This window comes from Rattus rattus, chromosome 8 (genome assembly GCF_011064425.1).
Source record: "Rattus rattus isolate New Zealand chromosome 8, Rrattus_CSIRO_v1, whole genome shotgun sequence".
NCBI classification, from domain to species: domain Eukaryota; kingdom Metazoa; phylum Chordata; class Mammalia; order Rodentia; family Muridae; genus Rattus; species Rattus rattus.
In genome coordinates this window covers 66,596,300-66,740,478 of record NC_046161.1, presented here as the reverse complement: position 1 = coordinate 66,740,478, position 144,179 = coordinate 66,596,300, and the positions used below count along the sequence as shown (strand labels likewise).

Sequence of the window (144,179 nt, the reverse complement as noted above, 5' to 3'; positions counted from 1 at the left end):
GAGTCTGCTCTCTCCTTCCACAATGTGGGTCCCCAGAATCAAACCCTGCTCATCAGTCTTAGCAGCAAGTGCCTCTACACACTGAGCCTCTCACTGCCACTCCACTTTATCATTTTTCTGAGAAGGGCTCACTGAACCTGGGGCCTGCTGATTGGCTAGACTGAGAAGGGCTCACTGAACCTGGGGCTTGCTGATTGGCTAGACTGAGAAGGGCTCACTGAACCTGGGGCTTGCTGATTGGCTAGACTGAGAAGGGCTCACTGAACCTGGGGCTTGCTGATTGGCTAGACTGAGAAGGGCTCACTGAACCTGGGGCTTGCTGATTGGCTAGACTGAGAAGGGCTCACTGACCCTGGGGCTTGCTATTGGCTAGACTGGTCGGCAAGGCAAAGCAGGCTTTCCGTGCCTGTCTCCTTGCTGCTGAAATTTCAGATGTGTGCCACCTACCCCAGCTTTTCTCACAGGTCCTGAGGATCTAACGTAGGTCCTCATGCTTGCACACAGCAAGCCCTGTGTGTGATTCATTTATTTTACCTAAGCTCAGAGCAACAGAAAAGTCCCAGACAAAGACAGGTGTCACATCTAGCATGGTTCCAGGGACTGACCTGACTGGGACATCCAGGGAAGGAAGAAATGACAAGACATACAGACCCACCCAGAGAAGCTGGAATTGAGTGGGCTCACTGTTAGCTCAGTGTGTTTGTTACCTACACTTGGCAAGAAGGTGGCGCTATTGGTCATAGCCCAACAAGGAGACAGGGTTTGTGGTATACAGCTGGACCGAGGAGACATTTTTCAGTAACCGTGGTAAAAGCCACGTCTGTAAAGGAACAGTCTTCAGACTGTCAACATCCGGGTGGAGAAAGCTATGGTGGACATTTTCTGCACACACTATCAACATCTGAACATATATCAGAAGACTTTGCCATCCCTCAGAGCCTCACTGGGTCGGGGAGGGTCTTTGCTATTTCCTATGGGGCTGAAGCACTGGGGTCCTTGACAGGGTCATACATGTCAGCAGAACACATTCATCTAGGACTTCATTCTCCCAGGGCTTCCTTTGTTCCTCACAGACGTGTGTGTGTGTGTGTGTGTGTATTAGATTAGCCTGTTCTAGTTCTGAGAATCTTCAAGAAATGGAGACTTACTGGCATGGTTCTCTCTGGTGAGAATTCAAAGCTAAAGCAGGAAGGTGGGCTCCAAATAATTCAGCAGAAACAGCACCAAATGATGGCTAATGGTACCACAGGAATGGGGTGAGCAGTGAAATGTCCGGCAGCACAGCAGAGTCAACTACAGAACGGGATTTCTGGTCTCTGTGGAGCTGAGGCTACTGTTTAAGTGACTGCTTACAAGGATCACCCTGTGCTGAGGCCCCAGCTTCCGGAACCCCTTGTCTAGATCAGCATTTTGCTCATGGTTTTAAGCAGTACTGTGCTTTGGGTAAAAGAAAAGAAATGAAGATCATTAATTCTTGAAGAGCTTCAAACTCAGGAAATTGATACTTAACCCTCCCTCCTCTAGAATGGGAAAAGCACTTTTGAATGGGCTGGATATGTCATGGGTTCACCTCAAGAACAGCAGCTCTCTGAATTTGAAGGGATGTTCCCAGGTCGTTTCCTTACAGAGCACTGGGGTTTGCTGAAGGGAGGGTCCGTGCTCGCTGCCTCGGTGTGACCAGGCGTCTGCTGGATGCAGAGCAGTGTTTGCAGAGTCTGTGAGATGGGAGAGGAAACAGGGCTGACATGCCCAGGACCTCTCCTACTCAGCCTTGCTCCCTTGAGGTCAGAGTTCTATCTCTGCTGTCATTGGCCTTCATGGTTGCCGGCTTAGGTGTTCCTCACTCTAAAATACCCACAAGCCTACAGTGTGGCAGTGCTTGTGGCACTGGAGCTGTGGCCTGAGTTACGTGCAGTTAAGAAAAAGATGAACCCAGAAAGATAGGCAGGGGGTGTCCCACTATGGAACTATGGTGTCACCTCAGATATCCAAGTGTTTCGTTTCTTTTCTCCCTCTCTCTTTCCTTCCCTCTTCTTTTTCCCTCTGCCCTCCTCTCTCCTCCTCGCTTCCTTCTCTTCCTTTCTCTTCCCTTCCTTGCTTTTCACAGAGGGTCTCACATATCCCAGGCTGACCTCAAACTTGCTCTGTAGCCAAGGTGACCTTGAACTTCTGGTCCTTCTGCTCTCACCTCCCACCACTAGCACTGCCAAGCTCGGTTTGTTTGGTGCCAGGAATGGAACCCAGAGCTCCGTGCATGTTGGGCAAACCTCAGCCACATCTTAGTCTGTGAGAACAGATTTGGGACCAAAGCAACATGGAGCTTTAGTCTTGGCAGTTTATTATGTATTTGCCAAAGCACTCGCAACCTAAAATTTTTATTTCCAACCATAACCCACAAAAGAAATCGCACAGCCCCTAAAATATTCATTCGTGTTATTGCTGCTGGAATGGGAGGGCTTGCTTTCGGCAATACCTTAGCATAAAAGACAACGAACTGAAAGTAATTGGCAGGAAACCATCCACTTGCTCATTTGCTCTCTTTCACTGTAAGACAATAAAAGAATTAAATGATGTCTCATTTGGCTGTACGCATTTGCATACTTAAATGTTTGGATACTTCCCTGTTAAGCAAATGGAGCCTGATAAGACAGAGCTCGCGGGTGAATACCTAGCATCTTCCAACGCGTTCCTTCTTTCAGGCCGTGGATTGTTACCACTTTGTTCATTGTTATACAATGTGACTGGTGTGCTGTCGAATAGCCCATGCAGGTTAATGCACCTGCACACAACCGTGAAGAAATTATATGGGTATATACATTTTTTCTAAATACATACAACATGGAGATAACATTTAAAGAACCATCAACTTCCATTAAACCATGTTAGCCTGTAAGAGCCACAAGACAATGGCCCTGGGCCTTCCTCCTGCTTGATTACATGGTTTCTTCTTTGACCAAGTCAAACTCTCAGAATCTGTGTATGAGTCTCAGGAGTATTTCTAGGCATTAAAAAAACAAAATGAGCTTCAGGCACAGCCTCCCTGCTGATGTGGACGGCACATTACATCTGCCTCTCTGGTGAATTTGAGATTAGTAAACACAAAAGCAAAGAGCAAACTAGATGGACGCTGAACTACCCATTCCAGCCACCCACAGTCTAGAGCTTTCTTACCCTTCAAGGCTTCAGAGGTGACATGAGGGGTTCTCTTCCCTTTCCTCAACTGTCTGCTGGTGTCTCCATGCAGTGCCGTGTGGTGCCCGCCTGTTCTAGCTCATGGAAGGCACACAGACTTCCCTATACATATGCTCACACATGCCTATGTATTACTGTCTCTCGCCGGGCTGTGCGTTAGCCACAAGTTTTACATCCAAGCAACTTGTGAACACTTTCTTGGCAGAGCCAGTGAGATGGATAAGTCAAATAAAAGTGCTTGTCTCGGAAGCCTGATGACCAGAGTTTGAACCCTAGAACCTCCATGAATAAGACACATCTGTAATCCTGCATTCCTAAAGTGAAATGGAAGGCAGACAGAAGACGCCCCAAACTGTCCTCTGATTGCCACACACACACACACACACACACACACACACACACACACACACACACACTAAACATATTATATATATCCACTTAAACACCCCATGGAGACATTCAGTCCATCTCCTTCAAATCTCCTCCTTCCAAAACAAAAACCATAGAACACACACCTCGATTTGGTGAGCTCTCAGTGTCGCAGACTCAAATTGGATTAAGAGGATAAAAACCAACAGAAAATAATTCAACTTCCTCCTCCACTGCTCAGCCCACAGCCAATGTTTTCTCTGACAGTAAACGCTTAGATTATGAGATTTTAAGTCTCAAAGGTCAACTTTCATTCAAAGAAGAAAGCAATATAAGGAAGACTTAAACGGCAGCATTAAGAACTGGAGCCCATGGACACAGCACTTTCGTTTGTTGGTTCGTTTTTGAGACAGACTCTGTATAGCCATGGCTGACCTGGAACTCACTGTGTAGAGTAGGATGATAATCCTCCTGCCTCCGCAGCTTGTGCTGGACTACAGGTGCATGCCACCATCCATGGATTCAGCTTACCTATTAGCATCCGTTATCTTGGAAAGAAAGTGTACTTCTTTCTCAAGCACATCTGAAGCATTTATACACATTGCTACATAACAGAGGGGAAGCCATGATAAATCCCAAAGAGTCAAATCTGTGAAAGAATCATTTCTATGTAAATGATGTATTTGATCTGAAGAGATCAAATGCCTCTGACTATAAGCAATAATGTGAGACCAATAATATGAAAAAATTTAGAGGTACATGTCTAGAAACTTAAAAAAAAAAAACCCTAACAAAAACCCTGTGTAAAATGAAATGGTACGCACTGGAGAAAACCTTTAAGGCTCATCAAATCATGAGACAGAGGGAAATATGCAGCTAAAGTGCTCTTCTGAGGAAAGTGAACAGAAGGGTTAGCCTTGGGAAAGAAATAAAAAATAAAATATTCTGGGGAAAGAGTTGGGGTGAGATTAAGATACTTGGTATACATGTGTGAGATTTTCAAAAATAAAAGTTTCTTAAAAATAAATAATAAAATAAATATTGGACAATGGTAACACACACACACACACACACACACACAGAGAGAGAGAGAGAGAGAGAGAGAGAGAGAGAGAGAGAGATGCTTCTAGCAAAAATAATGAAAACATACATTGCGAAGGCCTGTCAGACTCAGCAGGTAAAGGCACTTGTTGACAAACCTAAAACCTGAGTTCCATCCCATGTGGTGGAACCCATATGCATGCTATGACATGTGCCTGCATGCATGTATGCTACATGAACACATATGTGTGCACACACATTCACACACAACAAGACATTGCAAATGAGATATAGAAAATTATAGGTGTGAGATTATATAGAAATATTAACACACCAGTGTAGTAAAAGATAGACCAATGTGTTAGAAAGTTTATAGGACCAAAATTAATCAAGATAAAATATACAATAAAAATGAATTTAATGAAATTGAAAACATGATTCACTCTTCCATTGTAAACCAAACCAAACCAAACCACTTCTCTAACTCCAGATTTAGGCAAGTTCCAGCAAACTTTCCAGAAATACCAATTCCCACTACACTCAAGGGAATTTAAGGAGTGGAGAAAGACGCAGTCTGTGGAAATATCCTGGGTTATTATTATTATATTATTGTTATCCAATACGGAATGGAAAAGCTTGAGGATCATCAGCCTGTCAGAGTTCTAAAAACCAATACAGATGCTAGATACAACATCAATCCATAAAACCTGAAAGTCTATCTTATAGCAGTAATAATTAAGGAGGAAATATGATCTCGAAAATAATCCATGATCCATAAACCATCCATGATCACAACAGCTGCTAAATAATATTGAACCGTGAGATGGTGAAGCACATAGAAGACCAACGTGAAGAAAGAACTTGCTCTTTTCTAAGGTGTGTGTGCATGTGTGTGTGAGTGTGTGCATGTGTGTGTGTGTACGTGTGTGTGTGTATGTGTGCTCTCATGCACGCGTGCATGCAGGGTCCAGAAGAAGTGAAGTTAAGGGCAGCTTGAGCCACCCTATGTGCATGCTGGGGTCAGCAACAAGCATCACTCTCTCCTACCCGCTCTCGATTCCAGCCCTAAGAACTAAGACCTTTAAAGGTCACTAAGAACACCTGAGGAAATGCAGCCGATGTATGTGCAAGTGGGTGGAAGAGTCTCTATCTGAAGATGCCAGTTTTCCTCAAATTAACCCATTTAAAAAAATTAAATCTAAACTTCAAGCACCATTTTTGAGAAACCTGACAAGCACTTCAAAGCATACCTGCTTTAGAACAAGGCTGCTTCTTCCTGGTTATTTTATAATACACCTCATTTTGCTTTTTCCTTCCATCATGACACAGGTGATATTTAGGGGAAAAGTTAATGTGTTTACTTCATTTGCTTTGTGAATATAGACTTCCTCCTGGGCCCATGTGCATAAGCTCCCGCATGTGCGTTGGGGAGGAGTGTGGTTAGTTACAGACATGTACAGAGAGGGAAGGAGTTGACACGGAGCTTCTGATACTCAGGATACAGTCTTGCAGAGAGATGTCAGTCCCCAAATTGAACTATTTTATCACAACGGGACTTCAGAATTCCTACTTCCCTTTGGGCATGTTAATAATTAAGTCCAGAGGAACCAACTCAAAGCTCTTACGTAACGAAGAAGACTCCTCATCCTGTTCTCTCTCACATATATGCACACATACATACATATGCATACATGTGCACATGTGTGTATGCTTACTCCAGAGCTGTACCAAGAAGCATGAGGCTTTATGCCAAGGAAGAGTACGGTAGAAAACGACACTTCAGGAGGGAAAAACCTTTCTCATGCCAAGACAGTGTAAGAAGGGAATTAGTCAGTGGGTTGTAGAGGTCTCTTCTCCCCTCACCCCCTCTCTTTTGGGAAAGTAATTTACTAAGGATAGGTACAGGAATGTCCAGCACGACACAGCACACTGGGACAGACGCCAGTCGTGCCTCCCCTTCAGGCCCACTTGGCTGCCAAAAGTGATTCTGACTGGGCGAACTTGTACCACATAGGAATGTGGAGAGGAGGGGTTACCTACCCCTGGGTCCAGCTTAAGCCTGTCTACCTATGCCAGCTGATACTTGATGAAGATGCCCTGGGAAGCCACCAGAACCAAGGTACTCCTGGCTTCGATGGTACACACACAAGTCGAGAGCCAAGGCATCGTCAGTTCAACAGAGCCTCTGGCCGCTCTACATGGTCCTCATCTATGGGAGACCTTTGTCTGTGCCCTCACTACCCGCCAGGTAGGGAAGCTACTGCTGTGGTTCCCGGCCCACAGGATTTCTCATGGCTGGCACCGAGCGGGTGTTTACCACACCGTTTATCTGCCGTGGGTGTTAAAGCCTTCCAAAGATCACCAGCTAATGTCAGGTTGCCAGCTTCCCCCCAGGCTCTCCAGCTCAACCCAGATCCTGCCACGTGTACTTTTCAGTGACCCCAGGTGGGTCCCCTTCACTGTTTTTCCTTGGTCTTATTCATCCTTGATTGCTTTAGCACTTGGCAAACCCAATTCACAGGCCAAAGTTCTTCAGATCCTCCAGGCCTCTTCCCTTTTCACATTCAGTGAAAGCTCACGAGCTGCATCCCAGCCCCTGGGCCCCGCTGCACTGATTTCCTTTCTGGTCTCTCATGCTGGCCCTGTGAACTGACACCACACCATCTCTCTCTCCACACCATGCTGGCTGGCCCTGTGAACTGACACCGCACCATCTCTCCCTGTGTTTGCTTCCCTCACTATCTCTTCTACTGCATTTCCCCCTTTCCTCTGTTAGAGTCTTCCCCTGGACTCCAGGTTTGGGAGTCACTTAATGTGTTACAACAGATGTATGGCCTGGTCTTTTTTTCTGTCACCTCAACACTAAGAAATGCTAAGCCAGGGTTGGAGAGATGGCTCAGAGGTTAAGAGCAATGGCTTCTCTTCTAGAGGACCTGGGTTCAATTCCCAGCACCCACGTGGCAGCTTACAGATGTTTGTAACTCAAATCTCAGGGGATCTGACACCCTCTTCTAGCTTCCCTGGGCACTAGACATTCATGTGGTGCACAGGCATGCACGCAGGTAAAACACTTACACACACAAAAATAAATCATTAAAAAGAGAAATGAGAAGAGAAATGACAAGCCAACATCTCCACTTCCCTCTCTCTTTTCTTTGACTAACGTTACCAGTCCAGAGGCTAGTGCGTGGGATGGCCTCGTGCCTCTTTCTGTGCCTTATCCCAGCAAGTTCTCTCCAGGTCGACAGCCCCACCTCAGTTGATGTCGTGCTGCAGAGCAGATGTGGTATCGTGTCTGCCTGTGTTCCCTGGGAACGCTGCTCCGTACACTGCATGTTCAGAGACTGCAATGTACTCTCCGGTCCGTCAGCCATTCTCAGGAAGGTAAACCACATTCATCAAGGATTCATAGGTTACCGAGGAAGATAACCCCACCGAGACTTCCCTCCCCGAGACTTTCCATCTTCACTTCCCTCCAGGAAGACAGCTCATCTGTTGCCTGTCATATCGCCCTGTGGGGCAGCGATCAGCTGGCACTGCAGCAGGACGCATCTATTCCTCACTACACGGAGATGCTGGTGCCAGGAGCCTCTCTGCGGACGCTCACCGAGGGAGAGCTATCGGTAGTGGCGTGTCGTATCTCCCAGGGCAGGAGCAATGTAACTGCTCTTCCCAAACAGCATGTGACTCTGCCTCATCTCTCTCAGGGCATCGAGTGCTGCACGGACGTGTCCTGGATAGATGTAAAGCACTCAGTCACCCTAAATAAGGCACCAGTGGCAAGGCAAACACTCAACCCACATCTACCTTAATGAACCAGTGTGCTTAGTGGAGGCCTACTGGCCCCAAACAACTGAATCACCAAAAATATCTTACCCCAGTGTGGATGAGGACTTCTCCACAGCTGCAATAGATGGCCTTGTCACCTGCAATCGATGGTCTTGTCACTTTCCTCCTAACTTAACCTCCCACACTACATATTGTAACACCTCCCAACACTACATGCAGCCAGGACAGAATTACATACAACTGGATGCTGTGGAGGGGCAGGAGAGTGAATTCTCAGCTTACTGTCTAACCACACTCCCCAGCCTCTCCTACGAGGACATCTCGATAGGTTGGATCTTCAGGGCTGACTGGGTACTCATGGCTGCTTTGAATAAGACACTAATGACTGCTATGCTAGGGAATGAAGCCCCACAACATTCTCAAAACATAGCAAGGTACACAGAACAACACTGGAGCCTGCTTTTGTTACCCTGTGACCTGACTCTGAGGTGGGGTCCGTGAGGATTTACTCTGGAACTCTAGAGGGGGTTTCACAGCATAGGGTGTGAATGGACCCCTTGGACCAAGGAGCTAGTTGGTGCCATTAGAACCCTGCATGGTAATGATAATCAGACAAATACATGGACGGACAGAAAGACAGACAGACATGTTGTATCAGCCAAGAAACCTCTAGGGATAGATAAAATACAGCCCTTTTTGTAAATAAACACCTCTTCCTTTCCACGATGTGGACAAGTGCTCTGGAGCTGCAGAATCAGGGGTTTAAGCAGAGACCAAATACTCCTACAATCGTGTGCTCCACAGTAAAGATGATGCCCACAATATCTCTACTCTCATCCTGTGTGTCCAGGCCTTAGGAAAGTCTGTGGAACAAAGAGGAGATGGCGCCTAGGAGAGGCAGGAGCCAGAGGACACAGCCAGGCTAAGGAGATTAATTCTGTTCTTCAATCATGACATCAGATGACAAAAGTCAGTGCCCTGCTCCAGACGCACAAGGCCATCCTGCAGAGAAGCTGCGATCCCAGGCCAGCCTGAATGACCTAGTGTGACTTTAAGACTCAACTAAGAAAGACAAAGGCTGAACATTTTTGCCTATAATTGGATCAGCCTGAATATATTTTCCCCAACCAAAGGGTGGAGACCCTCATGCAAGTCCAGATCAGTGATGGTCGATGAACTACGAGGCTTTGAACCTCCCAGATGTAAATTTCCAGTGTACAAAACACCTACCTGTTTAGATTCTGAGACCTTCAGTCTTAGTGGGACTTCAAACCCCTTGCTATTGTGCACGTAAGAAAACACTGCCCAGAAAAGCCCTGGTTCTCCGTTGCACAGAAAGTAAACTGAGTCTAGAATTCAGTTTCCAGATCCAGTAGTTTCAAACCACACAGGGATGGGTGCTGTAGTCTGGAGGTCTTGGAAGGAAGAGCCCACTTGAACATCACGGAAACGGCAAGAATGATAAACCGTTTGCCAGGCATAGCCACTGAGGGCCAGTGTGTGTGGGGCCTGCAGTAGAGCAGAGCTCTTAGCTGTTGGGGGCCGTGAAAAAGGAGAGGACTCCCTGAAGTGTTTACATGGGGACTTAGGAGAGCAAGGCCAACAGGGATAGAGAAACATGGCTATCACAAATAACTCATCTGTGCTGGGAAAATGCAGGTGGGTTTTGCTGGTTTTACTCTGTTTACACTCAAAGAATCCTGTTCATCTCAGTTCTCTTTAGCTGATTCCAGACTACATACAAGACCTGGAAAGCAGGCCGCAGACTCCAATCTCCCCAGACGCAAACTGCTGGAGTTGAACCACATTACAGAACTGTGCCTGAACCATGACTGCAGTACGGGACACTTGCCACTGTGCTTTGCATGGGGGGGGGGGGAGACAGAGACAGAGAAAGAGAGAGACAGAGAGAGAGAGAGAATACAACCCTTCCAAGATTGGGTGGGACTGTTTCACAGTACAACATCCAGTACCCAAGCCGCTAGTCCTAGAAGGAAAGTTCTACAAGACTTCTCTTCCACTTCCTCTTCTTTTCTCTGTCCATCTCTCCTCCCTTCATTTTTTTTGAGACAGGATCTTGACATGTATGCCTGGCTAGCCTTGTACTAGCTAGGTAGCTCGAGGTGCTCTTGGACACTAAGCAATCTGTCAACCCCACAGATGAGAGGAGAAAGACCACCAACCCGAATCATTACGGCCAAATTGATGAAAGCATTTTGCTTTTTTATTTGTGAACATGGGCTGCCTCCCCCTGAGACAGGGTTTGCAAGGTCATGAGGACATGAGGAAGACAAGGCTTTTGTAGCTGAAGGGTGGAGGGTGTCCAAGCGGGGGACTTGGTAGCAAAATCAGAGGGATTAGAGAAGCCCATCACAGCAGGGTGGTTGTAACACGGTAGTCATAACCACCTTTTGAAATAGTGGGCAGTTGCAAGGTGGCCATTAGAACTTTTGAAACAAAGACATGATTACCACTCTTGGGGACAGCTGGTGCAGGGGAGCATTTGTAGTTATGGTTACAGGTGGGGTATAGCCAGATCCTCGAGGAACAGATTCAGTTACAGCAACAAGTCTGGTTGGCCTGTACTGTACGATGGCTTTCGAACCCAAGATGGAGGCAGGTTGGACCATCACTCCTCCAGCCCCAGCCTCCTGAGGACAGGGATTGTAATGTGTGCCACTGCACTAGGCTTTAGGCCCCAGCTTTGGATTTGCGGTTGTATTTTTGTTTTCTGGTTCTGCTTTAACAAACGACCACTTGGTGACTTAATGAACAAATCTGTACTAGCTCATGGCTTGTGTGGGTTAAGAATTCAGGCACGAGTTAGCATACTGGGTTTTCTGTTCACCAGACTGAAATCAAGATGTCGACTACAGTCGTGTGGGGCCCAGTGGGGGTGGGGGGGGAGGAGGTGGGAAGGAGGAGGGGAGGAGGAGGGGATGGGAGGGGGAAGGAGGAGGGGGGGGGGAGGGGGGGGAAGGGGAGGTGTCTCAGCTGGATCTCAGGGTCTTCAGGTTGTGAGTGAGGCCTTTGGAACCACTGCCCAGTTCTACACTGTGGAATCCAACTGTAGCTCCTGAAAACATCAGGAGAAAAAGCACGGTCAGAACATGTGGCACTCTCTATCGGCAAAGAACCTACTTTCTGGGTTGTCACTGTGTCTGTACTCAGGTTCTCTGGTGTCTTGGGCACACCACTAACTCAGCACAGAGGGCCCCACAGTGCCTGAGTCTAGAAGTCACAGCAACAGTAAAGAAGTGGCTGTCACAGGATGATGAATGGCTGCCCTCTGAAATTTTGATTTGATTCTGAAATGACAGAGCTGGAGTCACCAAGGCAACTCAGCCATCTTCTGGGCTGCAGAGCAGCCCCCTAGTAAATGTGGGGTCACAGCCACCAGCCCTCTGGCAGCGGCTGAAACAGCACTCAAAAAAAAAAAACTCCTCTGAGTGGTAAAAATTCTGAAAATCAGGATAATTACAACGCGAGCCCGCCCTGATTGGCGCGTCTATTTATAGCCGGGAGGCTCTGCAGCTCCCCAGCTCTTGCTCCCTTCCTCCCGATCTTCCATTAGCATGAAATCCTGTGTGGCTCTGCTCTGAAGTGCGTGCATATGCCGAGTCCATGTGAGATGCCACCACGGGCACTTGTCATAAGAATTAAATCCCTCTCAAGGTTGTTTACAGCTCAGTGCCTGTCACTCTGCTCCCTGGAGCATCATGGCTGGCTGGGCGCTCTCCCCACCCCCAGCACTGCAATAGATTTAATTTCTTTCTCTCTCTCTCTCTCTCTCTCTCTCTCTCTCTCTCTCTCTCTCTCTTTCTTTCTTTTTGTTTATGTGTACTTACCCCGCAGGTGCAGGATAAAAAAAAAAAATCGCTGTACCCAGATGTTTTGAATCTGCAGCAGCATATAACTCAGATTAAATAGAAAAATCGCACAGGATACAGCAGGCGTTTCTAGAACAGTAGCCTATGGGGTATTTAATAAACCCATCATGTTTTCTTTGACAATAAGACTCTCAAATATAACTTCAGGAGCAGAGGAGTCGTTTAAGGCATCGTTAGCTCAATTCATTTACAGGTGACTTTACAATGAAAGTTGTCATTTCAGAGAGGGACTCATTACGCGGTCCCCATTTTCACTTTGCAAATATCTTCCCGGAACAGAACAGCCTGGGAATTGGGTGGAAACAAGGCCTATCACGCGGTCGCAGTTCATTACTGCATTAGTTAGACCGCAGGGATCCCAGGCCAGATTGTAGCTTAGCTTGGGAACACAGCAAACATAATCCAAGCTCAAACAGCCCTCTCGCTGCTTGTCGGGATCTGCACTGATACGCAAGAGCCACGCCCCAGTCGCAGATGGATAATGCTTGCATGGATCCCCGGTTGGCTTTTCGTTCACCCTAGGCGCTAGGTTAACTCACTGAACACAGCAACTGTCAGATAGAGGGAGAGACTCTTTCAGGAGAGGAGACACAAGCTTAGAATCCTCAGGGCGGTCTGCCAGCTTCCAGAACTTATTTCCCATGACTGCACGGAGGTGGCTCAGCCCCTTCGGCAGCTAGCAGCTGTAAATATTCCCTCATAGCCAAAACCTAAGCTAGTCATCAGGTCTCTCCGATACCGCCTCCCCGCAACGGCATGCTACCGTAGTAGTTTCTCTAGGGACCTGTTTAAGGGGTTAATTTTAAAGATAGCCCTTTTCTCATTAAGCAAAGACCCTCAGAAATAATGGAGAGTGAGGATTTTAAACTTCCATTTCTTTGTAGGAGGGCTGGCACCAAGAGAGGAGAGAGGCACGCTCACATTTTAACTTCAGCCTTGGTCCCTGGGCCCAGCTGGAAAAGCCGTTATCATCAGTTCTTGGCCCAGAGTTCTGCTTCTGCAAGATCAGAGCTAATTAGCATCATTTCTTACTTGTGCCTCCCAACTCTGCCAAGCAGAGACCACGCAGGGATCAGATTCCCCGTGCTGAATGTTCCCTAACTGTCACAAAGCAGGGTTTCTACTTGCACTGAGACCTGAATTCTCCTAGGCATGCTAACAATAGTACACGCCCAGAATATCGTCTAGGTATCTTCTAAAACTTCAATTAGAACTCATAGAGTGGGTTAGGAATCTACATTTCCTCAAACGGCCCCACGGGAATTATTACTTGGAGTTAGTCAGCGATGGCAGGGTGTGGAAGCACCTAGATTCCAACAAAAATCCTTCTGCCTGAAAACTGTGGACCAGATCTTGGAACAAAATCATCATATACTTTAAACTCTATTTGTATTTTTAAAATTAATTATACATGTCCACTGCAGTTTTCTCTTCCCCCTCTCCTCCCAGTCCTTCCCCCTGCCCCACCCCCATCCATTCTTCAGAAAAGGGGAGGCCTCCTACTGATATCAAACGGCTCTGACATACCAAGTTGCAGCAAGATAAGGAGCCTCTTCTCCTATTGAGGCTAGACAAGGCAACCCAGTAGGGGGAAAGGTCCCAAAGGCAGGCAACAGAGTCAGAGACAGCCCTTTCTTCTACTATGAGGAGTCCCACATCGAGGCCAAACTGTACAACTCTGTACATATGTGCAGAGGGCCTAAGTCAGTCCTGTGCAGGCTCCCTGGTTGGCCTCAGTCTCCGTGAGCCCCTATGGACCAAGATTAGTTGATTCTGTGGTTTTTCTTGTGGTGTCCTTGACCCACTGACTTCTACAATCCTTTCTCCCCTTCTTCCATGGGAGTCCCCCAACTCTCCCTAATGTTTGGCTCTGGGTCTCCACATCTGTTTCAATCAGTTACTAGGTGAAGCTTCTCTAATGATGGTTATACCCGGTTCCTGACTGTAAGGATAGCAGAGCATCATTAACAGTGTCAGGAGTAAGCTCTCCCTCACCGCATGGCTCTCAGGGGTAGGCTCTCTCACCGCATGGCTCTCAGGGGTAGGCTCTCTCACCGCATGGCTCTCAGGGAGTAGGCTCTCCCTCAGTGCATGGTTCTCAGGTCCTTCAACTTCTGCTCTGTCTTTACCTCAGCACATCCTGCAGGCAGGACAAACCGTAGGTCAGAGGTTTTGTGGCTGGGCTGGAGACCCAGTTTCTCTACCGGAAGTCTTGCCTGGTTACAGGAGGTGACCAGTTCAGGCTCCACATCCCCCAATTGCTAGGATCCTTAGCTAGGGTCATTCTCATAGAGTCCTAGGAGTTTACTCTATTTTATCTCTTTGTCCGAAGTGTCCCATCAAGTATTAATTATTCCAAAGATTCAATATTCTCAAATAATATTCTCAAGATATGATGAACTCTTCAAATTACAGACAAATTTTAAGAATGAAATGTTTTGTTTGATTATGTAGTTTAGGGTGACCTTGAACTTCTGGTTTTTCTGCATCTACCTGGGTGCTGGGTGCAGGCATGAGACATCATGCCCTATGTTGAGCTGAGGACATGAGCCCAGGGCTACATGTCTGATAGGCAAGTCCTCTTCCTTCTGAGTCGTTTCCCCAGGTTTTACTATATTTATATCGTTGTGTTGTGTGTATATGTATGGTGTGTGTGTGTGTGTGTGTGTGCCGTACGTGTGTGTGCTTGTCACTTCTCTCCACCTTAGTTTTACAGTAGAGATCGCCTTCCTGAATCCCGGCTTGCCCTTGTGACTAGACTGGCTGCTCAGTACAGTCTTCTGCCTCTGTACCCCAACCCTGGGATGAAAGGTACACGTCACTGCACCCAGCTTATTCATGGAAGCTGGGGACCCAACCTCAGGCTCTCATGCCTGCGTAGCAAGCACATCCACCATCTTTCTAGAACTTTACTATATCTTTTTAATTTATTTTTTGCTAATTCAATAGATCCTATCATAGGGATTTCAGACAAAGGAACCTTGTACATCAAAACCCTGTTTAAGCAGAGCTGTTCACTTCCAGGCAGTCTACAGGAGACGAGGCTACAACCCTACTAGACATTAAGATGGCAGGCGTTAGAATGTGGACATTTCCTCACTGTGGCATGCAAATGGGGGTGGACTCAGACCAAGATGTGCCTGCTTTCCTGCCCCCAAAATACCTGCACAGCCACATACAGAGACATGCACCCTCCTAATGACTGGATGCAATGGCTTACGAAAACATTGAACACCTGCTGAGACTCAGATATACTGACGAGAGGTTCATAGCGCAGGCACCGTGTTTCATCGTGTGCTGACCAGAGTCATTTCTGCCAGAGCAATGAAAATCATGGAAGGCGTGTGCGTGTGCGTGTGTGCGTGTGCGTGTGTGTGTGTGTGTGTGCGTGCGTGCATGCGTGTGTGCAAACGTGCATGCATGTGTCTGTCTGTCTGCCTGTCTACAGCTCGCTGACTCACAGACCACAGAATAAAAGGGCCAGGGAAGCAGACTGGAGACAGAGGATCTACTTGGCAGGGATGAAAGAGGAATAGAAGGAAATCCAGGGGGAAAGAGGTCTGTGTCTCTGAACCCGGAGTTTGCTGATTTGGCTAGTCTGGCGGGCCAGCAGGCTCCAGAGACTCAGTCATCGCTGCCTCCAAAGTGTTGAAATGAAATACACTGCCAGGCCTCTGTGGGAGTGCCGGGGATGCCCGGTCCTCATGATGTCATAGCTAGCAGCGTACTGACTGCATCGTCTTCCCAGCCCCCACATGGCCCTTTGTAAGAGACAAAGAGCACCAAGTCTTAATGAAGGAGAAAGTGTCGCTGAAGTGCCTAATCAAGGCTCCAGCTTCTTCCTCGCAACAGTTCGGTTTCCACCTCCAAACACGTGATTCTCAACCCTTCTTCCATTTCCATGTCGGAGCTGGCAAGGGCTGTGACCTGGCAAAACCATGGCAAAGGCTCGAGAGCCTGACAGTTTGAAGCGTGTTTACCTCTCACATCTGGCTGCTGCTTCCTCTTAGCTTGGCCTCACCCTTGTTCAGCACCTGCTAACTGCAGCGATGTGGTTCCTGTCTTGGCCTCCTCTGCTCTCTGACTGTTGCTGCAGTGTTCTAACCACAGCCTTGCAGCTGGGATGCCGCCATCATCCCAGGTATAGAGGCGCACGGAGCTCAGTGCAGCAGGTGTCTCCCTCCCTCTTTGCTGTCTTCCCTGGGATGCCCATCACACTTCATCGGGTCGCTTATGTGCGCCTCTCCACCCTGCACTGCAAACGGTTTGAGAGAGTGAAGCACCGCTCCCTATCCAGCTTTTACTTTCCTCTCACACTGACTACTGCCGCCATTGGAGGGAGGAAGGAAGAATGAATGAGTGAATGAATGAATGAAACGTCTTCAGAGTTGTTTGTTAAATCTTTTAGTAACTCTCCAGCCCTCCCAGCAGAATGCTATGGAAGACTGATTGTTTTTGGTTGCTTTGTTTTTCTCTTTGCCCTGGCAACAATCATTCCTGATCATTGACTGCGAGTATCAATAAATTGAAGGACAAAGCCATGCGATCATCTCAAGATGGGCAAAGAAAGCACTAGATAAAAATTAACATTTCTGTATAATAAAAAATGAGGCAGAGCAGGAAAGTAGCTCATTTAAAAAAAGGGGGGGGGAGGATGGGAGCGTATTCTGTAAGTCATATCGAATGTGGTGAAAAGCTGGACGCTTTCCCAACAAAGTTTGGAACGGATAGAGACGTCCACTTTCACTAATATGCAAAACCCAACCAGAAGTGTAAGCCAGAGCAATCAGAGAAAACACAGAAAAAAGGCATCCGAGTGGGAAAAATAAGTCACCAGGTTGTCACGCAGCTGTTGACAAGACCTCGGAAACCCCAGGGAAGACCTAGAGAACTGATACATTTGGCAAAGTTGCCCATAGTGAACTATCTGGAAAAGAAATGAGGAAAGCAACCCCATTTACAATATCTGTAAAATGTATCCAGCCTTAAACTTAACCAGTGAGGAGAAAGACGTCCACACTAAAACTACAAAAACATCGATGATTGTCAAGACCATACATGGAAAGACATCTTGTGCTCATGGGTTGGCAGAAGCAATATTATTCCAACACTCACACCACTCAAAGTAATCTATAGATTCATTGTGATCTCTGCCAAAATGCCAGCTATGTGCTTCTCAGAGCTAGAAACAGCTGCTAAAAATTTGGGGTGCGTCACAAAGCACCCCAAATAATTAAAGCAACTGGGGGCTGAAACAAAGAAAGTATTGTGCTAGTTGATTTCAATACTTCTAGATCATAGATGAGGAAACCGAGACCAGCCGTGTGGAACTGGCATACAAACACCTGGGAGGCAGGGAAACAGGCCAGACAGCCTGGATGTAAACTCACACAGCTGCCACCTACAGATCTTCAGCAAAGGAGGAAAGGACGTACACTTTAAGAAAGTTAATTGCAGGGTTGGGGATTTAGCTCAGTGGTAGAGCGCTTGCCTAGGAAGTGTAAGGCCCTGGGTTCGGTCCCCAGCTCCGGGGAAAAAAAAGAAAAAAAAAAAAGAAAGTTAATTGCTTCATAGTGAGCTGAAAACATCAGATATCCACATGGGGAAGAGTGAAGTAGCCACCTATCTCTCACCATATATAAAATCACCCAAGATCGTTTTAAAGACAAGGTTAAGACCTAAATCTTTGGAACTATCAGAAAAATCAAGGAGGGAACGTTTCAGGATATTGGAATTACTGTGGAACCAGACAGTGGTGGTGCACACTTTTAATCCCAGCATGCCAGAGGCAGAGGCAGTTGGATCTTTGAGAGTTCAAGGCCAGCCTGGTCTACAGAGTGAGTTCCAGGATAGCCAGAGCTGTTACACAGATAAAATCTGTCTCGAAAACAAAAACAAACAAACAAACAAAAAACAAGCAAAAATTGGAATGATTGTGGGACAATGGAGGTAAGATTCCATAGTCATAGACAACAAAAGAAAAACTGTACAAGTGATATTTTTTATCAAGCTAAAACACTTCTACATGGCAGAGTAAGAGGCAATACCTTCAGGCTATACCCTAGATAGAGGGCTAATATGTAGCACGAACTGTCCTCAATAGTAAAAATAAAACCAATAATAATCTGAATAAAAAAGTAAGTGAAACTAGATACTTCTTAAAAGAAGATATGCAAATGACCAGTGGGTACGTGAAAAACCATCTAAGTCCCCAGCCATCACAGGCCTGTAGGGCTCATCAACGGGTGCTGGCACAGAGAGGGAAAATGGGCCCTGGTGCTCTGTTGCACAGAGTAACCATAAGTAAGGACAACATGGTGCATATTTAAAACAGAACAAAATAAAAACATCCCTAAAGAGATACTCAGTGGTTCAGGGAGCTGGCTACTCTTATAGAGGACCCAGGTTCAATTCCCAGCACTCACATGGAGGCTTACAACCATATCTAATGTCTTCTTCTGTCCACTGTGGGCACCAGGCACGCATGTGGTACACATATATACATCCAGGTAAAACACTCATTTACATAAAAATATAAAAAACATTAATAAAAATAAGTTTTCATTGCAAGAGGATAAGGAGGGCTTATGGAGACAGATGCTTACCCCGATTTTAACGTGATACAATGTATACAAATGTTGAAGCACCATGTGGTATCCCACAGACTATACCAAACTTTATGTGTCCATTAAATTAAAGCCAAGTGGTTCATGCTTGTAATCCCTGCACCCTGGAGGCTGAGGCAGGAGGATCAGGAGTTTAAGGTCAGCTTTATTGGCATAGTGAGTTTGAGGCCACTCCTGGCTGTAAGAGACGCCAGTTTAAAACATACACAAAAATAACTACGTAAGTCAATAATTAGAAGAGCTCTGGATTTCCACTTGTCTAGATGTTTTCCCTTATGTGAACAGGTGACAATGTCTAAGGTGTTTCTTATCTCACCAAAACATGGCGTCTTGAACATTTTCCAGGCACTTAGAATCCATTCACATAACTTCTTTGTTTACATTTTTTTTTTTTTTTTTTTTTTTTTTTTTTTTTTGGTTCTTTTTTCGGAGCTGGGGACCGAACCCAGGGCCTTGCGCTTCCTAGGCAAGCGCTCTACCACTGAGCTAAATCCCCAACCCTGTTTACATGTTTTTTAACAAATATGTCCATGTTACATTCTGCTATTGAATTGTAAAATTTTGTCTCTTACATGTATTACTTATAAATATTTTGCCCAGTTTGTGGGCCGATTTTTGTTTGTTTGTTTTTTGAGACAGGGCTATTTCTTATACTTGAACTCATCTCTCTTGGGTAAAATTCTGGTTTTTCTTTTATCTTTTCTTTTTTTCTTCTCTTCTCTTCTCTTCTCTTCTCTTCCTTTTTTAAATTTTTTGAGATTAGGTCTCATTCTGTAGCCCTGGATGACCTGGAACTTGCTGTGTAGACAAGGCTAGACTTGACCTCGTAGAGATCTGCCCCTGGAGTGTCTGGAATTAGAGGTGAGCATTGCCTCTTTTTTTTCTTTTTTCTTTTTTTTTTTTTTTAAGATTTATTCATTTATTATATATAGGTACACTGTAGCTGTCCTCAGACACACCAGAAGAGGGCATCAGATCTCTTTACAGATGGTTGTGAGCCACCATGTGGTTGCTGGGAATTGAACTCAGGACCTCTGGAAGAACAGTTGGTGCTCTTACCTGCTGAGCCATCTCTCCAGCCCCAAGTGTTGCCTCTCTTAACCCAGCTTAATGTCTGAAGAAACTCAATCAAAGCACTGGTCTTTCGGTGATCCTGCCTTATACCTGCTATAGTCATGATCACAGTACATAAAAATAAATTCTAACAGCAAAAGTTGTGACAGCCCAGAGCAGTGGGAAAGCACTTTGATATCTGACCCCAGCCAACGGCCTGGTGGAGGGGACTTTATTAGATTATTTGCTTAAGACCTCACACACACAGAATCTCTAAGACCTCTAACACACAGAATCCCTTTGTCATTTTTTAATGGTCCCCTCCAAGGAATGAGTGGTGATCATCTTTAGTGCAGCAAATGATGCTTCTCTGATTGCTTCGCCATTCTGGTTCATTCCGACTGGGCTAGAATGAGCTCATATGCTCCAAATTACTCTGAAGCATGCATTCAAGTAAGTGAACCTTGGCACCTTTTCAGATTGATAGGTGAAAACTCAAAGGCACCTTTGTCCAGAATTGTTCCTTCACATACCAATTAATTAATAATACCTCTGAGTCTGCAGTCTTCCTTCAACAATTTCAGATCCTTACAACAGGGGGAACTACTGCCAAAGGCATCAAGGGAGCCAGAGGGAGGATTTACTCAGCACAGAATTCCTCTTGAGATAATCGTTGGGGCAATGGTTATAAACGGTGAAAATGTAGTCACTGCCACTGAATAAGCATTTGTTTAATGCATACAGTGGTAAGGTTTGTACTGTGTGTTATCACACACAAACACCACTATTCAGTTAAAAGCAAGTCTGGTTAAAGTCCTAGACTGCACCGCCAAATTCTAGGAAAAACAAGAAACCAAGTAATGTCTTCATCAGCGCTATGGGGATGGAATCGTTTCACAACTTAAGAAACACAGCCAACTCCAACCAATCTGTTTTCTTCAACAATAAAAACCCATGGGAGGAAAAAGGAAGAGAAACAGGAAACTGGATTCTTAAAATTACTTACTTTTATTTTACGTGGATGAGTGTTTACCTGCATGGATGTGTGTGTACCATGTACATGCAGTGCCCATGCAGGCCAGGAGAGTGTCAAACATCCTGGGAAAAGTTACAGGCACGTGTGAGTTGACATGTGGTGCTGGGCACAGAACCCAGATCTGTAAGAGCAGCAAGTGCTCTTAACTACTGAGCTTTCCCTCCAGTTCTGAACTATAAAACTCTTAGAAGAAAAATGTTATGATATCAGATTTGTCTATAACATCAAAAACATAGGCAATAGAAATGAAGACAGACAAATTGAACTATCAAAATTTAAATTTTGTAAACATTCAAAAATACAGAACAAAAATAAAACATTCAAAAATAAAGAACAAACCAGACCATATAATAGAAATATTTTGAATAAATTATGTGATAACGTATTAATATTGGTAATTCAAAAACAATAAAAAAATAGAAATTAAAACGGAATTAAATAGGCACACCCCTAAAGGAGATCTAGAAATGATCAGAAGACACTGCCGAACATGTTCGATATCACCAATGATCGTTGGAAACTTGAGAGCACATCTTACGCCCATCAGGATAACTATGACTGAAAAAGAATCAGCAACGGCTGAGAGATGGGAGCCACTCAGATACTCACCACTGGGCAAACGGACAAAATGTAGTCGGTGTATACAGTGGAGTCCTGTCACATGCTACGTACAGCCTTTGTGAACCTAAAGGCTTCTGTGGTGATCTGAATAAGAAGGGCCCCCAGAGAAATAACCTTGAACACACTAGTACAGGAGACATTTTCCTGAACAGAACTCCAGTGGCTCAGGCTCTAATTTCAACAATTGATAAATGGGATCTCATGAAACTGCAAAGCTTCTATAAGGCAAAGGACACTGTCAACAGGACAAATCAACAGCCTACAGATAGGGAAAGGATTTTCACCAACCCTACATCTGACAGAGGGCTAATATCTAAAATTTACAAAGAACTCAGGATGTTAGACACCAAAAAAACCAAATAACTGGATTAAAAAAATGGGATAGAGAGCTAAATAGAGAACTGTAAATAGAGGAATCTCGAATGGTCAAGAAGGACTTAAAGAAGTGCTCAACATCTGTAGTCATCAGGGAAATACAAATCAAAACAAGTTCTACTTCAAGACCCAGCTATAACACAAGTTCATCTATACTCCTGAACATATACCCAAAAGATGCCCCATTATACCACAGGGACACTTGTTTGACTATGTTTAGAGCAGCTTTATTCATAATATCCAGAAACTGGAATCAATCTAGATGTCCCTCAACAGAAGCATGGATGGAGAAAATGCAGTATATTTACACAATGGAGTACTATTCAGCTATGAAAAATAAAGATACCATACATTTTGCAGGCAAATGGAAGGAACTTGAGAATACCATCCTGAGTGAGATATCCCAGTCCCAAAAGGGCATGCCTGGTATGTACTCACTTGTAAGTGGATATGAGCCATAAAATACAGGGACCACAGACCCAAAGAAGCTAAACAAGAAGAAGGTTCAAGCGAGGAAGCTTGAATCTCACTTAGAAGGAAGAATAAAATAGTCATAAGAGGCAGAGGAAGGGAGGGAACTGACAGGGTGGGTAGAGGGGGATGGGAGTGAGGATCAGGTGTGGGGAAGGGTAGAAGAGATGGCCAAGAAAAGGAATGGAAATCTGCAACTGATAGGAGTAATGAGGTGGGCGAGGGCATCTCCAGGATGAGACAGAGACCAGGATAAAGGAGGCACCCAAGAATCAATGGGGATGACTTTAGCTGTGATTCCCAACATTGGGGATATAGAATCTGAAGAGGCCACCTCTTGTATAGCCAGCTGGGAACCCCAGTAGAGCAATAGAGACACCAACCCACCCACAAAACTTTCAACCCCAAATTTATCCTGCAAGAAATGCAGGCACAGGGGATGGAGCAGAGACTGAGGGAATGGCAACCAATAACCGGCCCAACTTAAGACCCATCCTATGGGCAAGCACCAATCCCTAACACTGTCAATGATGCTCTGTAATGATTGCAGACAGGAGCATTTTAGAAGGGGGAATAAAATAGTCCTAAGAGGCACATAGAGGGAGGGAACTGGGAGGGAGAGGAATGGGTTAGGGTTAGGGTTAGGGTTAGGGATGGCTCCACCCAGCAGCTGACTCAGACAGACACCCACAGCCAAACAGTAGATGGAGCTTGGGGATTCTTATGGAAGAATAGGAGGAAGGAGGGGTCTAAAGGGGACAGAAACTCCACAGGAAGAGCAACAGAGTCAACTAACCTGGACCCTTGGGGCTCTCACAGTCTGAACCACCAACCAAATATCATACACAGGCTGGACCTAGGCCTCCCAGCACATATGTAACATATGCGCAGCTTGGTCTTTATGTCGGTTCCAAACATCTGGAATGGGGGCTGTCCCAAAAGCTATAGCCTGATGTGGGATATGTTCTTCTACTTGTGCTACCTTGTCTGGCCTCTGTGGGAGAGAGCGAGAGCACCTGGCCTCACAGAGACTTGAAGTGCCAGGGTGGGGGATATGGTGGGGTGACTCCCACCTGCTCAGAGAAGATGGAGGGGAGATGGGAGGAGAATTGTGGGAGGGTATGACCTCAAGTGGGGCAGTGGGAGGGATGAACATGAATAGCTAAAAAAAAAATGGCCCCCATTGGCTCACATTGTTCCAATTGGTGGATCTGTTTGGGAAGGATCCAGAGGTGTGTCCTCAAAACTCAAATTTGTCTATTAACTTAGCTGTCATGTAGTTAACCCTAACCCTAACCCACTAAGCCCCCAGAGGCACCTGAGGCCCTCTGTGCTTGTCTAATTGTTAAGGGTTTCAATAACGTGATCCCAATGTGAGTTTCTGAGCTTTCACTACCTACAGATCCTGAATCGATGCTGCGGATACAGAAAAGAAGAAACAGTGACCCTCTGTTCTAAGTCTAGTATAACAAGAGCGACTGCGGGCATCAGAGAGAGGGCTTTCCTACTGAGGGTTGACCAAAAGGCAACTTGAAGCAGAAAGGGTTTATTCATCGTACACTTCCACAGTACTATTCATCATTGAAGAAAGGCAGGACATGTTGTAAAATATAAAAAATAAAAAAAGTATGATTGTCTTTTACCTCGCTAGGTTCGGCATGGCGGTGCCCCAAGATGTCCGCTGGATACCTTGGCGGAAACACATCCCAACTCCACGGCACACTTTGCTACACTTAAATCGCTTCATGAAAGAACACACAACACAATAACCTTTGTCCCAATTGATAAGATATAATTGCCCACCAAACATACAAAGCCCAGTACCATCCATCCCTTAAGAACACTAATAACAACCTGTAGAGGTACAGCATGGAATCTTAACGTCACCTGCCATATTGTCCTGCCATGGCTTCTCCCCTCTCCTTCTGTCTCCTCCTTTCTGTTCCAGTCTCCTCCTCTTCCTTCAAACTTCTCGCCCGCCCATCCTTCCTTCTCCTCCAGTGACAGGCCTCCTTCTATCCTGTACCTGCCCCTCACCTGTATTTTACAAATTCAATGGGGAGAAGGTTCTGGTGAAGTCACCTGATTCCTGAGTATGTGACTAGGCAGCTGTCCTTGGGGCAGTGGAATTAGCATCAAAATACAGGTAACTTCAGGGCAAACCACAAGGACGGGAACTCAAACAAGGCTGATGCAGAAGCCGTGGAGAGGTGCTGCTTACTGGCTTGCTTCCTCTGGTTTACTCAGCCTGCTTTCTTATAGAACCTGGGAAAGGCCCATCAGCCCAGAAGCAGAACCACCCACAATGGCCTGGGTCCTTTCTCATCAATCGCTAACTAAGAAAATGCTCTACAGCTGGATCTGACAGAGGCGTTTCCCATGAGGTTCCTGCTGTTTAGATGACTCCAGCTTGTACACGTTAATATAAGACCAACCTGCACCGAGAACTATCAGGTTAGGTCTTAATTTCTTTGGATTACATTGTACTGGACACTTCAAAACCACTCTGACGGTAAGAACAGTTGAGTAGTTTGGCATGAACTGGGCTCAGAAAGCTTCCCACAGGGAATTATCTTTCTGGGTCAACCCTAGCTAGGCTAACGAAGCAGGCAACTCTTTTCCATTGCTCCCAAGGTGTCTGTCTGTCTGTCTCCATGAGCACCCACAAGACTGAACTGCACCAATGACCCAGTTTTGAGAATAAGAACAGCATGAATGTAGAGCCCTTCTGACAGGCATCTGCACCCTCGTCTTCTCTTCCTGTCAATATAGGAAATTGGCTTGGATTATTTTCATCCCCCAAATTACTAGTACAACCTCGGATTAGTATTCAAGATTGCCCAAACTCTCTCTTCAGAAGGTGACAAAGGAAATTCAGGGAAAGAGGGAACATGACACGAAACGTCAGACACATGGAAGAAACCAAACACACTGGACACATCTCCAAAGAGGGCATATGTTTGTCTCAGTTGGTGAAATGCTTGCTTAATATGCACGGGGCCTGATGGTCCAGCCCCAGTACCACGTAAAACTGGGGTTGGTAGATCACACCTGCAATCCTGGCATTGGGAGGAGGAGGTTGGGAAGGTCAGAAATTCAGCCATCTTCAGCTACACGAGTGCACTTTGGGATACACACGTTCTACTATGTAATACTTGTGATTACCCTACAGATGTATAGATACAGATACACATACATAATATATACATATACGTGTATATATAAATAAGATGTGATATATATTTGTGTAATTATTTTTTTGAAAAGCTCTAATAATTTTCAAAGTTAACTAAGCATGCAGAGTGAAAAAGTACTTCAAAATATATTTGTGTGTGTGTGTGTGTGTGTGTTCTCTGATGCCTTCCACCTGTCTGGAGTGGTCAGGTTTGAGTGGATGACTCTTGGTTAGAAGCAGAGACACATGTGACGTCGGTGTTAGGGTGAGGTAAGAATGTACTGCTGGTGTTTCCCAGGTGCATCTTCTTAGTAACTATGATGGAGCGAGTCTACACTTGACCAGCACGTACCTGGATTCACTCAACTGCTTGACTTTGTCTCTGACCTTAACACAGATGATAAACAGATACATATTTTGAAAAGGAAGGTTGTAGAACAAAACATTACAAATTCAGCAATTATATCCATGTGTTGAGTTTATTCTTGATGCCAAATGCCAAAACAGTGGCCATTGAGTGTGCATCAATCCAGACCTGGCACTTACTTACTCATGAATGTTACACTTAGTTTCCCCCCTAACTCATGAAAGGTTTATAAGCATGCAATCAGGAACACACTGAAACGTTTTTAAATATTTAGTAATTGAATGGCAAGTTTTCAAATTGTGCTAGAAAATTAAAGTCATCTTTCTCATAACAAACCTGCATTAGAATTTCGAAGTGTTTTTTTTTTTGTTTGTTTGTTTATGTTTTTGGAATCTTTCCTTGCATGAGGATATGGGGCTCATGTAAAACAAAACTTCTCTAGAGTTTCACTTCCTCATCCCAAATGATCTGCTTGGTCATTCTTAAATTCCTATTATAAACAACATCTGATCAGGGCTGAGAGATGGCTTACTGGTTAAAAGTGCTTACTGCTCTTGCAGAGGACCTGAATTCTGCACGCAGCTAGCTTACAACCGTCCTGTAACTCCAGCTTCAGAGAATCTGAATCCCTCTTCTGGACTCCATTCGGCACCTGACCTAAATGCACATATCCCCGACATACATATATACATTTTAAAATAATAAAAAGACTTTAAAACATGCACCTGACCATTTAGATAACCTTGAGGACAGTTCAGAGTTTTAAACCACGTCTTTGACAGAGTCCTAATGGGGGTTCTCAGCACGGCCAATGGCAAGAAGTAGTAAAGAGGGTTAATTTTAAAGGACAACTTTACTACCCATGAGGGTACTGCCCTTGTTATAAGGATAAACACATAAACCAAGGGAATAAATTGTGAGTTCAGAAATATATGTGTTTGTGTGTGTATTTAAAAAATCACATATATATGACAATCTTAACCATTTTGAGATATACAGTCCACAGCATTTATCATTGTTAAACTTTCCCATGATTTATCTATAGAATTTCTTTCATCTCACAAAACTGAAACTTTATACCTTCTTTTGTTTGTTTGTTTTTGTTTTTGTTTTTAAGACATAGTTTCTTTGTATGATCCTGGTAGTCCTAGAACTTGCTCTGTAGATCAGGCTGGCTTTGAACTCACAGAGATTCATCTGCTTCTGTCTCCTAAGTGCTGAGATTAAAGGGGTGCACCACACTTTAAATAATGATTCCAGAGGCTGAGAAATGGCTCAGAGTGTCAAGCAAGTGTTTTCTGTGTGTGAGGAACTGAGTTCAGATCCCAGGATCTGGCATAGTGCGTCTGCATGTAACCTCAGTGCTGGGTGCTGTGGAGACAGTTGGATACAGGAGGCTCACAAGTTAGTCAGCCTGGCTGAATGGGCAGTCCGCAGTTTCAAAAAGCAACAATATCTCCAAAAAGGTGGTGGGAAGGGGACCAAAGAAAAACATTGTGATGTAAACCTTTGGCTTCCCTGCTTGCCTGCATGGATAGGTGTGCTCACAGACACAGGTTTTGGTTTTTTTTTTTTTTTTTTTTTTTTTTTTTTCCGAGCTGGGGACCGAACTCAGGGCCTTGCGCCGCTAGGCAAGCGCCTACCACTGAGCTAAATCCCAACCCCGACACAGGTTTTAATTACACAAAATTAATGTTCCTTATTAATCTTTTTTCTAAGCTTCTTGACACTGCCATTTTACATACTCCCTCTATGAATTTTAATACTGTGTACAGACTCATAGAATATCTGTATCTTTGTGACTGACTGTCTTAATTACTATCCTTTTGCTGTGAGGAGACACCAGAACCAAGGCTACTTTTAAAAGAAAGCACTTAATTGCAGGCTTGCTTACAGTTTCAGAGTTAGTCCGTAATCATCATGGTGGGGAGCAGGGTGGCAGGCGGGCATCGACATGACATTGGAGCAGGAGCCCAGAGCTTACATCCTGATTCACAGGCAGAGGGAGAGAGGAAGAGAGGGAGGGTGGGGAGGAGAGGAGAGAGAGGAGAGGACAGGAGAGGAGAGGAGGAGAGAGAGGGGGAGAGGGAGGAGAGAGAGAGAGAGAGAGAGAGAGAGAGAGAGAGAGAGAGAGAGAGAGAGAGAGACAGAGAGAGAGAGACAGAGAGAAAGAGAGAGAGAGAGGGAGAGAGCAGAGAGGCAGAGAGAGAGGCAGAGAGACAGAGAGAGACAGAGACTGGATTTGTTGTAGGCTTTTGAAACCTTGAAGTCTGCTCCCAGTGATACACCCCCAAGGCCACAACCCCTAATTCTTTGTAAACACTTTTATCACCTGGGAACCAAGCATTCAAATATGTGAACTCTGCCTCTTCCTCCCACTCCCATTCCCATTTTTTTTTTTTTTTTTTTTTTTTTTGAGATAGGTTTTCTCTGTATAACAGCCTTGGCTGGCCTAGAACTCAATTTGTACTCCAGGCTAGCTTCGAACTCACAGGGATCAGCCAGGATTAAAGGCATGTGCTACCAGGCCCAGAAGTATGGGAATTATTTTCATTCAAACCACCACCCTGACTTATCTCACTGAGCATATTATCTTCAAGAGTCATCCATGTTGCAGCATGCATCAACATTTTCTTTGTCTTAAATTTAACTTTTAACAAAAAAGAAAAAGAAAAAGAAAAAAAGAAAAAGCAATCCTATTGTAGGTGCTGGAGAGATGGCTTATGGCTGTGTTCACTGTCCATGTAGAATTCTAGAGTTTGGTTCTGAGCATCCCTGTGTTCATTACCCATGACTCCAGCTCCAGGACATCCAGTGCTCTCTTCCACCCTCTGCGTACACAGCACTCGTGCACATACATGCACATGCACACAAATGTGCACACAAATGTGCACGAGCTCAGCAGATAATCAAACAGATCACACGTTGAGGTAAAAATGAACATATACCAAGATAACAATGTTGACAACCTAGTGAGGTTGAAGGTGTTCACCCCTGAAACCACCTCTGCAGCCAATGTTGCTGTCTTTGTTGGGGTAATTAGTGTGTATGTGCTAAGCATATGTCCTAGAAAATACATTTAAATTTACAACTTGGAGTTGCTAGCTAGAAGTGCTATTCTGTGCAGGTGTTTACTCTCTTAGTCATCCAAATTCTAGCCTTTTCTGGAACTTTATGCAACTTTGGCAGTATCAGCACATTTTGGCACTTTCTACCCATCTGGGAACGACATGTCTTCTCTGTGTTCCTACAAACTACTTTATTTTAGATTCCTGGTACAGGCTGTGTGTCCCTTAACTGAAATGCTTGGGATACAGAAAGTTTTCAAAATATTGTTATAAGCTTGAGATGCCTGGAAGATGAGACTAAAGTCCCTATATGAAAACCATTTATTTATTTATTTTTGAAAACCATTTATTTTATACACACACACACACACACACACACACACACACACATCGATTGGCTGGAGAGAATTTTATACACTATCATATCTATCTATCTATCTATCTATCTATCTATCTATCTATATATATATATATATCTCAAACATTGTATAGGAGGCCTTTTATCCTTTGGAAGTGCTTAGAGAACCATGCTGTGAGCTTCTCTTTTGTAACCTGAGGTCAGGTGTGAGACTACCCATCTGAAGCGGCCTATTAGCTCACACTTGATTGTAGGCCATTTTGGACTTCAGACTTTCAGATTAGTGGGGTTCCATTTGCATTCTCTCTCTCTGTCTCTCTCCTTCCCTCCCTTCCCCACCTCTCCTTTCTTTTGAGGTGTAATGGATCAAAACCAGGGTCTATCACACTCTATGTAGTTGGTGCTCTGACTAATGTCAACTCAGAAGTGAGTACATACCATACGTGTCTTTCTGGCTCTGGGTTATCTCACTCAGGATATTCTCAAATTTCATCTATTTGCCTGCAAAATGCATGGTGTCTTTGAATAGTACTCCATTTGTTTAGATATACCACATTTTCTTCAACCATTCTTCAGTTGAAGGACATTTAGCTTGTTTCCAGTTTCTGGCTACTATGAATAAAGCTGTTATGAACATAGTTGGACAAGTGTCTCTGTGGTATAGTAGGACATCTTTTGGGTATATGCCTAGGAGTGGTATAGCTGAGTCTTGGGGTAGAACTATTCCCAGTTTCCTGAGAAACCATCAAATTGGTTTCCAAAGTGGTTGTACAAGTTTGCACATCCACCAGCAATGGAGGAGTGCTCCCCTTGCTCCACATCTTTGCCAACATGTGCTGTCACTGAATATTTTTTATCTTAGCCATTCTGACAGGTTTAAGATAGAAGCTCAGCATTATTTTGATCTTCATTTCCCTGATGACTAAGGATGTTGAACATCCTTTAAGTGCTTCTTGGCCATTCAAGATTCCTGTATTGAGAATTCTCTGTTTAGCTCTGTATCCCATTTTTAAATTAGGTTATTTGGTTTTTGGTGTCTAACTTCTTGAATTCTTTCTAATATTTTGGATATTTGTCCTCTGTTATATGGAGAACCAATTGACAGTGTCCTTTGCCTTACAGAGGCTTTTCAGTTTCATGAAATCCCATTTATCAGTTGTTGAAATTAGAGAATGAGCCATTGGTGTTCTGTCCTGTACACTTTTTATTTTTATTTATTCTTATTTTTATTTTTTTATATTTCTTTACTTATATCTCAAATATTATTCCCTTTCTCAGTTTCCTGTCCATAAGCCTCCATTCCCTCCCCTCCCCCTCCCCATATGGGTAATCCCCCCATACATCCCCCTTAATTCCCCCTCCCCCATATTCCCCTGCACTGGAGGTTCAACTTTGGCAGAACCAAGGGCTTCCCCTTCCACTGGTGCCCCAACAAGGCTATTCTCTGCTACATATGCAGTTGGAGCCCTGGGTCAGTCCATGTATAGTCTTTCGGTAGTGGTTTATCCCTGGAAGCTCTGGTTGGTTGGCATTGTTGTTCTTATGGGGCTGCAAGCTCCTTCAACTCTTTCAATCCTTCCTCTAATTCCCCCCAAGGGGGTCCTGTTCTCAGTTCGGTGGTTTGCTGCTAGCATTGACCTCTGTATTGGATATGCTCTGGATGTGTCTCTCAGGAGACATCTATATCCCGTCCCTTTCAGCATGTGTTTTTTTAGCTTCATCAACCTTATCTAGTTTTGGTGGCTGTATGTAGATGGGCCACATGTGGGGCAGGCTCTGAATGGCCTTTCCTTCATTCTCTGCTCCAAACTTGGCCTCCATATCCCCTCCTATGAATATTTTTGTTCCCCCTTTTAAGGAGTGAAGCATCCGTACTTTGGTTATCCTTCTTCTTGAGCTTCTTGTGGTCTGTGAATTGTATCTTGTGTTGGAATTTTGATGGGAATTGTTTTGAATCTGTAGATTGCTTTTGGTAAGATGGCCATTTTCACTATGTTAATCCTACCAATCCATGAGCATGGGAGATCTTTCCATCTTTTGATATCTTCCTCAATTTCCTTCTTCAGAGACAAGTTCTTGCCATACAGGTCTTTCACTTGATTGGTTAGAGTTACACCAAGATAGTTTACATTATTTATGGCTAAAGGGTGTTGTTTCCCTAATTTCTTTCTCAGCCTATTTATTGTTTATATAAGGGAGGGCCACTGATATTTTCAAGTTAATTTTGTATCCAGACATTTCGATGAAGGTATTTATCAGCTGTAGGAGTTCTCTGGTAGAATTTTTGGGGTCACTTATCTATACTATCATCTGAGAATAGCAGTACATTGAATTCTTCCTTTCTAATTTGTATGCCCTTGATCTCCTTTAGTTGTCTTACTGCTCTAACTAGAACTTCAAGCACTATATTGAATAAATAGGGAGAGTGGCCAGCTTTGTCTTGCCTCTGATTTTAGTGGAATTGCTTTAAATTTCTCTTCATTTATTTTGATGTTGGCTATTGGCTTGCTGTGTATTGCTTTTATTCTGTTTAGGTATGTGCCTTGTATCCCTGATCTTTCCAAGACTTTTAAAATGAAAGGGTGTTAGATTTGTCAAAGGCTTTTAAAGCATCTAATTAGATGATCATGTGTGGTTTTTTCCTTTCAGCTTTGTTTATATGGTGGATTATGTTAATGTATTTTTTTTTTTTTTTTGGTTCTTTTTTTTCGGAGCTGGGGACCAAACCCAGGGCCTTGCGCTTCCTAGGCAAGCGCTCTACCACTGAGCTAAATCCCCAACCCCTGTATTTTTGTATATTGATCTACCCCTGCATCCCTGGGTTGAAGCTGACTTGATCATGGTGGATGATATTTTTGATGTGTTCTTGGATTTTGGATTCAGTATTTTTGTTCATAAGTGAAATTGGTCTGATATTCTCTTTCATTTAAATTACAAAAGAATTTAAGGGAGAATAGCTTGTTGGCTCACAGTTTAAGGTTACAATAAATCACTGTAGGCTAGTCAAGATGACTGCAACTTGAAGCATTTAGTCATATTTCATCCACAGTCAAGAGTAGAAAGAAATGAATTAGTGCATTCATGCTTGTGTTCTGCTGGTTTTCTCCAATGATACAACGCAAAATCCCTTGCTCAGGGAATGGTGTCATCCACAGTGGCAAGCATTCCTACTAATCAAGACCATCACCCACAGACATGCTCAGGTCAACCAAATCTAGACAATCTTACTGGCTGTCTTCCTACATTATTCTAGATTGTTTCAAGTTGACAAACTAACCAGCACAGGTGGTGATACTGCCTTTCAATTAACTTAATCACTCATGTGCCTTTGCTAACAAAAATTCCTCCTCAGTTCCTTTATATAGTTTTTTGTTACAGGAACTGGAGAGATGGTTCTGCAGTGTCTTATTTATGGTTTTACTGCTGTGAACAGACATAACCAGGACAACACGGTTATGGGGGTTTGCACTTAGTGTGAGGTCAGGTCCAATCTCATTCTTTCACAGATGGATATACAATTTTCCAAGCATTGTTTACTGAGGATAAAAATATTTTCTGTTGTGTATTCTTTCCCTTCTGGGAGGATCTGCTGACAGCATTTATGTGTGTTATTTGAGTTCTCTACTCCTTAGATCTGCAGGTTTACTAAAAGTATATTGTTTTGATGCCTGTAATTCTAGTATTTTCTAAAATTAGGGAGTATAATTCTTCTAGCTTTGTTCTTGCCCCAAACTGACATGACAATCTAGAAATGTCTATGCTTCTACAGAGTTCTAAATGCTGTTTTTGCTCTATTTTTTAAGTTGGAATTTGGCTAGTGATTTTATTAAAACCTTGTTCAGGGAGCATGTAGGTTTTGACAGCATTAATTCTTAAAAAGTGACACAGACAGGATATCTTTCCAGTTATTTGTGTTTGAAGGCTACAGATGTAGCCTGAAATGTTACTGTATGATTGATTCTAAAATGCAAATACCCAGAACAGAAAACAAATCTGTAGCATGGTGGTTTCCAAGATTGAGGGAAGAGGGCAATGGGGAGAAGCTGCTTAATTGGCAAGATGGTTTTACTCTGGCTGGAAAGGTTTGGGAACCAGAGGTAGAGTTGCACAACACTGTAAACACACTATGTGCTATTTCCACTGCTCACCTTAAAATGCTTGACTTCCCATTACACGGTTTCATCTTAAAATTTATTTTTTAAAATTAAAAATTTTGTGTATGTATATGTGAATGTCTTCAAAGGTCAGAAGCATGGAATTCCTTGGAGCTAGAGTTACAGGCAATTGTAAACCACCCAACATGAAATTTAGAGATGTCACGCCCCTGCAAGGGCAGCATACACGCTTGATCACTAAGCAAGCCATTTCCTCAGCTTCCACCTTAACAAACTGTGAATGCCACCCACGTTGTTGTGAGACGGACCTGAACCTGCAGAGGGCTCATAGGCAAAGCTACCTCAAAAGAATAATGATGTGTCACCACTTAAAGATTACTGCTTCATTGTGCCTGGTTCATTATCTCAGAGTGATGAAGGAGCACACCTGATTAGCTGTCAAAATCAAATGCTCACACATTAATTCAAGGGAGCTGGTGAGGCAAGTGTTGTTTTTTTTCCATACATATATAGAAAGACAGGCCTCATAGGTCAAAAACGTTACTAAACAGATGCCTTTTTCTCCAGAAGAGTAAATATGTGTTCCATGTCTGAGGACCCGATTTGATTCCTAGCACCCACATGACGCAGTTTACCACCTGTAAATTCAAACTTTGTGGATCTCATCATGGATCAGATGCTCCTCTTCTGGCATCTGAAGACACAGACACACATGCTCACACTTAATGTTTTTTTCCTAAACTTAGAAACAGACGTTTCAGCTGAAAAGGCACATGGCATTGTAATAATCTAGTAAAGATGTTTGTAATCCCTCTTTAAAGTGTGTAACACATATAAGCCTGTTTTATAGTTAATAAAATTGTATGGACTTGAAGTAACAGGTGTGTGTGTGTGTGTGCGCGTGCGTGTGTGTGTGTGTGTGTGTGTGTGTGTGTGTGTGCGCGCGCGTGCGCATGTGGTGTTAAGTCCAAGCATGCTATGTTTGTATGTGTAGGTGCTGCCTATGTGTGGGAGGTCAAAGATCTCTCAACTGAGCCCAGAGCTTGTGGATCTGGCTAGTCTAACTAGCCAACTCACTCTGGGGATCCCATCTCTGTCACTACATGCCGAGTGCTGGAACTACAGGACGCTGTCACACCTGCCCTGCATATATGTAGGTGCTGGAAATCTGTATTCTGATCTTTGTCCTTGTGCAGCAGATGCGGAGCCTCAGGGAACAGAAATGGTAATAGAAATAATGTTAACCACAAAAATAACTATTTTAACAGACAGCTATAAAAGTGCAATGATGTATCTTTAAATTGCACACTTACTTTTCTGAGTGTGTAAAATTATAGGCTAACCTCTCCCATATTGCTATTTATAGAAGGACATACCAGGAGGCATTTGTTTAAAAGTTCAGGCTGTTATTCTGGAGGCAGATTCTTACTGTGGAGTCAGGCTGCCTGGAACTTGATCCTCCTGCTTCGGCATCCTAGGAGTTAGCACTATAATGCCTGTGCTATCGTGCTTAAGCATGGCTCGTTCAGACATCTCTGATTCCATATGTATAAACTACTGTGAAATGATAAATGAAACTGTAATTAATCACCAATAAGAGATATCTGGAAAAAAAGCTTTTTAATAGAGAATATTTAGTTCTAGCAATCGTAGGTGTGTTAAAAACACCAGCTTTAGAACAAGGTCAAGTTAGGCCCAAGTTCTGGCATTGTGATCCTATGTGTGTACAGCTAAGGTTAAAAAAAAAAAACAAAAAACATGCACCCAACATGCTGCTGTAAATAAAATTATACAAACAGGTTCAGTAGTTACATATTCCGCGCTGCTGTTTTCATGCTACAAACCACACAGACCTCAGTATTCACTGTGGACAGGTCTGCTCTGGACTGCTCACTACTGCGTAGAGGCTGGTTTTGTGTATCTGAATTGTTAGTTCCTGACTCAGGAGGCAGTACGAAGACTATGTAAGAAGGAAGCCTGCACACCGCTAGGCGCAAGGCTTCTTTCCCTGTTGTCCATCCCCTGCTACTTTTCTTTCTGGGCAAGGCAACTAAGAGTCCAGCACCAGCTCCTTCTTACACAGGGCAAGCACAAACAGCTCACTCATCAGTGACTTTGAATGTGGTAATGGATACAGCAGCAAACTTTACAAAGCCCAAGGAATTGGATACTTTGGAGACATTTTGATCTGAGGGTTTTGTCCACGTGTTTTATAGCATAAGAAAACAGGCTTGTCAGGAAACTGAGTGCTCCTGAGAACTTGGTCCTCCTCACACAGGTAAACGTTTTCTAACCCCAGGCTCACAGGTTTATAACGTTATAAAACATTTTTTTGTGTGCCAGATTTGTGTTACAACTAGTCTTCGGTGAAGGAAAGATAAAAAAACCATCTCTTCAAATATTCAAGTAAACAATTCTACTTTTCCTGTTCAACCTATTTAAATTGATGAGGAATACTATTGTTTCTCTTTTTTTTTTTTTTTTAAAGTTTTCCACCTTTTTTTTTTTTTTTTTTTTTTCGGAGCTGGGGACTGAACAGGGCCTTGCCCTTGCTAGGGCAAGCGCTCTACTACTGAGCTAAATCCCCAACCCCACTATTGTTTCTCTTGACGTGTAAGAATTACTCTCTGTGTTAGCTGTGTGTCCCTTGTATTTTCAGTTCAGTCTGTTAGTAAAGCACACAGCAGAGCTCGCTGTACAAAGAACAACTGCTTAAGCACCAAACAGGCTGACCAAGCACGGATCTGAATATAAAATTATTCAAAGACAGGTTTTTATTGCAAATATTTGCTCAAAAACTACTATATACAACAGAATTTTAACAGGCCTTGAAAACATTTAACATTCAATTAAACAGTTTCAAAGAATTCAAAGTACATTTTAAGAATTAAAAATGCAGCATTTAAAATAAAACTTTATTAGTACTTAAAAGCAAATTATTGTTATATTCACTTCTATATCTAAAAAAATCAACTTAGTAGCTGACTTACGGATAAATTAGGCTAATTCCCACCCCCCGTCTTGTTTTTGAACATATGCTTTAGGGTCCCATTAGAAGTCTCTACTTTTACAATTGAGGACGTCCCTTAACATAGTTGAGTACATGCGAAGGCATGTTTTTAGTTCAATTCCTTTTGCCTACATTCTACCATACTTTGGTTTGGTTTCCAGACCATTTTTATGGGTCTACTGCTAAAAATCATTGAAACAATATTAAAAGCATAGTAGCCATTTAAGAGTTTCAATAACAGATTTCTACTTTATACAACTAGTCCATGGGGACTGGGGTGGGGTTCTGCACAGCTTATACACCGACTAAAAGCACAAATATAAACTTATATTTTCATAATTTCACTTTCACTGAAAGTTTAATAAAGGTAAGCTGACAGCCTGGCAGGCTAACACTTGCATGGAGGCGCACAGATTCTAAAATTCTGTTTGCATGCTTCTGACAGATTGGAATGTTATATTAAATCCAAACTTAATTTTTATATTCATCCAAGTTCTCAACAGGCCAACTTAGCACTCTAAGCATGCTTTATTACCAGGATCATAGTAAAAACAAAGCCTTTATTAATAGTAACAATTGATTGGCAGTTCAAAGGTATTTTCAAAAAAATGCATGGTTTTAAATCTCTTTCTTTAAGTTTACTAAAAGGAATATTCAGATGATGAGGACTTTAAGTTTAGTACTAATGAAAGTTTGAAAAGTCTGATGAGCATAGCTATCTTATAATAATTTCATATTGGTAAACAAGATTTTATCAAAAAGTGCTAAGAGACCCTTGGATGACAAACTTAGTTTTCACTAAAGTTCTGTTCAGGTTTTTAAAAATGTGGAAATTCATACTAACCATGCTGTTACTGGTAAACTGATTTAATAAGATTGAACGTACAGATGAAGTGTATGACGGACCTCCCTCCACCTCCCACTGCTGACCTCTAGCACAGCACTCCTGAGCTCACCGGACAGTTCTAAGTGCTTTCTGTTGGGAATGAAACATGGAATGCCTCGTCGTTCAGCTTCCTTCCTGTCCGCCTGCCAGGTCTGCTGCCGACTCTGCTCTACGAGGGCTACTTCCTCCAGGACTGCCACCTGTTCCACCAGATACTGCGTCACTGGTGCTGGCTGAAGGGTCTTCACCACTATGGTGGACCTCTGTGGCTTCAAACTCCAGGACTTCTGATGGCGTCAAAGGTTCCAAACGAACGCTGTCTTGCTCACTAGCATCAGAATTCACAGATTCAGGTTCCTCCCCCTGCCTCAGACACTGACCAAGGCCAACACCCTCCGGTGTTAGCTGCAAATCCTGACTAATCTCTGAAGACAACTCAGCTTCAGTGGGACTGTGCTCTTTAATCTGATCATCTGTGCTTTCTGAACTTTGGTCCCTCTTCAGCTCCATTTCCTGACAGGTGTGATGTGTTTGCTCTTCCTTTTCCATATTATCTGTTCCAACATCTGGACCACGACTCAAGACGTCATTTGAGCTGCGTACGTCTTCTGTGTCTGAAACGGTCACATTTCTTTCACGGTTTGCTGCTGCTGCAGCTTCACATATACTTGCATCACGCCCAGTGTCGTCTTCTGATGGAGGAGCTTTATCCTGCTTACTGAAAACAAAGCCGCTTATTAACCACTCATAAAATGATGCAACCCAAATAAAGGAATACTCAGGTAGAACATGTCAGAGACTTGACTACCCAAACAGATACGTCCCTGAGCCCTGGCTATTCTCTTACAACTTGGAGAGGGCTAAGGCAAAACTGCTGGAGCCACAAATAAAAAGGAACCTGAACCCTGAGCGCCTACAGCTGCTTCTGGCTGTCTCTATCCTAGACAACTGAGCGAAGCTCTGCCTGTGTCTGGATCAAGTTAAGCGTCCCTAATATTCAGTAAAGTTCCTAACAATCAATCTATGGAAAAGTCTAATTTCTTTTATGTTGTATGTACTCTATGCTTAGATGTCTTTCCTATATAAAATCAAATCAGCGTTCCCAAGCATTTTCCTGATTTTTGATAATCTCATATACTTGAAAACATATGAAAGGAATGCATATGTATGAGTGATGTTTATTTTCATACAGATTTAGGTGTATGCACACATATTTCTCTGACCCTGGTATGTAAACTGGAATAACTGAATGAATCATAAAATGGTGGAGCCACTTATATAGATTTAAGGATGATTATTTTAACAAAAACAAATCACCACATATTCCTATTTATAATAGTTAATCTATCCAGAATTTGAACACTTTTTTTCTCAATGTGCTGAGTGACTACCCAGTGAGGATATCAGGTGTCATCCACTCTGAGACCACTGAAAATACAAAGCAATTTCTCTGCAATTTACTTTGCTCTATTGATCTGCATTTAGACCAATCTTGAGGCAATACTGTTAGTTTCCAACTAAACCCCACTGAAAATTTCAACTAAATCATTGATTACATAGAAAAAAGTCATGTGAAAAATGGTCTCTCATGAAAGCTAGCTTAATGTTTGCTTGTCTCCATCCATGTCTCATTTATGTTGCTACCGTGAAAGACATTTTTGTGGGCTGGAGAGATGGTTCAGCGGTTAAGAGCGCTGACTGCTCTTCCAGAGGTCGTGAGTTCAAATCCCAGCAACCACATGGTGGCTCACAACCATCTGTAATGGGATCTGATGCCCTCTTCTGATGTTACTGAAAGACAGCTACAGTACAGTCATATAAATAAAATAAATCTTAAAAAAAAAAAGACCCTTTTGTTCATGTATCAGACAATCATTTTTGTTCAGATCACATTTGATGGACTACTGAGTAATGTACAGATGATGTGTTTATTTTCCTACTGCTTAGGTGACATTTTGTTCAACCTCATTGCTCAGAACTCTAGGATAATGATGTAAGGAGGCTAGATTATTTTACTAGAAAAAACCAAAAACATCTTGATACAGTCTCAACATTTTACTTTTGTTTGTGGGGTAGGCTGTTATTCTCAACAGATTAGCAAATAGCGTACTATAAAATATAAAGATAAAAATGAGAAAATTACATAATTTAATTGTCCAATCTCATAATCTGTAGTATCCTATAACCGTTTTCATTTATTAGAGAAAATTGCCAGCTGTCAGTAAAATATAATTTAGGTCAAATATTAATTTGTTTCATTAAATTAATCAAGAGTCTTATTTTTCCCTTATTCTTACCTTTCAGAATGTGATGCTCCTGGTTCTCTTTCAGCTGTACTATGTCTTGCTGTTTCCTGAAACAATAACACTTTTACACTCACGGTATTATTATTATTATTATTATTATTATTATTATTATTATTATTATTATTATTATTATTATTAAGTGTTGTCCTTGATAGAAGCAACTTAAGTGTACAAGCTAATACACCAAAGGAACAAAAAATGAATTGTTCAATCTTATTTTCAGTCTTAACGTGTACAGTAGAACAGGCATTTTTTCAAATCCATACATTTTCAGTACACCAAAAAGTTTTGAATTAAAGTCAAGAAGCAGTACCCGACTTTATTAAGAACTATTTCCCAGCTGAAGGTAGTGCCTTACATCTTTAATTCCAGCACTTGGGAGGTAGAGACAGAAAGATCTCTGTGAGTTCAAGGCCAGCCTGCTACATACTGAGTTCCAGATCACTAAAGACCACAAAGTAAGATGTTGCCTATTTTCCTTACCAAGGTTTTCAAATGTGGAAGTTATTCAAGCAGAAAACTAGTTGAAACTTGAATATAAATAACAAGATACCAACCCCCAGAATCTTATGCATATAGCAGATACTAAGGAAAAAAACACTTGAAATTTTTATTTCATATTTAAGAATTATGTGAATTCTTCCACTGTCAAGCCACATGTATGAAAAGACAGATATATTGAAGAAATATTTTGCTCATTTCAAATGTTGAGTGTGAGAAAGGAATATTGAAAAACCTCCTTCTAGTGGGAGCGGTTCAGCAGTCCCTGACAACTACCAGCCTCCAAGCACATACGCTGCATGGAGTGTACTAAGAATTACACTGAGTTTCATTTAGTCCACATGTCACACAATTGATCACAACCGATGTCCGTACAACTGAGAAGTAGAGAGAGCACAAAGTCCAAGCGATACACCACACAGAGATCTTGCTCATAACCCCAGCAGACTCAAGCCTGTGACACGAATCACACTATTTATGTCCTTATTTACCCAATTCTGCTAAAAAAATTAAACCTGAGAATTAAGCAATTTCACTCATAAAAAAACAAAAAACAAAAAACAAAATACCAACCATGCTTATTAGTAAAGACATGTCAGCAAAGTTGTAGAAGCTGGCACATGGCTGGAATAGTGAGGACTCAGCAGGATGGTGGAAGTGACAGCGATGCTATGGGAGGGCAATGAGGGGGTGAGTCGATCCGGACAGGGGACTCAGATGCGAGGCTTTGAGAGAAACCTGGTCTAACGCTGAGCATGTAAAAGGCAAAACTGATGCACAGTAACTGTTGGGAATCTAACTGCTCCTTCTCCAACTCACAAAAGGTTAGGTTCCTCCCCTTACCACAGAGGTAAACAGTCAGCTCTTTGAACTATCTAATCAAGACTACGTGAGGACCAGAAACAGCAAAGAACAACATGAGGGACTGGATTTCTCTTTGTAAACACTAATCAGTCCCCAAACACCCCTCCCTGTAAAGATTGTGTTGAGTGTGTGAAATCTCTTCATAAAATTCTTCACCTCAGCATTAGCACACCGGATTTCACTACAGCAAAGTCTAAATAATATCCATGCAAACTGTGAAGGTTGCATGCACACAACTTCAGTAGGTAAATTCACATTAAATTCATGTCAGGAGGTCTCAAATTTGATTTACAGACACCCGGGGAATCCATGTTAGATTTCAGGAATTAAGTGAAGTCACAATTCTTAGTATAATACAAGACTAGCGAGGACATCATAACACAAATCAAGACAAAAGCACCCACACTATACCAGCAGTTAGTGTATTCTCCAGTACCAAGCACAAGCAGAACTAATTATTTTTTATTATTATTATTATTATTATTATTATTATTATTATTATTATTATTATACTGAGGATCAGCCCAGGACTATGCGCAATGTACATCTTCGGTTTCAGTCTTTGAACTCATGTCTTATCAATATTCTGTGCATATAATTGAAGCACTTGGGAGGCAGAGGCAGGTGCATCTCTGTGAGTTTAAGGTCAGTTTTGGTTTACAAAGTGAGAATTTCAGGACAGCCAGGGCTACCCAGAGAAACTTTGCCTCAAAAACAAAACAAAACAAACAAACCAAACCAAAAGGCACCTTTCTTAGATACAACCTACATGTGACTCCACAAATGACTAGTAGATTTTACTCTGAAAAGAGGAAGAGGCAAAACATTGGGGATTAAAGATGGCTGGCTGAAGTGCTAGAAACACAAAAACTACATAAGCAACAAAAGCAAGCAGACCTCTAGCACGTCCCTCCCAGGGAAGGAAGTAGAGGCTAACTGTACAAAGACAGCAGGCAGGCCACTTGCTGAAGACGGATAGTCCTAGCCAAAGGAGAAGCCTACATCTTAAATCTGGTAAGAAATTTTAGTAGGAAAATAACTCTTCCTGTATGGCAGGACCAGAACTGGAAAAGAAATCCGTTTTACAAAAGCCCCATATTACATCACAATATACTATCTTGAGAAGGAACCTGTTTGGGCCTGAGCTATTTCTGGAAACCAAAAAGCAAGGGAGAATCCCAAGTCAGGGTGCCTGGAGACGCTAACACAGAGAAGAGGATGCAAGATGATGAACACACTAAGCAGTTTAGGCAGCAGGTAATTCATGATAGGAAGGTCCAATGGTCAGTGACCACTTGTATGACAATTTGGGGACTTAGGATCACTGGGAGATAGATGACAGCCCTCAGCCTGAAGTTGGCAGATAGCTCAGACTCTGGAGAGGCCTCCTTGCAATGTGAGATCTGATGCTAGCAAGAATGAGAAACTTAAGCCTCCTCCTTCCTATCTCCAGGGTGATCCACTGCTAGGCAGGCTCTGAAACTGTTTGGTTCCCTCAGGTCTCTTTGGCATAGATTAGTTTGTTTCCTCTACTCTTTGATGCCCTTGAGAAAATTCTTCAATCTGAATGCTCATCCTCAAAGGCACACAAACTGAAAGGTATTGGGAGCAAGTAAGAACCTGTTTAACCTTCAGTCCACAGAACCAAGATGTGGCTAACAGCGATTCCTAGTACACAAAGAAAATTTAGCACTAGGAGACACGGAGCCCAGGGCAGAACACACATGCACCATATGTTGAGATCAGAGGACATTTTGCAGAAGTTTGTCCTATAGGCTTGGTGCCAAGTGCCCTTACCTGCTAGCCACCTTGCTAGCCTATGCCATTTTATTTTCTATTAGTTACTGGTGGGATAGTCATTGGCTTTAATTATTTTAAATTCTATTTCCATGTCTTGTTTTGTTGCCTACTAAGGCAGTTTGTCTATTCTGTAGTACTATAGACTGAGCCCTCATAGAGAAGGCTGCCTACTTCTAAGTAAACTAGGACACATAAGCTACAACTCAGAAACACAAGAGAAGTTAAAGAGCAAGGCAACTTTAGAAATGAAAATAGGATAAAACAAGAAGCACAGTGCAGTTTATCACAAATAGACTAGATGAAGTAGAGAAAAGGACAGCAGGGACAGAACAAGACTGAGGAAATATTGCAATCAGATGTCAATAAAAGAGAATGCAAACAAAAACAATAACCAAACTTTAACTCTGGGACATGATGAAGAGACCAAACCCAAGAATCCATAGGTTAGAAGTAACTGAGAAATAAACAAGATCCAGAAACCTATTTAATGAATTTCTAGCAGAGAAACCCCCAAATGGAGCAAAAGATCTTGTCTTGTGTCACACTGAGAGTGGAATGCTGGGCTGGAGGGATGCCCGGACACTGCACCTGCTCTGAGCTATCTCACGTGGCTGCTAGCATTGCTTTACACAGAGAAACTGTCAATTTTCCTAGTAAGAAAATAATTCTTCAAAAATTATTTAACATCTTTTTCAAGTTTCATTTGTAACAGGTCACTATATTAATAAATAAAATTGCATTTATTATATAACTACTATCTACACTTACTATATTAAAACTCAACAAAGATTTGTAATTACATGAACGTTTCTGCTTGCACAGCACTACTACGGATTGAAGCTAAGATTAATGAGAACAACCTGCCAGCCTCTCTTCTCTCGTGACTGAACAAGGAGCATCAGAGGAGAATGTCAAATGTAAGTGGGTGTCTTTCATTATCTGCCCCACAAAGGCAGGGAATACAAGATTAAACAAGATTCCATCTTTAAAACTTTCAGATTTTGTTCATCATGAATTATTCTGCATTTACTGTGATGCTTTAAATTACTGAACTAAAATAGTAAATTTAACTTATTAAAATTTTGAGACTTCACCTCTTTAATTTTGTAGCCCAGAGGTGAAGGCCTCATTTGGCTTACTCTAATTTTATCCCTGTGGAATGATGGGCATAGAGGAACAGAAGACAGAGGAGGTAGTCTAAATAAGTAGAAATTTAATTACCGTAACAGTTAGTCACAGTGTAATAATATACCTATCAAAATACACAGTAAATGAAAAGTATGGGGCACGAGGAATGGGAGAAATTGCTTGGCAGTTGCAACTGTTTGCTGCTCTTGCAGGACTGGAGTTCTGATCTCAGCACCCACAGCAGGTGGCTCTTAAGCACACTTACAACTAACTTCAGGATATCTGATGCTGCCTCCTGGTCTCTATGGGTACCTGCACACACAGGCGCACACAGGCACAAACACAAACAACATAAAATGTAACAAAAGGTTCAATATGCATATAACATTTAAGCATACTTAAGAAATTTGATTTGTGTATTTAAAAAGTGGCTTCCCTGACACCAAAAGCAGGGAAATCAAATAAATATGACTTTGATGATTTATTCTAGCTAATAATGTTAACAGGATAGAATAAAGGGGAGATGCTATTGGTATTGGATTTGAGCCTCATCAGTAAACCTGAAGTCCCATAGAAAGAAACTGTTTCTCTCAGGATTTCTCATTAGCAATGAGAAACCCCAAACTGAATTCAGTCCCTGACTAGACAGACCCAAATTCCATGTGAATGGCCTAAACCAGAAAAAGATATGCATTAGACATACTGTTCTCTTCAGACCTACACAAAATATCTTCCAACCAAATACTTAACTGAAAAACAAGAAGGGCAGGGTGCATACTGTTAGGTGACAAAGAGCTAGACTCAGCACAATACAGAAACAGGGATTATCAGAGGGACAAAGTTTACTTTTGGGCCTGTGCACATTCATGGATGAAGGTTTAGATGTATGAGCATGTGTGTGGAGGCAAGTGCCAACATCAAGTGTTTTCCTCAGATGCTCTCTACCTTATTTTTTGAAACAGGGTCTTATATGGGACCTGGAGTTTACTGATGAGGCTCAAATCAAGTCCCAGGGATGTCTCCCTCATGCTGAGATTGGAAATGTGTGCTACCACGACTGGCTCTTTATGTGGCTGCTGGGAACTGAACTCTAAACCTCATGCATGCCTTACAAACACCACCAGCTGAGCTATCTTCCAAGTACTCAAGACAGAAAAATATATTAATTCGAGGTTACTTTTTATATGCGTGAATATTTTGCCTGCATTTATGTATGTGCACCACATGCATGTGCAGTATTACAGAGGTCAAAAAAGGGGGTTGCATATCCTGGAACTAGAGTTACAGATGGTTATGAGCTGCCAGGTAGGTGCTAGGACCCAAACCCAGGTCCTCTATAAGTACAAGTAAGTGTCTTTAAGTGCTGAGTCATCTCTTTACCCACCCACCATCTTAAAATTTTTTGAATATTTAATTTATGTATATGGGTGTTTTGCCTGATTGTATGTCTATGTACCATGTGCATGTCTGGTATCCACAGAGGCCAGAAGAGGACATCAGATTCCCTTAAACTGGAGCTACAGATGGTTATAAGACAACACGTGTCTGCTAGAAATTGAACCTCAGGTCTTTCCAAGAGCATCTCTTTTTTTTTTTTTTGGTTCTTTTTTTGGAGCTGGGGACCAACCAGGGCCTTCGCTCTTAGGTGGCGCCTACCGCTGAGCTAAATCCCCAGCCCCCAAGAGCATCTCTTAAGAAGAGCTGAGCCATCTCTCCAGCCCAAAAAGGTTAAATTACTACAATTAATTGGTTAAATACTTTAGCATGCATGAGCAGAATGTAAATTTCAGTAGTGAATCAAAAGTGATAATCAGAAAACAATTTAAACACTAAAGCTTTTATAGCTAAAAGTGCATTCATTGATGGGCTTGTCAGTATACTGGCAAAACTGAAAGCCCAGTTGCACCATTTGAGTGGTCAGGACAGAGAATATCCAAACTGAAAAACAAAGAAAATAAAAATTAGAAGAATGAATGAGTTGGGTACTGGAAACAAGCACAAGGCTTAAAAGGGCTGACATCAATTGCTTTAATAGAAATAAAACCGAAAGCTAGCAGATAAGAAAGAGTCAGTTGAAAAATATCAATTATCATAAGTATAAAAATAACTGAAGATACCAATAGATCAACACACAAATAAGCAAAAGCATCTTCTGATTTAGGAACATCAAGTTCTAACAGGTCACAAATGAAGATGAAATCTTGAGGGGAAACCAAAGAAAAATATCCAAGTAGAAATACAGAGATGATGATCAGACATCTTGTCAAGAACTTTAAACAACTGAAGAAAATGATAAAACTCTCCTTCCAGAAATCTATATCCAACATAACTATCTTCCAAAACGAACACATTTTTAAATAAAAACATAACAAAAAGCTGCATAACATGAGTTTTCTCTTTAATTCAAAGAGAAAAACAAAAAGGTTTAAAAATAAAAAGCATTAAAAATAGCAAAATAAAAACATACAATCAACTTCTACATTTTCATTAACTCTAAAAGATTAACCACATAAAGCACAAAATTGCATTCTCTGTCTTTATAAAGTATAAAAATATAAAACAAGAACGGGAGGGGTACATTTTCACTTCAAGAGCAAAAGAGACATCACTGTACATCCCCCAGGCATTTAAAAGGACAAACAGAAACACCACAAGCAATATTATATTCAAAATAATTCAGCATCTTAGGTAAAAAATGGGCAGATTTCTTAAAAACCTCAACCAATGAAATTCATTCAAGAAGAAACCAATTTGAAAATCCAACATCCAATAAAGAAGCACATTTGTACTTAAATTAAAAACCTTTTAAACTAAAAAACACTTTCTATGGTTAAAAAAAAATGGTGTTAAAACAAATGTTCAATCTGACTCTCTTCACTCTAATGACTAAGTGGCCAAAAAATTAAAGGATTAAAAACAAACTACTATTGAGAAAGCAGAGGGAAGCTCAAACCTACTCTAGATGGCCAGGAAGATCTACCAGGCTGTCTAGCAAGTGATGGTTACATGACGATTCTAGGTTTCTAGTCATACTGAAAATAACACATATACTAAATACTTGTATTCTGTTTGTTATATTCTTTACTAATTTAAATGTCCCAAGATATTAAGCCAAGTGGAAGTACTAATGTGTAAGGTTTTACTGAGGTTGGAATTTAACTCACAAATTTATCATCACTCAACCGTTTAACTAAGCAATAGACAAATCAAAATATGTGATTTCTTTATCAAAACAAAAACCTGACAATTTTACTTTAAATGAGACTTCTTCAGTCTCAATTACTTTCATACTACAAACAGCAATAATTGTTACTGACATTCATTTGCAATTGAAATTTTTGAAAAATTGTGACAACAATTCTTTCAAATAAAAAATTATGAAGTTATGAAATAAACAAACTTTACCTTAGACACAGATTCTTGTCCCTTAGTGGGAGCTTCAGTTTTTAATCTTAAAAACAAAATAAGTATTGATTATTTTATATTATATTTACAATTATAAAATATGAAATAGGTTTTTGGCATGCTTAATTAAAATGTAAAGCTAAAGCAATGTACAGTCTATAATAGAACTGACTGATGCTGCAAATACTTGATGTAAAAATAAAGCACTGATGACAAACAGCAGGCTGAATGGCTGTGCTAAAGGAATGAGCGACTGCACTTCAGGACAGGACCTGGCTCAGGGATAGTCTGCTTGCTGAGCCATGGGTGAGGCCCTCTGGTATAATCCCCAGAACATGGAAAAGATGTATTTCCTTCCTGTCTAAGAACAGCAGAATCTAAAAAAAGAATCTTTGCTAAGTTAGTTACAAAAATAAAAAACATATATTAGAAAATCAACTTCCAAGAAATACTTTAAGTATGGAAAGCAACCAAAAGACCTATACGTACAATTTACACTAGTTTTTACTGATCTCACGACATAAAAAATAAAGAGATGACTTTGATCTACTGCAAAACTCAGTGTGACAGACCTATTGCAATACACATACAATAACTTATTCTGAAGGCAGAAAAAAAAAAGAAAATAATTTTGAGGGTAAATCCTCATAAAAACCACCATTCAAAAGACATTTTAAAAATTCTTGACTGTTAAAAAAATTGTAATTTTAACAAAGACATATGACATTTCCATATCTTTTTTAAAAAAACCAATATAAAGTAAAATATAAAAGCAAAATTATTAAAAGGATCTTTGTGTTAGAAACTCTTGAGGAGTAAATAATTAAATTTGATTTTAAAATGCATACGTAGGTAACCTGACCTGAAATACATTATGAAGAGTTAAGTCATTTATAATTATATAAAGACTAAATAGTTATATAATATTTAGAACATAAATCTTATAGAATATTCTATAGTACTATAAAAATATACTATATAAAATATACTATATAAAATATAGTACTATAGAATATTCTATAAATATTATAGAATATTATAGAATATTTAATTATAAAATATTATAGAAAATAAAAACTTATTATATAAAATATAGAATAATATATTATAATATTATAAATATTATAGAATATTGTATAATATAATATAAAGAATATTTAACATAAAGCAATTACAACAAATTCCATGCACAAAAATGAAGGTATCTAAGAACCATCAACTACCCTGATGGCCTTTCCCATGGTTAGTCAACGAAACATAGAGTATTAGCATACGCCCTTCTTTTTAAGAATACAATTTAAAAATCAGGATATATGGAGATGGTTATAGCTAAGTACTAAAGAATCTGTTTCACATACAGAAAATTCTGCACTTAACCCATAGTGCTACCACCAAAAAGGAGAAAGCTGTAACTGTTAATGTTTTCTAGATATTAGCAAAGAACTGTAGAAATTATCTATAATTTACTTATTAGATAAAAGTATAACAAAATGGATAATTTTTGTTGAAATACCATGCTAGAAGTATACTATAATAATTTATAATTAGCTTAAAATTGAAAAAGGAAAATTCACACAAAGAAATTGAAACACTTTACTTTTGGGCATTAAGATTTTTTAATTGTATAATGATACACATATGTAAATTATACAGTATAACTTCACTGCTTTAATGAAGTACATAGGAAAAACTTAAAAACTTTAAGATTATATATAAATAAGAAAACAGTTGCCTGAAAAAGTAAAAACATTTAAGTTTTGAAATTAAATATTTGTCTAGTGTAAGACTTTCATTCTAAGCATTTAAACATCTTAAACTTAGTATGAAAAACTGCAACAAGCTGTTGCATCAAGAAAGTATTTAAAAATATTAAGACTTTCCATTCTACTCTACTATAGAAAACCCTAGCAAGCACCACTGTTAATCACCTTGACGTGTCTACAGCCTTTCATCTGGTCAGAGTGAGGCCTCAATGCGTCTGCGACCCACGGCTGGAGCAACATTCACTGCTCTCCATCTTACTAGCTAAGAGACTAGGAAACTAGTAAACAACTAGCTCTAAGAGGCTTCTATCTCACACCTGCTTTGTGCATTTACCATACTAGCAGTCTCTTTATAGGACAAAAATGTAATAATCATTAGGATTCAGAAAAACAACTTTAAAATAGATTAGAAATGTTTACCGTAAATTCCATAATTATAAGCTTATCAATGAAAAGTATACTATGATTTTATAACAACAAAGCATATGTTAAGATTCATAAACTTAAATACACATACTATTTTATCACTCATACTTATGGAAAAGAAAAAGATTACCTAAATTAAATATATTAAAGATACTTGCTGAAATAGTTGTAATTTGAGATGTAGTCACTTTCCTAAGCTCAAAGTTCTGACCTAATGACCTGCTACTAGCCAATTACATGGTTCAACTGTAAGTGAGTACTATGTTTTTTAACAGAATGTAGTGTACTATTCCAAACAAACACAAAGATTTCACTCCAAAGAACAGAAGTGTTAATTTCAACATGATTTGAAAATAAGTAATTTTTATTACTATTTCCTCATGGAAACCTGCTAAAATAGATCTCTGATAAATTTCTATAGGTTAGGGCTGGAGAGATGGCTCAGCCGTTAAGAGCACTGGTTGCTTTTCCAGAGGTCCTGAGTTCAATTCCCAGTAATCACATGGTGGCTCACAACCAACTACAATGGGATCAGATGCCCTCTTCTGATGCGTCTGAAGATAGCTAGTATACTCACATACATAAAATGACTGAAAAACAATTTCTATAGGTTAACCCCCTTTTCTGTACAGTTTCAATGAAATGCATGGATCATTTTTTGCAGATTGTGTGCGTAACACAAGTCTACACATGATGTGAACACTGTGTTCAATTATAGTATAATTATACTATATAGTATATAGTATAGTATAGTATAGTATAGTATAGTATAGTATAGTATAGTATAATTTCATATTATAAACATGCTGAGGCAAGGGAAGGAACCTACAAGGACAAAAATACTCAAGTTCATTTTAGGTGTCCCACATTCTAGTTTTACAAATGTAAATTTCAATGGAAGGAATTTTGCTCAAAGAGGGCTGTGGAGATGGCTCAGTGGGTAAGGTGCTTTTGCCCAAGCATGAGAGAACTGAACTCAGACTCCAAACAAGTTAGAAGCAAAGAGCAATACGCCTCAGTAGTAATGTGAACCACTTCAGATAGGACTAAAAAGGACAGCAGCAGACTATGAAATTTCGACCAGTGAACTCAAGAATATCCTTCTGACTATTTTCTCTGTGATGTGTCAACAGATTGATGCATAGACTAGATGCCTTAGCTAGACATTTACCATATTGTACATGAACTGTGTGCTAAGAATTCTTGTCCAAAGAATCAGGCTCTCCTCTTGAGGAGGTCATTGTCAAGGAACGCTATTGAAATAAATATTTCGGAAAGAAACATCTATATGGTACAATGGCTTCTTAAAGGCACAAGCCACCATAATCAGGAGACAAGAAAGGGACAGCAGAGAGCACAATGAAAGTTGGCTCTTCAGGAGGAATAGAGGTTAGCAAAGAAACGCTAACCCAAAACAGAAGGGAAAAATATTAAATAAAAATGCTGTGAAACACAATAGCAGTGACACGACTGAAGCAGTACAGACTCAGCTGCCAGAAACATATGAGCAGAAAGAACACGAGTAAAACAGTAGTCACTCACTTCAGGGAAGACCATGACAGGTAAATGTCCATACTAAACCTAAAAGTGTACAACACAACAAGTAAATTGGAAACAAGAAAATTTGTCTACCAGATGAAGATATATGAGGAGAAAGAAACACAATCCACAAATAAAAGTCTGCCTGAACTAGTCAAAACAACGTCAGAGACATTAATTAACTAAAACAAGAATCTCAGCGGGTATGAACGATTTCTGCAGATGATAAAGTCAGTTTTGAGCACAGGGGAGAGATGCTTGCAGAACCATAATGTGTAGGTACCAACCACTCCCTGCATTGTTTCTATCCAGGCAACTTCAGAATCAACACCCAGTACAAGATGCTCCTATTTTTCTTAGTTTTCCAATCAGCTGATAATTAAATTCAGAGATACAGTATATTGCAATGGAGTCCAAAGATTTCACTATATGACTGCCCTTATCGTACAGTGAGAGAATCTGTGGCCTAAAACATTAAAGTGAGAAAGCTGCAAAGCCACAGAAGCAGGTTAAGCACACGGCCTGCACAGCACACTCCTACTGAACTGTTTCTCAACAGTCCCTTTTCCTGTTTATTAGGCTCTCTTATTACATCAGGAAAGAGGAAATTTTCTCTGCATCGAAGTGTTTTTGACCCTAAAACATGAGGGTGACTGTCAGGTTAATCTTGCTAAAAGACTTTGACTCTTTGCTCTAATGTTTTGTTGCCATGTATCAGAAATGATGCCCTACACACGGGTGGGGAGGCTCATAGATTATTGTTCCAGTGCTATAAATGTGTCACTTATCATTAGCTTCATGCACATTTCATACCTATCACATGAAATTTCCCATAAAGCCCTAAGATCTAGTATTTCATACCACAGTCACCATAGAGAGGTTCACAGAAGGACAGAACCCCAAATGAATGTGTCACAAATAAGCCTAGCTTTCTTTTTATCCCATCCTAATTTAGGGATATGAAATAAATATGACATTTAGACTCCACAACTTAGATTATGACAAGGTCTAGAAATTCACCTCCAACTGAGGTCAGAAATTAACAAGAAACAATGAACTAGGTCCTTAGATACTATTCAACACACTCAAAGATTCAGTGAGTGTTTTTATTTATATTTTCAAATGTAAGGTTTAAGAAAAAAGTTGCCTCCAACAATAAAAGTTTATTTACTATTTCACACATAAAAATGACTACTGATTTAGTTGACAGTGGTATAAAAAATGGCATTTCACTTTGGATTCCTTTTGATGCAGTATTATACAAAAATCATATGGAATCAGCTGATTACGTATCCCTGTGAAGAACATGATTTTGGTGTAGCCTACCTGTTTTACTGTTCTGGCCCCCTTTTCTATATTACCTTAGGGACACAGACCATACTCTTCAATAATATTTACAATTCCGATTCCTGGCAGTCTTTTGTATAAAAGATGGGTAACTAGTATCAGTGTCATGAGGATACAGGAAGTTACCTGCATTGGATCACGAAACAGCTACTGAGTACCACTGATGCTAAGCATAAAAGTCAGTACTCAGTATTGAGAAATTAGATGGAGGAATTCAAGAAAACTCAGAGTTTGATTTTCATTTCTCTCTACTAGTCTTTATTTTTTTTTCATATTTTCTCTATTTTCTTTTTTCCCTCTCCATCTTTATTAACTTGGGTATTTCTTATTTACATTTCGATTGTTACCCCCTTTCCCAGTTTCCGGGCCAACATCCCCCTATCCCCTCCACTTCTATATAGGTGTTCCCCTCCCCATCTTCCCCCCATTACCACCCTCCCCCCAACAATCACGTTCACTGGGGGTTCAGTCTTGGCAGGACCAAAGGCTTCCCCTTCCACTGGTGATCTTACTAGGCTATGCATTGCTACCTATGAGGTTGGAGCCCAGGGTCAGTCCATGTATAGTCTTTGGGTAGTGGCTTAGTCCCTGGAGGCTCTGGTTGGTTGGCACTGTTGTTCATATGGGGTCTTGAGCCCCTTCAAGCTCTTTCAGTCCTTTCTCTGATTCCTTCAACGGGGGTCCTGTTCTCAGTTCAGTGGTTTGCTGCTGGCATTTGCCTATGTATTTGCTGTATTCTGGCTGTGTCTCTCAGGAGAGATCTACATTCGGTTCCTGTCAGCCTGCACTTCTTTGCTTCATCCATCTTATCTAGTTTGGTGGCTGTATATGTATGGGCCACATGTGGGGCAGGCTCTGAATGGGTGTTCCTTCTGCCTCTGTTCTAAACTTTGCCTCCCTATCCCCTCCTAAGGGTATTCTTGTTCCCCTTTTAAAGAAGGAGTGAAGCATTCGCATTTTGGTCATCCTTCTTGAGTTTCATGTGTTCTGTGCATCTAGGGTAATTCGAGCATTTGGGCTACTATCCACTTATCCATGAGTGCATACCATGTGTGTTTTCTGTGATTGGGTTACCTCACTCAGGATGATATTTTCCAGTTCCATCCATTTGCCTATGAATTTCGTAAAGTCATTGTTTTTGATAGCTGAGTAGTATTCCACTGTTCTACTAGTCTTTAAATTCAAGGGGTTAATAAAGAATAATAAATGTATTTATAACTATAAATGCATTTTGCATAATTTAACTCTATAAAACAAAGACAATTTTCAACCTAATTTACCACAGCAGTATGAAAGTGGGGTCTTTGCTTAGCAAATGTTTGGTAATCAAACAGAGAACGAAGTAAACACTGAAAACTATTTCAAAAGGTATTTCATAGGATATTTTATTCAGTGAACTAGATTCTCTTTATAAGCTTGAGCTATATTTACCATGAGGTATTTACCATGGATTCTTCTGCCATGAAGAAGGCTAAAGACTTCCTTCCTTTTTCCTTTTTTGAGAAAGAATCTTACTATGTAGTCCTGGATTGCTGGAACTCACTAAGTAGACAACGCTGGCCTCAAACTCACGTCTGCCTGCCTGTCTCCCAAGTGCTAGGATTAAAAGCATGCACCACCACACTGGGTGAGAATGATTCTTCCAGTCTCATTTTTCAGCATGGACAAGCATCTCAGAAAATAAAATAATAATTGGCGTCAGCTCTGTTTTATACAGTGAGTCTATATAGGCACACTAGAGAACACAGGATGAGGAGACAGAGAAAAGGGGAAACAACAGCAATTTCATGGCTGAGTTCAGTGTGTCCTAAAACTAGAGAAACATGTGCTACTTTTGAAGATTACTTCTGTATTCTATAGAATAAAGATACTGCCAGCCAGTACGATTATGCATTCAAAAACTTGGGTTAGATATGCAGCTACAGAGTTTTGGAAATGCCTACTTGATGTCAACTAATAAAAAGGTTGTCTTAAAGGAAGAAAATGTCAAATCAAAAGCACTAATGTCCTTCTAAGCAGACAGTTCTGTACTAGTTTTCATTAAGGCAGAACTGGTCTGTAGTCATCAGATAAAGCGGAATCATGGCTTTAGAAAACTGTACAATATCTACTTAAAGTACTGTGATGCTCATTACCCAGTAGCTGAGAAGAGTATATTGTAGCACTGAACTGTAAGTCAAAAGTACAGATGGACTGTCACTAAAACTCTCAGCCATGAGATTCCACAGATATCCAGTCAGCAGGGTCTCCTGTCATCAAGAAATAACAGCAACAGCAGCAGTAACAGCTGGGGCGGCAGCAGCAGCAGAAGAAGCACAAACAGCAGCAGCAGAGGTAGCCGTGGCAACAATGTACATTTACTAAGTGGCTAATTTCTCCAGTACCAAATAATTAAATGTTAAGGTATATTTTTTTGAATTAGTGACATGACCCACTGGTTTCCATACATGGTTTCTATTTGTTTATAGCTGTCCTATAAAGAATTACTGTTTCTTTTAGTGATGAGAAACCTGAGGCTTAGCGAGGGTTAAATTTTACTGAAGCTACAGACTATTTAACTAGGATCCATGCCTATGCCTGTCTGCTTTATTTCAGGCATGCATTCCTTCATAGCACCATCCATCACGGTGATGCGGATAAACAGATTTTCAGTGTGGAAGATTAAGATCGCTAGGATATCATATTTCAAAGGTACAGAAAGGAACAGTAAGCCTCTCTAGCTAGTCAAATACCAATCTGGTAAGAGTAAGGCTTTAGAAGGATCTCAAAATCGCAAGTGCATTGGAAGTATGAGATGGGTCATAAAGTAGTCAAGTACAAGGAAGTAAAAAGTAGTGGAAAATTGTGATTAAAATTTAAATACCTAAAATGAACCTAGAACATAAATATTTCCTCAAAATATAATACAGTGCACTTAAATACCAAAGTCTAATGGTATGACTAATATTCTACAACACTAACTTTGTATACAGGTTTAAAAAAGAGAATTAGAAGCAAAGGTTTTTGAAATGATATGGGCGGGCTAGAATAAAAAATGGGTTAAAAATCAGGGAGATTCATTTTCAGTAAAATGAGGCCTGACCTAAAACCATGGGTGTTGACTTAACAATAGTAATTATCACATGGTCCCTTTCATACTGTCTCCTGCTATGTATGTTCAGAGACCATAAGCAATTCCTTTAATTCCTTCAATCTCTGTAAACAGGTTCTTCCGTGATTTACACTGTAAGGATGAGGAATTGGGGTAGAGGTCAGGTAACTAACCAGAGCCACTCACATTTAGAAAAAAAGTAGGAACTCCAAACTCTACAATCTACTAAAATGCTTTCATAGAAGCAGTTTAAGTCTCTGAGAAAGTTTAATGTGGTTCTTGGTGTCAAATCAGGAAGCCATTTAGGGAAGAAGTAGAACTTTATAAAGTAAAAAAATTAAAGAAAAATTTAAATATATGGTATAAAGTCTAGAATGATAAGTCTCAAAGGGATATTAGGGTAACCATGATCTTGCATAAAAGCATCCTTTGTGCCTAAAGAGGCAGAAAAAGCTGATAATTGGTTTGCCTCTGTTATGCACTACTTTGATTTTATAAATACAAGGATATCATATTTTTCTAATAAAAGGGAGCACACACATGTACTTGCTAGCACTTAATTATAACTTATACCTTATATGCAATTCAGGAGCATTTTCTAGGAATCTGAAGCTAACTACTTATATGATTTATTTTTTTAGATCCAATTAAGAAAAATGATATATCTATATATTAGGATTTTACAAGATTTATTAGATTTTAATAATAAATAAAAATTTAGAGATTAATATGAAATAAATATTGAAAAGTAGGTCAATATTCCTTAAGACATTCACATATAGAATTAAAAACATCCCATTAATGAATTCTTCCTACCTTTCTCGTTCATTACTTTCTGAGATAAGCTGTCACTGTGTAGACCTACACCGCCTTGAACTCTCATTATATAGTTGGCCTGGAACTCAGGAAGATCTATTTGTCTTTTTCTTCCAAGTGCTGGGACTAAGAGTGTGTGCCACCACACAAAGCTAACTTTAACTTGTATTTCCTTGATTTGACTCTAGAAAGATATTCCCTCAGACAATATATAAATTCTGGAGATTAATTAAACAGTACAGATATGGAGCCTGTCACCTTTTATTTGTATATACGAGGATACCATTTATTTGAATACATACAGCATTAAACTGGTCCAAGTAAGTGGGTATTTAGTTTCTCAATGTTCATCAAGCATTTGTTGGTATTTTTGGGAAGAGTGATATGTCAGACTCTGAATCCAACTCCTCTTAAGGAAAAAAAAAGACCCTTAGGCATAAGCGGGTGAGTGCCCAGACCTGCACCCAGACCTGCTTTGGGTCTTTACTCGGATGTCGTCTCTCAGTAGGGTCTTTTCGGATCACCAAAAATAAAATGGCACCCTACCCTTCTAAATCCTACTTTGTATTTATTCCTTTTTCCTACTTCATATTTTTTCTAATATTGACCACACTCTAGCATGTGGTTTACTTTACTTTTAAATGTCTGTTTTATCAATCCAGTGTAAATTCCGTAAGGACAGCAATTCCAGGCTATGCCTTCTAAGCACACAGAACAGAGCCAGGCATGAAGTACATGTTCAATAAATAATATGAATGAAAAAATGAGGTCCAAGAGATATGATGCTACTCCAAAAAAGTTAAGAGTACAAAGACATACAAATTTCAAAGGGGCAATGGATTCAAAGTATACAAACTATATAATTATTCCTCTGTAACTCAAAAGCTCATAGGCATGATGGCTTTATGTGACCAGTCCATAAACTGATTTTTAAACTTAATGGTAAATACAGGTTAGACTTATATAGCAAGACTGTTTCATTTAAAATAAAATTTAAAAAAATGAATAAAAACAAGAGAGAAAACAAGCAAATAAAGAAGTGAACTTGGTCACATTTTAAACCCAGTTCTGTGAAACAGCAGCAGGATGTACACACTCAAGTGTGACCAAGGGGGCAGACTCTCTAATCTCAGAATGAACAGAGAACTGATGTTAACAATGGAAAAACAACCAAACAAACCTTTTTTTCCTGGTTAACTTTTAAAATAAATTATAAAGTACAGAAAATTGTAAAGACCAGTGTATCAAGTTCACTAAAAGTATCAAGCTGTTATGAAGGATTTTAGAAATGCTTTCAGATATAGTCCAAAATTGTTAAGAAGTTTAAAACTAATGGATTTAACCTCCTTTTTTCTTGTTAATTGCAAGGAACACAAAACAAAACAAAACCAAAAAAACCAAGAAGTGGTCATCTGAAAATGGCTTTATCTATGCCCCAAGAGCAGAAATGAAGTTGTGATAATGGGGTGGGTAAATAAATATTTTTAAGATGCAAGAAACATAGGATTAAACTCTAACTTCAGAGACTGCTGACCTGACTGTTAAGATCATAAAAAGTACTTTGTTCATCTCCAAAATTCTAGAATCAGTGCTGCAAGAACAGAGGCCTTCTCGTTGGGCTGAGGAGAACACAAATGTCCTAAATGGATGTATTCTCAATAGACATGTCAATCAACCTGACACCTTACAGCAGTTGAGCAATGTTCCTACATACAGGATAAAATATAGTTTTATAAAAAACTATTCATTACAAAATAATTTCTGAAACAAAAATCTATTAAAGTAATAGATCAAAATAATTTATTTGTATTTAATGTAGCTAACAAAAAAGTGACAAGTTTAATATGTAAGTAGGAGCTAGAATATTATTGGTTACATTGTATATCTAATATTATTTTTACCCAAATAAGTATTAATGACTCAGTAGAGCTTCCATGTCAATTAAATGTTACTTTAAAACTTGTTTTTAGAATCTCCAAGAAGTCTCATCAGTTTGTTATACCTTAAAATTCACAATTACATAGATTAATAGTCCTCAAATAGAGACAGAGGACATAATGGTGTAAGCAACACCTAAATTTAAAAGCTACAAACAGGTAGCCTACATGAACTCTTGAGATTCTTGACAAAAATGAAACAAACATTAAAGTGTTAAAAAATAGAAAAACCAGACATCAATAATTCAGAGAACAGAAGATGAAGCTATCAGATGTAAAATTTAAAAATAAAAGAATCTGAGAATTTTATTAAAATTATAGTTACTATTGGACATTTTATATTGAATGACAGTAAAAACAACTGCATTTTTAGAACATGTCAATGAAAACTGTTGTCTGAAGACTAGACACAGCCATTCTCTCTCAGTAACCAGGGTGTCTAGATGTCCTGGACTGCCTTTGTGCTTGAAGAACATTTAAGAGCAGCAGCCAAAATGACTAAATCTTAATTTGGGTATCAAAGCATTGATTTGATGGGCTTTTCTTGTTCACAACTGCCCATAAGCTTAAGAAATAAGAGCCAAAGCCACCAATGGAAACTAAGCTTAATTTTGTGGGCCCTGAAGCTGTTTCTGGACAGATCAGCCTCAGCCTGATGGGAGGCCAGAATCTAGAGCAGGTCCCACAGTCAGTTCACTCTCATTCCTGGGAAAGAGAAAACAGGCAGCACTTGTGTCCATCGAAGGGGACACTGTCCAGGTACACCCTGGACATGTTTTGAAATCTCTGAGCTGCTTCTGCATCTGAAAAATAAGAAAAATAGCACAATGACAGACAACGAATGAGGAAAAAGACAACCATCTGGCCTAAAAACACAAGGCATAAGGTATGAAGAGAGAAGACAAACAAACAGATAAACGGCTTTAGTATTTAGTATATATTACTTTGTAGGCAAGAACAGCAGAAAAAACACAAATTATTTTAAGCAAAGACCACAGTAATAAAAGTTATTTTTAGAGAGACAAGTGGAGGCAGGGAAAAGGTATGTTAAGACACGTGACTCTGACACAAAGATAAGGCAGAACAGGAATCTAGACGCATGCGCAAGCTGAAATGAGCCCTGGTATCATGGACTTGTGTAACTGCCTATGTGTAAGTAACATCTCAGAACTTTGAATTTAGGAAAATCCAACTTCTCTTGCACCAAGTCATGAGCTTCACAGAGCAGGAACCTATTTCAACAAGCAGCTTAAAAATAAAAACAAGACCAGTATTTTCACTTCTATTAAAGGCACACTTAATGCAATCGTGCTAAAATCCACCGAAGAAAAATTCAGTTAATAAATATTACACTTACTCAGAAAGACGTTCAGAAGTTGGGATACAAACAGAAACTGAAATCAGAAGAAAAGTTTCATATTTACATAAGCATATGAACAATGATTAGTGAAATAAGATGACTTAGTAAAGAAACCATATTTTGGCTTTCCAAAAATAACGAGTAATACAAAATATCTGAAACAGCAGTTATGTATACGTACCTTTCTCTACTAGAACTTGGCAAGTATGAGTTTCATGTTGACTTAAGTGTGTGGCCATATTATCTAAGCCAGAAACGTCGGTTAGGAAATCACAATTAAGGCACACTAGAGAAATGCCCCTATTTAAAAAAGAAAGAAAGAAAAGGTTTTTCATTTTTTATAAACTATACTTAGGTTCAATACTCTTTTTTCATGTTTTGTGTTATAACTTTTCCGCTTTGCTATAAAAGTTGAAAATGGCATAGCCATGTCTAAATTATGTACATAAAATATTTATGTTTCAAAGACAAGGGAAAAGCTTAGCAGTAGAGCACAACCTAGAATACTTCATTCCTAGTACTTTCTCCCCAAAGAGTAATAATGTTTTAAGAACATTCACTCCTTGTGTCCGTTGAAAAAAGCAAGGAGTCAAACACTGGTCTTAGTTCTGCCATGAGCTTGCATTAATGTAGGCAAGTCACAGTGTTCCTCTGCCATTAAAAAGTGAGGCTATGGCATTCATTTACTTCATATATACTCAATAAGGCTCTCTTTATATACCACACCGCTAGGTGTTATGAATATAAGGGTGATCAAATGACAAGTATAGTCCGCATTCCAATGGAATCTACAGTCAAGGCTTTCATGTAGTCAAAGAATCTGAACAATGTAAAGGTTCCAAAGATGGATCACATGACAGCTACAATCAGTACATGCTAGTGTTAAGGCTCTCATCACAAATGGTGCTGTCTTAATGCTGAATTACATAAAGTAGCTAATAAGATGCTGGAATCTGCACGCCTGAATAACAAGGCAGCATCACTAATTAGTCCCTCTGCCTGTCTGCCAGGGGGTAAACTACTTTTTTCCAAAGCTTGATTGCAGTAGTTCTTAAATGAATTATGTGATAATTACAAATTTTAAATTTATAATCAAATTTCTTGATTTTGAAAATGTGAAGGTTTCAAATGTTACATTTGGGACTTTAATAGGGAAAGTTCATATGCTGGAGGAAAGGTAAAGAAAATTCAGGTCCAGAGAAAGGAAGACGTACTGAGGTATGTCAATCTAAAGAAGACTAACGTAGGTTCCAATGACTTTGTTTCTCTTATTAGTTCTGGCTGCAATTCGTTGAGGGGACTGTAAGAGTCTTTAGAATCTCTTTAACAAATTATTTTTCTTAGGGTTAAAAAAAATTATCATGCAATGTGAGCATTGCTATTGTCATATTAACAACAAAATATGCATGTTTGAAGTTCATCCCAGCACGAAGTTTTATAAATATGAGAAATTAGCAAGGCATGGTTGCGCAAGCCTTTAGTCTCAGCAAGCAGGTACATCTGAATTTGAGGTCAGTATGGTCTTCAAAGCAAGTTCCAGAATCACTACAGAGAAACCCTGTCTTGGAAAACAAATAAACTAAAATTTAAAGTAAAAGAATGTGAAAGTATGGGCAGGAGAGGTAGCTCAGCAAGAATACTGGTTGCTCTTCTGGAGGATCTAGATTAAATACCTAACACCCATATGGAATATGGAGGCTCACAACCACCTATAAAACCAGTTTCAAAGGAGCAGACAGCATCTTCTGCCAACTACATGTATCAAGCATGAAACATGGTACATGTATGATATATAGGAGGGTAAAATATCCATACACATAACAAAGTACTAATTTTTTGGATGTGATAATTACAAATTTTAAATTTATAATCAAAATTAGGCTATCTCATACTATCTCCCCCTGAAACTCTAACATACTGTGTATTTCTACCTAAAGCTGTATAAGTAAAGCAAACTAAAAGTTCCCAAATAAGTTTCCTCTTGGCTAGGCTTTTTTTTTTTTTTAATGTCATTTCACCTGATTCTGAGGCTCCAACTAGTCTCTGATTTTCTGCTTTCTTAAAACAGTTGCTATTAAGCACTTCACAATATCAGTAGTAGAGTACTCTTTATATAGCTGGTTTCAGACTATCTCATCATCTCATCTAAATCTTACAATAATTGAAAGTAGATGCTATAATTAGCATCCCTTTAGCTAGAATGAGCTTAATTACTCTACTAAAGACAAAGCTTGTAAGGGTCAGAATTAGGTTTGAAATAAAGCCCATATTCAGTGCATTAATTCATATTCTCACAAGATTAGTCCTAACTACTTGACAGTTCCAAGCTATGTGGCTGATTCACCTACAATACTCGGCTCATATAAAAGATGAACACAACCTCCTTCAGTATTTTAGTAAGAAAAGACTTATATTGACCTAAACCATTACAGTGGCTTATATGTACTTCAAAACTGAAGTAGGTAGATGACATAGTTTCTACAAGTGCAAGCATTAGCTAAGCAGAGATGCTGACCTATGTTCAACCCCCAGAACCCACAACAGAAGGAAAGAATCAACTTCTATAGGCTGTCCTACGAAATCTACATATGTGCTGTAGCATGGGGACACATCTAAACACACACAATAACACATAATAAAAACCTTATAACATTATTTACATCCTATTAATCATAGAAGACTGCAATATTCAAATATTTGAAGGCTTTATTTTTGTTCTCATTTTACAATGGTCATGTATTTCATCTGGGCCCCAACTGTCACTACTACAGTGAATGTACCATGAGTACTATGACATACCTCTCATATACAATGATAGTAACACGACCCTGTAACATCTAGTCAGAAGCAACCAATTGACACACTGTCATTAGTTAAACTAAAAAAGTCACAGCAAGCCACAATGAAAGGATTTTGTATCTGTTAGAATGTCTATAATGTCACTTCTTGGCTAAGATCACATATAGAGTGCTTGAAATAAAAAAACAAGTAATGGGGTTGGGGATTTGGCTCAGTGGTAGAGCGCTTGCCTAGCAAGCGCTTAAGGCCCTAGGTTGGGTCCCCAGCTCGAAAAAAAAAAAAAAAAAAAAAAAAAACAACAAGTAATATACACTAGAAAAGATGCAGAAATTCCTACACAGTACAAGTGAGTATGCAAAATCATGGCACTACGATGAAAAATAGTCATTCAGTATCTTACAGGAATAACAGGGAGTTAGAATTCAACCAAACAAACTTAATCTTAATTACATACAAAAGAGAAATATATGTTTGTAAAAAATAGTAATAATGATGTTCATAGCAGCATTATTTATTTTGACCTCAAAATTAAAATTATCAAAATGGATAAACTATAGTATTTGCATAAAGTAAAACATAGTATTCATCAATTTAAATAAGTTATTATACTATTACTCATCATGGATGAGCCATAGGCAGTGACTAAGGAACACATAGAATATCATCCCATTTATTCTCAAAACACTCAAAATGGGCTGCTCTATATGCATGGGTGGGGGCGGGGGCGGGGGCAGGAAAGGAAGTGGGAATGATTACTAATAAATGGAATTATTTTTTTAAGTACAGAAAATGTACACATACTATGATGACTGATGCACAACTGAGCATACTAAAACTTACCAAGATTTCATTTTAAAGACAATAAAGAACACGGTGTGTATAATTGTTAATCCTGATTATTAATCAAAGGGATTTATGAAACGAACCTCCCTCATGTCTGTGAGGAAGTTTCTAGGCTGACTGAGCAGGGAAGACCCACTCTAAAGGTAAGTATACCAGTCCACACGTTGGAATCTTGGACAGAATATAAAAACAGAAAGGGAGCTAAGTGACAGAATTCATGACTCTGCTTCCTGAGTACAGACACAATGTGACCAGGCAAGTGACTTCCCAACCACAACAGAGTACCCTTGAATTGAGCCAAAATAAACTCTTCTTTCTTCCTTAAGGTATGTGTCATTTACTTATAGCAACAAAAAAAAGTAACCAACACATTATGTGTATTCTAGCTCAATAAAGATATCACATGAGAAAAATATAAATTATAACTTTTTTACAATTTTGAAAGATTTTACAAAAATCACTTGTTTACCTGAGATTTTCTGAATGCTTCTTAAATATACAATATCTTTTACTTGGACGGTTACTGTGAAAGCTGGAAAGATAAAAATGATATGCATTTAACACAATACTTTAACTGGACAGCAAGTCACACTGATTTATAAAAACATTTAAAGTCTATACTTAAGTTTCTTTTTAAAACAAAATATAAGGATGAGAATATTTTCATTTCTATTTAATTCATTATAATCCTCCACTTCCTTCTAAAAAAGGGATCAAAAAGAGGGCTAAGGAGGCCTCTCACTTCAACCTGTGAGTAGCTGGAACTAAAAGTATATACCACCATCTATGATTGTATCCTTCCATTGTTTTGTTATAAATTTATTTATGTATATGAACATTTTGTCCATATGTATGTCTGTGCACCAATGTGTGTGTGTGTTGTGTACATGGTGCCCACAGAGGTCAGAAGAAGACACTAAGTCCCCTGGAACAGAAGTTACACTGGTTGTAAACTGTCACATGAATCCTAGTATTCTGAAAGTCTTATCTTTTTTTATATTCTCTATTGACATCTATTTCCCTAAGCATATTCATGATCAATACCTCATCATTACATAAAAAGTACAAACCATTAAAATAAATTTTTATCTATGAAGTATCAAAAACAAATTTAAAATTCTGTTAATGATATATATTCACTATAATATGAATGTAGTCTTAGCATGCTTACATAAATGGGAAGGGATTTAAATGATTTAAATTAATTTCAAAAATTCAAATGATACCGAAGTAATTATTTCTTGAGCTAAAGGTAACAGTTTACATGTTTGAAGTCAAATATTTTAATACAAATGTTTGAGATTATCAGCAGCAGTTTTAAAACAAAATGAAAATAAGGAGTCCTAAATTAAAACAATGCCTCCCTCAGCATAGAACAGAAAAAGTCACTTTTAGCCATATGATCATAGGTTATATACTCCCTTTTAACTTATATTAGAAAGCCAGGGCTGGGCTAGCAGTTATTTCTAAAAGGGAAGTCACACACAACAGTATCTGCATCACTTCAGAATATTTAGAAATGTGACGTCTCAGATTAACATGAACCCACTGAATACATTTCTGGCAGTGGGGCTTTATAATGAAAGCCCAGGTAACACAGAAAAATGATTACTATGGCTAGCTGCAAATTAAGAAAATACTCTCCAAAGGTTTCATATTCTCAGGAGTTCAAATGTTATTTCTTCAACTTGAAAGTATTAGTGGGTTGGGGATTTGGCTCAGTGGTAGAGCGCTTGCCTGCAACCCAAGGCCCTGGGTTGGTCCCCAGCTCCAAAAAAAAAAAAAAAAAAAAAAAAAAAAAAAAAAAAAAAAGTATTAGTAAACAATTAATATGTATACATAAAATGGTATCACAAGAATAAAGACTTTGCAACCAACAAGAAGTTGAGAAGACTCAAAATTATTTGTATATATAATTGTTTCCTTTGAAGAATGAGTCTACAACTGTCTGATTCATAAAATACATAATCAAATACTACCTTAAAGATAAAATTTTATTTTTCTTCAGACAAGAATACCATTTTTGCTTTATTACTTTACAAGGAAAGTAAGACTAAAATTACACTTTAAAGTCTTTTAAATATATATAAAATTTACATCGAGACTGGTCTTCAATAACAACAATAATGACAGAAAGCCCACATATACATGGAAAGTTGAACAATACTCTACTCAATGACAACTTGGTAAAGGAAGAAATAAAGAAAGAAATTAAAGACTTCTTAGAATTTAATGAAAATGAAGATACAACATATCCAAACTTTGGGACACAATGAAAGCGGTACTAAGAGGAAAACTCATAGCCCTGAGTGCCTGCAAAAAGAAACAGGAGAGGGCATATGTCAGCACTTTGACAGCACACCTAAAAGCTCTAGAACAAAAATAAATAAACCCAAGAGGAGTAGAAGGCAGGAAATAATCAAACTCAGCACTGAAATCAACCAAGTAGAAAGAAAAAGGACTATACAAAGAATCAACAGAACCAAAAGCTGGTTCTTTCAGAAAAATCAACAAGATAGATAAACTCTTAGCCAGACTAACCAGAGGACACAGATAGTGTATCCAAATTAACAAAATCAGAAATGAAAAGGGAGAAATAACAACAGAATCTGAGAAAATTAAAAAAAAAATCATCAGATCCTACTACAAAAGCCTATATTCAACAAAACTGGAAAATCTGGAGGAAGTGGACAATTTTCTAGACAGATACCAGGTACCAAAGTTAAATCAGTTAACAAATAAACCAACTAAACAACCCCATAACTCCTAAAGAAATAGAAGCAGTTATTAAAGGTCTTCCAACCAAAAAGAGCCCAGGTCCAGATGGGTTTAGTGCAGAATTCTATCAGACCCTCATAAAAGACCTCATACCAATACTATCCAAACTATTCCACAAAATAGAAACAGATGAAGCACTACCAAATTTCTTCTACGAAGCTACAATTACTCTTATACCTAAACCACAGAAAGACCCAACAACGAAAGAGAACTTCAGACCAATTTCCCTTATGAATATTGACGCAAAAATATTCAATAAAATTCTTGCAAACCGAATCCAAGAACACATCAAAACGATCATCCATCATGATCAAGTAGACTTCATTCCAGGGATGGAGGGATGGTTTAATATACGAAAATCCATCAATGTAATCCACTATATAAACAAACTCAAAGATAAGAACCACATGATCATTTCATTAGATGCTGAGAAAACATTTGACAAAATTCAACACCCCTTCATGATAAAAGTCCTGGAAAGATCAGGAATTCAAGGCCCATATCTAAACATAGTAAAAGCAATGTACACCAAACCATAGCTAACTAACATCAAACTAAGTGGAGAGAAACTTGAAGCAATCCCACTAAAATCAGGGTCTAGACAAGACTGCTCACTCTCTCCCTACTTATTCAATATAGTACGAGAAGTCCCAGCCAGAGCAATCAGACAATGAAAGGAGGTCAAAGGGAAGGGAAAAAATTAAAATATCACTATATGCAGATGATATGATAGTGTACTTAAGCGACCCCAAAAGTTCCACCAGAGAACTACTTAACCTGATAAACAGCTTCAGCAAAATGTTGGGGTATAAAATTAACTCAAATAAATCAGTAGCCTTCCTCTACTCAAAGGATGAACAGGCTAAGAAAGAAATTAGGGAAAGGACACCCTTCACAATAGTCCCAAATAATATAAAATATCTTTGTGTGACTTTAACCAAGCAAGTGAAAGATTTGTATGACAAGAACTTCAAGTCTCTGAAGAAAGAAATTGAGGAAGATCTCAGAAGATGGAAAGATCTTCCATGCTCATGGATTGGCAGGATTAATATAGTAAAGATGGTCATTTTGCCAAAAGCAATCTACAGATTCAATGCAATCCCAATCAAAATTCCTACTCAATTCTTTATAGAGATACAAAGAGCAATTTGCAAATTCATCTGGAATAAAAAAAACCCAGGATAGTGAAAACTATACTCAACAATAAAAGAACTTCTGGGGGAATCATCATCCCTGACTTGAAGCAGTATTACAGAGCAATAGTATGCAACTGTATGGTATTAGTACAGGCAGGCAGATAGATCAGTTGAACAGAATTGAAGACCCAGATATTAACCCACACACCTATGGTCACTTGATCTTTGACCAAGGAGCTAAAACCATCCAATGGAAGATAGCATTTTCAACAAAGGGTGCTGGCTGAACTGGAGGTCAGCATGTAGAAGAATGCAAATCGATAAATGCTTATCATCCAAGCTTAAGCTTAATACAAAGCTTAAGTCCAAGTAGATCAAGGACCTCCACATCAAACCAGATTCACTCAAACTAATAGAAGAAAAAGTGGTGAAAAGTCTCAAACACATGGGCACTGGGGAAGACTCCTTGAACAAAACACCAATGGCTTATGTTCTAAGATCAAGAATCGACAAATGGGACTTCATAAAACTACAAAGCTTCTGTAAAGCAAATGACAATTAGGACAAAACAGCAACCAACAGATTGGGAAAAGATCTTTACCAATCCTACAACTGATAGAGGGCTAATATCCAAAGTATACAAAGAACTCAAGAATTTAGACTCTGGACAGCCAAATAACCCTGTTAGAAAAATGGGGTACAGAGTTAAACAAAACATTCTCATGTCGGTGCCCCAGCTGAGGATTATCAAATGGCCAAAAAGCACCTAAAGAAATGTTCAACATCCTTAGCCATCAGGGAAATGCAAATCAAAACAACCCTGAGATTCCACCTCACACCAGTCAGAATGGCTAAGATAAAAAACTCAGGTGACAGCAGATGCTGGTGAGGATGTGGAGAAAGAGGAACACTCCTCCATTGTTGGTGGGACTGCAGACTGGTATAACCACCTGGGAATCAGTCTGGACGTTCCTCAGAAAATTGCACATTTCACTACCTGAGGACCCAGCTATACCTCTCCTGGGCATATACCCAAAAGATGATCCAACATACAACAAAGACACATGCTCCACTACGTTCATCACAGACTTATTTATAATAGCCAGAAGTTGGAAAGAACACAGAGGCCCTTCAACAGAGGAATGGATTCAAAAAATGTGATAAATCTACACAGTGGAATATTACTCAGCTATCAAAGACAATGACTTCATGAAATTCATAGGCAAATGGAATGAACTAGAAAATATCATCCTGAGTGAGGTAACCCAATCACAGAAAAGCACACTTGGTATGCACTCATTGATAAGTGGATATTAGCCCAAAAGCTCGAATTACCCAAGATGCAATCCACAGATCACAGAAAGCAAGAAGGATGACCAAAATGTGGATGCTCCCCTCCTTCTTAAAGGGAAAAAAAATATCCATAGGAGGGATATGGAAGCAAAGTTTAGAGCAGCTACTGAAGGAATGACCATTCAGAGCCTGCCCCACATGTGGCCCATATATATACAGCCACCAAAACTAGATAAGATTGATGAAGCTAAAAAGTGCATGCTGAAGCGCTTGCCTAGCAAGACAAGGCCCTAGCAAGGCCCTAGGTTGGGTCCTCAGCTCGAAAAAAAAAAAAAAAAAAAAAACCAAAAAAAAGTGCATGCTGAAAGGGACTGGATATAGATCTCTCCTGAGAGACACATCCAGATCATGTCCAATACAAAGGTCAATGTTAGCGCAGCAAACCACTGAACTGAGAACAGGACCCCCCTGGGGGGAATTAGAGGAAGTATTGAAAGAGTTGAAGGAGCTTGCAACCCCATAAAAACAACAATGTCAACCAACCAGAGCTTCAAGGGACTAAACCACTACCGAAAGACTATACATGGACTGACCCAGGGCTCCAACTGCATATGTAGCAGAGAATAGCCTTGTTGGGGCACCAGTGGAAGGGTACGCCCTTGGTCCTGCTGAGGTTGGACCCCCAGTGCAGGGGAATATGTGTGGGGCAGTAAGGGGAACATATGGGGAGAATACCCGTATGGGGGAGGGGGAGGGCTTTTGCACAGGAAAGTGGAATTTGAAATTTAAGTAAAGTTGCAATGTAAGAAAAGAAATATATCTAATAAAAAGATATTGAAGTCAACTTATCTGACCCCTAGTTATAAAGGAATTTATATTGCTTTTGTATTATCTAGGTTTGAAACACAAATTCTACAATTTTGCATATTGAAAAAAGGCAATTAAGCCAGATGTAATGACATACACCTGTAATTCTAGTACTTGGCAGGCTGAGACATGAGAATTTTAAATTGTAGTCATGGGGGCTACACAGTGAAACACCTGTTTTAAATAAAAAGTTAAAAAAAAGAAAACATGCTGAGATAAAAGAAATCAGGTGTGGAAATAATCTTCCTAACATAACAGCCTTAAAGAAATATACAAAGGAAGAGAGGAGGAGGAGAGGCTGAGAAGTTGTGGCAGGACAATGGAGGCTGACGTAAAGATCTCGTTCTGTGTATTTACAGGTTGTTATTAATGTTCTTAAGGGATGGATGGTACCAAGCTTTGTATGTTTAAGTGGGCAATTATATCTTATCAATTGGATCTAAGATTATTGTGTTGTGTGTTTTTATGTGAGGGTTTGAGTGTAGGAAAGTGTGTGGCGGCTGGAGACACTGGGCCGCCGCGGCAGAGTTGGAATGTGTTTCCTCAGAGATATCAAGCAGATATCTTGGGACACCGCAGTGCAGACCCAGCAAGATAAAAGACAACAATACATTTTTATTTTTTTATATTTTTACAACAGATGGCGAACCAACGTGATGGGCAAGAATCCACTAGTAATCCTAAGAGTTGAGAGAAAAGTTTTTATTTTCTAAGAGGAGGCCAGCGCCATGTTCAATCATGTGATATCTCAAGGGCGGGAATTCAAACAAAGAAACAGGGAAGCAGCCTGGGCTGGCAGGCTATGTGATAAGTAATGGCAGCGCAGAGAGTTAGAGATTAAACGCTGCATTTTAAAGAAAGTTGTTTAGAAAGTCTTTCAGGATACTCATATTATTTTTAATGGGAATTTTGGGTTGAAATCCTAGTTAGACAAGCTACTTCTTTTTTTTTTTTTTTCTTTTTTAAATTTTTTTAATTGAGCAAGAGCAAGGTATGACAGGTACTGCAAGGAGAAGAATAGAACCAGAGGACAGCTGTTCTGACGTGCAGAACCTGCCTGCAGCAGCTTCTTTACTGTCTCCTGGTGGGAACACCCTGGAGATGCCCTCCAGAGCTGGAGCACCCTTCTCAGGGATAAAACACTACAGGGTAGGGGAACAAGTAAGGGACCATTGGCATGGTCCTATGAGACTCAGCTCTTAGGCATTTTTGCAGCTGGATTTTGTCAAGGTGTGTGTGCCTTTCCAGGGCACGCTGTAGATCTGGAAGGAGCAGAGTGCCTTCCTCATCAGATGGGGCTGGCCGTGGAAAGGACAGTTAGTCAAATTTGTCTGGGACTTGGTACATGTAGTTCGGCCCATCTCCACATCCAAATAATAGTTTATTCCAGCCACAAGCTGCTTACGAGCTCTCACCACCTGTATGGTGCGGCTGTGGTACGCATCGTTGCTGCCCTTGTTGTACTCGCTTAAGGCAAAGTCCAACGCTTGCTGCATAACCTCCTCGCTGGCATCTGCCTCCTGCGGAGCTCCCAACAATCTCTGGGGTGGCCTGGAGGTTCCGGCCCAGGCCATGGCCAGGACGGCCAGCAGTAGCATCAAGGAGCGCAGCGGGCTGGCCATGGTTCGGCAGGAAAGAGTCGGTGCAGAGGAGAGGACAGCGCGGCTTTTACCCAATTGTGAGAGGACAAGCTACTTCTTAATGACAGGTATTATTAAAAGGTGATTAAGTTTGTTTTTAGAAAGAAGAGAGTAAAGAGATTACTTGAATCAGGTGGGGATTTACATCCATTGTTCAGAACTTAGATAGGGAAAAATTAGTCACTAACTCCAAGTAGAGAGTTCTGATAAATGTCTGTAACACCAGGCAGAGTGAATGCAGAAATATAATATAGAAGTTATTAAGGTTAAAGAAAAATCTGTGGCTCTGGGTAGAGAGCTTGACAGATTGAGATATTTTGGGCTAAAGTCCTGGTTTGATACGTTGCTTATTGATATTAGAATTGATAAAAGGTGTTTAGTTTGTTTTATGAATTACCCCACTAAATGCTTTTGATATTTACCACAACAGGAAGCTCGAATCTCTTAACGTCGGTTCCATGGGAATTTTGGGTTCATCTTCTGATATCAGAGTACAAAAGCCTATCAGACTCATTGTTTAGCTTGCTTCCTTTTTTAAAAAATTGTTTAATCTTCATAATGGGTGTGACTTTGAGTTTTATGGTTATATTATTACTCTGGGAGAGAGTGCAAGATACAAGCTTTTCTGGTTACAGACTAAGGAAAACAATATTTTGGGAGAAAGATTTTGTCTTTGTGTTTTTAAAAAGTGTGATTTGGCGCTGGAAACCTCACAGAGTCATATTGATCAGATTTGATAGAGGTAGACCTCCTGAAAAAATTGATTCAGGAGAATCAAACAAGATATCTTGATTCCAAACTTTTGTTTTGAGAGTTGTATTTTGCAGAATGTGCCTATTTGGATTCCTGGTCTCAAGAACTTTCAGCTGGGTCCAGTCAGGACACATCGGCTATAGCATTTGCTTTATTCTTCCCACCCACTTACCCCCAAGGATATCTCAACGTCCATGTATAGCTTGAAGAAGTTATGGAGGAGTCGTCGCCTCAATTCCCTGGACTTTTGGGAGGCTGGAAGTCGTTATTCTAAAGTTGTTTTTATGAGGAATTTAAAATTGGTTGTAATTTAACAGGGAGGAATTAGCTAGATTGAGTTGTACGGTCATAATCTCATTTGGTAACTAAGCTAAAATCATATCTTTGCTTTGATATAGAATTTATTTGTTAAAAGAGTTTAAAAGTACAAGGTTTAGAGCCAGTCCTTCTAATAATGTCATTACAAACTTCTGAGTTGATTACATCTGTGAGTTAAGGGCCAACTAGCAAATTCATGGCTCTGACTTTGTGAGAATACTTTCAAGACAATATTAAGATATAAAGACAACAGTCCAGATTGTCTTACATAGATAGATGGTTTTCAAAAACATCAGAAATCCACAAAATTTGAGATTTAAAGTTATTTATCTTTTGTTGAGACCTATCTGCTCCTAACCGTTTGGCAGATTTAACGAAGAATTTGAACATCTCTACCTCCAGGTAAGGCAACACTTTGTGGCTAGGCAGCCACTGCACAAAACTGCCTGTTTCATCTGCAGACTATGCTGCCTAGAAAAGGAAAATTATGCAGAATAGTTAACTGATAAACTCTGCCAAGACAGGGTGATCAGCCCTTCAAAATCTGCATTTCAACACTCTGTCAGTTGATTTTGGGCCAGAAGGCTGAAGACTTGCGCTCACATGTTGCTAACAGGGGGCTGTGCTAGTGGAGATTTGTCTCTACAACCTCTCAGTTCTGAAAGCCATGTTAGGCTTCCTATGTGTATAGATATTTGGTCCTTCTCAGATTTCTGACGGGGTTGAAGACTGATCATAGTTTCATAGCCTATCAGGCTGTTTAACTCTGGAAATACATATTTTATTAGGTAGTTATCAGATAGTATATAAGCTAGCCAAGATATAATATAGATTTTAAGCCTTTCTTAAGCTGGAATGGATAACTAAATGTTCTGTTTAACTGATATAGTGTTGGACTGGGTGTTAGATATATTTTGTGCTTTTAATTACAAAATAATAATAGTTGTGCTCAGCTTATATTTGAGAGAAAAGTTTTTTTTTTAATTAGACAAAAAGGGTGAAATGTGGGATGATGTCACAGGTGAGGCAGGTACAAGATAGAAGGAGGCCTGTCATTGGATGAGAAGGAAGGATGGGCGGGAGAGAAGTTTGAAGGAAGAGGAGGAGACTGGAACAAAGAGAGGAAGAGAGGAGTAGGAGAAGCTGAGAAGTTGTGGCAGGACAATGGAGGCTGACGTAAAGATCTCGCTCTGTGTATTTACAGGTTGTTATCAATGTTCTTAAGGGATGGATGGTACCGAGCTTTGTATGTTTAAGTGGGCAATTATATCTTATCAATTGGATCTAAAAAAGAAAAAGAAAGAAATATACAAAGTCTTCGTGGAATTCCAATAACAAAGGGACTCAATGGCCCCTCTGATAAAAACTGTAAAACATAACAAGTTGAGGAAGAAACCTGAAAACTTTGGATGCTGATAAACTGGAAAAATTAATATTGTGAAATGGTCATTTTGCCAAAAGAAATATCCACATTTAATTAAATTTCAATAAAGATTCCAATACCATTTTTCCAAGAAACCAAAAAAAAAAAAAAAAAAAAAAAACCAACCAAACACAAAAAAACAAACAAAAAAACCAATATTAAGCTACCTTTGGAAGCACAAATAAACGATCAAGAATGAATATTCCTTTTTTTTTTTCACTCAGTAGGTTAATTTAAAAAGATAAAAAATGGACATGAAGCTAGAAAGTGGGCATGAGGGGGACGTCTGAGAGGGACTGGAAGTGACAGAAAATGTAGAAATGTACTATATACATGTATGAAATTCTCAAAAATAAGAATAAATTATGTATGTGTAATACATATTCCTCAAAGTCTAGCCAGTTATGTCAGTATATTCCTCTAATCCCAACTCTAATGAGGCAGAGGCAGATGAATATTCTTTAAAAATAAAAATCCATGGTGCTTGTTTCTCTGCAAAGGACCCAGGCTTAGTTTCCAGCACCCAAATAGGCAGCGTAGAACTAATTGCCTATAACTCTAGCTCCAGAGGATCCAACACCCTCTTCTGATCTCCACCAGCACCCATACACATGTGGTGTACACTCAAGACTGACAGACAGACAAAATCTTAAAGACATATTTTTTTAAAAATCTACCCTTGGGGTTGGGGATTTAGCTCAGTGGTTAGAGCGCTTGCCTAGGAAGAGCAAGGCCCTGGGTTCAGTCCCCAGCTCCGAAAAAAAAGAACCAAAAAAAAAAAAAAATCTACCCTTGAGGAACGTGTTCAATAAGATCAATAACAACAACACCAATAGTAATAATAATAACCATATGTGGCTCATGAGAATTACTCTATCACAGATCAAATGATGGCTACCCAATGCAGAATAAATACATTATTGGCAAGAACTCCAAAGTGGCATCACAGCATTCACTGTAATGGAAGCACATACAGCTTCAGATATGGGCAGACAGATGGCTGAGAAATAGATGGTTTACAGAGAAAGACGGGGAAAAGGAAACAAACCCAATAAAGTTCCCAGCATTACTGAAAATCCTCAAGTCTCTTTGACTGATTTGAAGGGAATGACAGTCATGTGAATACAGAGATTTGTCAGTTAAGTATATTTAAAACATTTACATTTATGTTTCAAAAAACCATTTTTGGGGAAAAATAAATCCAAAGAAATACTCCTCTAACAAATTTATTTTAATTTTATTGGCTTAATAAACCATTTCATACAGTAATTTCTTGATCTGCTTTGTTATGACAGAAAGCAAGGCTTCAACTACAATTTGTTTTCAAAACAAAGGCTTCTTCAATTATAATAGGCAAAATGTGGAGCTCATCTTACCTCATCATATGATTTACATAGGCTTTGCTACAGCTAGTGTTATATCTGCAAAAACTACAGTGGACATATGTAGGAAAATGGTTTGCAAAATCTTTTACTTCAGAAGAACACTCAATACACTCGTGAACACCCCGACGTAACCTTGTGGAGACATAAAAAAGATATTTTGAAACAAAAATAGTTCAGAGGGATATTATTAAGTATCATGTTGCTATGTTTGAGTTTAAACCACGAATATGTATCAGAAGTAAGGCATTACCTTAAGTTTCTTAGTGCTGTGTTCACTTTACTTTTTTTATTACTATTAGACAATGTGCTTTGTTTCTTCTGCATATTGGAGACTTTTGACCTGTTTTTAGATTTACTTCCATTAGACTTGATCTCATTAGCTTTACTGGGATCAGATACGGTTGTATTTGGTGTAATTGTATTCGGTTTCACGTGATTTTTAGCAGTTACATTTTCAGTCCTTGGAGGTGAGAGCTGGAGGGTAGAAGTGCTTGCACTGATAGAAGGTGTAACTGAAGATCCGGATTGAAGAGGTGCAACGGAAGCTCGAATAGTAACCTTTAAAAATGAAGAAAAACATTTCCTTAAAAAATTAATCACTGTATAAAATAATCTGAATATTAAGTGGTTTTTTAAGAAGCACAGATAAAGTAACTGGGTGTATTCATCTATTTTAAACATTCGACCAATTAAATGAATTAGCTCAGTTAAAGTACCAGTTGATATCATAATCAGTTATATGTTAACATTGTTATTAATAAGATTAATAGAAATTATATGGATATAAGATCACATTTCAGTTATATTTATGCTCTGATATGACTAAAAGTTATTCCCACAGAGTCCAAATCATAAGTAATAAAGACTAAAAAAAGTAAACTAAAAGGGTCTGTTACCCTTTAAAGTTATAGTATCAAATAAGTATCTATAGCAAGAATGATTGTTCTCTCTGGAGCACACGGCCTAGGATTTATGCAAGTGGTTGTATCAATTCATTATACTTTAAGAAGAACATGGCACTTAGGTCTTTAAAAAAAGTCTTTAAAATAACTAGTAAGGTTTATTATTTATGGTTCTGAAATGTAAAATATTTTGTCACATCTGTTGGTTGATGATGAAAATGTAGCTACCTACTAACATTTTCATTAATCATTTGATTATATTCCCCCTCACATCTGAGGAATAGCCAATAATGACATCTGACTAACTCGTATGCCTGTGTAATGTGCAAAAACACCTGACCAAGAATCAAAAAAACCTGAAGTTAAATTTGTCTTCCTAGCTACAAAAGTAACTGAATCATAAGCCTCTTCAAATCTATTACATAGGATAATACTGACTTTACTAAATAATTTACTGCTGTATGAATTAAGACTATATGAAAAAGTACACTTAGAATTATGCCATTCTAAGGTGCTAGAAAAACATTTAGTATCATTAATATTATTACTACTAATATAGGAAGAAATGAGAGAGGACTGCACTGCTTACATTAATATTCTGCATGTGTAGTCCCAGCATGAAATGAATGGGTTGCAGGGAAGGATGCTGGCTAGCTCCTCTTGCTCTAAGTCTTCAGAGCATGGTTTTATATTATTTAGTCAATGCAAATAAAAGACATACCCACATTCAAAGGTAAGTACCCAAAGGCAAATATAAATGTTTTGGGGATTGTTTCAGTTTGGATTATCCATGCCTCTGTTTCCCTCCACTGGAGCAAATATTCAAGAGCTGACTGTATATAAAGAAGTCAGAGAAAACAGATGTACATAAGGCAAAAAGGGAACAGTAAATTACAATCATCAATTTACAGTCAGACAAGTGTTTGCTCACAATGCTGTCCAGCAGCAAAATTTGCTTCGTTGAGAGTAGACTCAGCAATAACAACTTCAACAAACTTCTGGGAACCTGTAGCATTAGGCACTCTAAAAAAGCTGGAGGTACAGAGATAAATGAAAGAATAATTCCTGATATCAAATAGCTTAGCATACAGCTTTTAAAACTAATATATACTCTACTAACTAGAAAAGTCCAAATACCCATACAGAATTGAAATAACCCACTGACCAACAGAATAGTTTAATTGCACTTTTTATGAAGGAATACATCTAACACTGAACTTAAAACATGATTCGATGTCTTTCTTTCTAAAAAAAAAAAAAGCAAAATCTAAAATTAGTCTTAATGAAACTCAGAAGTCATTTTCTAACATATTTCGTTCCATAATGAAACTAGGCAGAAGCTGGTTCTACAAATGACAGAACACCATGCATTTGAACGTACTTTTGTTCCAGGGGGAAGTCCTTCTAGTTGCTTGGGTTTTACAAATGTTCGGTGATGTTGAGTCTTGTGATCCATTTTCTCTTTGCATGTCAAAAATTGCAGTCTGCATTTGGTGCAACGATGTATTCCCTTTTTCTAATAGAAAAAAAGGAAAATAATGTCTATACTCACGAATCCTAAATTCTGAATTTAATTTTAATGGTAATATAGTTAAAAAAAAAAAACCCCAAGACCAAAGAATCATCTCATTTTTAAAACATTTATGGGTACTGGATCCCAAGATAATCTGCTATGAGGTAATCAAACATGAAAGTTTTGAGAGTTGAAGAAATGGTGGGAGGTTAAGAGCACTAGCTGCTCTTCCAGAGGACCTGGGTGTAATTGCCAGTACCTAAATGGTAGCTAATGATTTTAACGCCAGTTCCAGGGGAGCCTCTTCTGGCCTCTGCAGGCAGCACATGCATGCATGTGGTGCATAGACATACATGAAGCAAAACAACCATAAAAGAGAAATCTTTAAAACAAACAAAATTATGAAAGTTTTATAAACAGGCTCTAATGAGAATCTAAAATACCTTTTAGTTATAAAGCCAAGAACTTAAAGACCTTGTACTGTTAACATTAGTTATACTATGTTTTTATGTAGAAAAAAAATGTTATTTGTAGGTTGGAGAGATGTTTCAGCAGTTAAGTGGTCATAGTGCTCTTCCAGAGGACACAAATTCAATTCTTATTATGTACATATAACCACATATATATTTTTATATTTATATGTTATTTTACAATTGTTGCTGTTTCCCATTGCTCAATAAGTGGATAAAATGATCTCTCTAAAACAAAATAAATTTTAACTAGACATGTCAAAAGAAACAAAACCAGTGTTATTCAATAAACTTCTTGTAATGAGAAAATACTCTATGGTTGTGCTGTCCAACATGGTTGCCATTAGTCACCCATGATTATTGTAATTTTTATTACACATTATATAATTGTCCCAAATTATCACACTGCATGCCTCAAAGTGTAAAACTGTTACATGTGAGCAGAGTACTCAAGGGATGACATAGTAGTTAAAAGCACTGAACCCAAGTTCAATTTCCAGCACTCATATGGTGGTACACGACCATCTCTAACTCCAGTTCCAGGCGGCCCAACAGAAGCATTTTTGTGGCCACTATAGGCACCAGGCACACACATGGTGTACAGACTTAGATACAGACAAAACATCCACAGTTTTTAAATCTTTAAAAAAATATTTTAAAAGAACGGACAACAGTTCCAATGCTCAAAGCAGCACCTAGTAAGATCACATAGCTTTGGCTTCATCTTAAGGTTAGTTTATAAGCATGGCACATTAGACTGTCTTCACAAATGCAAGCAATACAAATCCATTTGTATACTCAAAGAGGATGAAATAAAATAGAAAATGTGGCTAAGAATCAGAAATTCAACAGGCTGCTAAGACATGTTGACCAGACATGTTTTTCTCTATAACTAACATCTCGGCCCATAACTTTAAATACCAAATACTCATGTATTACCTTGGGGTTTACATGAGCAGGCAGGCAGTCTCTCAAGTGTCTGTCTGTCTTTGTCTGTCTGTTTCTGCCTCTATTGTGGGTCAAAATGTGAGCTCTTAGGTGTTCCAACCAACAAGCCTGCTGCTTGCTTCCTATGCTATTCTTCCATCATGGACTCAATTCTCTGAAACTGTAAGTCCAATTAAACACTTTGTAAGTTGCCTTGGTCAGTGTGTTTTATCACAGCAATAAGAGTCCTTGATGTCTAATATATTTTTCAAATTGGCATGAATAAAAATGAACTTTGGGTTTTTTGTCTACTTCTCTGCTTTCACTCTCTCAATTCTGGTCTTCCTTTAGTCTTTTCTGTAGTTTAGAACATAACATTCTTGTAACTCCTTAAGACAAAAATGGTTATGCCCTCGTACCTCACATTTAATAAAACCTGTCAAACACATTTTCCTCTTGTTTTTATCTCCAATAATCACTACCACACTGGTCCTCACTGTGATCAATTTTTAAAATTTTCTTCCACCTGTGTCCTTTGATCTCTGTGATCTTTTCTTCCCACTGAATGAAGAGTTGAAGACCAATCTAGGCTACATGAGCTCCTCTTTCAAAAAACAGCAGTTATATAAACTGTGTTGTCAGTTCTAAAATCAGCTGTCATGGAGGCTAGAGAGATGGCATGGTGGATGAGAATCAGAAACTATCTAACATCCTGCATACACCTATAGTCCCAGCTGGACCATGCAGAGATAGAAGAATCCCCTGGGCTTGCTAGCTTCCAGTCTAGCTGAGAAAGCCTCAGTTCTACGGAAATACCCACCTCAAAGGAATATACAAAATGACAGAGGAAAACAGACAATGCCCTTTTCTTGCCTCTGTGCAAATACACACACGCACACACACAAACACACACACACGAATATTAATATCACCTAATATAATACAATCTTCTCAAGAAAAAAATCACATCTTAGATCCTCAAAAATATTAGAGACAGAGATAACTGTTCTTAGAATCTAACAGTGTATTAGTAATGTAAATCTAGTTTCAAGTTTATCATCTCTCCTACTTATGATTTCCAGTTTTTCATAAACATACAAGTTGTAAATACACTGAAGGATTCTTTATCCTTCTAATTAACAGCTTGTTCCCTATTTGTTGCTGTCTATCCCACAAACAAACAAACGAAGCTGAAACCTGTGGCAAACTTAATAAATTACATAGCTGTGGCCAATATACCTCGATTATCACTCATTCCTCTATCTGTATCTCACGCTAGAATAAGAGACTTCTTTATATGCGCTCTCCTTTTTGATGATGTCTTCAGATTGAAACTAAAGATGAAACCGAATATGAATAGTGTCTCCTGAGCTCTGCTTGTAAAGATTCAATAATAGCTATTTCTCAGACAAAGGGTCTGCTGGCCGAGTAAACTGTGAAAGGATGCACTATGTTCTTTTCCTAAGTTCTGAGAAATTCTACATTAAAGCATAAAACTCTTTAAGTTTTGTAAGCCTGGTATTTATCAAATATACCAGTACCAAATTTTGAGGGAAATCATATAAAAAACCAATGGAACAATGTTTAAGGAGATTCCAGATTAGATCTTGCTGGAATTTTTCAAAGATCTGTAGAATCACACTCACAATACAGTGGATCCAAATTTATTGGAAAATTCTACTTTCATGTTCTAACAATTAAAAACACAAGTTAGCCAGAAGGTGGTGGTACATATCTTTAATCCCAGTCTTGGGAAGCAGAGGCAGGTGTGTATCTCTGAGTTCAAAGCCAGCCTGGTCTACAGAGCAAGTTCTAGGGCAGCCAGGACTATACAGAGAAACCCTGTTTTCGAAAAATTAAAAACCAAACAAAAAACCCCGTAAGTTAATTTCCTGATTAATTAAACATGACACACAAATATGTTACAATGGAAAATATCTGGTGCACAGACACGATAAGGTACAAATGCACTGAGCTTTTCAGTGAGCTGGCAAAACCTGACACCACCATCAGATCCAGTGTGGACATGGATGGGTTTCTTTTTTTTTTTTTTTGGAGCTGGGGACTGAACCCAGGGCCTTGCGCTTGCTAGGCAAGCACTCTACCACTGAGCTAAATCCCCAACCCCTATGGATGGGTTTCTGATTCCAACAAAAGCACTGCTACTGAGACAGGGGTCAGTGACGCAGCACATTTCAGCTCAAAGGCTGGTTTAATTGTTCCAAAAGAACCAATAAGCATCACATATGAAATGCCAGGAAGATTCAACAACTATTAATGAGTTCCAGAAGTTACCTAGCTAAGCTAGCAAAAGTCATTTAGAAAACAAGCTGAGCTCTGGCCGAACTCAAATACTGTCTGAACACTTGTTTCCTGTGTCATGTAACTCTGAAACGTTGATCGAGGTCAATAATGACAACATGTCTTATCATAACACCAGGGGTTTGGACAGCAGGGGAAAACCCAGGACAAAGAGGAAAACAAGACTATGAAATTCTCTATCTTGATTCTCTCTCAGTTCAAACTCATTTTTTTTCATGTTCTCTTGGAAGGGTACTTCAAAATCATTCCCATGTTTGCCAAGACCCTAAAGTGTCCAATCTTCCCATATCCTATGATTTCTACTTCTTGCCATCGTTAAGACTTGTCAACTGTTTATAGACCAAGTATCACTAAAAAAGAAGTAAGAGGTGGAAGTTTCACAAGTGATTCAGTACATACTTCATATGTGAATTAACTCCATTCCCTTTGAAAACCAAACAATATTCTGAGTGATAATCAGAATAACATGAAAAAATGAGAATTATTAATCTCACCTGATGCTTCATGTAATGATGCATATAGGGTGTGGCAATTTTAATAACTTTGAGGCAGAATGGACATAGCAAATTCTTAGTGTTTTCATGCGATGTTCTAAAATGAGACTCTACCTCAGAAAATAATGATGATCTGTAATTGCAAACCTAGAAATAAAAAGGTTATGTTTAAATGGAAACTTTGTAACTGATTTGCGACTACAAGTTAACAATGTTGGATCATCTCTTAGGTTATATATACTATCAATCCAGCTCTGATGCCTATACATGCAAGAAGGTCACTAATGTAGACAACAAAAACAGAAAAAGGTGATCCTTCAAAGCTAAAGACTGCTTCCCAAAAGATAATAGGTACCTTTATTTTTTTATCAGATTCTTCCTTTATTACCCCATCCTATCTTGAATTTTGAAACTTTAGAACCTTTTATTGTATAAAATACTTTATTTCTATATGAAACAGCACTGTCCATCAGATTATAAATATTGCCTCTAAACTATTACCATGGCCATTCATCTTTCTCTTGCTTTTCTACTCCTTCAAATTGAAGAAATACGTGTCCCAAAGCACTTGACAGGGCTCTGCATAACTAAGCATTCGTACCTTGGTCATATGGCTATAGTACTGGGTCTAGGGTAAAGTAAATCCAATCTATTTTTCAGTCAGGGCTCTTCTCTTTTTAGTGCTTAGGAGCAAATAGCAGCTTCTGAGCCAAATGGAGTTCACTGACTTCTCCTCATATAATGTAGGAGTTGTGCTAAGAGACTTTACACTAGTATATTAAATAGAAGGGATTTTGATTTTAGTTACCATTTTTACCTAAATGGCAAAAACAAAACAAACACCACCAATATATTTCACTACACATGGAAATTATATAAATTAAAAATTTGAGATCCGTAGAGTTTTATGTGAACACAGATACTTCCATTTAATCCCTTGCTATGATTGCTGACTTGCCACCATGGGAGAGTTGACTAGCTGTGATAGAGACTGCAATATCTCTAAAAATAAATGCTTACTGTTTGATCCTTAAAAAGAAAAACTGCTAACAACTTATCTAATACCTACAAATCTTAACACAAAAACAATAACAGTTAATAACACTATAAAACATGATTTACCTGACAGATGTATGGCATTTCACCAGGTTTATGATTATCCTTCATATGTTGTAAAAGAATCTGTTCAGTTTCAAATGACAGCTCACAGATTTTACAAATGGCTATAGATGGAAGGAAGAAAGTTACTACAAAATCTTTTTTTTTTTTTTTGGTTTTTTTTTTTTTTTTCGGAGGTGGGGACCGAACCCAGGGCCTTGCGCTTCCTAGGCAAGCGCTCTACCCCTGAGCTAAATCCCCCAACCCCACAAAAATCTTAATATATAAATAATGAAGGCTCATTTTGGCTAACAGTGTCAACAAGACAGAAGTGGCAGTATTAGAGGTGGTGAGCAGTCACACATATACACAACTCAGTTCAATTCCTCTTTTAGCACTACCACAAAGGTATGTCAGCCATCCTATAGTCTCAGTACCAAATAACCTGCCTGAGCTCATGTAGCTTCTATACCCAGACACACATCTGGGATTTGAACTGAAGCTTAGAGTAAGCTAGCTTTTGCAACTTTACCCCCAAAATCTACTTGTTCTTATTTCTGTAACAGTTTTCTTAAGATGTGCTCAGTCTCATTAGACCCTGCAATGCAGTGTAACTCACTGGAGAACTCGTGAGGCGTGTGGGTGCTCTCGATGTGGCACTGCAGCTGGAAGGGTGTGGGGAACTGCCTGTAGCAGTGCTGGCAGGTGGTGTGCTTTTCCCAGCTCTCACTGCTCTGTTTCTCAAGCTCTAAATGGTGTTTCATGTGGTTCATAAACCTGTAAATGGAACAGGTGGAAAGATTCAAATTAAAAACTCAAAGAAAATCCCACCAATATCTGAACTCACCATTTAAAAAAAAAGTGAATGATTACTCAACATTTAGAGTCCTTCTCTAGGAAAGTGCATGGCCTAAATAATGACCCAAAATGGCTAAATAGACACTTCTTTCTATCTTCGTTTCAAAGGTCACTACTTTCTGATGACTGTTTTTAGATAAAATAATTCTTCTTTGCTGTATAAAGTACTATATACATTCTAAAATTCAATATTGAAAGAGAAAGCTTTCAGCAAAAGTAGTGAGAGTCATGGGAGAAATTCTTTAAGACCCTGAAGATACACAATAAATTCTAGCTGCTAGTATTTTTACTTGTATCTTTGTTTTTAAGTGCACATAATAGCAGTTTTAATGCTTACAAGAACTTTTTATTTTATGATACTGTTTATTGTTAGCATAAACTGTTCATATTAACTTGCAGACTGTGCCCTTTGTAAGGCAATCTCCATGTTTTCAGTTTTACACTTTGCTATTTCACCATCCCTACAAAGTTTCTTATGAGCAGAACTATGACCCTTAGTAAAAGCGTGGTATAAATGGGAATGCATATTGTAAAAAGCTTACTGAAGCTTTTGGCTGATATAAAAAGTAGTATTATTGATCAAAAGAATTTTTTTTTCCTTTTTTTCGGAGCTGGGGACCGAACCCAGGGCCTTGCGCTCGCTAGGCAAGCGCTCTACCGCTGAGCTAAATCCCCAACCCCCTCAAAAGAATTTTTAGACTGGGTCAATAAAATTAATAAATTAATGAAATCATTCTTGGAGGCTTCAAAAGAAATAAGTATGAAACTATATGAAAATGTTATCAATCCAGAGAACAGACATCGTCTGTGACATCTATCTTCCTATCTCTAAAGAACAGTATTTCCTCAAAGCAAATTGTAATATACTTTGAATTATCCTTTTTCTCCGTTTGGTTTTAACATGAGATCTACAAAACATAGAAAACAACTTACAGAAAAAAGTTTTGGTTAAATATTTACATATAGGCAAAAGAGCACGAGCAATAAATTGTGAGCTCACCCCTTAAAGCACTAAAATATATTTATATAATGTATTAATTAGCTAGTTGATTTCTCTCAATGTTTCCATGAGACATAATTAGAATGCATAGTTCTCAAGATAATATATGGGTACTTCTTACAATGTCCTGTTTTTAGTGATATACAATAGGGGAGGAAACAGTAATGAAAAACTTGTAGGAGAAGTCAAATGGAAATCTTGAAATGTTTTGTACCATTATATAAATTATAAACAACTGCGAGGCCAGGAATAGCTGCACACACTGTCCTAGTACTTCGTACTCAAAGAAGGCAGAACTCTGAGTTTTGTTTGGGCCTGCCAAGTCTGAATAGTCAGATCTTACCTCAAAAACAAAGCAAAATAACAACAACAAAAAAAAATTTGCCTTTCCAAATTTTACTGACAAAATACTATATCTCAAGCTATTTACCATTAAGGGCACATTTCCCAAGTCATTGCTTTCAATGTTCAGTTTCTATGTTACTAAGGGTAATAGGCTTAAATTTTCTAAATATTCTAATAGTATAAACAAATGGAACTAATATCCTAAAATGATCCCTAGAAAATGTTATTTTTCTTTCTTTTTTTTTTTTGTTTTTAAAGATTTATTTATTTAATGTATGAGTACACTGTTGCTGTCTTCAGGCACACCAGAAGAGGGCACCAGATCCCATTTCAGATGGTTGTGAGCCACCATGTGGTTGCTGGGAATTGAACTCAGGACCTCTGGAAGAGCAGTCAGTGCTCTTAACCCCTGAGCCATCTCTCCAGCCCGAAAAAGTTATTTTTTATGTTGAATATTAAATGGGCTAATCTTAAAAGTAAAAGACAAAAAAACCTTTTTTGCTAAAATAAATTGCAGTATGTTTATTTAACAAGAAATTTAACAAAAACTGTGAGACCCACTTGTACACATCTAACCTGTCTCCTGATTGAATCTTAGCATATTGAGAATATGGACCTGGGTGGTAGAGGGTCTACTCAATGCTGCTTCAGTATTACGTCCAAAACACACAGGTACTAGGAGCGTTAGTTCTTGAAGGAGTGAAGTAGTATAAGAGCCCTGAAATTGCTTATCTAGAATGACAAGAATGCACGATAAAGACACAGTGGCTACATCTCTAGTATTCCCGCTTTCATTGAAATAAATTAAAAATACATATTTACATACCTAATATTATTTTTGAGAACTTTCAAGCAACTGAAGCACTTAAAGGTTGTATGAGTCTTCTGTTCTTCCTGGACATCTCCTTCATATTTTCCATAGTAAAAGTCATTAACTAACATTATCAATTTTCCTTTCTCTGAATCAAGAGTCTTAGCTTCATTTGCTGAATTTAAATTGTCAGTTTTAGTCAATCCCAAAAAGTTATTTACCATGTCTGGACAGCAATACTAGAAGAGAATGAAAAAAAAAGATACCTTATTTATTACAAAATAACAGCAAAACCAATTATGTTTTCAACTACTGCCAAACCATGTATAACTATTCTTATATCTGGAAGAATAGTGAAAGCTATTCTGAAATATTCTGAAAAGTTTAGAAAAGTAAACAATTTTTTAAAAGTAGACTATTTGTTTAGTGTATGTGCTATGTATGGGTGTGAATGCCATAGTGCACTTGTGGAGGTCAGAGGACAACCTGCGGACGTCGGCTCTTTCCTTCCACCACGTGGGTTCCAGGGATTGAACTCAAGTCGTCGGGTTTGGCGGCAAGCACCTTTAACAGCTGAGCCATCTCGCCAGCCCATAAACATTATCTTAACAAAACAAAAATTTAAAAAGAGATGAAAAAAGCCTTAAGACTAGGATTTGGCTACTTAAACTTTTCCCATGCAATTTATCTGCTTAGATACATGTTTAATAGTCATTTGTTTCTTAACCAAAAATCATTCATTGCATTACCATGTCAACAATACAGGAAAAAAGTGTTACATGCTTTGATGTATCAGGTTATATGAAAACTTCCTAAGTTGGTTAGAACTAGACTTTTACACAGCTAAACTGCCACTCTAGACTCATAGTACTAAAAAATGTTTGGGACACGAAGATAAATGCAGCTAGTAGGTCTTGGAATCCTGAACGTTAAAAATATTTGAAGAAGACATTTACTTCTAAGCAATAAAAGTAAAGTTGTCACAAAACTAGTTGCAATATATTTTCCACATGAGCTTTCTAAAATCAAGATATAGCTAACTTTATTTATTATACATAATTTTGAGTTGTAGGATTTTTTAAATGAGTTTTTCTTTGAGGGCAAACCTAGAAAAACCTCTATCAGAAAATCTGTAAGCGTTCTAGACTGCGTCAGACTACCTTGAACTGCAGTTTCTACAAGGGAAGGCTTGAAAGATATTTGTTTTTTAACAACAAACCCAGGTAATACTTTTGTAACATTAACGCTTAAGTGTGCTAAATCAGCATTTGAAATGGAACACAATTATTCCATGCTATAATTACAGCATCCACTTCCTCTTCTGCCACATGTGACTCTTTGGATCATTATCATTCATGAAACACTCAGTATAATGTGAGGAGCTAGGCTTGTGATAGAAGATTGATCTACAAGCATCTTCTGCAAGGTTACATTATTTCCACTTCATTTCATTGTCAGCTTTTATCTTTTATATTGCATGGAAATGCAGTTGTGCACATATGGATGTAAGCACATACACATGCACATTTATATGAAGGCCAGATATCCTGTTTTAGTCAATCCCAAAAGGTTATTTATCATGTCTGGACAACAATACTAGAAGAGAATGAAACTCAGTGTCATTCCTAAAGAACCATCCACCTAGCTAGGACCAATAGGCACGAACCATCACGTGGACCTTTTAAAATATGAGTTCTGGAGATTCAAGTACTCTTGAAAGAAACTGATTGCTAGAATTATCTTTTCAATTTCTAAATCTACAAATGTAAAAACATAAAAAAAAAAAAACCAACAAAAAACCAACCAACCAAATCCCCAAAACAAACAAAACAAAACCACATTTAAAATATATCTAGAAGTAGGAAAAATACTGAATAAAAGTGATTCACAAGAGAGGAACTAACTTATATTTACAAGTTAAAGTTGTACCCATAAGTGTATTTGCTGGGAACAGTAGTTCACACCTTTAATCTCAACACTCAGGAGGCAGAGGCAGAGGCACTAGTTCCTGTGAGTTTAAGGCCAACCTGGTCACTGAATTTCAGGTCAGCCGTAGCGGTGGCTACATAGTGAAATCTTGTCTTGAAGGAAAAGAAAAAGGTAAAAAGAAAGTAAGTATATTAGTATCCTAATAAAATGATCTTTTCCCCTGGGATAGAATGGAACCACTACCAAAATAATAATAATAATAATATTAAAAATAAAAAAAAAAGCAGAGGAAAGAAAAGGCTTTGTTACTCATGTTTTTGTATTTTCCTTCTTGGAGACAGTGCTGGCCTGCAGTTTGCTAAGTAGACCATCTGCCCTTGAACTCAGAGATTTGCCCGCTTTAGCCCGAGTCCTGGGATAAAAGGCCCAGGCTTATTTCTTGACTTTTCTGAGTTATATGTAACATCTATGAACTCAAAATTAGAAAAACAAAATGAAGCTATTTCTAAAGGCTTTTATAAGACTAATAGAAATAATGCTATTTTTAATTTTAAGGAAAAGAGGCATTGTGTGGAATAAACCTACTATACCACATTGTAGAAAATCACTTAGGAGCTGTGGCTGTAATTCAGTGGTAGAGCACTTGCCCAGCAAGCAAATGGGTCTGGGTTAAATCAGAGAAAGATAGGTGTTGGGAGGGAGACTTAGAAGAAAGAAATTATTTAAAATATATGTATTAAATATGTGTATCGAAGGACAGGACTAACCTTATTTAAAAACCCCCCAAAAGGGAAAATCACAACAATCTCAGGAAAATTAGAATTTATAAAATTCTTTAATTCAGTCTTCCAATTAATAATGGTCATTATTGATTTTATAGGTAAATGTTAGACCTGGCTATCAGGAGAAACCATGCCATGTTATACTTGGTTCGTGATTATTCTCCTGAAGCTATAAAGTGACCTATGGAAGAGGTAGGTTTAAGATCTCAAGAAATTTCTACTTTACTATTTATAAAAGTTAAAGGCTTCACAAACATGCTCATAAACTATAATATACATAACAAATCAACTAAATGCTGTTTTATTTTCATACACACAAAAGGATCAGTTTTAAAAGTAGTACAAAAGCCTTGTTCGTAATACCTTTTTAATAATATTTTAGATTTAGACCCTTAACTAAAAACAGATTTAAAAAATGGCAAACAAAAACGGAACAGTAAATGGAGTAAGGGACCACTTCTGAGGGAAATCAAAATATCCTAACACATTCAAAAGGCAAGAAGAACAACTTGAGAAACAAGGACTAAGTTTAGATTGAGGTTTTATATAAAGATAATAAGCTACAGAGGGCACAACTACATAGGATCCAAAACCAACAGAACAACTGCTGGGCCACATAACCATTTTTATTAAAAGATTTGTTTTTATTTTATGTGTGTGTGTTCCCTACATTTCTGTATGTGCACAGGTGTATAGTGCCCAAGAGGCCAGTTAGAGTGTCAGGCTACCCTGGAACCTGAGTTACACACAGCTATGAGCATCCATGTAAGTGGTAGGAACCAGATCCGGGTCCTCTGAAAGAGAAGCAAGTGCTTTAACCACTTACCTATCTCTCCGGATCCTAAATCTTTTCGGTGGAGGGGAGGGGAGAATTGGCATTTTCATAAAAAGGAAGTTGAACATGACGTGGCTCATGTTTATATTGGGTAATGATCAAGTAACAGTAATTACTACGTCTGCTATCTTAAGTTTCATCCTTTATTAGTACATTCACAAAGCCTCTCCTCTTTTTGATAGACAATGTGTTCTTCAGATTACAATCATCTTACAGTGTTGTGTTCTTATAGAACATAAGGAACTTACTTCCTATGTATAACATAGTGCTGAGGGTTAGCCTCTCCATACCCTTCTTCCTTAACCTCCTCAACCTCAAGTAAACTACTTCACCTTCTGAGATAATTTTTTTAGATCATGTAGTACTTGCCTTTCTGTGCCTGAAAAATTGCCCCATGATTCTGAACTGCTGTTTTTCTTATCTTCCCTGCCTTCCTGACATTGGGAGTGGGAACAAGGAGATTACAGAACAATTTTATAAAGGCATAGCAGAGCACAAAAAAGCTAATATTTGAAGGAGTGTTACCTAAACTTTGTATTTCACACATGCTTTGAAATTTTCTTCAAATCTAAACTGAAAGTTTCCTACAATAAAAACTCTATATTAATTTATGATAATGGAAACTATTCTGGATTTATCAAAACAATTATTTCATATGAAAATCATGAACATTTGAAGTTTATGTCTGAATACTGATAATGTATATAATTTATTTTCATTATCTAGTGTGGAATTCACATATTAACATATATATAAACTATAGAATTTTTAAGTCATAAAAGATTGAATTCACACAAGTGGTTTTACAAATCAGAATATGATTTAATCAATATATTATTGTGTTTAAAATCAGAATACAATCAACACATACTGTAAATATATGAACTAAGGAATTTTACTATCATACAGAATCATTCTGAATATAAATTTTTACCTAAGCTCTACGGATTTATCCAATATAAGAAGATTTCATTCCTAACTTACTAAGTCAAACAATCATTTACTATAAATCCAGTCATTAATATTTTTACAGATTTTCAAACTTTCAAAATTAGATTTTGGAAGAGATTTACCGTCATGTGATTTTTCAGAGGATCCAAAAGATTGAAGTGAATATTACACTTGGGACATGCTCTTGGAAAAGTTGTTCCATTTTTAGATTGATTTGATGAGCAATTTGTACCTAAAATAAATTCAGATCAACTATGAAATAAAATGCATCATTTTTCAGGGTTTTTTCCTTTTTTTTTTTAACAAATTATTTTTAAATATTACTGGGTACACACACATGTATGTACACGTCATATTTGCATTGGTGCCCATGGGTGCCAGAAGAGAATGTTAATGTTAGGTTCCGAGCTGGACTTAACTAGTAGTTGAGAGCCACTCCCTGTGGGTGCTAGGAATCAAACTCATGTTCTCTGAAAAAGTTTTAAGTATTCTTAACCAATAAGCCATATTTCTCCTGCCTTCCAAATCAGCACTTTTTAACTTATATAACCACTATTCGTTTCTTAATTTGTAACTATTTGCAAAACTTTAAATACTTCAGAAATTTCTTCTTTTTAGACCAGAGGTTTTACCTTGTGATGGCACCACTTGGAGAGACATCACTGATGGAGACTTTTCTGAAGAGACTACAGAAGAAGCATCTGTTCCAGAAATATTTTCACTGGGTTTAGGCTTTTTTGGGTTAACACTGCTTATGTCAGAACCAGAAGGACGTTTTGATAAAAAAGAAGTTTCATTCAAACCTAAAATGATTTAAACAGTGGGAAAAAGATTTTAAAACATTATAAAAATACTACTCATACACTAAGTCTAAATATGTGAGAACTAAAATATATGACATAATTGAACTATGCTCTATCAGTGATAAAAATTAACCGATAGTGTTGGGTATGGTGGTGCACACCTTTAGTTCCAGTGTTTAGGAGGCAGAGACAGAGCTTTGTGAATCTCAGGCCAGCCTTGGTCTATCTAACCAGTTCTAAACCAGCCAGGAAAAGCTACAGAGTAAGACTCTGTCTCAAACAAAACAAAGGAATTAAATGTTATAAATTTAAGACAGTATAAGGGAATAGCATAAAATCTATTAAGAACATTCTCCATATGGCTTGAAAAAATAATGAAACTAAAGATATTCTGAAGTTCCTAAAAACCGTTTATCTTCAGATGCTTAAATAATTCAAGATTTAACAACATTTATATGCACACATGCACAATAATTTGTTCCAAACACATAAATCCTTTTAAATTTCTTTCTTTTTTTCCCCTTCAAGCCAGAGTTCTTAGTGCAGGCCTGGGTGTACTGGAACTCACTTTGTAGACCAGGCTGGCCATGAATTCGGATATTTGCCTGACTCACTGCAGCTTGACTGATGGGGTAAAGGTGTGCATCACCATGCCTGGCTAAAACTACTTAAAATGCCTAATGTGATGTTAGTCCTTTCCTGACTAACAATGTGATCTCTTCCAGGCTTGTGATGCTACACACTTACTGCTTTGTACCAAGTAGAAACTTCTATGCCTGAATAATATTTGACTCACTCAAATGAGAGGGTACATAAAAGAGGGAGTTGTGTCTCATTCTGCCTCCCCCCCCCGCCCCCCCGGAGCTGAGGACCGAACCCAGGGCCTTTGCGCTCTACCACTGAGCTAAATCCCCAACCCCAGTTGTGTCTCATTTTAGGGGATATATTAAGGAGTGTCTGACAAAGAAACTCTACCATTTGAGTTACTAGACTTCTGCATGAATCTTTCTTTACATAGAGATCTCATTATTAAAACTAATTTTCCTTTTGAAAAAATCACCATAAAGCTAAAGGATTAAGCCTTAGAGTATCAGCAACAGAAAAACAAACTCTTTTTTAAAAATAACACTTAAGGATAATTTGTACAAAGGATTCACAAACTACACATTAAATAGAGCCATCTATACACTAGATGTAGAAGCATTATTAGAGAAATCCTAGGCATTTAAGTAAGATAGCAAAGTTAAAAGCCAGATTCTGTCAGTCTGTTTATGTATTTGTATTTAATTTCTGTAACATTATCATACCTTATTTTACAAGTTACTTTAAGATCAAACAACATATTCAAAGTACCTTAAAATATTTGGTATGTAGAAAACAGTAATTAATAACAATTATCATTAATAACAAAACATTTAATATTTTAACATGCTTTAAAGGGTAAAAATTATTCAAACAGAGTTGTCTATCATTTTTTTGCCAAGAGAATAAAATTCTATTTCATCTTTAAAGACAAAGTTATGGTTTTTTTCCTTGTTTTCAAAACACTCGGTCAGAGACAGATACACTGCAGGTACATGAAAAAGATCTTTGGTGGTGCAATCTCATTAACATGTTTATGTTACTTGGAAAACAAAAGGGTGATAGCATTTTGAATTAAGCAACCAATTATAAAATAGACTGGATGGCAAATATAGACTTCTTTAATGTAAGAATTTTACATGAGAAATCTCAGCACTAAATAAAACCACTCTGCATTCTTTCCAATCTCTTTTACATTTATTTACTTATCTGTATGCATGAGTATGCACAATGCATGGTATTTGAGTGGAACTCAGAGAACTACTTATGAGAATCTGTTCTCTCCTTTCACTGTGAAGTCAGTCTCCAGGGATGAAACTCAGGTTGTGAAACTTGGAAATAAATCTTTTTCCTGAATAAGTCATATCAACTAACTGCATGTATTTTAAATTCTGTCCCTTTATCAGTTTTGTTAGGCTTATACTATTCTCTATCCCCCAAATGGTCCTAATGCTGCCAGTAAAAAATCCTAATTTCTTTCAAGGTCAAAATTAAAATCCCATAATCTCCATAGACAGTGGTCTGTCAATCTTGTTACTAAATAAACAGCACTGACGGACACAGATATTTATTATCAAGTCCTTTGAACCTTATAAATGGATTTTCATACTTCACTTATCTTATTTGGGCATCAAAAAAGCCCCGTGGGAACTAGAGAAAGAGTCAAAATGATATCTTCAGGTGCCTTGCTCCAGGTGTGGAGAACTGACTGAATTACACAAAAATATTAATAGCCCCATCTCTTAATAATACAAAAAAATTTAAAGTATGAAGGTCAGTTGATCTGATAAAGACTAAACATTCTTAAGAGCAGAGGTTCAAACCTACAACTTCCTAGTTATCCCACTTAATGAAGTTTCACTCACTGTAGTAGAAAGCTGAGAGGGAGAATAGGAGTCTTTATTGTTTCTTTCTTCCCAGAAGTTTCAAGACTGCAGACTTTTCCTATGAGTAAAGTCTATGAGCTTCCTAATGCCAGACTTAATACAAATATTTTTTCTCCATTTCTTTTCGCTTGTACCTATTTTATTAACAAGATATTAGTAAACATTTTAGTAAACTATGTATGTAAGTGACATTCAGAGACGTGTTTATCAAATAAGGTATTTTTAAAATGGAAAAGCACTTTAAGCCCTATAATAAAAAAAATTACAGGAAAGTCTGGTAAACACCTCATTAATCTATTTAGTAAACAATCTAAACATTCCAAATGTTTTGTACATCTTAATTTAAACCTATATATTCAAATACTTGAATATATACAAATTGCTAGTGTTCAAAATATTACCTTTCCTTATTTCAAGGAATTTTCACTAAGACAAAATTCCTCCATAGTATGCTAATGTGTTTTAGATTCATGAAGCATATCTATCATATGAACTAAAGGAACTCTAAAAGGTAAATTCCATTAATCCTCTATGTCTAAATCACTGATACCTGATTGTATGTTTTGAGACACAGTCCTACTATGTAGTATAGTAATTCCAAGGATGGCCTTGAAATTATTACATTCTCCAGGTGAAAATCAAACTGACAATAATCTTCTCCCACAGCCTCTCAAACGCTGAGATTCTAGGTGTACACCATCACATTCAAGAACCACTTCTTTAAATTATCTTTTATTTATGATAGGAAGGGAGGGTTTGGTAAATACACACATGCCACAACATACATGTGGAGGTTAGAGGACAACTTTCTAGGAGATGGTGCTTTCATTCCATTCTGTGGGTCCCAGAGTTAGAACTCAGGCCACTATGCTTGGAACTAAGTGGCTTTGACTGTGAGTTGTGTCACTCATCTAACAAGTACTTCTTTACTGTGGCCACCGTATAGCATCACAAACCATATTTAACTAGATACTGAAATCACTTACTGAGCAAGAAAGACACAAACCTAATTAAGAATTCAATTATAACCATACGCTTTATACTAGTGATCATAGAAACTAATTTTTCTTAACAATGTTTATAGTTATCTAAAGCCTTCTCTAATTCACTGATGGTTTTAAGCATTTTAAAGTTGAATCCACAGGAAAAAAGAGTACAAGGTGGTTTAATGAAGATTTTAAATAAAACTGCCTCAAAAAAGACACTCAAAAACTATTTACAGGAGTCCATGTTAATATATACTAATACTAATATATACTAACACAAATATGTGGATTTCAAAACAGAAACTTAATTCCGTATGATTGTCCATCATTTCTTTTAACAATTTTAAGGAAAAAAGTAACAAAACAAACCTGCAATAGAAAGTGTTGGTCCCCCTTGGTAATGTGACAATCCTGTATCCTGGGTCAAGTCAAACAGTAACTCTGAAGGGTTACTAGATAGAACTCGTGGTGAATTTGTTACATAACCCTGTTAAATATGAAGAAAGAATATTGCATTTATTGGCCATAGGTATAACTACTGTTTTACACTTATGTATAAGACCAATTTAACAGTCTATCTGTATCATTAAGATAAACTTTTTATGTTTGATGATTCAATTAATAACAAGTTAAAAACACAAAAGTAATTACTAGCTAGACAAAATTATCATCTGTTAAAATTGAAAGAAAGAGAATAGGGCTTGTTTGTTCCTATCTGCCTAAATAAAACTGACCACCTAATGTGGGCAGCAAATTTCAATCCAATATTTTAAACGTAAAAGAAATGCAAATTTGTTTTATATCTGTAAGACCAATACTTGCTTACAGGTTCTAAAATTGCAGTATTATCATCAATAAGCAAATGACAGAAATCAGTAGAAACTGCACAACGAAAACACAGTGAATCGACCGTAAGTCCTACTCCCAAGTAATAATGTAGAAAGTGAATGATTTTATATAAAATGAATTTTTAAACCATCTGTTTTGGAGAACCTTATTACTTTGTAGTCAAAAAGAAAAATAACGTACTCCTTACTTTTCTATTGTCCCACAGAAACCAATGCTAAACCAAGGAAGGTCAAACGTCATAAGGCAAAAATCAAAGTAACTTGGCCCTTGACGTGAACAGTGCCAATCAGAAAGGGATTTATACCTCAGTCAGTGTGTCTGCTCCAGGAGACCTGCAGCTCAAAGAAATTTTTAGCCAAGCTAGCAGAAGATCTCAAGAGCATGGTGAAAAATAGGAAATGGACTATACTGCAGTTAAGAACAGAGCAATGTAAGTTTTATGTAACTGTATGCATATTCAGTATCATTATGAAGTGGACAATACAACTGAAAATGTAGGCTCTAAAACTATATATCAAGTATAATAGTGTGTGTGCGCGCACACACACACACACACACACACACACACACACACACACACACACTCTCTCTCTCTTTCTCTCTCTCTCTCTCTCTCTCCAACATTACATATAAGGAACAATCACTGTGTAAACCAAGCTCTGAGTGATTTCTGAACCTTCAACCTGTTAAAATGCGTAATCCACAGGTTTTTAAGTTAAGCAGTGCTTAAAAATAAATTGATCCACCCCTCCAAAAAAAAAAAAAAAAAAAAAAAAACCAAAAAGACAAAATTTAAAAAAACAAAAAAAACAAAAAACAAAGGCAGACAGTGTTACACGTCTGTGATCCTATCACTCAGGAGATGGAAACAGATATCTATAGAGCAAGCTCAAGGCCTGCCCAAGCAACCCTAGCTCAAAACGTGCTTTTAAAAAATTATATATATATAATATATATATGACCCAACCCTTTTGTCAACTTACTGAGCACAACATTGCAAATTAAAATATTTAACAATTAAATAGGCATTATTTAAAATAATGTCTACTACAAATAAATTTACTCACAATGTTTAACTGCTAGAATCATGAACAAGAGATATGTGTTACTCCAGAACTATGAATAAGTTAAGAATAATTGCAAGGTGGAATGCAAGGTAGAAAAACTGCTCAAATTTTAATGATGAATCTAAAGTTTGGTTAACACTGTTATGTAACAGGTAAGATGCTAACATGAGGGAACCTGGATGGGAAATATCAGAACTCTTTTCTATAAGACTAATATTACTTTTAATATGGTTAAAAAAAGGATAATGTTCACTCTAGGTTATATATTGCTATGACTTTGAATAACAACTTTACCTGTAGCTATCAAAGTCTCTAAAGGGTCCTTTATTCTACTTTCAGGAATTTTTGGTTAAAAAAAGTTTAGTGGAGAATTATTGATAACAGCCAAAAATTAAAGCCCATTTTACAATAATAAAGAAAGAGCTAAATCCATGAGCTATTATATAACCATTACCATCAAGTTTTTAAAAAGTAGCCCATGTTCCTCAAAGATTATTAGTGAAAAAAGTGTAGAGGGCTGACCTACACAATCTAACCCTCCTGTCATGCACACTGATCTCTTTTCTAAGCTCCTCTCAGATATGAGTATCACAGAAACATAAAGGTTTTGTTTTGCGCTTATAAATTAAAGTGTAATTAAGAATTTCATTTTGGGGGTTGGGGATTTAGCTCAGTGGTAGAGCGCTTGCCTAGGAAGCGCAAGGCCCTGGGTTCGGTCCCCAGCTCCGAAAAAAAGAACCAAAAAAAAAAAAAGAATTTCATTTTGTACTACCTTTACTGACAATGAGATTGTTATAAAGTCTTAGGAACAATTTTTAATCTTAAGCAACACCACACTTAGAATTTGAGATGGACATGGGCATCTGAACCTTAAGATGTAAAGAAAAAAAATTATTAATTTCATGAACTAACAGTAACCAAGTACAATCTTCATTGAAGTAAACATTTTCTCCAAATATTTGTACTTTTAAATACTCACTTGTGCTGTCAGAAAACAAAGATGCTCTTTAACAAAACTAATAAAGTTAATCCTGTTAAACACACCCCAAAAAGCAACTTAAGTACCCACAGTACTAAAAGAGGTTACTCATTAGTCAGCAAATAACTAGCTACAAAGAATTTTCAAATAGAGAATTTTTTATATCGTTTGCAAGTTCAAAATAATTAAAAAATGAACTACCTGAAAACTGTCTGTTAAATGCACCAATAAGAGTAAAGTAGACATGATAACAGAATTAGAATAACCTACATTCATTTAACCACTTAGCCTTGGGCAAGTTACTTCTGAGCTCAAATCATTCATCTTTCAAACTAAAATAGCCACATTGTATATATTAACTTCACTTGTTCTCCACATAGTGTATCAAATAGTTATCACAGTGGTATTAATAAAGACAATATACCTTCTAGTTCTATAGATTGGTAGGCTAAAGTTAGGTGGTTGAGGAAGGCTCTCAATACAGCATCTTTTATTACTGATGGTGTTGAAACTATAATCCAAGTCTAAATAATAACATAAAATTCATGGTCATTAGCCATCATTATATTAACTTTACCAATGATATTAATGATAATATAGTCAACCCCTAACGGAAAAAGGTGTTGAGATACAAAGATATTCCATAAAAAATTAAACACACAAAAACATAACATAAAAATGTCAAACTATTAGTTATAATTTACTAAAACTAATTAAAATAATAATTTACTAAAGCCAGTAGCCTTCAACATTCAGAGAGAAAGCCTATTAAATAAGACAATTCCTTCCAGAATAAAAGTCTGTGATTTTAGCTTTGATCACACAGATTTAACTATATGACTCCTAAGCTCCCATACAAACCAATTGGCAAATCTGCTCTTTTCCAGCAAGTTTCCAGGATTTAAAACCATCAACTGAGGTGTTTTTACGGTCACAGAAATAAAATATTCTTAGTTGAAAAGATTTTACTTTCTAAATTTAAAAAAGCTGAAATGCCATCCCTTTGCTACTTTCTTCCTAAGATTATGAGCTTTGTATAACTACATTAGCGACCTTCTCCTCTCCAGTTTTCTCCCTAAATGCCAAACAACTACTAACAAATAGAAAAAAATAAATGAGATAATTGTAACTAATTCTTGTAAGAACATAAAAAAAAAAGCCTTTGGAAGTCTAGAGGATACAAAGACTGTTTTTTGTCAAACAAGAACTATTTTAAGGAAATTTACTACTCACTAAATCAGTGCTAACCTAACTTTCCAGCTTCAAGATGATTTTACACATTTAAAAATAACTAAACCTCCAAATACTTTTTATATTGTTTACTTGTTGTTATTTACCAAACTAGAAAATGAAGCAGCAAAATATTAAATATTACTTTATTTTTAAATTATATTAAATCCATTATGGATCAGCATGAAATTAGTCTTATTTTGTATCTTTGTAATTTTTATTTTCATTTTGGGAGCCAGAGTCTTGGGACTCCCAAGTTAGCCTCAAACTCACCACTTGGCCAAGGATGGCCCTAACACCTGATCCTCCTGCTTCTACCTCACCAAGTGTTGGAATTAGTTGTATGTGCCTAAACCCAGAAATCTGTGGGAACTGGGCAAGCTATCTTCCCTAATAACCAAATTCTAAGCCAAATTCTCAAAAAGAGAATAGAGACTCGTGACAATATGTAATTGAGAGAAAGAGCATTTAGCAGTATGAATAACCACTGTGGATATATTACTCTGATCTTATCAAAACTCATAAGCCAGTACTTTCTTAAAGGTGGATCACTATGAAATCTGTGAGCTTCTGGTACCCTGTCCCATTGAAATCCTTAGCCCACAGTACACTAAGTATTTATTCACAGACATTTCAGTAACACATACTTTGGTTATTTGCAAACTATTGGTTTCACTGAACTATCCCAAATATTAAAAAAATTCACAATACATCATCAAAAATTCTATTTATTTATACTACCCATCAAGGAAGTCTTGAAATACTATGAAGCAACCAAGATCAATATGGCAGAGTAAAGCTTTCCAACACTTTGATTTTTGCTTGATAGATCAAATTTTACCATTGATAAGAAAGAACACTACTATCAGCTGTTTTCCATTAGGTGATGAAGGGGCAGGTGTACCCTATTCTATTTTGAGGAAATCTGTATCAAATCTTAGGATTGAATAACAACAGCATTCTAAAGTGGATCCCATGGTACCATCTAATAATATTCATACCCTGTGTGATTCCCTTCCTTTTAGTGTGGCTGACAGCTGAGTTGATTCTGAACAATATAACAGGGTAAAGGTGGCAAGCTATATAGCATCATTTTATGAACATGACTGTTTCCTAAAAATAATAAAATCAAGCCTGTCTTCGTGGCACACACCTTTAATCCTAGCACTTTCGAGGCAGAGTCAGACAAATCGCTGACTTCAAAGTGAACCTGGTCTACAAATCAAGTTCCAGGACAGCCAGGGCCGTTACAGAGAAACCCTGTCTTGAACCATTACTACCCCACCTTCCAAACAAGAGAGATTAATAAGAACTCTCCCTTAGCCCTGGCTAAGCCCATGGAGGCACACAATTTTAATCCTAGCACTTGGGAGGCAGAGGGGCAGAGGGGCAGAGGGGCAGAGGGGCAGAGGGGCAGAGGGGCAGAGGCAGGCGGATCTGACTTTGATGCAGAATTGAGTTCCAGGACAACCAGGGCTATATGGAGAAACTCTGCCTTTAAGGAAAGAAAACGAAAAAAAAAAAAAAAAAAAGAAAGAAAAAAAAGAACTCTCCTAACTTTCAGGAGGCAAGCAGTCATTTTGGGAAGACCCAACTGGCAAGGAATTAAGTCAAAAGCCAAAAGGATACCGAGACTCAGTCTGACCCCTTAGGGAACTAAATGGACTTGGGAGATATTTTCCAGTAGTGCTTTAGATGAGACTGCTTGAGGATCACATCTTAAATGGTGGTACTGGCAGAACCTAAAGCAGAGGATCTAGTTAAGCTATGATCTGCCTCTTAATAACAGAAACAATAAGACTTTAGGATAATTAATGTATATTGTTTTATATCACATAGTTTATGGCAATAATGATAAGAAGAAATAATATACCACAGCTTATCAGCCATAATTTCAAGCATAAATATGTTCAATTAAAATGCAACAGGAGGAGCTGGAGAGATGGCTCAGTGGTTAAGAACGCTTCAAGTAGGTTCCGAGTTCAAATCCCAGTAACCACATTGTGGCACACAATCATCTGTAATAAGATCTGATGTACTCTTCTGTTGTGTCTGAGACAGCTACAGTGTACTTATAATAAATAAATAAATCTTAAAAAAATTGCAACAGGTATTTCAGCTTGTTAACCATGCTTATTATCCTAAACATAATCATCAAGATTATTTCAGACACAGAAGTGCTACACAGAATATTTAAAAAGACACAGTCAAGGGTATACTAACAAAATAACATTAATGGAAGATTATGTTTAATATATTACAAAATGTCATTGAGGGACTTCTTGTAACTGGACTATTTCATTGGGAGTGCATGGCTGAGTGGCTACCCTGCAAACTCTGGTACAGACTGAGTGCTTGTCTTGATGCACAGAAAGCCATCAGTAGCTTGCTCAACACTGTTCTTGTGTCATCAATGCAAAGGTCAAACAGTGAGAAAGAAATTGTTTTCAATTATCTTCACAATGGTGTTGAACCGAAACATACCACCCTGAGAATGCTAAACTGGGGCAGTCTTTCCATTTTTTAAATTAGACACTCATATACAGGATATATAACTGTGTATATATATCTTGTATGTATGTGTGTATATATACTTATATTTATTATGGATTAGCCTACACTGAGCTCTGAGACCCACCTAGCTATAGATCTGAATGAATTATTTAATCACTGTAAACCTTAGTATTTATTCAACTATGCAATGGGAGAAGTAGCAATCCCTATATCATAGGTACATTTAAAAACTATGAGATTCATTTATGTAGAGCATTTAGCACAAATATTTTGTCTATTATTAGTTTAAAAAAACTGTAATTATTACCACTATCTATTACTTTTCACTAAGGATTTTTAAATAAAGTATGAAGGTAAATTTCTCAGAATAAAACACTACTATCAAAGCTTCTCAATAATTTCCAAATTAAAAATACCTGGCCCAGTTTGAAAGCATAAATATTTTGCTATCATGTGACATTCACTATAATCCTTCTATTCACATTTTGACAGTATTAGTTTTCAAAGCTATACCTAATCAGTTTAAGCATATTCCCCAACTTACTGAAGGGTGGGGTACTAATTCGCGTCATACAGATGGTAACCTTTTCTCATACCAATTATGCTACCAACTAGATGACTACTTGTTGATAATGTAGAATTTTAATTGGGTATTGTTAATATTCCCTGAGCTGACTATGTAGTTTCAAAAACACTTACAGGTTTAGAAAATGGCTGAACAATAACAGAGCTATCTGAAGATCTAGATTCAGGATGAAAATTTACTGGCAAGGCAGCCACAGGATTTGATGCTGAATTCGGGCAGCGTTGACTTGTAGGCTTGAATGAAGCAGTAAAACCTGTATTTTAAAATTACACAACACATTGAATGCATTTCTACATAATAAACTTTGTCAAAATATTTTAGTTTACAAGTAGTATAATAATATTGTACCTCGATTAAGTATACCATTCTTTATTCCTCTTGAATGAGAGCTGGGGTTAGCTCTGTTCAAAATATCTAAAAAAAAAAAAACAAAACTTTAAATTTATTTGAATGCAATATATACTGAGATATTAAAACTTATGAACTGAAAACAGATATTAGAGGGAATGTTATCACTAATTTGAAAATAGTTTATAACATTGTCTTTAAAGAATAAGCACAATTTTTCTCATTGTAACTAAATGTTCAAAAGTCAGAAGTATATTGATAAACCCAAGTGCATAAGCAAAACCTTCTTCAAGGCAAAGAAATTTTGTTCCCATAAATTCTTCTAAAAGCATATTTAAATATGGTTGCATTGTGTTGAAGTCTACACCTTCCTTGGTATGGTGAAAGAACTGTATGTATGTATTTGGGTTCTGACTTAAAATTAAACAGTGACCCAGCCCCCAGATTCTATTCATAGCTCTAAAAGTCCTAAGGTTGTATAAAGGGGAATCTCTATGGACTATATCATTACCTCTGTTCCAAAAGGTTATATAAGTTACAGACTAAACTGAATCTAAGGTTTACCTGACTATCTTACACATTAAGAGAATTCTGATCTACCACATCACAAGTCAAGACTGGCATGACTTTGCAGGATTGGTTTGAAGTTCTTACTCTTACAGACATATGAATATGTAAAGTTATTAACATCTAGCTTACTCAGGAACCAAACTAAACTCTGAGTGAAGATTTGCTTAAATTTGCTTATTCAGAAAAAGTTAAAAGATGCACTGAAATTCATATACAAAAAAAATCAATTTTTCTTCATGGTAGAAAAGAACTAGATGTCACTAAATAATTGCATAAAGGTACACACCATGGTTATTTTTCAGAGCAGAGCGATGACTCGGTAGTTAAGAGTATTTGCTATTCTTACAGAGGACACAGTTCAATTCCTACCACTCACATGGTGACTCACAACCACCTATAAAGTAAGTGTGAGGGAATACAATACCCTCTTCTGGTGTCTCTGGGCACTAGGAACTCATTGAATACTTACAGATGTGCATTCACATATACCTAACTAAATACCTACTTTTAAAATAGTTACAAATTTTCAGTAATGTTAATGCAGTACTTACAAATTAAGTAATACATCAGGCTAATTAAAAAAAAAAAGAAGCAACTCAACTTAGTATTATTTTCAATCAGAAAACCAAAATTAATATTCAAGCTATCAAATAACTATTAGTATACTATTTTAGTAGTTGTGATCTATAAAAGACAAGTTCTTAAAGATTTAATTCACATTTCCTATGTTGAAATTCCTTATGGCCTCCATATAAAACAGTAACGCAATTATTTCAATTTTTCATCTTCACAATTCAGAAAACATCTGGGGTCAATCTCTTTCTTATAGAATTATTTTTTAAAAAAATATAATTGTTATAATTGAGTATAACAGTCATTTATAATCAATATAAATTAAACTTGAATCTTGTCATGTTTCAACAAGAGATTTTAAATAATAATTTTGCAATATAATTGAATTGAAGTATAAGATAATCAATACTGAGGAAATAAGAAGTAAGACCATTCTGGTTTTGTATGCACACTATCATACTAAACTCATTTTACAATCCAAATAATATGAGAAATTACCTATTTACCACAGAATACTGACATTTCACTTGGTTAAATTACTCTCTATATAATAAAACTATATATAAATGCCATTCCAATCTTACAGGCAAGAAAAGCAAGAAGGCTTTCAGAAAATTTCTAGTTAACCGAGATAAATAAAAAAAAACTAATATGCTTAACACATTAACATTTTTGATAAATATAATTAAAATGAGAAAGAATATTTTTATATTTGAGACTTGAAGACTGTATTTTTTTTCAATTGAGACTAGGTCTCACCATATAGCCTAGGCTGGCCTGGGACTCACAGAAATTCACCTGCTTCTGCCTCCCTAGTGTCTCCTTAGTACTGTAAATAAAAGTGTGTGCTACCACACCTGGCTCCAACTGAAATATTTTTGAGCAGACAGCTTACTGTATATCAGTCTTCTTACCTTAACAATGTAACAATGTTAGGTCCAAGCACTCTGACTGACAGCTAAAGCACTCAATTTCAGTGCATCTTTTAACTTTTCTCATTAACTTCTTATGGTGGAATAAGAACATTTGACAACAATTCTAAAAATAACATTTTCAAACTGCCTACATTCAAAGTAAATGCTTACTTGAAATAGTTGGTTTTGAACTTGCTATCTCTGCTACGAAGATGGGCTCATCATCATCATCCTCTTCAACTTCTTTCACTTTCTTCTGCCATGGTTCTAGCTCCTCCTCTTCACATTCCATAAAGAGTTCTGCCATTTTTAAATTATCTAATTTTTAAAAGAAGCAACTTTCTTTTAATTAAGGTATTTGTTATTTGCAGCATATTAGAAATCTACTTTAATAATCCTAATAACAATTTCTAACTTGGTATTTGTGATGAGTACACGATAGCAACAATAAGAAACTGAGATCTTGCTCTCTAAGTCATTAACTAATATACTTGAGACAGATAATGGCTATTTAGAGCAGATAGAAAATACAGTCAAGGTACAACCATTCTGGAAATCAGTCTGGAGGTTCCTCAGAAAATTGGACATTGAACTGCCTGAGGATCCAGCTATACCTCTCTTGGGCATATACCCAAAAGATGCCCCAACATATAAAAAAAGACACGTGCTCCACTATGTTCATAGCAGCCTTATTTATAATAGCCAGAAGCTGGAAAGAACCCAGATGCCCTTCAACAGAGGAATGGATACAGAAAATGTGGTACATCTACACAATGGAATATTACTCAGCTATCAAAAACAATGACTTTATGAAATTCATAGGCAAATGGTTGGAACTGAAAAATATCATCCTGAGTGAGGTAACCCAATCACAGAAAAACACACATGGTATGCACTCATTGATAAGTGGATGGTAGCCCAAATGCTTGAATTACCCTAGATGCACAGAATACATGAAACTCAAGACGGATGATCAAAATGTGAATGCTTCACTCCTTCTTTAAAAGGGGAACAAGAATACCCTTGGCAGGGAATAGAGAGGCAAAGATTAAAACAGAGACAGAAGGAACACCCATTCAGAGCCTGCCCCACATGTGGCCCATACATATACAGCCACCCAATTAGACAAGATGGATGAAGCAAAGAAGTGCAGGCTGACAGGAACCAGATGTAGATCTCTCCTGAGAGACACAGCCAGAATACAGCAAATACAGAGGCGAATGCCAGCAGCAAACCACTGAACTGAGAACAGGACCCCCGTTGAAGGAATCAGAGAAAGAACTGGAAGAGCTTGAAGGGGCTCGAAACCCCATATGAACAACAATGCCAAGCAACCAGAGCTTCCAGGGACTAAGCCACTACCTAAAGACTATATACATGGACTGACCCTGGACTCTGACCTCATAGGTAGCAATGAATATCCTAGTAAGATCACCAGTGGAAGGAGAAGCCCTTGGTCCTGCTAAGACTGAACCCCCAGTGAACGTGATTGTTGGGGGGAGGGCGGTAATGGGGAGAGGATGGGGAGGGGAACACCCATAAAGAAGGGGAGGGGGAGGGGTTATGGGGATGTTGGCCTGTAAACCGGGAAAGGGAATAACAATCAAAATGTAAATAAGAAATACCCAAGTTAATAAAAAAAAAGAAAATGCAGTCAAAAATGTATACATTTTAACTCTGAAAAAAAGGATTATATCCTATCTATTGTCTTTAAAGAGAGGGAGAGGTAAAAGAAGCCACAGATGAAAATACAAATTAGAATAAACCAGTCTTAGAAATGGAAAATGCAGAGTAAAAAAAAGGTGGGGGAGTTCGATTTGGTATGAGAGGAAAATGTAAGAAAGGAGTGAGGCTTATCTCAAATAGAGCAAATTACACATTTCTCCCTAAAGAAATCGATCAAAGCAAGGCATGCAGTAAAAACTACTGAGAAATTCAGATTAGGCATCACTCTCTTAAATGTAGATGAAACAATCAATAAACACCAGGGATTTTAGGAAGAAAAAGTTTCTATATAAAAGATAAAAAGATAGCAAAACAAATTAAAAGGATTCTAAGAAAGAGGTAGAGTAGAGAAAAGAGACGGGTATATTAGACATCAAAGAGTCAAAGTCTGAACCGGATAAAACTGAAATGGCTCAGTAGATAAAGGCATTTGCTGCTGAGCCTCATGATCTGAGCTCAATCCTCAAGACCCACTTGGTGGAAAAAAACCAACTCCCACAAACTGTCCTCTGATCTCCCTTCCCAAATACCTTGGCACGCGCGCGCGCGCACACACACGCACGTATGCACACACAGAGCATAATGAACAAAGAGTAACACCTAAGGTGCACAAGCCAGAAGAGAGTAAGTCAGTAAGTAGGTCTAGAGTAAGTAAGTAGGATGGATGCAGGATACAGCATGTTAGGAGGACTTCTCTAGGAAACCAAAGAAAGGATTAAAAATTAACTTTAAGATCACCTCACAGGCCCAGCAGTGTTGTAGTGGTGGTGGTGCATGCCTTTAATTCCAGCAACTGGGAGACAGTTAAGTGGAACTCTGGAGTGCAAGGTTCTGGTTTACTATGAGAGTTCCAGGACAGATAGCCAAGGCTAACAAAGAAACCCTGTCTTGGGCAGGGGAGAAAAATTAAAAAACGAAACAAAGCAATAAAACAGGTTGGAACGGTCGCTCAGCAGTTAAGAGAATGTACTACTCTTACAGATGGTCCACTGTATCTGGCAACTTCCTTTGAAATTTGTGAGCACTTGCACTTACACATGAACTTAAGTAACCCCCATTACACATAATTAAAAACAATAAAATAAATACATATATAAAAAGAGAGCTAAAACAAGGACTGGAGACACGGTTCAAAAGTTAAGAGCACTTATTGCTCTTCTAGAGAACCCAAGTTCTTCTATTCCCAACACCCATACTGGGTGGCTCACAATCCCCTGTAACTCCAGCTCCAATTCAATTCAATGCCCCCTTCTAGTCTCTACCAGCACTGCTTTATGAAACTGGCAAGGCCAATTAAAGCCTTTCAGACTGTTTGAGTCTTTAATTACATGAATTTATAATTCAGGCTATAAAGGAGAAAGAAGAAATGCAAGAACAGAGGGAGGCAGACACAGAAGGAAAACAGTGTTAAGGGCCTCAACTAATATAACCATGTATATGACCTCAGCTATGTACATGAACATCAGTGGCATTTGTCCAGACATGAAGACCTCAGCTATGTACATGAACATTAGTGGCACTTGTCCAGACATGAAGATAGTAAGACTACAAAAGATATTATCTGAAGTTCTATTTTAAACAATATCTTTATCATTTCTAAGTATTATTTCCTATTATACTAAAGAGTGCCATTTCTATTTTTTACTCAAAATTAGGACAACATTCTATCATGTTCTTAACAATATGGCCATAATCAGTCACAAATTTAATATGACCATTTATAAAAGGCCCAGAGTTTTATCTTAAAACACAGAAGACATTAAACTTAGCAATACTTTAATCCTGACTTTCTAGCTTCAAGAATTGTCCAAAAATAAATTTTTACCAAATGAAACCATCTAGTCTGTGATTTATTATGACAACCCAAGTAAAATAATATAGTATACAGCACACACATACACACATGCATGTATGCTCACACATACACAGACTCTGCTGTTGTTAATATATGAAAGACTGTTAAGAAAAAGCTCTAAATCTTTTATAATTTTTAATAAATGCTTATACAAGCATAGAAGAAATCTATATGATAATGTATGCCAAACTGATAAAATATTAACATAAACAGTTAAGAGATAAAATACTTCATGCCAGTTCATTTGTTACCTCAATAGTTCTATGGTTTTAAGATGTTCCCTATCTCTCACCCTCTATCATAAGTGGAATTATACACCACCTGCACATGAGCATCAGTTACTGAAGCAACATTTACCTTTTGGTTGAAAGGAACTGTCACCCATCAAGTTGTAGATCTGACTTTCTATACGTTGTCACCTAAGTATTGACATATGACATCAGTCAATTTTGAGTCATTTTAACTACAAATAAACCCGAAACTAAATTCTTGATAGAGGAGTTGAGGAGATAACATTGAGGTAAGAACATTTGTTTAACAAACAAGAAGACCTCACTTTGAATCCTAGCACATACATAAAAAGTAGTGGCCTTTAGCCTCAGTGTTGTAGGGACAAAGACAGTTCCATCCCAGTAGCTTGCTAGCTTAGCTAGGCACTCTAGCCAAAACAGTGAGCTTCAGACTCGGCGAAACACAGTATGCATGAAGGGAGCAAAGCTGAAGGACAGGACAGGAAACCCTGTCTTTCTCGGACATCTGCCCAAGCACACAGATGCACGTGCCTGCACTCACACACCAAAAACAAATACATAAAAGAAGAAATTCTTGGATCAAATTTAATCCAATATTTAAACTTACCATGTGACCACAAAAATCAGCAAGTTGTATCTCAGTTTGCCTTTCTAGAAAATAAAGATATCTACCATTAGGGCAGATGATATTAATATATATACATTTATATTTACCCTTTTTATAAAATAATCGGTTCATTCCTTAAGAATTCCAAATATCAGAAACAAAACTGTGATTATATCAAGTATTTCCTATTTCAGTAAATCTGACAAGTAAGTAAATTAAAAAATAATTATTTGTGACAAACATGTGAAACATATCTATAATTTAGGTACTTGGGAGGCTGAGGCAAGAGGATCACAGGTTTAATACCTAGACTAAACAGGGAGAAATTGTCTGAAACAAATAAATAACAACATATAAATATATATTGATATATAAGTAACAGCAAAAAATTCCTCATAATGCACTGACTGCTTTAGTAAATGTCACTGCCCAAATGCTCAATGATACTAATGTTGCCTATTCAAACTCAAAAATATCACTATTTCTATAATAAAACACAACTTTGACTTTATCAACTAACGAAAAAGAAAGCTCATCAGATTAATTCACTTAAGATAAGAGGTACTCCTAGTCAGCTAAGTGTAAGGTAATATGTTAAATTTTAGGTGAAAATAAAGATAGGTAAACAGCTTGCAATTAACCACACTTATAACTCATTGGTTCTCAATAAAAGTTACAATAAACATTACCAAGAGTTCACAATTGGCCAGGGATAATGGCACATGGGGCTGAGGCAAAAAGAATATCAAGTTCAAGGGCACACTGGGTTACATAATAAACTACAACTGGCTTTGGAACAAGCCTGAAGACTTGAACTTGATTTCTGGAACTCACATGACCAAAAAAAAAAAAAAACAACAACAAAAAAAAAAAAAAAAAAAAAAAAAAAAAAAAAAAAAAACAAAAAACCAAAAACCTCATTCATGCAAGTTGTCTGCTACCTCCACCACATGTGTGCACAGGCATACACACACATAATAAATAAATTAATTAATTAATTAACTAATATAAAAAGAAGTTAAGACTTCAAAAGTTATCTTTTGTACATTGAGAATAATATAAATTTATTTTATTAAATATTTTAGCTTTTGTATAAATAAGATTAAATTATGCCTTAAAGGTTTCAATTGGTAACCAATGAAAAATTTAAATACCTGTAATCTCTTATTAATGTTTGGCAACTTTGAAATTCTAGAATAGAGAGAAGCTTAGGGGTAGAACGTTGGCCTACCACTCAGGAGGCAGTGGATACAATCCCCAATACTAAAAAACAAACAAACAAAAACAAAACAAAAAAGCCAAATCTCTTTACTATGAAAAATTGCCCAAAAAATGAGTTAAGAAAACTGAATTTACTGTAGCTGAGAATGAAGCTTGAGAGTGCAAACTTAGCATATTCAAGACCTTGTGCTTGACTTCCCACATCCTCCTTTCCTTTCAGCTTTTAATAGTAAGATAAACTTTGAAGTCACTACATTTCAATATAGTTTCAGACCACCAAGATGCCTCAGTGAGTAGAGTACTAGGCTATGTAATCCGGGCAATCTGATTTAAAGTGTAGAACTCAAGGTAGCGACAACTGACTCTAGAAAGTTGTCCTCTGATCTCTAAATGCATACTATGTCATACACACATCACACACACAAACACACTTAACAAAGCAAAAAATAGTATCAGTTTTAATTTTTTAAGTAAACCAAAATCAGCAAATACCATTTTAAAAAGATTATACATTTGGGGATCTTAGCAGTGACAAGCAAACAGATGAGAGGAAAAGTTGGGACTCAGCCTTGACAGAATACATATATACAATTATGTACTATACATAATACTTGACAAGACAATAAACAACGATGTTGATGCTTTGTACATTAATACATGGGTTTTTTAAGTTATTAGTTTAGAATGCTCTACTTTCTATTTTTTTTTTTTTTTTAAGCTTTCTGTGAATGAAACAGCATTCCGTGTTAGGCCACCAGCAGCTATACACATCCTTTGTTAACCAAATCTTTTGCCTGCATGGAGAAGTCACACCAAATGACTGATCCAAGTAATAAAGCAGTCTAGACAAAAGTTTCTCAGAATGATGCTACAGTCATTGTACTTTCAATTCTATTATGAGAAAGAAGAGGGTGATTTGGTCACTGTAGCTCAAGAGTGACTGAGACAATTATAAATCAAATATGGCAGTACACACCTATAATCGCACTACTTGGAAGGTTGAGGCAGAGGGATTTTAAATTCAATGCCAAACCTGAGCTACCAAAGGCCCTGTCTCAAAAACAAACTGTTATCCTCTTTAACTGTACAATTTAATTCTTAATGTCAAGCTTCAGCACAACTACTTCCATTCATTACATTTTACTACAAATTATTATAACTTCTAGTTATAAAATCATTATAATTATTACACAATTATAATTGTGCTAATTAAAACATTATTTTGGGGTCGGGGATTTAGCTCAGTGGTAGAGCACTTGCCTAGCAAGCTCAAGGTCCTGGGTTCGGTCCCCAGCTCCGGAAAAATACAAAACAAAACAAAACAAAACATTATTTTGCCAAGCAGCAATAGTCCAGGCTTTTAATCCCAGCACTCCGGAGGCAGAGCCCAGTGGATCTTTTTGAGTTCCAGGACAGTCAGGGCTGTTTGTTACACAGAGAAACTCTCTTAAAACAAAACAAAAAGCAGACAAACAAGCAAACCAAAGCCCCATTATTTATTTAATGCTCAAATCATACTGTCATGAAAAGTGAGTTACAGAGACAGGTAAGTAAGTACCTTCTCTAAAGAAACACAACTAAGTGATGGAGCAAATATTCAGGGTTGGGAAGACTGCTCAGTGGTTAAAGTATGTGTCCTGCTGAATCAGGTGGACCTGAGTTCCAATCCCCAAAGCCCATACCAGTAATTCTGAGTAAGCTGACCACGAGTACTAGACAAGGTACTATCAGTGAGCTCTTGGTTTGATTGGAGACCCTGCCTCAGAAATAAGGCAATCTAGAAGATTTCCAACATCAGCTCTTGCTCTTGTTCTCCCTTGCCCTTCCCCTCTTCCTCCTTTGTCCCTTCTCTCCCACCCCCACCCCCCACCCCCGCTTCCCTCCACGTGCTCATGGCTGGCCTCTACTCCTTCCTCTTCTACTCTTATCTCTCTCTCATCCCTCTCCCTTGTCTCATCTTCACATTAAAACTTCTCCATGTGGGGGAAAAAAAAGATTCCCAACATTAAATTCAGGCCTACACACACCTTGAGTACATATAAAACCTCACACACACATACAAAAATACAGTAACATTCAAGACCATTCATTTGAAAAGCCAGCACTATTTCAATATTCATTAGGAATAAAGGACCAAGGGAAGAGGCAGATTTCACCTAATATAGCAAAAGATTTTTAAAAAATGAATTGTAAAGAACATACATCATCAAGTTGCAAAAAAAAAAAAGGGGGGGGGATTTTAACCAGCATGAAATATGGAATTGAAATTGTCACTTTCAAGATTACCTCAAGGACCATGCCAATCCTAATCTAGTACAGGAATATTAACTTTCAGCCTAAACTGATGGATGAGGAAGACTTTTCATTTGTTCATTTTTTTTAAGGCCATATCTAGGACTTAAACATTGTGGTTATCAAGCTACTACATTCATTTTTTTTTTCCTAGAAGCTTCGAGGTACAATATAATGAATGAAGAAGTTAGGCTGAAGTCCAATACTATACCTAAGTCTATTCAAAATTAGTAAATTCCTGGTGGGGAAGAAAATAGAACTAATTCATTCAAAATAGGTAAATTCCTGGTAGGGAAGAAAGAGTACTAATTCATAATCTTTTTTTTTTTAAAGATTTATTCATTTATTATATATAAGTATACTGTAGCTGTCTTCAGACACACCAGAAGAGGGCATCAGATCTCTTTACAGATGGTTGTGAGCCACCATGTGGTTGCTGGGAATTGAACTCAGGACCTCTGGAAGAGTAGTCGGGTGCTCTTAACCGCTGAGCCATCTCTCCAGCCCACTAATTCATAATCTTAAGTAACCAATATAAATTTCACTTTAGCAAAGCTGTGTGATGGTTTAAATTAGAACTTGAAAAGAACAGAGGCAAACCAGAGGATTCCTACATAGAGCATGTGGCTAGGGTTAATGCTTTATTAAACACTGTTCAGAATGTAAGCTTCCTAAGTCTTGTTGCAAGTACCACCTACGAGTTGGGAGTTGGAGTACTGAGTAAAACTGTTAGCTGTTAAGCCCTTAGAATGACAACCATAAGACTCTTCATTTCTCTACTGCCAGCCAAGCAGCTTCTTCTTGTTGTTAACTACTAAGGCTGTCCTGAGAACTGTGATTATGAACTTGAATCTCTCTGAATAAACTACTGGGGGTGGGGGAGCAGGGTTTGCAGGGAGGAGAAGAGGGAGGGAAAACTGCATTCTGCATGTATAATAAATAAAATTTATGAAGAGAAGAGAAACTATTCTAGCAGCAATAATCAAGGTTTCAATGCTGCTGAAGCTACATCGGCTTCATATCATGACTTGTTCCAATTCTAACTATCCCAGATAACCTGCACTAGATTTAGAATGTTCATTCAGAAAAGAGGAACCTCACTGAGCACATTCTGCAGTTTCCTAACTTGGGACAGGAAATGTACTACTCTTGTAATTCAATAGAAAGCCTACCATTAGTGCAACATGAGGCTTGTGCCTGGTGAAACTAGCATCCATGCATAAGCAGGACAATATTTGGTAAAATTACAATCTGAGCCGAAGGATGCTATGCCCTTTTTGTAATTATATAAGCAGGTTATGTCTTAGTTCAACATGCTGATCTGGAAGATGTACTCTGCCTTCTATGTACTTTGCCTAACCTAATACAGGTATTGTCATATTAGACCCAATTTTTTTTCTTTTTAATAATCTACTTTATCAAGAGTAGATCAGGCTGGGTTAGTAACACTATGAACAGAAAAAACTCCAGGCTTCTAGTTCCAGGCAGTGGGACATCAAAAGAAACAGCTAGAAGGTAACAGTTCCAAATAGTGGCCAAGTACAGAGACTGAGGAAACAAAAGGGACTGAAGGAGCACTGAGAGAGTAAGTGATAGGCAGCAATGAGTAAGACTATAGAAGGCAAGCAAGAATCAGTTGCTAGAAGTCAAGGGAGAGAATCTCAGTAGCTACAAGTGTCACACAAAGCTGCCAAGAGTTAAGAGCTGATGGTTCAACCAGGTGTGATAGCACATGCCTTTAATTCCAGCACAGAGGCAGGCGGAACTCTGAGATTAACGCAGGCTTGGTCTACAGAGTAAGTTCCAGGTCAATCAGGGTTTACACAGGGAAAACCAATCTCAAAAAAACCACATCAGGCCCCCGCCCAAAGTTGAACCGGTCCCACAGCTCTCTGTACCCAAATTCTGTGGGGTTGAGAGCTGGACTCTTGGAAGTGGGGACAATCCTGAGAGTTCAGGGGATACCACCACCTCTGTTCATATTCCTGGCCCAAGAGGAACCTGCCTAGTGCCTTCTGGATACAGGAATCAAGGAGCAGTCAGGGGCAGGAACCTCCCAGTTTCTGCCTGTGCCCAGAGCTGAAAGCCAGTCAGTCACCAGGAGCACTGACACACCTGAGAGCAGAGATAAGACCAACTCTTCTGCTCCAAGCAACACCTGGAGGTTTCAGGACACACAAACCCAGGAGCAGCCCTCTGTTCCCAGATATGGCTGAAAGAAAACAGGTCTACAGGAGTGCTGACACATAGGCTTGAAGGAAGATCAAATCACTGTCAGAGACAGCAAGACAAGATAACACCAGAGACAACCTGATGGTGAGAGGCAAGCATGGGAATCTAAACAACACAAACCATGACTACTTGGCATCATCAGAGCCCAGTTCTCCCACCAAAGCAAATACTGGATATCCAAACACACTGGAAAAGCAAAATTTGGATTTAAAAAAATCATATCTCATGATGATAATAGAGGACTTTAAGAAGGACATAAATAACTTCCTTAAAGAAATACAGGACAACACAGGTAAACAGGTAAAAGCCCTTAAAGAGGAAACATAAAAATCCCTTAAAGAATTAAAGGAAAACAAAACCAAACAGGTGAAGGAATTGAACAAAACCATCCAGGATTTAAAATTGGAAATAGAAACAATAAAGAAATCACAAGGGGAGACAACCCTGGAGATAGAAAACCCAGGAAAGAGATCAGGAGTCATAGATGCAAGCATCAAAAACAGAATACAAGAGATAAAAGGGAGAATTGCAGAGGGAGAAGATACCATAAAAAACATAGACACAACTGTCAAAGATAATGTAAAATGCAAAAAGCTCCAAACCCAAAACATCCAGGAAATCCAGGACACAATGAGAAGATCAAACATGAGGATAATAGATAGAGAAGAGAGTGAAGACTCCCAACGTAAAGAGCCAGTAAATGTCTTCAACAAAATTATAGAAGAAAACTTCCCTAACCTAAAGAAAGAGATGACCATAAACATACAAGAAGCCTACAGAACTCCAAATAGATTGGACCAGAAAAGAAATTCCTTCTGTTACACAATGGTCAAAACACCAAACAAAGAAAGAATATTAAAAGCAGTAAGGGGAAAAGATCAAGTAACATATAAAGGCAGACCTCTCAGAAATTATGATAGCCAGAAGATCCTGGGCAGATGTCATACGGACACTAAGAACACAAATACCAGCCCAGGCTACTATATCCAGCAAAACTCTCAACATAGAGAAACCAAGATATTCCATGACAAAACCAAATTTACAAAATACCCTTCCACAAAACCAGCCCTACAAAGGATAATACATGGAAAACTCCAACACAAGGAGAGAAACTACACCCTAGAAAAAGCAAGAAACTAATCTCATTGCAACAAAATCCAAAGAAAGCCACACAAACATAATTCCACCTCTAACAACAAAAATAACAGGAAACAACAATCACTATTCCTTAATATCTCTTAACATCAATGGACTCAATTCCCCAATAAGAAGACATAGACTAACAGACTGGATATGTAAACAGGACCCAGCATTTTGCTTCATACAGGAAACACATCTCAGTGACAAAGATAGACACTACCTCAGAGTAAAAGGCTGGAAAACAATTTTCCAAGCAAATGGTCCCAAGAAACAAGCTGGAGTAGCCATTCTAATATGGAATAAAATACTTTCAACCAAAAGTTATCAAAAAAGATAAGGAAGGACATTTTATATCCATCAAAGAAAAACCCACCAAGATGAACTCTCAATCCTGAATATCTATGCTCCAAATGCAAGGACACCTACATTCATAAAAGGAACCTTACTGAAGCTCAAAGCACACATTGCACCTCACACAATAATAGGAGATTTCAACACTCCACTCTCATCAATGGACAGATCATGGAAACATAAACTAAACAGAGACATAGAGAAACTAACAGACGTTATGAACCAAACGGATTTAACAGATAACTATAGAACATTTCATCCTAAAACAAAAGAATATACCTTCTTCCCAGTACTTCATGGTACCCTCTCAAAAATTGACCATTTAATCGGCCACAAAACAGGCCTCAATGGATACAAGAAGATTGAAATAATTCCATGCATCCTATCAGATCACCACAGACTAAGGCTGGTATACAGTAACAACAAAAATGACAGAAAGCCCACATACAAATGGAAACTGAACAACACTCTACTCAATGACAATTTTGTCAAGGAAGAAATAAAGAAATTAAAGACTTTTTAGAATTTAATGAAAATGAAGGTACAACATACCCAAACTTATGGGACCCAATGAAAGCAGTGCTAACAGGAAAACTCATAGCTCTGAGTGTCTCCAAAAAGAAACTTCAGAGAGCATGTCAGCAGCTTGACAGCACACCTAAAAGCTCTTGAACAAAAAGAAGCAAATACACCCAAGAGGAGCAGATGGCAGGAAATAATCAATCTCAGGGCTGAAATCAACCAAGTAGAAACAAAAAGAACTATACAAAGAATCAATAAAACCAGGAACTGGTTCTTTGAGAAAATCAACAAGATAGATAAACCCTTAGCCAGACTAACCAGAGGGCACAGAGAGATTATCCAAATTAATAAAATCAGAAATGAAAGGTAGACATAACAACAGAATCTGAGGAAATTCAAAAATCATCAGGTCCTACTATAAAAGCCTATATTCAACAAAAATGGAAAATCTGGATGAAATGGATAATTTTCTAGACAGATACCAGGTACCAAAGTTAAATCAAGACAAACCATCTAAACAACCCCATAACTCCTAAAGAAATAGAAGCAGTTATTAAAAGTCTTCCAACCAAAAAAAGCCCAGGACCAGATGGGTTTAGTGCATAGAAGACTTAATACCAATCTGTCCAAACTATTCCACAAAATAGAAACAGAAAGAACACTACTCAATTCCTCTTATGAAGTCACAATTATGCTTATACCTAAGGCACACAAAGACTGAACAAAGAAAGAGAACTTCAGATCAATTTCCCTTATGAATATTGATGCAAAAATACTCAATAAAATTCTCACAAACCAAATTCAAGAACACATCAAAAGGATCATCCATCATGATCAAGTAAGCTTCATCCCAGGAATGCAGGGATGGTTCAATATACAGAAATCCATCAACATAATACACTATGTAAACAAACTCAAAGGGAGAAAAAACCCCACATGATCATTTCATTAGATGCTGAGAAAACATTTGACAAAATTTAACACCCCTTCATGACAAAAGTCTTGAAAGATCAGGAATTCAAGGTCCATACCTAAACATAGTGAAAAGCAACGAACAGGAAACCAGTCGCTAACATTAAACTAAATGGAGAGAAACTTGAAGCAATCCCACAAGTACTTCAATTCCTATGACTTCCATTTGTTCCTAGAGATTTTCAAACAAGAAAGGTAAATTTGCTGACTTAAAATGAAACATACAGGAGTTGGGGATTTGGCTCAGTGGAAGAGCGTTTGCCTAGAAAGCGCAAGGCCCTGGGTTCGGTCCCCAGCTCCGAAAAAAAAAGAAAAAAAAAAAAAATGAAACATACATTTTGTGTGCACCACAACACAGGTGGAGATAAGAAGGCAACATGAAGGATCAGTTCTCTCCATCCACCATGTTGGTCCCAGGAATCAAACGCACTGAGCCATCTCACCACAGGATTTAAACAGAATCAAACTCATTCCATTTTACATGATCCTACAGAAGTATACTTTCACACATTAAAACACATTGTGGGATCTTACTAATTTTTATTTTTCCTACATGTTGAAATATTTTGCTACTTCCACCATTCTAGGTTACCACTGCCCATCAATTCAATCTTACCTATCCTGAAAAAAAAAAAAAAAAGAAAAAAGAAAATTGAATAACTCAACTGCCTAGAAAAAGGACACAGTTGTGAAATAATTCTGACCAATACAAATCTTTCACTTTTTCAGTTTTCTTATGGTTTTCACAAAATGTTACACTGACTTGCAACAGATATAGAAAACTGACATGATCATTCTCATATATGTGTCAGAAAACTCAAACATTTGTTCTATTCATACATAGATTCAGCACCAAGAGGACTGTGAATTAAACTTTTAAAAGTAAAGTTAGAAAAAGAAACAGTACAAACTTCATTCATATTCTCATGCCAAAGAATTCATAGAAATTGAAACTCACAGAAGTGGCTAAATTTGGAAATTTGTGTATCATTTTAACAGAAACAATCACTGAAAATGATTTGAAAAGAGTAAATCACTGAGGCATATGGTTTCATAAGTCTCACATTTCAGAACTTGGGAGACAAGGTCATTCCTGGCTATAGCACCGGTACCAGGCCAGCCTAAGCTACATAAGATTCTTTCAAACAAAAAACAAAAAGAATAAAACACTGGAAGATGAATAGAGTGAAAAAACTATGTTAGTAAGGTATTTGTACAAATTAACCTCTTTCAGATATAGAAGTGAAATTCAAGTTTTGTCCTCCTGATGCAGGAGAAAGCAGAACTTACCCTGCATCTGTTGGTTCTCAATTGCCTTCAATTCAAAGTACTCTTTACACTTGTTAAGTTTCAAACCTGGGACAAGTGACTCAGGTCACTTTAAATATCAAAACAGGCCTGGACTCCAGGTTCTCCCAGCATCCCTCATTCCCTATCTGTTATAGGGTAGGCTGACATACTCCCTCTACCCTGAGCTTTCCAGCCCAGGGGTGGGCTGCCCTTCCCCCATAGGTTCTACCCTATGTAATCCAGATAGTTTGGTTACCTGTCACTTTTGTACCTTTGCCGCCTGGTTGCTATACTTGGTTCCCTTCCCTGCCCTTCTCCACACTAGGCTCAGGGGCATGACCACTCTGAACTCTCCCAGATGTGTCTGCCTCTGGCTCTGCTCACCCACATATCTGTAATAAACTTTCTCCTCTTCTATACTTAGCAGCAGTCATGTCCTTTCCTTTTAATGTTTTCATTTGACGTCAGAGTGACTTTTTTTGTGATGTTATGTCCTTATTTTCATTTGCTTTTAAGTTTTACTGAATGTAGTTAAATTTTTAGATTTTTTTTCCCTGTTTGCCTACAACAGAAAGAATTGACAATGTACAATCAGACAAAGCAAATGAATGAAGAGATATCAGCACATCAGAATCCTTACAAAGGGACCCCAGAGGGTTCAGATGAGGTATCCAAGATAAACTGTCTCAAACAATCAATGTGTAAGTAATATCTGGTTCTGTTTTTGAAGAAAGAATACAGTACTCTCATTCCAATCTAAACGGTAACAACTATTTCTCCTAATGTAATCAGAAGTGACAGAATCCTTTGGAGAAAACTGTGAAGACTTAAACTGAAATCTAAACCGTTTAATAGAGGGTATATAATCTGTTATAATCTGACTCTCACACAAAATACGTCTAGTTTCTTTCAAAATAAAATTGAAAAGTTAACCAGGTGGTAGTGCAAAACTGCAATCCTAATACTCAGGATAGGCTACATAGCAAGATCTTCTTCTAGTTAGAGGCCAGACTGGACTTGTCTCAAAGACAAAACAAAACAGAAACTGCTTTGCAGAAATGAACCAAAAGTCTAAACATACAGTTTTTTTTTTTTTTTTTTGGTTTTTTTTTTCGGAGCTGGGGACCGAACCCAGGGCCTTGCACTTCCTAGGTAAGCGCTCTACCACTGAAACATACAGTTTTTAATATGTCACTATACAATTCAAACTATTGCTTCAATCATGATTTAAAACATTCTGAAGCTGAGCATACTGGTACACACTTATAATCCCAGTATTCAGAAGGCTGAAGCAAGATCATAACTTTGAGGCCAGCCTGAGCTAGACAGTAAAACCCAATCTCCAAAGGAAGAAGGGGGAAAAATAGGTGGGGGGAAAAAGTACTTTAGTCCCTCAAAAAAAGGGGGAAGGGAGAGGGGAAGCAATTCAATATTATACAGTTTATTTGAATATTTTATAAATTTCTCATATTTCCAAAGTTACTTTTGAAGTAAATAACAATGCTGCCAACCAATAATAAATGTCCTGTCACCTAAAACTGGTTTAATGTAAAAAAGCAATTAATATTGAAAAGTTGTATTGCTATAAATTATCTATTAAGTTAAACATGTGTTATTCTTTTACTCTTTTCTTCTACAAAACATAATGTTGAGAAGAAAAACACTGGACTGAAGGAGTGACATGCTTAAGCCAGTGAGAAGTGAGAAGTGAGATACCAAGATTTACAATTCGACTACCTTATGACTCATCATGGCTCACTACTGTTACAAAAGTCCAAATTGTCAAAGACAGAATGTTTTCCAAGTTTCCAACTGTTCTCTAGACCTTACTCTAGGATAGACAACAATTCCAAAGGTTTTTGTTTGAGACAAGGCTTCACTATACCACCCTGCTGGCCTAGTCTACATAGGAAGATCCACTTGCCTCTGCCTCCCAGAGTGCTGGGATTAAAAACATGCCCCCACCAGATTGGCCAATTACAAATTGATTAAACTGAGCATATTCTATTCTCCAAAACTGCTCCTTTTCTTCCTAATTTCAGTCATTCCTAGAGTGGAATCTATTTTATCAGAGATGAAGGTAAATTCATACTAAGCATTAAAACTATGCCAGATTGCATACTAATTGCAAAAGGAAAAATTTCAATAGAGTCAACATTTTAACTAAGAGACTAAAGCTAGAATTACTAATAGTATTTCTCCCCACATTTTATAATGTGAAGTATTCTAGATGATTTATGAAATATTGTAAAAAAATATATTAAGCCTGAATGTATTCAAGCCTTTTAGCTCTAACTATGTACTTCATGCTTTTCAACAAGTAATCTTATTTTTCTTGGGTGTGATGATGGTATTGTGTTATACTAGTATAGAGAAAATGGCCTTTCTCTTTTATTTACTAATATCATATCCAGTACTTAGAGGTGAATGGTCACATCTTCAACAAACACTCACATATTCATCAGACTGAGACAAAGCAAAATGTTTACAAATACACTAGGTGGTAGGCATCGGAATATGTTATATCCAACTCCCCAATATGACTGGGAAAACATGATCACTAATAACATCTAAAGATAACAAATGATCCAGAAATTAGGGTCTAAAGGAATGGCAAACCGAATTTCTTAATTGTGGAGAATTTCTTACATGTGCAGGTCTATGCCTCCTCGCCTATTCTCAGGAACCTCAGTGCAATGAAAATGGAGCATATAATAATGAGGTAAACACTGAATGAGGAGTCATAAAACTCAAGGTTCTGTAACTGGCCCTGGTAGCCAAGTGTTCTCATTGTCATTTCTGAGGCTGACCTTCAAAACAGCTCTGCCAACAAGAACCTCTCTGAATATACATTGACGCCAATGACACACAAACATACCAACTCAAGGATGGTTTTAGTGCAGATGTTGGACTATCAAAAGAACAAGGTCCTCAAACCCAGTCCCTTCAACCTTCCAATTATTTACATCCAAACAGCCTGAGTTGGTACAGTCATCTCTCAAAGCAAGATACCATACAGATGCCAAGACAAGGCTTTTGTACTTTCAAACCCTACTTCGCTCATGTGAGTTTATGGTTAAGGGGACTAAAAGACGTCCAAGTATTTAGATGATTCAGTCCAAACTTGAAAATAAAGACAAATGTTTAAGTATGGTAGCCTATAAAAAAAAAAAAATCTTCGTAAAGCCAAAGTGTCCATGCTCGCAGCAAGTTAACGTCCATTTTTCCCTCTAGCATATTTCTTTCCTAATGGGTTACAACTGCAGGTGAGTCGTGAAAACACCATCTTCTTGTGCAGGCTAAAACCTCAGTGCGATCACTCGTTTGTGGTTTATTAAGTGAAACCTGCAAAGCTCAGCTGGAAAACCTGTCAAGACTCCATTCTCCTCAAAGCCCTTCTCTAGTAGACAATAGCGGGATTCCTATGGCAGAGTGGGGACATTCCTTTGACATGAAAGGTGGATAGAAAGGAGCGGTCGTCTAGCAAAAGGCAGGGTTTCCGTGACTGTTACTGTGAACGCCATTGGGGTTCAGCTCTTGCGTGAAGAATCGAGTGGGTTGTGTTGTGAGCTCGGGTCTCACACACCCGTGGACAAGGTACAAAGGACCGAGGGGAGTCGTCCCCTGAGAGCACAGCCGGGCTGAGGAGAAAGCGACGGGCGGGCCTGCGCGGCGGCGAGGCGACGCAACGAGGCCAGGCGAAGGCTGAGCGGCCTGTACTGTGGGCCACCGCGCAGCCGGCCGCCTCGCCTCGTCGCGCCGGGATCCCTCCCGCGCCAGGCCCGGCAAGATGGCGGGCCAGGCCCACGCGCAGCCGGCCCCTGCTCGGCCTGGGCGCTTCGCCGACGCGCCACGGCCTGAGACCCCCACCCTGCGCCCCAGGGAGGCGGCGGCGCGGCCGCGCGGGAGGGCCTTCGCGGGCGGGCGGGCGGCCGCGCGGGGCGGGGGACGCTTACCGTGAGCGGAGCGGCTCGGCCTGACTGGAGCCCTGAGGAGGAGGAGAAAGAGGAGGAGGCGAGGGAGGAGCGCGGGCTGTACGCCGCAACCGCTGCGGCTCCCATCGCGGAGCGGGCTGCCGGGCGCCGCGATGGGGGAGGGGGGCGTCGCGAGCCACGGCGCGTTGCCTCATGGGTAAGCTCCGGGTCGGCCTCGCGCGTCCGCGCTCCCAGTCTTCCCGCCAACGCGGGAGACAAGCGCGGGCATGTGCACCGTGTTGCGGGCCCTCGAAGGCCCAGGCCAGTCGTGCCCTGGCAGCGGGCGAAGCCACGTGGGGACTGGGTTGAGCTAGGCCATGGTGCTCATCTGCCATCGCAGGCCTAGAACTGTAGGCATGCAGCAGTGAGTTCCGGCCTTCGGTGTGGGAGGGTTAAAGGGCATGGAAGAGTGAACCTGTAAGGAAAGGGAATTCAGTTTCCATAATGTTACCACATTGTTTTTTGAAAGTACGTTTTTGCTTGGGTATCTTTTTCATTCCTGTTGTATGAATAGTAACCTGTAAATGGAAGCGGGAAAAAAAAATGGCCGATGTATTTCTAAGAATACTTTGGGGCTGGAGAGATGGCTCACTGGTTCAGAGCATTGGCTGCTCTTCCAGAGGTCCTGAGTTCAAATCCCAGCAACCACATGGTGACTCACAACCATCTGTAATAGGATCTCACGCCTTTTCTGGTGGTGAGGACAGCAACAGTGTACTCACATACATAAAATAAATAAATAAATCTTTTAAAAAAAAGTTGTCTCTAGGTCAAACTCGCCTGCCTGTTTAGACGGTAGCTATGAAGATTCTTGTTTCTCTTAAAAAAAAAAAAAAAAAAAAAAAAAAAGAATACTTTGTAGGTTGGATCTGTAAGGAAACTGTCTCCATGCTATGTCCAAAATGTAGATGGACATTTGTGTGTTTGCACGATGTCAGATTTTGAAAAAAAAAAAAAAAAACACTAATAACAATAACAATAAAATGGGGACTGGAGAGATGTGAAATGAGTAAGAGCCCTTGTTGTTTTCCTAGAGGGCCGTGATTTGGTTCGCAGCACCCCATGGCTGTTCATAACTACAGTTCCAGGGGTTCTGACGCCCTCTTCTGGCCTCAGTAGGCACCAGACCACTAAAGTAGTACATAGGCGTATACACAGACAAAAAACGGATACACATAAATTCAAATACTATGAGGGTGTCATTAACCACCTTCTACCAAGTAGCCTGTGTGTCTATAGGTATCAAGCTGTTGCCAATCACAGCTTCTTTTATTCCAGCCTTAATTATTAGCACAATACATTTCACACATAGTGAGTGGGTACAAAAGGTTTGAAGAGACCAGCAGATTTCAGAGGACAAAAGCAGAAAGCTGATATATATGTCGTTGCACGTACTCAGGGAAGGAGGCCCTTAGAGCTGGGGCTGCAGAACGGACTTCAGAGGCCTAGAAGCAGGAGAGGTGCAAGATCCATCAGAACAAGTGAGGGGTAACACAGCAGGTGGGTTAAGTCCAGCAGTGTGAATTGTTAGGAGCTGTCTTCCTGTCGATTTCTTGAAAGAGACACCATGTGGTCAGGTGAGAGGTTAGCAATGCAGTCACCATCTCAGTGTTAAGCACCTCTATTAGTTCTCTAGAGTAACTGAACATATAGAATGAATCTATGTACATAGAAAGGGGGCTTATTAGAATGACTTACAGCAACAATGGCTGACTATGGACAGAAATTCCAAGGGTGCAGTAATTGCTCAGTCCAGCTGGATGTTTCAGTTGGTCTTCAAGATATCCTGGAATTCTAAAGGAGTAGGCGTTGAGGAAGATGTTGTTTCCCTAATTCGTTCTTGATTGTGTCAATAAAAAGGCAGAAGCTAATTGCTGGGCAAAAGGAAAAAGTTGGGACTTCTGGGTCCTAGGAGAAGAGAAAGGTTGCAGGGAAAGAGGAATTCGGACCAGGCTTAGGAATGAAGAGGAAGCTGCAGTTGTGTAGGTCTTGGGCTACTTGGTGTTTGTAGCCTCCACTTGGAGGGAGCTGGCTGATAGAATTAGGGCAGGAATTTCTTCACCCAGCCATTGAGTTATCTGGATAGTTGTAAAATAATAAAACTGTCTAGCGTTTTCTATCCCTGGAGCTAAGGTGGGCAAGAGGAGAAAGAGGGCAGCTGGAGTGGTTGGTGGTGGCTTGGCGAAGCTAGCTGGGAGGGGCTGGGGGATCGATTGCAGCTACCAGGAAAAACAGCCCACTGACAGTTAGCAGAGCTGAGTGAGACTGGCAGTGGCCGATCATAGAACTAAACCAGGAGAGGTCTGAGTGCAGGCAATGCCCCGGGCAAGGAGGTAATGAGTTTTTAAAATTACACGCAACAAGTAGGCCGTAATGCAAGTAAAGGGATGGAATTTCTAGCAAGGTGAGGGCATGTATAAGCCCCCCTGCCTCCGTGGGGTGGCTGTGGTGCACACCTTTAATCCCAGCACTCAATCAGGAGGTATAAGCAGGTAGATCTCCAAGTCTGAGGCCAACCTGGTCTACATCTTGAGTTTCAGGACACCCAGCACTTCACAGAGAAACCTTGTCTCGAAAAACCAAAAGGTAAAAATAAATAATAAATTCAAAATTCTTGCCTCTCACATATTTAATTTCCACTCCTGTTAGTCAAACACCGGATCTTACAAACCTTTCTTGCTATTTTGATTAAGTCTTCTCTACAGCTCCAAACTTTTTGTAGATATTCCTCATTAATGTAGCCAGCATGCTGATTACCTTTCCAGATTAATCTTCCCAAGAAACAACATTTGAATGATTTTGATTGCTGCATCCTTAAAACTCCTTTTTGGCTGATAGTAGCAGTAGCAATGGAGACATAATCAGATAAGATGTGACTTTTCACTTTGCCTCAGAAAAGAATTTCAGGGTGAGCCAGTACATAACAAAATTGGAGTTTATTAGGAAGGAGTTTCATACATATTCCATCATAGGGTTAAAAGAGAGGGGAAGACTTAGGAAAGTTAGCATGAATGTTGGAAATAACATAATAGCAAGCACAAGAGACTAGTGAAAAAGAAGAAGTGGGGTTGGGGATTTAGCTCAGTGGTAGAGCACTTACCTAGCAAGCTCAAGGCCCTGGGTTCGGTCCCCAGCTCTGAAAAAAAAAAAAGAAAGAAAAAAGAAAAAAGAAAAAGAAGAAGCAGTTTCAAACATTCAGTTATGCTGGCTTAGAGAAAAGGCCAAAAATGACCACTGGAGTACTGATTTGGCACAAGATGGCAGTTTTAAAAATCTTCCTATCATGAAAAACTGTTCTTCTATAACCCTGAACTTTCACTCCTCCCAAATTCCCCAACTCCTTGGCCTAGGACACAAAGCCTCATCCAGTGAACAGTTTGAGGCTTAGACTGCACACCTCCAATCTGGTTCAATCAGAAACTTTTCTAACACAGTTCTTCCTAGCCAGCCATAAGTATGAAAGGAAAGTCCTACTGAAAATGGACTATAACAATCGATTTCTTACAGTAGTGTGTATTATGAGTGCCATGCACCAATGCCAGGAAAGGACGTTTTCACTGGATGCCAGGAGGTTGAAGAGAATTCAGAAAGTTGCAGGTAGATAAGGTATGACTTATTTACCAATACACAGTCTCTAGGCATCAAGCACTCAACCACACAAAAGCATACATGGACCAAACACAGGCTAACACACACATAGATAGACACATATAAGCAGGCTACTACAGGTAGGCTAGCCTAGGCAAAAGCCAATGCTTAGACATCAAAACAATATTTATATGGAATCACACACACACACACACACACACACACACACACACACACACACACACATACACACACTGGCATTCTGCCAGGAATAGTTATGACAGATTACATCACTTAGCCACTGTTTACTTTTGGGTTCCCCTACATCCGATATGACTCATCTTGTGCTGACTCATTACCACCCACACCAAACACCCCTTGCCAAAGTCTAGCATTAGCCATTTTGGTCCTTGCTGAATATGTATACCAGTGCTATGTTGTGTAAACACAAACTGGTCTGTACAGTCCTCTCTGTTCCTAACACATAGACAAGAACAAAAGCTTAGGCTTTTTTGTTTTGTTTTGTTAGCCTTGGCTGTTGAGGAACTCATTCTGTAGATCAGCTGGCCTTAGAATCTAGAGATCCACTTGCCTCTGTCTCGAAAGTGCTGGGATTAAAGGTGTGCACCACTACCACCCCACAAATTTAGGCTTCGTAAGGAAGTCACAATTCAGTCTTTACTGAAGCCATATGTACCACCTTTAGCTAAGCAACATCTCAGGAGCTTGCTAAGGGACTTTTTCATTCGATGGGATCACAGTTGATAAGATAAAACCCTAGGTCACCTAGTTTGTAGGGGAAGTTCAAAAATGTTACCATAAACAAAAGATTAAACTTGTTTGTGAGATATCTGACAATCCCTAGGAAAGGAGTGCACCCATACTTGAAGGTCACATGCAATTCGGCCTTTCCTATGGTTCAAATGTACTTTCCTCAATTTGAAAATAGCTATTTTGGGGACTGTGGGGGAGGAGAGCTTCAAGACAGCTTTTTTTGTTTTTGTTTTTGTTTTTGTTTTGTTTTGTTTTATTTTTTGTTTTGAGCTGTCCTGGAACTCTGTCTGTAGAGCAGGCTGGCCTTGAACTCTGCCTGCCTCTGCCTCCGACATGCTGGGTTTAAGGGCATGCACCCCAACTGCCTGGCCTGAAAACGTCATTATATAAGGGAAAAGTTGTATTTGTAATTGACAGTCTTCACAGAAAATGTTGTTGATTTTGTGGAATTTTTGATTCTTGGTTGGTGTGAAACTTCAGTAGACTCTGAAGTCCTTTTCCCTCCCATGCTCCATATCTGGCTTCACTAGAATACTGACCTGTCTCTGCTCTCTTGACTCACTCTCCACACCTTCCTATTGTTTCTTAGAGCTTTGCTTCCACTAACCGCTAATGAATGCTTCATACCTCTCTTACATGCTGTGTATTCAACTCTGGGGACACTCATAGTACTCACTTTCCTTATGTGAGGTCATGCTAGACACCAACCCCTTATTGATTGTAATGGATAGCATTTTCCAGCTTCCATCCAACAATACTTTTGTCTTTGCCCATGCAGTTTGGAGGCAGAATTAATGCTATCCTCCCAAACAGCTCCAAATTGGTCCCTGTAGGGCTTGAAGTGAGTATTAACTACCAGGAGACTTCCCAAGTGAGACACAAGAACAGAGTTCAATGCAAACACAAGAGGTTTATTTTCCAGTGAGTTGGGGTCGACCTTCAATCAGCCCCTCATGGGGAGTGACTAGAAGGCAACCCTGAGAGGTTATAACAAGCAGTTTTTATACTTCTTAGAGGTACAGGTTACATCAGCAAGGTTACAGTATGTTTTATTGGCTAAGCATATTGACCTTTGAATCTATTGGCTAGCAAGCATATGACATACATTCAGACTTTACCTGGACCAGAGGGTCAGGTGACTATCAGTACATTCTGCGGTTTTTCAAGAATGTCCCTGCTCCTCCAACGAACTGTGGGTGGAGAATGGAACATGGCCTAGCCTTGACCCAAGGCAGGAAGCTGGTACTTGCCCTAATTTTGACCTGAGGCGTGGGTGTAAGGCTGGCAAAAGCCCCTAGGGTCCTTTACAGGAACCCCATAACCTTCCTACTTTCTACCAGGTCAAGCTTCTTAATAGCTCTTACACTTCAGTAAGAACTAGGGTCCTTCATTTCCCCGCTTTTCTTGTACAAGCTTCAATCTTGGAGCTATGCTCAGGGGAGTTTCTGGTGACTAACTCATTTTTTAGGTCCTGTCCTCAGGGTCTCATATTATTGGTGCAGGACCAACAGCTGTACTACACCTATTTTCTCTTTTATGAAGGCTATAAACTTGTTCAATATGCAGGGTCTACAGGTCAACAATAGCAGACAACAATAGCAGAACAATTAAAGGTCTTAACAAGGTGGATGAGGGTGGTTAGCCAAGGGGACAAGTTAAACCAAGCTTCAAACCAGTCTTTCTTTTTTTTTCTTTTTTTCAGAGCTGGGGACCGAACCCAAGGCCTTGCGCGTGCTAGGCAAGCGCTCTACCACTGAGCTAAATCCCCAACCCTTCAAACCAGTCTTGACTGTTCTCTCTCTTCTGTTTGGCTAGCCCTTCTCTTGTCTTGGCCATCATATTAAAAGGAAAATTATACAGATTTAAGGTTTAAAAATATGAAGTTAAAAGAATAAGTTTCAGAATTCACAGACTCAGGGCTAAACACTGTAAAAAGCAAGTCCAGGCAGCCCCGCCCGGACTGGACTAACAGACCATAAAGATAAAGAAAAGGAATGCAGGGGGTTGGGGATTTAGCTCAGCGGTAGAGCGCTTGCCTAGCACGCGCAAGGCCCTGGGATCGGTCCCCAGCTCCGAAAAAAAAAAAAAAAAAGGAATGCAGGAACCAGCCCAAGCTATCAAGACTCTCATAAACCATTTGGCAGGAGGGCACCTCCCCCAGCTTACTCAGAGCCACACTTTAACCAGATGTCCTTCAAACCCTGATAAGCCCCTGGCTTCTAAAATCCTGAACGCCCCAGTCAGCACATACTCTTCTGCTGTGTTGTGATCTCACTGCTATGTTTAAATGAGCCAATCACTTACAGCCGTGCCAAAAATTAGCCGCCACTGTTTGAATTAGCCAATTGTGTGTAACCGCGCCAAACCCCCTAGCCTTCCCTATATAAACCCCTGACTTTTGAGCTTTGGGGTCGACACCTCTGTCTCCTGCGCAGGATACGTGTCGGCCCAGAGATCTCTGTAATAAACCTCGCCTTTGCTTATTACATCCAAAATGGTCTCTCTGTGTCTGGTGTCCGAGATTTCCCAAGACTTAAATAAGGGTCTCTCTTCGGGGATCTTTCATTTGGGGGCTCGTCCGGGATCAGTGTTTCCTGGGATGCGCCATCCTGAGACTCGAGCTAGGTTCTTTCAATATCACAATTTGTACAACCTGGGTCCTCCAGTTTTTCTGTTTAGCCATCACTTTGGTTCTTTGCCTTTCTGAGTGAATCTGATTACTGAGTTATAGGTAGTGAAAGAATAAAAAATACAGCTAAAAAGTGAGAAGTTTAAAAATGCAACCTCACCCCTAAGAAGCCCTAAATACCTCAAATTCCAGACTCTGCCCTCTACCTGTAAGTAAAAGGTCACATTTCTTGAGCCTGCTCTCCCAGGAACAAAATAAAAGGACTTAAGATAAGGTCCTTAGATATGCAATTCCAGACCTAGTAAAGATAACAGAAAGCTTCTTCCAGGAACTAGCTGACAATAAAGTTAGATTAAAATCTTGGAGAACAATCTTGAGAAACAGGGAGTTCTCCTTGTGATTTTTCACTGGTATTCTTGTGATTTTCCAATGACACCACCCCTGCCCACTTGGGTTATGGCTTCTTCCTTTAAATACCCTTTCTCCCAGCCTCTCGGGGTCAACTCCTGTGCCCCTGCGTGGGATATGAGTCTTGACCCCAGTGCACTGGTTCCTATCAATAAACCTCATGTTTATTACAGCAAGGATGGTCTCACGTGAGTTCTTGGGGGGTTGTATCATCCCAAGACTTGAGTAAGGGTCTCCCCACTCTGGGGGTCTTTCAGTAGCATTTGCACAGAAGGTATCTCAATACCCTTGGTTCCCCTGGTAGGGCCCCTCAGTATTATAAAGTTTTACTGTGATCAAGTCCCAAGAGGAGTTCCAGTAGGTGTCTCCTGTAGTCTCACATCCCCAGACAGCGCAATAAAACTGGTCTGGACCCCCACATCGGTGAACTTCTGCCAGATTTCTTCCATAGAGGGTAAATGTAACTGGGGGGTCTCCTGCAAGTGACACCTCTGTGTGGGGAATACACATTTTATCTCTCCCTCATCCCAGAGCCCGCTTTCTCCCACATGGGCAGTTTGCTTCCTCCAGCACTCCCGTCATGGGTGGGGATGCCCCACAAGCCAAGTCCCTCTGCCAGATGACACAGGTCAAAAGTGAGGTTGGGCCACCAGGTGTTGAGGGGGTTGGAGGCAGTCAGGGAGGCAACCTCATCTCCAGTTCCAGTGGAAACCACACTCCAGGTTTGACAGACCAGCACATGGGGGCAGCAGGAGTCCCCAGGGAGTGGGGCATCTGCAGGTTTCACATGAGATGCATGTACCAGGGCTGCAATGCATACACCAGGCCTGCAATACTGTCTACCTTTAGGACTGTACGAGTGGTTAACAGTACCAGGAAGGGTCCCTTCCACTGGGGTTCCAGCAAATATGCCCGATGCCTCTGGATGTAAACCCAGTCACCAGTTTGGAAAGGGTGAGGGGTCTTTGAGTTCCTGGAGCATATAAGGCAGACAGTTTGGGACAAATCTCTTGTTGTCTTGACTGAAAGGCTTGGAGCCTCAAGAAGAGGTTCCTATCAGTGAGTTTGGATACCTCTAGGGAGGGCCCAGTGAACACCAAGGGAGTTGAGGTACCAAACAGGATATCAAAAGGGGTCAGGTTAAGATGGTAGGGGTTGTTCTGGGCTAGGAAAAGGGCCAGGGGAAGGAGCACCACCCATTCAGCACCAGTCTCCAAGGTCAATTCAATTAAGATCTATTTTAGGTTTCTGTTCATTCTCTCTACCTGCCCTGAGCTCTGGGGACAGTATGTACAATGGAGCTTCCAATTAGTCCCCAATATCTTTGACAATTCCTGACTTACCTTAGAAACAAAAGCAGGACCATTCTCCCATTACCTTGGGCACTCTGAACCTTGGGAAAATTTCTTCTAATATTTTCTTGGCTACCACAGTAGTTGTTTCCTGCTTGGTAGGGAAAGCCTCAACCCATCTAGAGAAAGTATCTATAATCACTAGGAGGTATTTGTAACCATAGTTTCCTGACTTAACTTCTATGAAACCAACCTCCCAATATACATACCCCAGGTTGTTCTTTCTTAGGTCTCTTGCCCTGTTTGCTCTTGGTTGCATAAGCATTTACTTGCTGACATACCTAACACTGTTCTACTGTCTCTCTGGCTAAAAACCTAAGGTCTATTACTTATACCTTAACTGCGTAGATGAGCTTCTTATCCCCTAAATGAGTCCATTTGTACATTTGGCAAAGTGAGTCGATTACAGCCTGGTCAATCGATGGTGCCCCCATGTCTGAGGGTACATTCTTTCTGGCTTCCTGCATTATCCTCTCTCACTCTCTGGTCATGAAGAACACTCTCATGAATTTTGGATATCATCCCAGGTGGGCTGATGAGTAAATAAAACAGTCTGAGATTAATCAGCCCCTTGGTGTTATCTGAAAAGAAGGGTGTTGGGCCCTCCAGTTGTACAAGTGGGCTGAAAAGAAAGGCTAATATTGCATGGCCTGATTGCCATCCTCATCTATGGGCCTGTAAGCTCAGAGGGGGAGGACTACTGTTGTATTGTGTGAAGTGGCCCTTTTGCTCTGGGTCTCCATGGCCTTTCCTGGTTCTGAGGGTCCTTCTCCACCTTTCCCCCTTGCTGGGGCTGGAAGACGGGGTTAAAGGGATGCTGGATGAGGGCTCAAGGGAGATCCTTGAGGAGTGGCCATGGGAACTGGGGCCATGGTCGGAGGTGGTAAGGGGGTGGAAGATCCGTCAGCAGCAGATCCACTGTGGAAGACTCCTGGAGGATGTTCTTTACAGACTTGTTGGTCTCTACAGGGTTCTTTTCCTTCATGGCCAGGACCTGTAAAAGTCTTGGAGATAAAAAAGCTTAATAGCTCTTACACTTCAATAAGAACTATCGTCCTTCACTCCTTCCTGGGAGTCTAATGTGCTTTAAATTGGGCCTGTGAGCTCACTTGGGAATCTCCAGCTTGGTAAATGGTAGACCCCTGCAAGCTGGACTTCTGCAGAATAAAACGTTCTTTGCTTTTGCATACTATTTGAGTCCGGGGTATCATTCTTCTTCTAATCAGAGAATCTTACATTAGGTTATCTCCACTGCTAGAGAAATGAGCTAATTCAAGCCAGATTAGATTTTATTAAAGCCCGGTTTATTGAGAAGCTGCTCTCTGGTGGGTGAGTTCACTATCCCTAAGGACCAAGGACAGGGAAGTCTCCATGGGGAAAGGGAGGGTTAGGGGAGGTAGGGTACTCACAAGTGCTCAGAAAAAGAAAAGAGGAAAGGAGAGGAGAGGAGAAGAGAGGAGAGGAGGGGAAAAGAGAGGAGAGGAGAGAGCAATGTGTTTGATTTATGTAGTGGAAGGGCAGCCCAACCCCTGGGCTGGAAAGTTCAGGGTTAGGGGCAGGGTATGCCAGGTAGGGACTGAGGGATTCTGGAAGAACCTGGAGGCTAAGTCTGCTTATGTGCCTTAGTCCGTTGTCCCCTGTCTGAAACCAAATTCTAGATTGTCTTACTGGTCCTTGTTTCAGTGTACCTCAGTGGTTTTCAACCTTCCTAAAGATATGACCCTTTAATACAGTTCCTTACTTTGTGGTGACCACGAGCCATAAAATTGTATTCGTTGCTACTTCACAACTGTAAATTGGCCACTGTTATGAATTGTAATGTAAATATCTGATAGGATATCTGATGTGTGAGCCTCAAAGGAACCCAGGGGTTGAGAACTGCTGTCTTGCTCCAGCAAGTAATGAGGAACATTGCTACTGCTTTCAATGGAAAGCTGTTTTGTTTTTTTTTTTTCCCCAGAGATGCTAACTTCTATTTCACGATGTTGCTTCACCCTTCAGGCTGCAGGTCCTCCTGCTGAACTGAAAGAGTCAGAGTTGGGGTCTATCTAAGGCCAGTGGGAAAGTTCCACCGTGAACCTCCAAGCTCAAAGACACCTCCCTTCTAGGGAGTAGGTAGCTCCTGTAGCAACTGCAAGCAAAGCTGTCAAACAAATTCACCTGTAACTTGCAACAGACCTCTCCTTGATTCCCAACCATCCCCCACACTTGGGAAAGTCCAGAATGATCCACTGATCATGAGTCAGCTTGGAGTTCACTTTGCCCCATCAATAATACCCTGCCTAGTTACCAATTGTTTGAATTCTGCCCCAGTTGTTTGCAAGGTATATAACTCCCTGTCAGAGTCTGCTCGGGGTTGTCTCCCCTTGAAGTGGGAGGACGTCGACATGCCGGAATTAAAACTATTCTTGCTATTGCATCAAGCACTGTCTCTGTGAGTCTCATTCAAAAGGTCCTGGAAGAAGAAGTTCAATTCAGACCTCACAGAACAAAGGGTCCATCCAATAAGGCTTTGTTCTCCCAGAAGGATAATGACTTACCTCTCTGTCTTCAGCCTGAAGGAGAGTAAGAAACATTAAGCATTAGAGTTTATCTGCCTCTGTCAAACACTATAAAACTTTTCAAATTCAAATATTTTCATCTTTCTCACCTAGTAAAACCTTTATGCAAATGTTTGAATTTTCTCTCACCTGCTAAAACCTTTGTTTACACTAAGGACCCACTGCATTCTCCTAACTGGAGTGACTTCAACAGCAAACTCTTTCTGCTTTCTTTCATTCCCTTATCCCCAATTCTTTTAAAACTAATCAATCATGAAGACTGGAATGTTGCACTGCAGCTGGTGGGAAAAAGACAGTTACCACTTGGGTTACAATGTAAAGCACCTTCTGATCAGAGGTCAAGTCTCACCTGCTGAGACACTTAGAATGGAGGAGTAGAGGTCACTCTTAATGCTGAATAGAAAGTCTGCATTGCACCCCAACAACTGACTGGGGAACTTGCCCTAATCATGGGGCCCCTGGCCTCACCATTCTTTGTCTTTTATGCACAAACTATATCCTGGTAACCAAGAACAGTTAGTAAGAAGTGAGATTACAGAAGCCAAAAGGCAAGGTTAGTACATTTAGGGATCCTGGAACTGTGGAATAGGTCCTTGATGGATAAAGTCTTTGTTCCTGTTGTGGCAGTGGTTGAGGCCTATGTGCCGGGTTTTAGGATCAGAATGACTGCTCTAAGGTCTCAGGACCTGTTGTAGGTGTCTGTTTCTTTTTGACTCTCTAATTACTTCTAACAGGAGGATGAGATAGGTTTGACAGATACTCCTTAAATAGTTAAAAAGCTCACCCACAGAGAGGTAACCAGTTGATCCAAAATAAATAAGAAGGTGCTAGGTCTTTTTCTAAATGCAGTGCCTGTGCATATAAATGAGAAGGTCATGCTCTTTAACAAAAGCAGTTTCTGTGTGCCTGCTTCAGTCAGACTGAAGCCACATTTCTTCCAGTCACATATCTGTTTCAGAGTACATAAATTGACAACATGAATACTCCATGGCACAGTTAAGGGGAAGATATGAGAGAGAGAGAGAGAGAGAGAGAGAGAGAGAGAGAGAGAGATGCCAGAGGCACCTGTAAGAGTCCAGAGCAAAGAGAGAAAGACTGAACACGACCAGTGGACTGGACCTGACCAAGGTTGTCTTTGAGATATAAGATAGAGAACAGAGAAAGCATAGCGGCAGTAGCAGGAGCTCAGCAGAGAGGACATAGAATAGCAGGGTCGAATGGAGGATTAGTAATGAGCTAGAGGGAGAGAGACAAGGGGAGGAGGTGAGAGGGGCTTCTCTTTCCATGCTTCTATGGACTTTGAAATGTGTAACGGACACTTGCAATCCTGAAGGATCCTGGAGACCAGCATGAACTTTGATATGCTAACAGGCAGCACACAGCCATTTGTCCCTTTGTCTGGGGGGTGGGGTGGGAGGGGCGTGGGAGGGGTGTAAGGGACATTTCCTTTTGGTGGATGGGAACAGGTTTCACAAGTTGCTGAGGAATGCTGGCTTTTCTCTGACTGCCAGAAATCCTCCTATAGTCCGGGTTAAGATCATTGGACAACTTTTTGGAGTTTGAAGAATTGGAGTTTTCTATGGATCAGAGGTCTATGAGCATGAAGCTCAGGACTCTTGCCTGGATGCAAGTAAAAGAGACCCCCTTCCTTCTCCGGATAGTGTAGTATTAGACTATGGATACAGGAAGCATCGTAATCCTTGTTTATTCTGCCACCGAAGAGAGACAACTGATAAGAAAGCTAGCAAAGAAAGCAGGGAGGGCTGGAAAGATCAATGGTAATGAGAGGATACCAATTCCAGAGACTATCCTAAACCTCAAGCTCTAACCCCCACCTGAACTCCTTGTTCTCACTGAACTGTTTTAATCATGTGACTTAATCAATACACATGTTGGTAGGGTGAATGCTGCGGTGTTGGCTAGAGTTCTTTGTTATGTGAATTAAACTCCCCCTGCTGTTCAGACTAAAGAATTCCAAGAGAAGTTGCTGAGGTATAGCTTACAGGCCACTCCACTAGGCTCCTTCCAGGGACTCAGCAACAGCTTACATCATCATCCACCAGGTGTGGGCTGCATATAAAAGGACTGCCCTCCACTCCTGGGTGCTCACTTTCTCTGTTCCCACGTGTTCTCTCTCTCTCTCTCTCTCTCTCTCTCTCTCTCTCTCTCTCTCTCTCTCTCTCTGTGTGTGTGTGTGTATACGCGTGCTTGTCTACTCATCTGCCTGCCTCTACCTCTTCTCCAGGTCTCTAGGTCCTCACCCCCCTCCCAATAAACCTCCTTTATACCAGATCTGTTGCATGGTGTAGTTACTCAGGGACATTCCTTGGCATGGAAACAACAGGTACCCCCTCATGACATTGTATTTTATAATGGCAGTTATGTTTAATTAAATGTATTTTAGCTCCTGAAATCTTTTATTTATCTAAAAATGGAACCTTTCAAAATAATCCCACACAATCCAGTTGTGAGTTCCTTCCAGAGAGCAACTAGAAAGGGTTGGCACCTGTTCTCAGAGACCATGAGAACTATAACCACATAAGCAGATATCATGACAAAACCTTCATTATTGTCTCTGTTCTCCAAAGGGCCAGCATATCCTCCTACACATTGTTTATCTCCTATAAGTACCAGTTTGCACCCCACCTCTAAGTTGCTTTCCCATTTGTTCTCTCCCTCCCCTTTAGGGTACTAAGCTCCAAATGCTAAGGACCCTATAACTTTAATTTTTTTCAAAACCTGTTTTTAATGATGGTTTTAAAAACTTTAACCTCCCTTTTAGCCCACCACCCACCAGTGGTAGTGGAAAAGAAAGGATACTGGTGTGGGGGTGAGTGGACCTGCTTAGAAAGGGTTCTTTGGAACAATTCCTGTCATTGCTAGGGAATGGACAGTTAGTTTGGCAGCTCGATTCACTCACAAACATTTTACAGATATATCAGCAGTCCAGTTCAGTACATTTGGGATAGGAAACATGAATCAGCAGTGGTGGTACTACCTAGCAGAGACAGCTAGGCCTCAGTTTTGCACTAGTCAATAGGATAGGCCCAGAGGGTCACCAGGAGAAGTTCTCAGCTTTGCCTCTCTCAGCAAAGTGAAAATCAGCTAAGACATGAGACCAACAAGCATTGCACAGCTAGCTCTACAAGCAAGTCTATTTCAGTCTCCGTCACTGTCCATGGAGTCCTTTTATACTTCCTCCAAACATCATGTGTCCTCCATGGGTCTTGCCTCAGCACCTGTCTTGCCTCAGCACATGTGTCTATCTCAACTGATATCATTGTACCAATCAGCCTGAATGCATGGAAGCAGCCAGAAACTGCAGGACACCACGAGGAGTTTTTTTTTTTTTTGTTGTTGTTGTTGTTGTTTATTTTTTGGCACATTTCTCTCTATGAAGCAAACCATACAAATCCCAACAAATGGAACTTAGCCACACAGTGTAAGGCAGACCAATACATATATGTCATTAGCAAAGACTCCTTCATTATGTGTCCTTTCATGTACTTACTTTAACAGAACATTCTTTCTCCTGTTTTTGCTTCAGCTAAGCGTTCCTTCATGTGTTTGCCCCAAGAAAACACCATCCAACCAATTTTCCAATGAGCCCTTACATTTCCACTTCAGAATATCATTGAATCAAAGCTGCTCTGGCAAGGGATCACATCCAAAGACCTTCTATGATACAGGCAGAATGCAGACATATCCTAGATTACAGTATGATCTGGGTAGAAAACAGACACTCCCTTAGTATACATTAATCTCTAAACAATGAAGTTAAGGCTAGTTTGTAGAAGAAAGTAGCATGTTAATGGTGTGTATTGCTGCCATGGACTTTGGTGCCCAGCCCAAGTCATGTATTCACAAAGCTTGGGTACGGCTCTCATTTCACCCCTTCATCTAAGGAAATAAAAGTGACATTTTCACACATGTCTTAGATATGTTAGTTGGTGGTTGCTAATCTGCCGGAATAATGCTCATCCCCTCAATCACAGAACCTAAGAGGGTAAAGAAAAAATGTTTCCTTTCAACAAAGCCACCTTGAGTTGTCAGTGACTGAAAAGCAAAGACAATGAAGCATATTGACTATCTTATTTTCCTCCTTTCATCCATGAAACACATTCCCTATCATTCTTGGATCCATTGTATGCCTTATGAGTCTTTGTAGCTAATGAAATATAGGGATCATCCAACACAAGCCAATTTAGAGTTCCTGCTTGTTTTTAGTATATAGCCAGAATATAAAGGCTGGGGAGCTAAGTGGATGACAGCAACACAAGGTGGAAGGTCATTAGGTCTCTGAATGATTACACTGAGCACATCACTGCGCTTACCTTCAGTGGCCTGAGTAGAGTAGAGCAAAGAATAATCATTTATTGACTGAGATTTAAGAGTTGTTAGTTATTAAAACTATAATTACTAATCCTGGTAAATAATAAAAGTGGTGATCTGCTGTACACATACACACACACACACACACACACACACACACACACACAGACACACACACACTAAACATGGCATAACAGTTCACTTATCATAATGCTGATGTAGCAGACTGGGCAACTGAAAACTGGTATTAAGCAATAGCTAAACTGTTATTTTACTTCAGAACACAGATAACCATCTTGATAAACATAACTCCAGGATGGGATTTGTAAGGGTGGGAATGGGAGGAGGGGAGTGAAAGGTGAAGTGGAAGTTTTTGAATACGTCAGGTGATACACACTCATATGTTGTTTTGCTGAGGCAAGATCAGTGGGAGGACAGGTGATGTCTGGAGAAAGTATGAATAAGAGTCAATGAACACTGATGGTGCACCTGCATAGCTAGCCTTGCAACGCTGTGTTAGTCTCTTGTCTTTATCTTTGCTGGTCTTCATTTTGTGGAGAGAGGCATGGTAGAATACTTTGGGCATCCTGGCTGGTCTGGTTGCTCCTGCTGATTTGTGCCAATTCAGTGGAGGCCTGGAGGTTTCTGTTGGATCATGACATCTCTGCTGATTTGTTTGCTATCCTGATACTACTGAACTGGACTGTTGGTATCCTGACAAACAGATTGAAATTGCCCTGAAGGAACTACATCTAAACAGTTCCACATTCCCTAGTCCTGTTTATCATCTTTTCTCCTCTACTTTTGGGTAGTGGGGCTAGAAGTGGGGGGTCAAAGGGTTTAAAAACCCTTATTAAAAATAGGTTTTAAAAATAATAAAAGTCTACAGAGGGTACTGTGATTGGGATATAATGCAAATAAAAATAAATCATTTACTGAGAAAATACATTATAACTCCAAAGAAAAGCTCAGACTAGCAGATATTGGAACACATATATTGGAATTGAAACACAGAAGACTAGCCTACCCCTTGAATAAGGTTTAAACCAAATTTGTGAAACATTCCATATTAAAGAAAACATGTTTGGGGAACATGTATATAGATATAGATATAGATATAGATATAGATATAGATAGACATAGATATAGATATAGATATATACATATATGTAGAAATAGATAGATAAATAGATAGATATAGGGGTGTGTGTGTGTGTGTGTGTGTGTGTGTGTGTGTGTGTGTGTGGGTGTGTGTGTATGTGTGTCCATGTCTGGAGGCCAGAGAATAATACCACACATGAAATCTCACAATCAGCTACAACACTAATTCCAGAGGATTCAGTGCTCTCTTCTGGCCTCCAAATGCATCGCACACCTGTGGCACACAGACTTGCTGGAAAAATATTCAAGCACATAAAATAAAAATAAACAAATCTTTTAAAAGACAGAATCAAAGCTATGCCTACATCCTGCTTCTCTTGGAAATACATCATTCCCGAAGCAGTGCAGATACTAAATTATAAAGGAGTCCCTGTTTTCTATTTCTTAGGAGAGCAAGTTGTTTGTGGATATTTTTGACAAGAGTCTTCACATGGAGATAGATTTTTAGTGTATCAGAGAAATGGGTGACTGCAATTTGCAGTTATTTCTCCTTAGTGTTACTTTCAACCAAGCATTGAGAAAATACTGAACAGCTCTGAATTTAAAATTCACATACATATACACAACACACATGTGCGCACACACACACACACACACACACACACACACAGAGAGAGAGAGAGAGAGAGAGAGAGAGAGAGAGAGAGAGAGAGAGAAATCTAGGAAACAAAGATTCATTGTTGTTAATTGAACACAGCTCCGCATGTCTTGATAATCAACAAAACTGGAGGTAGCTACTGAATTTTAAAACATGCAAAAAACTAACTGGATAGAAAATCACTCCACCTGGTGCTTGGAGTATTGCCAGAGCAATCAATGCTAGGAATAAGGATGAGGTTGTCTTCAGAAAGTAATTTATATTCTGCTGTAAACTACAAATGGGCTGCCAATGTTCCAGAGTTCAATACCATAAATCATAGCAGCAGTTATTTAGCCTAGAAAATACTATATTTCACAATCACACTTCCCCTAAAATCTGCATGCCAAAGTATCCATGGGGAATCAAGATATTAATTTCTTATTTTGGAGTAGCCCACCTAAAACCCTGTAGGCTTAGATTTTTTTCAAGACCTATTTTATTTGGAGTTCTTAAACTCTTCAACTTCCCTTCTAACCCACCAACCAGAGGTAGGGGAAAAAGAAGGTTAAAGAAAAGGGGCTTGTGGCCATGTTTAGTAGTAGTTCTTTGGGGGCAATTCCACTCTTCATTGTTACAATACCAGCAGTCCAGTTCAATAGCAAAAACCAAACATGAGTCAGTACCAGCAACTCAATCCAGAAGAAACTGCGAGACACTGCTGAATGAGCACAAGTCTGCAGAAGCAGCAGGAAGCAGCCAGAATACCTCGAGAAGTTCTTTGGCATGCTTCTCTCTATGAAGTCACAACAAGCAAAGATCAGTGAAGACCAGTGAAGCGTTGCAAGGTGAACCAACACAAAAGTCTCTTCTCACAGGGTATGGGGTTATATTCTTATTCTTTTTAAACATCAGGTGCCCTCTCAAGTGTCTACTCCACCAAAGCAGCATATGCCTTCACAAGATAGCTGCCAGAAAACATCACGTGTTTATTCTCAGCAAAACATCCTCTCACAAAAGAGTTTCCAGAAAAACATCACATGACACAACTAAGCCTCCAAGAGCTCAGAAATTTCCACTTCATATTCCCCTTTCTGTTAAAAAAAAAAAGACAGTATCTTTTTCTCTAACATTAACAATCTACTTACAAAAGAAATAATACAAACTGTCTTCTCACAATTGCTTCCTGTTGAATTGGGGCAAAGAATTCCAGTTTTACCCCTGCTCTGAAATGGTTAATCTTAAAACAGCTAGCTGTAGCTGAAGGACCCTAGTTCTTACTGAAGTGTAAGAACTATTAAGAAGCTTGACCTGATAGAAAGTGGGTAGGTTATGGGATTCCTGTGAAGGACTCTAGGGGATTTTGCCAGCTTTACACCCACTGCTTCAGGTCAAGATTAGGGCAAGTACCAACTTCCTGCCTCTCAGATCAAAGCTAGGCCAAGTTCCATTTTCCACCCACAATTCTCAGGAAGAGAAGGGACATTCTTGAAAAACTGCAGAATGTACTGATAGTCACTTGACTCTCTGGTCCCAGGTAGAATTCGAATACATGCTTGCTAGCCAATAGATTCAAAGGTCAATATGCTTAGCCAATAAATTTAAACTGTAATCTTGCTGATATAACCTGTACCCTTAAAAAGTACAAAAACTGCTTGTTATAGCCATTGGGGGTCACCTTCTAGTCACTTGCCACAAGAGGCTGATTGAGGGTCAACCCCGACGCGCTGGAAAAATAAATCTCTTGCATTTGCATGAACTCTATTCTCATGTCTCACCCGTGTGTGTGTGTGTGTGTGTGTGTGTGTGTGTGTGTGTGTGTGTGTGTGTCTCCTGGTAGTTAAGACTCACTTCAATACTTACATAGCATTTATTGTCCAGTCTCTGTGTTATCCTGTCTCTATGTTGTCTGTCAAGTCCATGTGTTTCCAGTCTTAGTGTTATCTGTCCAGTCTCTGTGTTGTCTGTCCAGTCTTGGTGTTGTCCAGTTTCTGTGTTGACCAAGCCAGATCAGTAAGTCAATGGGTTCTCCTGTAGTGGGGGTTGGGGAGCAAGGATTAAAAAGAAAAAGACAATTAGACAACACTGTAGCATGACCCCAGACAGTTCTGAGGCTGAAGTCAGTTTTTTTTCCCATTCTGCTTTTATACCATTTTAATTACATGCAAATAATAAGGTCAGTTTTAGGTTAAGGAAAAAACAAGGCACTAAACACAAATAGTCAAGGGACAAGAAAGGCAATAAACGAAGTTGCATGATCACTGTTCTTAGGGGCTTATCAGGATGACCAAGATATCTGAGCCTATATTCCTGTCCTAGACCAAAGTCAAATTTTTGCCCTAAGCTTGCTTCTTTGCTAGCCCCAAATCAGATTCCTGCCTGAATTAACTTCCCTGTCCTGGCCCAATGTCAAATTCCTGTCAAGTTTCTAGAAGTGGCCGAAAAAGCTCTCCAAACAGTGTGAACAATCATTCGAACTAGCCCTTTTGAAGTTGATTTGCATGCACATTTTGGAGAAACCAGTAACTGAGACAGCCTGTGAGCATGAATCACCTAGGCTATTTGCTCTGTGAAGACATTTTTATCTCAGCTGATAAGAGGTTTCCTCCTGATCAGATCTAATCTTTATAAGTTTTGTTGGTGGCCATATTTTTTTTAATTCCCTGTAGACATATAAATATAACCACATCCCCATCTTAAAACTATTGCAGGTTTCCATTCTAATGTCAACACATCCTTATAGTATATAGGATGGCCTAGTTCCTCAGTTTTGTTTTTCCCAATAACCCAGTGTCTCTCAGTTGCTATTGTTCCTTTTTCACTAACATTAAGAAAATTTAGAGTTACAAAAGCACTATTTAGTCTGTCCCCGACAGGTTTTACTCTCCCTTTTTGTTTAATAAGCATCTCTTTTATGACTCGATGAAGTGGAAACATAATTTCTTTGGAAAATCAAATGATGTTCTGTTGGGGCACATAAGTGATAAGGATGTTTTGCTGGAGCTGACACAGGTGAAAGGATGTTTTGATATAGCAAACATGTGAAAGGACCTATGATGGAGTATAAATATGACCAACAGACAGTGGGAGACAAGCACTGAGCATTGGTTTGGTTTGGTTTGCTCTGCCTTGCTACTCTTCACTAATGGCATGCATGTATTGGGCTGTCTTACATAGTGTTGTTGAGTTCAACTTGTGCTAATGCTGGCATTGAAATGCTGGCCTAGGAACTGCTCATGAGGTTCCTGTGGCAGCCTGGCACTTCTACAGCCTCTACTCAGGCTGGTTTCATGTGTGGTGTCTGCCTGCCTAGAGGACTGGTCTGCAGCTGCTGAATCGTATTTGATGTTTGCTACAGGACTGAACTGCTGCCAAAGAAGATTGTGCTCACCGCCAAAGAGCTATTGCTAAACAGGTCCACTTCCCCTATATCCTAATAACTTTTCTCTTCCATTACCTCTGCTCAATGGTGGGCTAGAGGAGACAAGGAGCCCTTATTAAAAGTAGGGTGTAAAAATTTTATGTCTATACTATTATTGGCTCTCTCTATAACTGCTTGTCCTGTGGGATCATTTGGTATATCAGTAGAATGCTTTATATTGTAATATGCAAAGAATTGGTTCATCTTATCAGATGCATATACAGGAGCATTATCAGTCTTAACTTGTGCAGATATCCCTGTAATTGCCATTATTTCCAGTAAGTATGTAATTATAAAATTAGCCTTTTCAGAACTTAAAGCTGTTGCCCATTGAAACACTTAATATATGTCAATGGTATGGTGTATATACTTTTGTTTTTCAAATTCTGCAAAATGAAAAATGTCTATCTGCCAGGTGTAATTTCTTTTGGTACCCCTAGGATTATGACCATCAGGTAATGGAGTTTGGTTCTTAGAGAACAGATAAGACATTTTATTATTATTATTACTTTGGTGTGTTGCAAAGTGATAGAGATTTTTTTCTTTAAATCTTTCCCATTAATATAAGGTTTCTCATGAAGTTTTGAGACTTCTAACACATTTCCTATTAGTAATTGGTCAATTTTGTCATTTCCTTGAACTAATGGACCTGGCACACCTGTATGACACTGAATATGACTAATATGTAATAGATGGCTTCTACTTCTGAAGGCTTGTTGCAATTGCGTAAGTAATAAAGTTAATTCTGAGTTATCAGGAACATATTTAGCAGTCTCCATATGCAAAAATCAACTCTTTCTGCATATAAAGAATCAGTAATTATATAGGAGATTCAGAATGATCTAATACCATAAGGATTG

General features: G+C 39.1%; 2 protein-coding genes across 6 annotated transcripts; both read right to left on the bottom strand.

Annotated features, from left to right (window-relative positions):
• Window positions 1–36,297: 36,297 nt before the first annotated feature.
• Window positions 36,298–122,641, bottom strand: Znf280d (zinc finger protein 280D). 5 transcript variants are annotated; one of them, XM_032911181.1, is made up of 22 exons: window positions 122,499–122,639; window positions 108,523–108,566; window positions 108,022–108,083; window positions 104,256–104,402; window positions 102,028–102,093; window positions 101,793–101,932; window positions 94,824–94,941; window positions 90,830–91,000; window positions 90,320–90,429; window positions 85,716–85,939; window positions 83,306–83,463; window positions 82,711–82,811; window positions 81,589–81,735; window positions 77,244–77,378; window positions 75,211–75,518; window positions 74,952–75,092; window positions 63,837–63,899; window positions 59,907–60,025; window positions 59,723–59,759; window positions 47,447–47,492; window positions 39,740–39,795; window positions 36,298–38,160 (listed from the first exon to the last, which is right to left on the bottom strand). In XM_032911181.1, exons 3-22 carry the CDS (start codon window positions 108,047–108,049, stop codon window positions 37,566–37,568), a joined length of 2,910 nt encoding a protein of 969 aa, XP_032767072.1. In that variant the 5' UTR covers window positions 108,050–108,083; window positions 108,523–108,566; window positions 122,499–122,639; the 3' UTR covers window positions 36,298–37,565. The 5 variants fall into 5 exon arrangements, 4 of the variants coding, with proteins under 4 accessions (XP_032767072.1, XP_032767073.1, XP_032767074.1 ...); XM_032911182.1 differs by lacking the exon at window positions 108,022–108,083; XR_004388857.1 differs by lacking the exon at window positions 59,723–59,759 and having other exon boundaries at window positions 37,442–38,160; window positions 122,499–122,640.
• On the bottom strand, window positions 70,407–71,120 carry LOC116907957 (cystatin-C-like). The gene has a single exon (XM_032911185.1). The coding sequence runs from the start codon at window positions 71,061–71,063 to the stop codon at window positions 70,641–70,643; it is 423 nt and encodes a 140-aa protein (XP_032767076.1). The 5' UTR covers window positions 71,064–71,120; the 3' UTR covers window positions 70,407–70,640.
• Window positions 122,642–144,179: the final 21,538 nt, after the last annotated feature.

What these genes read in the sequence shown, in the direction of transcription:
- LOC116907957 (XM_032911185.1), bottom strand. Translation starts at nt 71,063, where the DNA reads ATGGCCAGCCCGCTGCGCTCCTTGATGCTACTGCTGGCCGTCCTGGCC.
- Znf280d (XM_032911181.1), bottom strand. Translation starts at nt 108,049, where the DNA reads ATGGGTGACAGTTCCTTTCAACCAAAAG. An exon ending in AAATGCCATACATCTGTCAG is followed by an intron (nt 81,736 to 82,710) that starts GTAAATCATGTT and finishes TTTTATTTCTAG; the next exon opens with GTTTGCAATTACAGATCATC. An exon ending in ATCATTACATGAAGCATCAG is followed by an intron (nt 77,379 to 81,588) that starts GTGAGATTAATA and finishes TTTTTCTATTAG; the next exon opens with AAAAAGGGAATACATCGTTG.